The 144,179-nt window shown below is 39.0% G+C and overlaps 1 pseudogene; it reads left to right on the plus strand.

Moving 5' to 3' along the window:
• The first annotated feature begins 37,110 nt into the window (after nt 1–37,110).
• LOC113832889 lies at nt 37,111–38,333 on the plus strand (annotated as a pseudogene).
• The last annotated feature ends 105,846 nt before the right edge of the window (nt 38,334–144,179 follow it).

Below are 144,179 nucleotides of genomic sequence, written 5' to 3' on the forward strand. Positions count from 1 at the left end.
CTTGCTTTTATTCATTCATTGAGCAAGAAACAATTCTTCTGTAGGGTAACACAAACAAGAAATGACAAATATTGCATGTTTTCTCTTCTATATGGATATTAGCTTTTAAGCTTTTGGTATGTATAGTTCAATCAGAATTACTACAGAAGTTTGGCACCTAGTAAGAGACCAGTGAGGGAAGAGCAGGTCTTCCAAGGAAGGGGAAACAGAATATAGTAGTATAGGAAAAAGAGGAAACCAGAATGGGAGGATTTAATGGGGAGAGGAATGGGAAGTAAAGTAAAGTTAGAAATATGGAGAGGGCCAATTAATACTATACACCATTTGAGAAGCCTTAATGGAAACCTACTACTATAGAAGCTTCCTAAAATATGTACACATAAGAAAGAAATCAAATTGGAGTCATCATATAATGGGGAAACAATACCCCCATACCCTTTGGTAGACATTTTATGCCACCAAATAAATCCTCATATGCTAGGATTGCATCTTATTGATTTATTGAACAAAGGGGTCCTATAGACCCTTCTCAAACACCACAGGCTATTACTGAGGATAGTAGCTTCTCTCCAAAACCTGATAGTAAGACATTACTGCTAAAGAAAACATTTATGTTACTGAGCTTGGAGAAATCAAGCTTCATTCATATTGACTAGCTTCCATAATGTTCAAAGATATTCTGAAGGCTGCTGGAGGAAAAAAAGAAAAAAAAAAGCAACCATCAATATTACCCAGGTAGAAACCCTGTGACCTACCACAGTGAGTTGCCTGTAAGATATATTGGTGCAATAGTGGCACAAGTATAATGAGAGGAACCAAACATTTTTGATGGGTTTAAAGGCCACTCTATGAGATGGAAACCATATTTGACATCACTAGAGTGGCCAGGAACTTGAGACTAAATTGGTCTTGGTCATTAGAAGAAAACCTACCACTTTTATTCTGTTCAAGGAAGATAGCTATAAAATGATTCCAAATGGCATATTGTTGTACCCACAGAGCACAGCATCACTCAACCATCATTAGAGAAGCTGCTTCTTCCAGTACACTGTAATTCACACAGAGGCCCGCAATGGATTATGTACAGGGATTGAGAGATGTTTAGAGTACTCGGTGCTAAAAGGATGTCTTTATCAAACCCCTCCCCTCTATATGGAAGAGGTGACAGAAAGACTGTAAGATCCAGAGACAGTGAATGACTCCAAGGAAACAATATCTTCCATACACATAGGACTGGTCCACACATAAAATTACAAAACTGAGACAGCACACACAAAATGTGCACAGGATCAAACCAGACAAAATCCTAGCACTGAGAAGAGGAAGGGTATACAAAGTTCCTAACCAAGAAACTGTTTGTAATTGATAACCTCTGGGAATGGGAAAAACTGTTTTCTCCAGTGGAGTGTAACTGGGTATATCATCCACATGGCAGGTCATGCCCCATGCCCTATAGTAGTTGTCCAACACAAAACAGACTCCATTTGTGCGCATGGGGGGGGTATTGTTTCTTTTTTAAATTTAGGTATTTTTATATCATTTTCTAAATTTATTTGATTTTCATTATTTTGTGTTTGTTCTGAGAGAGAAAAAAATCATGAGGCTGTGTGGGTTCAGGGAAATGGGGAAGATCTGGGAGGATTTGTCTGAGGTGAAAGAAAATAATCAACATATATTGTATGGAAAATTAAGAAAGGAAAAAAATGTTATGCATTCCATGACTTCAACCACATTTCACTTGGAAACAAACCAAACATTTCTGCTGGTATTGAAGATCTCCTTCCTGACCACAGACCCTAAATGCCCAGCCCACCTCTAGATGCATAAAGAGGTACAGTGAGACAGTCACAGCGTGGCAGTAAGAACTAATTGTGTCCCACAGGGATTTGAACCAAACACACAATCTTTTCTAGTAATATTATATTATATATATTATATATTATATATATTATATACATTATATATATATATATATATATATGTGTGTGTGTGTGTGTGTTTTCTAGTAGCCACATTAAAACGGTCAAGAGAAACAGGTGATAATAATTTATTTGTACCTTAGATCATTCCTCCCTCAAGCTCTTCTGATGTCCTTCATCCATAGATATATAGATAGATAATCTACTTAGTGTATTAGTGTCATTCTTACATGTTTAAGAGTGACCGCTTGGGAATGGCAAACTTTAGAGGGCTGGTACCTGAAGAAGATCAATACTTCCTCTCTCAGCAGCCATTAGTTTGACCTAGAATTGAAACCCTGTGAGAACTGCCCCCAATTCATGTTGGAATGACACTTCCTGTCATTTTTAGGTCTTGTTTAGTCATTCATATTGTTGAGATTTCCTGGATATAGCTTCTCTGTCATATAGAAAACACTTTGTCCAAAGAAGTCGTGTCCTAAGTCCTCTGCCTTTTACAATCTTTATGGCCCTTCCTCCATGAGGCCTTGGGTATAGGATTCTTGCTGTTGTGGTAGATGTATCAGTTGAAGCTGAGCATTCCACATCCAGTTGTTCTCTGCATTTTGACAAGTTGTGGCCTTCTGTATTGGTTTCTATATACTGCTAAAGTAAACTTTTTTGATAAGAGATAGAGCTACATTTATCTGTGTATGTAAGTATCTTAGAATGCAGTCAGACAGGTATCCTGTTTTAGCTAAGTTGCAGCAGTAGGCTCTCTTTTGGAGTTCATGGCCTTACCAAGAATGTAGCCAAGAACAATGGGTTACATTGGCAGTACCAGGCATTAATTCCTTAAGGCTGTAAGTCCAATTACATGACTATTGGTTAGTTACCTCCTTAATAGATGTGCCAGTCTTGCACCATTAGGGATATCTTGTCATTTTCATCATTGTTGCTCATGGGCATTATGTGTGGGTAGTCCTGGAAGGAGCTATGTAAGCTTTTCTACCTTATCAGCTTGTGTAGCTCCTTCCAGTACATTACCAGTCTCCTTCAATAAGACCTAGCCCTCATTGAGGAGGATTCCAAGTCAGTTCCAACTTGATTCTTCCAAGTGCCCTGTCTGAAGTGTATGGTGTCTTCAGCAATAAAGTTTTTCCTTCAATTTCTGAGAAGAAATCAAGGACAAAAGCAATACCCTATACTGTTTTCAAAGTCTCTTGGACCCCCCTGACCAACAATTCAAGAAGACATTTCACATGCCTGGCACTAGGGTTTTTGTTGGTCTGGCTCTTGGGGAAAATTTAATAACACTTTTTATATGATATCACATCTAAACTTCTACCATTTTAGCACATAAACACCAGCACATTAAAAGTTTTAGTAACGTTTCATGGAGAAATATAAAACTGAAACACAATGAATGAGATGAAAGGGTACAGGAAATTAGTTGAAAATATAACAAAGAACCAAATTGTCAAGGACAAGATAAACTGTAGTCACCATGGAGAGTGTAGGAGTGCTTTTGAGCAGGGGATTGATGTGGCCTGCTAATGTAATATAGCTCTGGCTGCTCTGGGGGTATTTGGGAGTGGCTGCTAGGAAAAAGCATGGAATGCAGAGATCCAGGCAAGGTTGCTATCATGTGACTCAGGTAGTAGACCATGGGATATGGGCTAGTATGAAACTGACATTTCATGGAAAATATGAGCTAGAGCTCAAGACAGAACTAACAAATCTGCCTAGGGTTAAGAATATGGTGTGAAGAAAAAGAAGACAACTCAAGATGAGGGTTAGACACCAACAAAAAACAGTGCCATTTAGTATGAGAAAAGGAGATATGGGAATGACAGTTTCCTTTTGTCTCATATCCAATATAAAATTTTATTTTTAATATTTGTTCTTTCAATATTTGTTCTTTCTATATTCATATAGGTGTATTTATATAAGCCATAGACTTAAATCTTGGCCTAGATAAAACTAATTACAGTCCATGGTTCCATTCAGCCCAGCACATAGGCTATAGTTAATCATTCTTCACTATTCACCCTCAAAAACATATTTATGCATCTAATCTTCAAATACAAAATGTATCTATCCCATCCAACCTTGTGTTTCATTCATGGGTTTTACAGGGATCTCCCTAGGTAGTAACCCCACCTCTTCTCTGTCTTCTTTGCTTAGATTATCAATTCAATGAATTCTTGCCTAGATGTTTCAATGCCTTAACTCTTCTCCTTCCAGCTAATCTGTGTCTCAGTCCCTAACCTATGATTAATCCAACCATCTGCATGTTCAACAGAAATCACTAATCTGCCAAACACAGCTAGAGAAAAATTATATAACTGTACTGCTTGGACTTATTCACAGAACATCTCCAACTTTGATTCAGTCCTTAGTACTGTTGGCAGTCCTTTTATCTTTGCTCAGATATGTTTCCCTTTGCCAAGGTAACTAATTTATGTTTTAACACTCCCACTCAGCTTTCACTTTTATATCCAAACAAAATTAATGCTGTAGGTGATTAATTTATTCAAATTTCCTCCTCCATACTTCATCATTATGCATATTAACACTGGTCTGTACCCTCTACTTTTAACCACTCTTGCTTTAGTTCCAAACATCTCTTTCAGATCTCGCTCCATTGTTAATGTCTCCCTCATGATTTATTTCTCTTTCTTCAACAAGAACGCAGAAGTCTCCTTCTATTCTGATGACTAACTTATTTTTTCCTCTGGTACCTTTTAAGTTAGTGTTCATGTCACTGTTATTTTGTTAGACCCCCGGAAAACTCAGGTATCCGGGGTCCCAGGCCACGACTGAGGTCACCCCAATCACCAGGCAGATTCGAGAGCTTTATGCAAACTGCACGAGACTTTATTATAATTTAACAAGCTAACCCCATGTTAGCTCGAGTCTTTCACCCACCCGCCATGGCGGATGGCTACCGAAGACAACTCCTAGGGCCTTCCAAGAAGATTTTGTAGGGCAGCGTAAGGAGAGTGTCTAGGGGTACGCACAGGCTCACTATTGGTGTGCCTCCAGCCTTGGAGGGCTTGCCCTGTGTTGATTGGTCAACTGGTTGTTATGGCCCATAGGCCCTCCCAGGGTGGTTGCTATGCTCTGCGTCATTGCTGTGTGCTTGTCTGTAAAGCACACCCAGGGTCGTAAAGCATAGCGCCACCAGCTAAATTCTGATTGGTTCCTTGTCACGAGGCAGGCATCTGACTTTCTAGTGTCTAGGACAAGGTCAGACAAGCAAGTGTTTGGCAGTTATGGCTGCTGAAAGGGGAGCTGGTCCCTTCAAAACCCCACACTTTCTCATTGCAGAGTATTTGCATATGCTGTGTCATGATCAAGTTTTAAGTTACTTTATCAATACACATTTATCAAAGTACAGCTCAGATGTTATTAGCCAGGTAAAGCCTCATTGCCAAATCAGAAACCAGAGGCAGAAAAGGATAAGAAACTGCTCTTACTTTCATAGTAAACTGGGTAACACCAAATCAATGTTTCTTAAATGCTTGGAAATGTTTTAAAAGGTTTTGCTGAATTCATCAAAACAGATATGAAGGTAACATGCGTTGACGCAGCCACTCAAACAAAACCAGGACCAATAACATTTTTTTTCCTTAAGAAAGGAAGAGTAGCGGTAGTTACCCAAAACCTGTTACCACTTTATAGATTTGTTAAAGAAGAGATATGTAGAGACAAGGATGCAGTGAAGCCATTCTTAAAATACGTTTTGTGTTACAAACTAAGAAGCACATAGAATTAATGTCAGAAGTAGAACTCTGTCACACAGCCCCTGAAGTGTGTTTATTCACTGCGGCTTAGAAAAAGTCTGGCAGAGGTCAGGTGACTTTCACAGCATGCCTTTGTCACTGGCTGGTTTATTCATCCTTACTGGCTGCATATCATAAGTGCTATTTCTTGGTGTGCATAGTCTCCTATGCAAGGTTTCCTTTTGACTTTGAAGAGTAAACATTAATGCACAGAACACTCTGAACTGGGGACTATTCATCAGGCTTCTGCATTTCAGAGCTTTGAAGTAATGTCCCATTACTGCTGAGGGTTCTGACACATAGACTCATGTTTGCTAAAGCAGCTTCCTTTGAAACTCACTCCAACTGAAGTGCAGGAGCAGAAAGGTAAGCAAGCAGGCATAAATTTAACTGGTGTATCCCTCTTCATATACTATTAATCTCCAAGACAACCAAAAGAAGCAGATATGCTTATGTTCATCTATGGGAAAATATTTGAATTCAACAGCATACAGTAAAAGTTTTAGTGTCAATGAAACTAGTAAGTGACAAAGTCAGGGTTAAAAAAAACAAGTCATGTCCAAAGAATTATTTTGCTTTTACCTTCTGTTTGTTCTGAGGAAAAATGAAGAGTCTAATTTGAAGAAATCAATCTGAAGACAGAATACAATGGAAATAGGGAGTAGGCTCTTCCAGAATTCCTGTCTGAGAAAATATTTTGCACTCAAATTTGTTAAATTCTGGTCTCTTCTGCATTGAGTAAGGGTTTTTATGATTAGCCATAAATCAAACATGAAAATTTTTTCACATTTCAGAAATTTATATGTTTATCATAGTCCTACTTATTCTCATGTAGACATCTGATGTACTGAAAGAATAGTAGAAAATGAGTCAAATAAGGGGCTAATAGGTATCTGTAAACAATTTTGTGACATATTTGCAAAAAGGGTGAATGACTCAATATTTTTTTGTATTTTAGTGTAAATTTTATTTAAAATTTTATATAAATTTACTTGGTTGACTTAACAAAAATAAATTGAGAGAAGATGTAAATTAATAAAACTAGAAATTTACAAAAAGGAAAACATTACAACAGGTACCACAAAATTCAGAAAACCATAAGAATATCCTTTAGAAACTGTGGTTTTGTCAATTTAGTTTATCTTCTCAAAGAACTAACTATGTTTTGGGGGGAGCAGTTTTGAGGCAGGGTTTCTCTGTAGCTTTGGAAACTGTCCTGGAACTAGTTCTCGTAGACCAGGTTGGTCTCATGAACTCACAAAGATCTGCCTGCCTCTCCCTCCCAAGTGCTGGGATTAAAGGCGTGTGCCACCACCACCCGGCCAAAGAACTGACACTTTAAATTATTGATTATTTGTATTGTTGCTATGTTTTAATCAATTAATTTCAGCCCTGAATTAGGTTATTTATCTCTTCCTATCTACAATTTTTAGGTATTGTTTCTTCTTGTTTTTCCAAGGCCTTTGGACATATCATTAATTATTAATTAAAGCTTTCTCAGAAGCTTTGATATAAGTTCCAAGGGCTGTAAACGTCTCTCTAAGATCTGCCTTCATAGTGTTATGTAGATTAAGTTATATTGCATTTTCATTTTCTTTCAATTCTAGGAAATTTCTTTAAAAAAATCCTTCTTGATGTCTTCAGAGATGCTTGTATCATTTAATACTGTGCTATTTAATCTCCATGAGTTTTTTGGTTATTTGTTTTTTATAATTGTAATTAGACCAATTTTAAATTAGAACAAAAGCTTCATTTACATGTCAATCCCAGTTCCCTCTCCCTCCCCTCCTCCCCTGCCCCCCACCGACACCCTATCCCATCCCCTTTCTGCTCCCCAGGGAGGGCGAGGCCTTCCATGGGGGAATCTTTAAAGTCTGTCATATCATTTGGAGCAGGGCCTAGACCCTCCCTCCTGTGTCTAGGCTGAGAGGGTATCCCTCTATGTGAAAGTGGCTCCCAACGTCTGTTCTTGTACTAGGGTTTAATACTTATCCACTACCAGAGGCTCCATACCTCCAAACTAACATCCTCGTTCAGAGGGTCTGGATCAGTCCTATGCTGGCTTCCCAGATATCAGTCTGGGGTCCATGAGCAATCCCTTGTTCAGGTCAGCTGTTTCTGTGGGTTTCTCCAACCTGGTCTTGACCCCTTTGCTCATCACTCCTCTCTCTCTGCAACTGGATTCCAGAGTTCTGCTCAGTGTTTAGCTGTGGGTGTCTGCTTCTGCTTCCATCAGCTACTGGATGAAGGCTCTAGGATGGCATATAAGGTAGTCATCAATCTCATTATCAGAGAAGGGCATTTGAGGTAGCCTCTTGACTATTGCTTAGATTGTTAGTCGGGGCTAAACTTGTAGATCTCTGAACATTCCCTAGTGCCGGAATTCTCTTTAAACCTATAATGGCCTCCTCTATTATGAATCTCTTTCTTTTCTTGCTCTCCTCTATTCTTACCTTATTGTGGGAAATTACCAATATGGAGTCAGGTAGAAATATAAGGGTATTTAATAGGGAAAAGACTTACTTACAGAGCGACCTAGCCAGCCAGCGTGGCAGCAGTCTGTACAGAAAGCAGCAAAGAGAAACCGAAAGAGCAAACGCAGTCACACTACGTCACTCTGACCACGCCCTTACAAGCGTGGTCAAGCACACCTGTAGCCAGCCCCTAAGTAGGCATGGCTACAGCTTCCCCTACATTACCTGACTACATCTTACTGCTTTCTCTTGCCCTCCTCTCCCATCCTCTTCTTCCTTTCTCTTCTTCTAGCTCCCTCTCCCCTCCCACTTGCTCCCAATTAGCTCAGGAGATCTTGTCCCTTTCCTCTTCTCCAGGGGACCATGTATGTCTCTCTTAGGGTCCTCCTTTTTTCCTAGCTTCTCTGGCAGTGTTGATTGTAGGCTTGTACTCCTTTGTTCTATGTCTAAAAATCCATATATGAGTGAGTAGATACTCTTTTTGTCTATTTGCGACTAGGTTACCTCACTGAAGATGGTTTCTTCTAATTCCATCCATTTGCCTGAGAATTTCAAGATTCCATTGTTTTCTTTTGTTTTTCCCTATGAGTAGTACTCCATTGTGTAAATGTACCATATTTTCTCCATCCATTCTTCAGTTGAGGGGCATCTAGGTTGCCTCCAGGTTCCAGCTATTACAAATAATGCTGCTATGAACATGGTTGAACTGATGTCCTTGTTGTATGAAAGTGCATCTTTTGGGTATACACCTAAGAGTGGAATTGCTGGATCTTATGGTAGACTGATTCACCTTTTCCTGAGGAACCACCATACTGATTTCCAAAGTGACTGTATGAGTTGGCACTCCCACCAGATGTGGAGAAGTGTTCCCCTTTCTCCACATCCTCTCCAGCATAAACTGTCATTGGTGTTTTTGATTTTAGCCATTCTGACAGGAGTAAGATGGTATCTCAGAGTTTTTGATTTGCATTTCCCTGTTGGCTAAGGAATTCTCTATTGAGAATTCTCTATTTAGTATCGTGCCATACTTCTTAATTGGATTATTCGTTGACTAGCTTCTAGAGTTCCTTGTATATTTTGGAAATCAGCCCTCTAATTGTACTCTGTAACTTTTATTGTTCTTGGTATCTAATTATGTTCTGCTATGGTCATATAAAACAATTGTTGTTACTTTAGTATTCCCTTATTGAGACTTGTTTCGTGTGTTAATATGTAGTCAAATTTGCAGAAATTTCCATGGGATTCTAAGAAGAAAGTATATATAAATATATATTTGTGATTTGTGATGGTATTTAACTCCAGAGTTTCTCTATTCATTGTTGTTTGTTTGACTTATCTATGGGTAAATATGGAGTATCGATGAGATAGACCAGACCCAGAAAGACAAATATAGTATGTAGTCACTGATACCCAGCTTATAGTCCACAACCCCTTTTCCAGAAACAGAGGGAAGCAGATGCAGAAATCCACAACTAACCATTGGGCCAAGCTCCTGGAGTATAATCAAAGTGAAGGAAGAGTGATAATATGGACAAAGGAGTCAAGACCATGATGGGAAACCCACAGAATCAGCTGACCCAAGCTAGTAAGAGTCACTGATACCAGTCTGACAAATGGGAATAAGACCGAACTAGACTACTGTAAAATAGGTGATCATGGTGCAGCTGGGACAATATATGAGGCCACTGACAGTGGATCCCAAATTTAACTCTAATTCACAAACTGACTTATTGCAGTCCTTTCTATATGGATAGATACCTTGCTCAGCCTAGACACAGGGGGTGGGAAGTGGGGAGGTACCTTGATTCTGCCTCAACTGGATGATAGGACAGACTTAATAGACTTCCTAGGCATGGCCTTACCCTCTCCTCGGAGCAAATGGGAGGTGGGATGGGGAGAGTGGGCGCATAGAAGGGAACGGGAACTGGGGTTGGAGTGTAAAAAATAAATTAATAAAAAATGATTGAGTATTGAAGTTACCCACAATCACTATGTTGAGATCAATCTGTGCCCTCAGATCTAATAGTATTTTCTGAAGCTATATGCCTCCGTGATTGGTAAATAAATGTTTAGAATTTTAATATCCCCCTTTAATGAACATGAAATGTCCTTCAGTGTTTCTTCTAAATAGCTTTGGTTTGAAGTGTATTTTGTCAGAATTAGAAAAGTTACATCTTTTGTTTGTTTGTTTTTTCTAAATCAATTTATTTGGAATACGTTTTCCATCCTTTTGCCCTTAGATTCTCTCAATGACAATAAAGCATATTTGTGGGAAGCAGCAAGAGATGGCCCCTTCTTTCTGATACAATTTGCTAGTCTTTGTCTCCTAATTGGGGAATTGAGACCATTAATACTAAGAGTTATTAGTGAAATATGTATGTTAATTACTGGCATTTTGTTGATTTTTGTATTTTTTTAGAACATTTGATCAGCTATCCCACTACTGTTCATTTATTCCCTGTGATTTTGGGGTGTGTTTGTCCTGCTTTCCAGACCTGATTCCTCTTTCCAATATCCTCTTTTGGCATATATATATATATAATATATATTATAATTATATATATATATATACACATATATCTGGTTGTCTTTCAGAGCTTAGAAGTTTTCTTTGCAGGCTCTTCTGGCTTTAAACATTTCTGGTAAATAACCCAGTATAAGATCTTCCTCTATTATTGACTTGATTTTCTTTTTGGTAGCTTTCAATACCCTTTGTTTATTCTGTGTTTTAAAATTTTAACCATATGTTTTAACCATATGTTTGTGAGGGTTTCTGTTATGTTTTAGTTTAGAAAAGTTTCCATTCGCTTCTAAGAAAAATGTATATTCTAAATTCTATAGATTATTGTTCATGTATATGTTAACTCCATTTAATCAATGGTGTCATTTATCTCTGAAGTTCTATGTTAATTTTTAGTTTTAGTTAATAATGAGAGGGGTCTATTTATACCATTGCTAGTATGTGTCAGTACCTGTAAGACTTTTTTGCATATTAATACTTGTTTTGTGAATTTGGGAGCCAAAGATTTTGACATTTATAGTTGTTTATCTTCTTTTCTATGATTTATTTCTTTTCATTTTCTCAGTGTGTATGAGTATTTACATGCATGTGTGTGTGGTGTGTGTGAGTGTGTGTGTGTGTGTGTACACATTCATTCCTGGCACTCTTGGAGGCAAGAATATGGCATTGGAGTTATGGATGGTTGTGAGCCACCTAGCACATGGGCACTTGGAACTTTTAGTCTTATTGGAGATACAGTGTGCACATTCAGTCAACTGCATTCTGTAACATCTACTAAACAGCTAGATATTTTTTACTATCTTAAAATAGTTCTATTATTGAATAACAAGTATTGTATAATATATGCTATAATGCTTCAAAGTAGGAACTTAGTTTTCAGCTATTTTACTCATTTTTGAATTGGTGATATAGCACAACATACAAAATGCAGAAATTCAGAGTAGAGGTGCCCCCTGACCCTGTCCTCTAATAACCACATCCCTTTGAGAGGAATCTACCAGGAAAAGTTACATGGAAGTCAAAAATTGTTGATCTACATAGTGAGAGGATCTATCTTTTATTTTTCAAAAGAAAAAAAGAAAAATCTATCCAGAACAGTCAACTGTGAGACATTTTTGAGCAAAACTATTGAACTTTAAAAGTTAGAAACAAAATCCCTCTGGGTTTCAAGACAAAAAACAAAATGTTGTTTACAAGGAAAAAAATCAGGCTGGCATCTGACTTCTTGTCAGCAGCAGTCAAAGCAAGAAGCCAGTGCAATGTTTTCCAAAATAAAGGAAGGTTGTGGGGAGGCATCCAATAAGCTGTTCTGTACATGCTAAGACTACCCAGGAGTCTTTTCTGAGGAAGTTAGTAAAGAAGGAAGCTCCTTTAACCAAGAGACAGTTAAGGAAACTAACAAAAGATCTAGGCAAAGACTTAACTATATGCAACTATATACCTGTGACTATTAAATCTGTAGATATTAGAGGAAATTAGTATATAAAAGTGTCTTTTGCTCTGTCACAGTCAATGTAGTAAAACAAAATGCCAGGAATGGAAATGAGAAAATAGGATATGCTTGTGCACTAATTCAGAGTACTAGGTAAAAATCACTTGAAGCTGACAAAGTAGTTGACATAAAGTTATTTAAACCAATAAATGAAATGAATAAAATTAGGTGATCATTCTAAGTGCACATTTTCCTAAGCACAAAACCCTCACAAAATAAGACATTTAATAAGAAATCAAAGAAAATAGACTTCTAAATTAATGATAAACAGTAAATATTATTCTCTAAATAAAGAAACAAATCTTAACCACCAATTTGATAGTTATCATTATATCCAACTGAACTATCTTAAAAGTTCATAATTACTTATAAATCAAAATAAAATATTCTACAAGACAGTTGATTTGGTTTCTTTCAAAAGTTACATTGTTTCTTGGATTTTCCTATCTAACCTATTGCTGATGGCAGCCTTGCTTTTGTGTCTGCTTCATGCTCATCAAAGGAGTTTTATTCCTGAGATCTTGCTATTGCAAATTCTGACCTTCCAATGCATTTCAACATTAGTTTATTCAAAAGGAGAAAATATGAGCAATTTTTTATTATTTTTGAAAAAGTAAGCCCATCATACACTTCGTATTATTTTTAAATGTTAAGTGGTACCGAGTGTTCCATTTCCATTTTTAATTTCAGCAGCTTTTAAAGACTAAAAACAACAGACTAAATTATTGGCCATTTCAAGTAAAATTATTTATCTAAGGAAAATAATTTTAAGTCAATTTCCTTGTTACATTTAAGCATAACTAAATCTTTAATATTAATATCTAAAAATTTTGCATCTCAACTACATTGCAGATACTAGAATTAAACTGAGAGATATTTGCAAGTCAGAGAAAATACAGTTTAGTGTCTCTACAAGGCTTTTAAATTATATGCCTGTACCATTAGGAAAGCTAGCACATACAGATGAGAAAAAATAGCCAACTATCACATTAACTGCAGATTCAAGACATTACCAACTGAAGAAATGGACCATTACTTGTTATTATAGTACCTCATCCTCTCTTCCTGGGTTACAGTAAGGTTTAGTCTTTAACCACAGCTTAATCACAATTATATTGAGTGATGTCTAAGAATCACGAGATGTAGTTGCTGAATGTTTAAAAACATTGGTTGGCACGAAGATCAATGAAAGTGCTAAATGCCACGACTTCATAATTACAGAATTGTTCTTATCTCCATGTTTCAGTTTGAATTGGGTTGGATTTCTCTCCAGTTTCCTTGTAACACTAAAATGTGATAGTTGCCTGAAAAATAATACAGGAAGAAAGTAAATATTGAATTAATGTTTTGTGAGATCTTGAAGTTACCAGAAAATCAATTCAGACCATCTCTATTAATGTATTTTGACATTTGCCATTCAGCATGAAGTTAGTTTCCATGCAAAATGGGCTGAATAATTTATGCTGTTTACTTTGAATGAGATTACTCACAGGAGGCTGGAGAAATGAATCAATACTCTCTCAGCTTCTCCAAAATAAATTGGAGGTAATTGTTGAAGTAATGCACATTAATTTAGGTTGCCAAATTAATTTCCCAACACTCCTTCCACTACAAGAGTCTTAATTAGGAAACAACGAAGTTTGCCTTCTCTCATTATACATACTGGTTCTGAGCAGTCATTTAACCCTTTTGATACACATGAGGTAAAGAACAGAAAAAAAGCCATAAAGTTGTTATACCGTGCATTTGTAAGAAGGCTTTATAGTTTGCAAAATGATTTCTTGATCCATACTGCAAATTATAGTCTGTTCTTCAAGATGCCTTTGAGGCTGACTGTGAAGATGCTTCAATATTGTGTGGGGGCACAAAAAGCATCCAGAGCCAAGCTTCATGTTTAACGGGATCGCTGACGTTTCTCTATGTGTCTGTGCAGCCATATGTAGAGAATTCTTATGCTTTTTCTTTATTTTGGTTTGGTTTGGTTTGGTTTGAGTTCTGGAATGTTTGTTTTTACTGAGTTGTTTGTCCTCTAAAGCAAGAAAGATGGTGTGGAGTTGGGTGGTTGGGGAGATGAGGAGGGTCTGGGAGGAGATGGGAAGGGGAAACATGGATCAGAGTATGTTTTTTAGAATTTTTTTAATTTATTAGTTCAAATTAGGAACAAGCTTGCTTCAGATGTCAAATCCTTCTTCCTCTCCCTCCGCTCCCCCCCAACATCCCACCTGCCCCTAGCCATCCCCCCTCCACTCTCCAGGCAGGGTAAGGCCCTCAAAAGGGGCTCCCCAAAGTCTACCACATCATCCTGGGCCAGGCTTAGGCCCTTCCCCATGTGTCCAGGTCAAGGGAACATCACTTCATATGGGATGGGCTCTCAAAATCCCTTCTTTTTTTTAAGACCTTACATATTTAATATTTAATACAATGCATTACCCCTGTACAAATGGAAAAAAATTAAGTTCAACATTTCTAGAACAATATGGCTGTTAATTTTTGTACAGTGCCAAAAATGGGGATACTTTTTTCCAAAGTTAACAGCACAGCTAAAGTTTCCAAATTATTATATATATATATATATATATATAATATATATATAGAGAGAGAGAGAGAGAGAGACCAATAATAACAGTATGTTATGCATCAATAGCAGCAACAGCTTTTCCAGGTTCTGCAGTCATTTAAACAAAATTGTAGAGACATCCAGCACTTTCCACACACACACAAAAAAAAGTAAAAAACAAAATCCCAGAAAAACAGCACAGTTCTGTTACCCTTGTGGTACCTGTCACCATTTTTTTAAATTATCTTCTCAATCATCATCTGGAAGGATACCATTCTGAGCAACATCATTAAAAACAGCTCTGATAAAGCACGGTCACTACTATGTATCATAAAGCAGGTCCACATATGAGTGAGTACATATCATGTTTGTCTTTTTGTGATTGTGTTACCTCGCTCAGAATGGTTTCCATCCATTTTCCTGCAAATTTCAAGATTCCATTGATTTTTTCTGCTGAGTAGCACTCCATTGTGTAAATGTACCACATTTTCTGTATCCATTCTTCAGTTGAGGGGCATCTAGGCTGCTTCCAGTTCTGGCTATTACAAATAATGCTGCTATGAACATGGTTGAACAGATGTCCTTGTTATATGAATGTGCTTCTTTTGGGTATATACCTAGGAGTGGAATTGCTGGATCTTGTGGTAGACTCATTCCCATTTTCTTGAGGAGTCGCCATACTGATTTCCAAAGTGACTGTACAAGTTGGCACTCCCACCAGCAGTGGAGGAGTGTTCCTCTGACAAAAATATTTTCAACAACAAAAACAGAAGAGGATCAGTGATAGTGATTTAAGGAAGAAAAGGTAAATGGTAAAGGCTGTCAATATTGGGATTTGTGGCCGGGCGTTGGTGGCACACGCCTTTAATCCCAGCACTCGGGAGGCAGAGGCAGGCGGATCTCTGTGAGTTCGAGGCCATCCTGGTCTCCAGAGTGCCAGGATAGGCCCAAAGCTATGCAGAGAAACTCTGTCTAGAAAATAAAATTGGGATTTCTGTAGATTATAATAAAAATTCATAAACTTGTAACAAATATAATAATTTAAGAAATCAATCTAAATTTTTGGGTAATTCATAGTTATTTTACCTACATAGTGTTCTTTTAATTAATTTGAGGAATTGGAGCAGAGGGATGTGCTCTTGCTAGAAATTTTTGTTTTAAATCACACAAAAACAGGTTTTGTTACAATAACAAGAAACAAATTGAGGGGCATCAAAATTTAAATGTGGTGATTTTCTCTGAATAACAAGTACTCATATCATGTTAATTACCCACTGTACATACATTAATAGATCAAATATGTTGATTACGATGATGGTACTTTATTATTCTATTATAGACTATGAGGGAAGCCAGATGCCATCACTAGCCCTGTCCAGCTAATGGAAAGAAGAAAACTTAAACAGTTAAGCATTGAGTCCACACTCATAAGCCAGACTGAGTCCTCTTATACTGATGATAGAAAAGTTTTTCTTACACTATATTATTATTCTCTTTCCAGGTGCCCATGAAATAATAGCAGTGAATTGTAATTTCTCTTTCTGATGCAGTAGAGAGAAGTCATTCAGGAGATTTGAGAAGAGTTCATCAAATGGTATAAAGAAAGGCAGTGGTCCAGTATTCTAGCCTTTATCCATTTCTTCATGATTCATTCATACCAAGTGGATGCTGTCCCCTGAAGCCCATTCCACATGGTTACATAAAAAAAGTCTCAGTTATTTTAGATAAGGAATTGATGGTTTCATCAAATAGAAAAGAGTTCACTCTTCACAGTCACATGTATGCAAAGAACAGTCCAGTGTTTTTCTAAATGATTTGACTTACTGAGAATTAAAGGCTTGCTCTACTCATTGAATGGTCTTTCACTTGGTTTCACATACTCTTTTGGTGGCTATTTTTATACTTTTCTCCTAAGTAGTTAGTTGATTGGGACTATTTAACAGATGGTAGGTGTTGCAGCTGGAAGGGGTTTCATGCCATCGATAGCTGAAAGCATTTTAACCTAATTTCTATTGTTCCATGGTTTTGCTGGAGAGTGGCTTTGCCCCCTCCCCAGATGGATGCAGACAGGCTGAAGCCAAAGCGCTCTGAACTGGAGGAGAGTATTCTTTACATAGGAAATGCATTCATTTTTTTCTAAGCAAATCCATGGAGAGTTTCCAGTGTGTTTTCATCCTACAAAATCACCTTAGCAACGTGGATATGAAAACAGCATGAACTTCCCCCTCAGAGCCTCCCATCGTTGCAGACAAGAGGATCCAACAACAAAACAGGGATTTTAAAAATGTCACAAGTTAATTTAATCCTCAAATTAATTTTAGCACTACCGAAAATAAAGATAGATTTTAAACTGATTTGGACGTGAAAATTTGAATTAAGGGACTGGTGGTCCAAATCATACCTAAGTTTTTCTGTTTGAAAATTGAGGCCTGAAAAATGAAAGAAGCCAGAACTGTAGCCACACAGCCTACTGCAAGGCATGGTTCCCAGCATTCTCCAAAGTGTCTCTGTGCCACAGAAACTTTTATTGGTCGGAGAACATGAATCTGTCTTTCTTCTGTGGGTGTTAATATTATTTCCACATACAGGGCAGTATCTACAACTATTTCACTTAAATAGCATTTTCTCCACAGACCTGACACTCAGTATTAGGATTTGTACAAGTGCCTTGTATATTTACTAAATGGTTCATTTAGGGACTGATGAATTTTCCAGTGAGTACCTGTTTCTATTGTGGGAATCACCCCTGTGGTAGGATCGAATGTTTAAACATCTTGATGTCCCTGCTCTAACATCGAGGCCACTATGCTATTCATGTCGCTGGATGTTAATGTTAACTCAGATTCTAAGTTCAAGCAACATTAAAATGCCTGTATTCTCCCTTTCTATAAGATTGCCTAAGTCAACTTGGAAGAAAAAATGAGAGAATCATTTACCACATCCTCTTACAGCGTTCTTTCTTCTTTATGAAAAGTCAGTTTCTCCTTTAGTCAATAATTCCTGGGTCAGAAAATGGGTTCCAGTTTGAAAATACGCCAAAACAAAGAACAGCTGAGACTGCTTCAAGCTTGCTGCTCTTGGTCACTGAAATGTGATTCTGTGTGTGTGTGCCTATGCGAGTGTGTGTGTGTGTGTGTGTGTGTGTGTGTGTGTGTGTGTGTGTGTGTGTCTGTGTGTGTGTGTGTATGAGTGTGGAGGTGTGAATTCATGTGTGTGCATGTGTGAGTGTGTGGGCGTACACATATATATGCAGGTGTACACGCATATGTGTGCACATTCATGTAGAGGACAGAAATCAATCGCAAGAGTCATTCTTCAGCAGCCTTGTTTTTATTTTTACTTATTTATTTGTTTTTTGTCTTTTGTTTTTTTGAGACAGGGTTTCTCTGTGTAACAGCCTTGGCTGTCTTGGAACTCACTCTGTAGACCAGGCTGTCCTTGAACTCACAGAGATCTGACTGCCTCTGCCTCCTGAATGCTGGGATTAAAGGTGTGTACCACCACCGCCTGGCCCAGCCTTGTTTTTAGAGACAACGTCTCTCATTGTCTTGAGGTTCAGGGAGGAGGCTAGTCCAGCCAGTGAGCCCAAAAGACCTACCAGGCTCCACCTCACTATTTCTGGGATTATAAGTACATACATCCTAAATAATAATAATAATAATAATAATAATAATAATAATAACAGATAAATATTCTAATAATAGTAATAGCTTAGTATTCTAAGGAGGATTCTGGGGATTTAACATACTTCTTCATCTTATGGAGCAAGTACTCTAACAGGTGAACTAACTCACTAGCCCCAAACCTTGGGGGTTTTTGGTGGTGTGGTGGGGGTTAGGGGTGTATACTCCAAATGTTGTTCTATCTTCTGCCTCTCTATCTTGTCCCAGAGATGCATGTTCTGTTTAACAGCTCTGTAACTATTCACTGGTCAGGCCTCTGACTGTCACCTATGATAATATTATATCCACCTTGGACTAGCCATGTGTCTTTATTCATGTTAGAATGCAATCATTCCTACTGCTTTAAGGCATCTGCCATTAGTATGCTCTCATGTTAAAAGACACTACTGAGTTTCTTAGTGATGCTGAAGTCCCTATCACCAGCATATTTCTCAATGCAATTTACCTAAGTCATTATATTCACAGAAGCTCACCCTCGAATTTCTAACTCAGTAAGGATAAACATTTTTTTCAGGTTACCAGAAACATATAACTATTTGGCAGTGATGAGGATTGAACTCCAAGTCTCATACATGCTGGGGAAGTGGTCTACCACTAAGTTACATTGCTAGTCTGCCTCTGTATCTAGCTTATTTACTTAGTAGAAGGTACTTCATATTCAAACAGAATTCTTCAAATGCCAAAGTTTCTTTTTCAAAGATGAGAAATTTTCATTGTGTACATATACTGCACATTCTTTTCCATTCATCCATTACTAAACATTTAATTTGCCTGTCTCTCTTGCTTGTTATAAAAATACTGTAATTAACATAAGATGCAGTGATCTCTTTGAGAACCCAATTCCATCAAATGTACAACCAGATGATCATAGAATAATTCTATTTCATTTTTTTATGAATTGTCAACTGGTTTCCTTTGTGACTATCACATCTTATGCTCCTTCCATGTACAGACATTCTTATCCCCCAAACCTATATAGCATATACTGTGACTGTTACTATCATTGTTATTAACAGAAATCTTAGTAAAGGTGAGGTGGCAGCTCACTGTGACTCTAAATTTTCCCTTTCTTGACTATTTGTAACAGTACACTCCTTTTTTATCATTTCTACCAAGTCCTACGTTAGCTCATTTGTTTTTGTTTCTGTTTTTTGAGTAATGTCTATTTATTGACGCTATCCATTTTCTATTTTTCTTTTATTTAAAATATATTTTTCATACAGTATATTCTAATTACAGTGTCCCCTCCTGTAACTCCTATATGATCCTCCCCAATATCTCTCCTATCCAAATCCACCTCCTTTGCTTTTAATTCTTGCTGCTGGCTGCTAGAAGTTCTTTATTTTGAATGTTTGGGGATAAAATTATATCAATCAATTCCTCCTTTACACAATTTATATTCTCTTCTCTTTGATTCAACATTTCAAGACCTTCCCCCCCCATACTAACAACTCCTCATGTTCCATGTTTTTGGGGTCCTACAATTATCCTTCTCTTAACAGGCCTAGTACAGTCAAGATGCAATTCTTTGTCTGATGACTAAGAGAGAAGATGGAAGAAGACCCTGAGCTAGAAAGTTTATGATGGTCTGTAAGATAAAGTTTCTGAATTGCAGTTTAGTAACATCATGTCAATTGTTTAATAATGACAATTTAGATTTGTTTGTATATTGGTTCTATAAATGAATAAAAGTCTTGTTTTCTAATATCAGAAAAAATTATGACAATTTAGTAATTTTTATAGTAGGAGAGAGTTCAGAAAAGCTATTATTCTCAAATAATAATCAGTCTCCTGGGAAAAGGAGTTGAGAAGAAGACTTGTAGATGTGCAGATTAGGATAGCTTGGTGGGAGAAAATAAACAGAAAATGGTATGTACAATGTGATTATCAATAAAAGAGCCATTCCATTTCCTAGGTTATGATGTTTGCTATACTTGGACACCATGTACCATAAAAGCCCAAACAAAATAGAGAAGAAGTAAAATGGCAAATAGTTGATGAACTGGAAGTAGTGGAGCAGTCACTGGGCATAACTTCTTCTGATGCTGATCATTTATAGTGAGTTGATGGAGTCAGCTCTGGAATGACAAGACACTGTGGTTTGAGGGAGAGTTATTAAGACTTCATGTTTCAAAGAAGGAGCCTGTGGCATGAAAACTAAGAGATCTACAGTAACCAGTAGACTACGAGGAGGAAATCTGAGTCTACCCTTTTGCAGCTGAATGTAGACAGAATGGAAATGAAGTCTAGAATAAGGATAAAAAACTGACTAGCTACTCCCAGAAGAATGGCCACCACCCAGGAGCTCAGGACTGCCTCAGAACTGCACTGGTAGGCATTTCCCCTCTGGTACAGAGGAAAGGTGATGTTGTTGAGGCTACAGTTGATCTTTAAAATGCCTAGTGTCATGTTGATCTATACAGTTCCTGCCAAAAAGACCTAAGATCTCTCAATGTGCATCAGGAAGAGGTCTTTACCTCTCAACACAAGACTGTGCCTCAGCAGTGTAATTTGAAAGAACTTTTTACTGGATGGTCTTAATTCTTTCTTTAAAACAATGTTCTGCCTGGCTGCTTCATAATAAGGAAGATATAGGATAACAGAAGACTCATTCTTCTGAGCCTCAAAATCTTTATTGCCTCAGTTTTATATACTAAATTAGCTTCTGTGAAGCTAAGGCCTCTAATACATTCTACCCTCAATCCAGGAAGATATTTGGAAACTAATCAGAGTTAGAAAGGAATATACTGTTTCAAGAAGTAAGTGGTGGATTTGGATGGATAAACTGGGAGAATTTGAGAGAGTGTCTAAGATGATCAAATGGGTAAGGAAAACAAAATATTATCTATACTAAGACGCCTTCCCAGATAGACCAGATACTGTGCTTGCACTGTTGTGGTGGTGGTTGTTTGTTCACTTATTTTTTCTAAGAAGCAAGATGTTGAGAGTCCCTGTCATTCGGGATGCTGCCAAGAAAATGACTACTTTGTGAAAAACATGGATTTGGTTGCACAGCCCACTTAGAAATGACAGCTTGAGGTGAGTATTTGTGGGCATCAGAGTGTTTCCTCTTGGGCAGGGCTTCTTACAGAGAAGCAAAGCAAGGCAGACAAAATTTAAAAAAAAAAAAAAAGCAAGAATGGGGATCAAGTAAAGCCCAATATTTTGCTTATTCCAAAGTTATTAGGGAAAGAATATTCACCAGAAAACTGCCCCATCCCTATATCAGAGAGCCAACTCTTTATAGATGCACAGCATCACTGGCAATGAATATTCTGTGAGTCAAATCAGGAAGATGGTGGCCAGATTTTTGAGGCCTAAACTGTCTGGAAGTAAATAAATCTAACCTGTCAGAGGGTCTAGACAGGAGCTAGCACTTACTGTCCTGCATTAACTGATAGAGGAGCATGAAAGAGAAGACAGGGAGTACCCAGGGTTTTCAAAAATAGGAAGTAGCTAGCACACCTAGGCACTTGAGAGACAGATCTAAGTGACACTACCAGATCAACAAAGCGGGTACTGACCAGCTTCTATACAAGCCAGGTACTGACCAGCTTCTATACAAGGCAGGTAGTGACCAGATACAGCTGGTCCACAGAAACAGGAATTTGACCCTTGGGGAAAATATTCTGCAGAAACTGCCATAAAAATTGAAGTGAATGAAGAAAATCAAAATCACTACCAAAGTGCAACAGACCAGGCAACAGCATCCTGTAACTTAGACCAAATGGGAAGTTAACCAAGTGTCCCCTTGGACCAAATAACTCTACTTGAGAACACAATTCAGATATTTGCACTGTGTCTGTCTATTCAGTGACTCCTGGGAAATGAGAACAGTCAGGTGGTTTGGGCACCGTGTCTACAACATGGCATCTCCCTGAAACAGTTCAAATCTAGGGCTCTGGGGCTGGGTTGTATCCTCAAAAGTTACTATGTATGAAAGAGTTGGTTTTGGTTCCAACTTAAAATAAAGAATGATTCTCTTTATTAATGCCCAATTGGTTTCTCAGGAGGTGTAGATGTATCTTATAACTACAAATATTTACATTCTAAAAATATACTTAGAGTCAATACTAATATTCAAGTCTTCTTTTTTAAAAAAGGCACTTGACAGCGAAATTTGATCTTGATAAGTGACATAAGGAACACACCTTTGCCAAGTACAAATGATTGCGAAATGGTAAACCAAAATAATGGGGAAAATATAATGATGAAAATATGTAGGTTTTGTGGGGGAAAGTATGTTACACATTTAAAATTGATTTTTGTATTTTAAATCTAATGTATAGATTACCTTATATCAATTACACTAACATTTCCCACAAAGCAAAAACATATGTATACATAAATATGATTGGATATATCACAAATGTAATGTTGATATATTTCTATTCAGTTAAGTCATCAGAATGCACACACTGGGTAATTTGAAGCCACTCACTCACCTGCAGTCACCTACAGGGATTCTAGTAAAATGCCTTGGCCCAATCTCGAGTTGGCCTTGTACTATTTCATTGGTTGATTTGTAAAAGATGTCATGTTTTAAATGTACTCTTCATTGTGAGAAATTGTTAATCTATGGTTTGATAACACTCAATTCTCAGGTCCCTAACCATCTTGACATTTGTGCATCCCAGCTGGATTTAGCACATCACTGTTGAAGTCTCCTCCAAGTATGTATGAGTTGACACTCCTCTTCCTGCTAAGGAGGATTAAGTGTTCTAGACACAGGGACTTCTGATCCTTCAGAAGGTACTGCTTGTCCCCATGAGGAGTCTCCAAAGATCAAATGGTGTTTTCATGCAACAACTTGTTGAAGTACTTGGAGCAACTGTGCAAGCATCTGGGCCTTTGGTGGCTGAGCAGCCCTTTCTGGGAAATCTAAATGTTAAGTTGCTATAATTGTGGGATTAGAGAAGGAGTAAAATGAGTCCATGTACTTGAGTGGCCTGGAGAACAGCAAGTTGCATGGAGACAGCAGAATAGTTTCCTGTTTGTTTTTCACTTCATAAATTCTACTTTTATATTCAGACATCATTTTTCTTTCTGTTTTAATGTTGATTGGGGGAGGGGTTGGAGACAGAAAATAAGAAAGAAAAGACTAAATGGACAAGACTGAGAAGGGGAACAGAGTGTTATCTCTAGAATGTCTAGGAAGGGAATTGTTTCCTGTTTGCCTTGAGGGATATAGGCACTGGAGAAGAGAATATGATTTGTTTTGAGGCCTTTTCATCTCCCTGTGTCCTTTAAGAAAAATCACATCATATGTAAGATAAAACCAAGGACACACAAAACAAAATTGAAAAATCACATCATATGTAAGATAAAACCAAGGACACACAAAACAAAATTATTTAAGACATTCTATAAACTATAATAAAATGTCTAATATTTTCTACCCTGATGTAACCATCATAGAAGCTCAAAATGTCAAAAGTTGATGACCTGTTACAAAAGTTAGTGTGGTCATTTTCTATATAACTGAAAGATGGACACACAGTGTTCTAAATGAAACCTTGTTTCTAATCCCATGACTTCATCCACTTACCTGGAAGCTGTTCTTCCCTCAGTCTAGACTCCAAGGGTCCATCAGGTTCACCAGTCGCACATATTTACTGGAACAAACCCCATACTGTATTATGGAGAACACAAAAGGGAGAAAGTGAACTCTGACTCCCAGGCTAGGAACCCAGTGGAAGACCTGCTCCCCTCCCTTTTCATCATATCATTTTATAATCATTGAAGATTAAACACAATCTGAGAACTTTCTTAGAGTTCTCTAAGCATAATTAATTTCTGGAATTAGGAAATACTAGTGAGGTGTCAACAGAGACTGGAACATCTAGGAAAAACTTCTGAAACAAAAAGACATCCAAGAATCAGCCCTGTAGAGTCAACAGAGTATGCTAGGTTAGGAGGAGAAGGAAGGACTATTTAGTGACGAGATGTAGGAAAGGGAGAGGCATGCATTCCAAAACACAGGGTGTGTTCTTGTTAAATCATTGTGCAAAATATGCTGCTTAGGAAAACTGATAGTGATAACAGTGATTTTCAAATTTTAGGTCAGTAGTATCCAAAAGAAAGATCAAGCAAGCCAAATGGGTAATTTCAAAATTTCTAACAAGTGCATTATTAAAATAAGAAAGGGTAACCAGCATTTGTTTAAATAGTATGTTTTATTTAATACAACCTACCAATGTATTATCCTAACATATTTAATTTAAAATGTCATACATGTGATTTTTTTCTATCTTCTACACATGTGATTTTTAAATTTCCATTTTTTATGAGGTCTGGAAATCTAATGTGTGATTCATGTAATTGCACATCTCAGCTTAGACTAGCCCATGTTTCAAGTGCTTAGCTGCAGAGGGCTGTGAGACTGTATATCAGTGACAACTAGCATTTAACAAGTCAACCCACCAGTCAGTTGTGGGAGAGCCCTACATGGCAAAGCCAGAAGGACTATTGACAATGAATGACTGGCTATTCCTGTCTGTAATGCTCGAAAGTACCTTTACTTACCTCCCTAATAAGAGCAGCTATGGGGTCCTTTCCACAGCCTTTTGGTGGAGTGTTTTATACTTGTTTGGGACACAGATAGCTGTGGATGGCCCACAGTTTGGGTGATTTTCTGATTAAATTGTGTAATATTGATGAACAGAATTAATACTAGGATGTTTTACATTACTCAGACTGACATAATATTCTCAGTCACAAAGACAGCTTAGCTTTAGACTTAAGAGCAGATTCAAAGCCGGCTGGTTGCCCCTAGAAACAAATACACAAAGTCTTTCTCCCAGGTGTTGTTATGTTGATTCAATTTTGTCTACACATCATCCCAGTTTCAGGCTCACGGTCCAGCTAACTAATTGTTATTGTTAAGTCTTGATTTCCAATGTCATTTTATGGCTGGGAACCCTCACCAATTTAGAGCTTCATAAATGGGTCATTGTGACATTCCTAGTCTGAGAGAAACTATGTGGCTTCACTTATGCTTTTAGTTTGGGTAGGGCCCTGTTAAACAATTTGCCCAGGGTTGGGCTGGGAGAGGGAGAAACAACCTAGTCGAGGCAGAAGACAGAGAGGAGAGTGAGAAGACAGTGTGAGAGCAGAGGCGAGGCGTGAGAGAGGGGTGGCAAGGCAAGAACAGCAAGGAAAGAGCAACAGAGGCAGAAGGCAGAGCTAACGCAAGAGAAGGCTGCTGAGGGAAAGAGAAGTGTGAGAGTTGAAGAAGAAGCATGGCAGAAGTGTGAGGGAAACAATGAGTGAGAATGAGAGAGTAAAGAATGAGTGGATAACGTGGAAGTATGTGTTTGTGAGTATGAGAGAGAGCTGTGTGAAAGAGCCGCTACAAAGAGAAGCTGTACCTAGGAATTGTGTAAAGCGCTTATGATGAGAGGTTATGCAAATGAGATGTATGGTTGCGGCTGTATGGAGATTTGTAACTGTAGCTGAAGATAGAAATATGTAACTGGGCAGGAGAGAGGTGTTTGTGTGTAAGGAGAGATTGTCAAGTCAGAGAGACTATTTAAGTTAAAGTAAAAGGGAAGGTTCCCATCAGGAAAGGGCCTGCTTGTTCCTTTTTCCTTAGATTTCCAGTGGAAAGTGTGTGTTATTTTTTCTCCTCAGATAGCAAAGTCTAGTCAACCTCAGATTAAGAATCTTTCCCACTGCTCTGAGGCTTTCTCTTCATTGCCCTGGAGTGGATCTGGGGGGAGGTTGGACACCCATAGTCCTCGTTACTTGGCAGTTACATGTAACTGATAGCTACAATATTAGGCAGCCCAGTTTTGACCTGCACCAGAATCATATTGGCCATCATACCAAAGGACAAATCATGATAGTCGTTAAAACAAAACAACAATGACAAAGCACATATAAAGGTGGGGGTAAAGGGGAGAAGGCAGAGTGAAAACTCACTAGAATCGCATTCAAAGGCAGGCCTTCTGTGACTAGACTGCATTTGGTTACATTTGTGGGGGCTAATCTCCAGAGACCAGTCCCTCCCCCTATTTGACCCTCATTCTCCTCCTCTACTCTTGCCTATAAATGTGTTGATTTCCTCAGGCCAGTTTTTGGAACATTCTTCCAGACTTCTGGTCTATAGGAAGTAGGCCTTCATGCTTAAAGCCTCTCCTATCAGATGAAAACTGCAAAAATAAATTATCCAAGATGACTGGAGGCAACTACAACTACCAGCAAGAGTTAACCACAGTCAGCTATTTGTGGAGAAATAGTTCCAGATTTTAGATGACTAAAAAATAAGGGTCTATGTGGATGGCTAACAGGCTTGAGTGCAGGTGAAACACAAAGATTCCAAGGTCTGAAACCATAGCATTTGTTAGAGGGCACATACCCTGGGAGAGTGGAAGGGCACAGCTGTCAACACACTAGAGAATATAGGTCACAAAGCACAATAGGAAGATGTATACAATATGACACCATGGGAATCATTCATAGCACCTTTTACATGGAATTTACCCACTATGCTCATCAGTAATGAATGGAATCAAATAAGAAGTTACAAATTGGAATGAACACATCTTCAAAAATGGGGCACTATGGAGATTGTAACTGGTACCCACCCCTCCACACTTCAGGCTGAATCTTTCTGTGTGAGAGTGTCTTCAAAGCCTAGTAACAGAAACCCTCTGAAGAGCCTTCCTGAGATGTAGACTAAGCTTCCATCATCTTTCTCACACCCTGCTTTCTTTGGTGCTCATCCTGTATTTTCTTTCTGCTCCTTTGGCTTTACCATGTTCATCTCTATGTTCTTAAAAAATGTTCCTACTGAGCCATTGGTCTAATTGTCAACCTAGGCTGGTGATTAAATGACATCTAGGGCCCTAAAATTTAAATCTGAAGAGCACATTTCTTTTTACAACACACTCTTGAAACTGCTAAATTTCTGCCTCAAATCTTGCCTGGGGCCACTAATTTTATTTTCCTAAAATAAGCATCTGACTCTCACTCTCCCGGATCTCTGCTCAGCATTCTGAAGCATACTACCCACCTCATAGAAACTCCACACTGTTGTAACATCTAAACTCATACTTATACTTAGTCACTAACTGAAAATGTTTTTTGCCTTAGAAGAGGAAGTATACTTGAAATTAGGCAACCTGAATTAAACATTCTGGATCCTTCCAGTCTCATTTGCTCTTATTCAAGCTATTTTTTTTTTGTCTCCATCTGTTTCTACATATCCAACTAAGGAAAAAACTGTGTATTCACACAACACTTATAACACTGAATGTTTGGGTCTTTCATACAGCAACCAGTTCTGCAACATTTTGGGCACAAATTAAGTTTCTGATCACCTAATTCAATTCTGATTCCAGCCTTCTAAAGTTTTTGTAGACTTCGACATTACAGGCTTGGTCACACATCTGGTGTCCACTCCAGTCCCAACTGCAAGTAGCAAGTCCCAGGGTTTTTCATCTGTCTGACTTGGTCACAAAGTAAGGATTCATATGACCCCCATTTGCTATTCAATAATTTGATATAATAGCTCACTGAACTTGGGGGGATATTCTACTTATATTGATTGGCTTGTTAGGAAGGAAATTATAAATCAATCAAATGAGTGAACAAATAAACAGATATATAGAATGAGGTTAAAATGCGTCTCAAATGGAAGCTTTTGCCCTTATACAATTGAAGAGTGCTCTCTTCCAACACAAACCTTGTGGATTTGTGAATCTGTCTTAGGGCTTTGTTGGAGGTTTTATTTATCACTTTTATAGAGGTCTTGGTATAGGGCTGAAAGTTATAATCTCCTAATCCATCCTTGGTCTTTTTGGTGATCATCCCATAAACTGAGAATACTTTGGAACTGTCAGCCAACAGTCATCCATAATCCAGACAAATGTCACGCTGGAGAATTGAAGAATCTTAGAAACTTCCGTGTAAAGAACCAAGGACCAAGACAAAACACTGTAACAACTGAATGATCCTAGAACTCTCTTCATCCCAAAAATCACAAGGACTTTAAGACCTCTGTGTTAGAAACTAGGGGCAGAGTACAAACATATGCTTATTATCCCATACATAGTTTGGATGAAGATGGAGACTAGCTACAAGACTGTAAATTCTAACCCCTCATAGATATTAAATCTCTGCTCAAAACAAGCAAGTATTTTCTGACGCCCAATGGGCTTTTGTGAATTTGTTCAAGGTGCTGTGCTTGTAAAGCATGGAAAATGCAGTCAGAGATTGAGTTTCTGGGAAAGCATTGCTGGCTGGTACATTGAGTAGGCGTTGGAACATTCACTCTGGATAAACTTCTTTACAATGAAATCTGTCAGAAAACAGCTTCTGCAGATACAATTCTCCAACTTTCATTTAATTAGTGTTTCTTGAGCCTTCAATGAGAACATTTGCATGGATCACCACTCATGAATATTAATCAGAAAGAACAAAAGTCTTATAAGTGATTGTTGCCCTGTGAGGGCTTTACTGGGTTAAGCAAATCTTTTGTATTCATCAACTGACTCTCAACTGGTTCTTAATTGTTTAAAAATGAACTTGCTTCCTAACTGGATCTCATGCAGATAACAGCTTGCTGTGAAACTCCACAGCAAAATGAAATTATACAAATATTAAACCACAGTGCAGGACTCTGAGGAAAATTTTAACTTATACTGCAATGGAATAGGGCTTGGAAGTTTTGGTGGAACCACTGGTGAATTTTTGCAAAAGGAAGGGAGGGAGAGAGATAAGGGAGGGGAGAGGCAGAAAAGGGATGGGAGGGAACAGACAGAAGTAAAGATTTTAATTCAAAGTCTAGTGAACCCTTACTGTCAGAGGTAAAATATATATCAGAAGTCCAGCTTCTGTATACACAAATATATATCAGAAAACTACTCTATATATACAAATCTAAAGACAAAGGGAAATCATAAAGGAAATATTATTACTATTTAAATTATTTCTCCAGTCCTACAATGAAGAATCTGTTATAGTAACTATAGGGAAAGAAAAATATGACCACTTACAGAACTGGCATGGTTTATTCTAGAACCAAAACTTGAATGATGATGGCCCAGGAAAACAGATTTAGTGAAGGTGGAGGTTTCTGTCCCACCAGGTCCTGCCACCCTTTGGCCCCAAATAAACACATGGATACTATATTAATTATAAAACTGTTGGCCAATAGCTAGGGCTTCTTAATGGCTAGCTCTCTCTTAATTATTAACCCATATCTATCAATCTAACTATTTCAACCTGGTCTTATCTTTCTGGAAAATGTCTGGTGTGCCCTATCTTCTCTGTCTCTACATAGCATCTCTCCATGGCCTCTCTCTCCTCTCTACCCAGCATTCTCCATGTCTCCTAGTGTTGCCTATACTACCTGACTGGCTATTGGTGAATCAGTGTTTTATTTATCAACCAATAAGAGAAACATATATACACAAAGACATTCCCCATTATCTCCTCTTTTCTGTCTAAATAAAAAGAAGGGTTTTAACTTTAACATAGTAAAATTATATATAAGTACACAATTATAACTATATAACTATAGTTCTATAACTATATAACTATATATATATATATATATATAACTATATCAAGAACTATCGTTAACAATATATAATCAAATAACATTTGGCAACATTTAAAGAAAATATTTTATTATCTATCCTATCTTTGTAAGTCTAAAGTTTTCTATGTAAATAATGTTTATCATAATTAAGGAAAACTATAACCATAACTATCTGTCATCAACTCCATCAAAGACCTCAGAAGGATAATATATAAACTCTAAAATTTACAGAGACATCTTACTGCCTGGACAGTCACCCAAAGTTTTTCTGTAATGATGAGGCATCTATCTTTAGCCTACAGGCCAATAGTGTCTAGCAGACTTCTCAGTGAAGCAGGAAATTTGAAACTGCCCCCGCCTATATTGACAGTTTGTCAATCATTTTTTTCTGTGTCCTGTAGAATGTCCAGAAGACTCTACCATGAAGCAGGAACCCTGTAGGACTGTCCCATCTTGTTCTGGCAAATTTAGCAGTCATTTTCTTGTGAGTCCTGTATGTCCAGTTTATATAGCATATGAACAACCCAGGCAAGAGCAGTTTCTTGTTGAGAGCAAACCCCATAATGAGTTTCTTTGATGCCCATTTTCCTTTCTGAAGTAATTGGTATTGCCAGGAGCAGTTGTGTATCACTGTCATGAAAAACCATAAACCATTTTAAATGACATATTTTGTAGGTTTTTGAAAGGTTTGAATAATGTTACCCTATTTCTTTTACTTTTATTTTATATTTTATGTTTAGACATAGAGTAAAAGATTTACAGCCTACAATCCACACTGCCAGAGAAGCTACTAAACAAGGAGGCCCCTAAGAGAGACATACATGGTCCCCTGGAGAAGGGGAAAGGGTCAAGAGCCCCTGAGCAAATTGAGAGCACAGGAAGAGGTGGGAGGGAGCTAGGAGAATGAGAAGGGAAAAAGAGGATGGATGCAGAGGACATGAGGGACCAGAAAGTTTGAGTCAGAGGAAGAATAGACAATAACAAGAAAGGAGCTACCATAATAGAGGGAGACATTTTAGGTTTACAGAGAAATTAGGCACTAGGGAAATGTCTGGAGATCTACAAAGATGACACCAGCTAGCCATCTAAGCAACAGAGGAGAGGCTACCTTAAATGTCCTCCCCAGATAATAAGATTGATAACTGACTTATATACCACCCAATAGCCCTCATCCAGCAGCTGGTGGAAGTAGAAGCAGACACGCACAACTAATCACTGAACTGAACTGGAATCCAGATGCAGAGAAGGACGAGTGAAGAGCAAAGGGGTCCAGACCAGGATGATGAAACCCACAGAAACAACTGACTTGAACATCGGGAAACTCTTGCTACCCAAACTGATAGCTGGGATATCAGCATGGGACAGATCCAGACCCCAGGAACATGGATTTCACTGAGGAACCTCAGAAATCTTCAGGACCTCCTGTAGTAGTTCAGTACTTATCCCTAGCATAGGAATGGACTTTGGGAGTCCATTCCACATAGAGGAATACTCCCTGAGCCAAGACACATGGGGGTGGGCCTAGGCCCTATCCCAAAGGATATGATAGACTCTGATGACACCCTATGGAAGGCCTCACCATCCAGGGGGAGCAGAAAGGATATATGATAGGTAGGGTTTTAGTTGGGGGGGGGGAGTAGTAGGGGAGGACAGGAGGGAGAAGGGAACTGGGATTGTCATGTAAAACAACCTTGTTTCCAAGTCAAATAAAAAGTATCTGAAAAAAATAAAATACACTGGTGGGAACATTTTGTAAGTCATATTAACAAGATGGGAAACCCCAGCTATGGGCTTCAGATGGTATCTTATTGCATTTTTAGCCCTCTGGTTGACAGAGAACATGGTTTTGCTAAATCAATACATTCCAAATCTCTTTGTCTGCTTATATGTATGTGAGGTCTGACACCACATTGGACAGGGGATGGTCCTTTAGTGGGTAAATGATAACCCCAAGAAAAACTGTCATTGAACTTCTGGGCCTGCAGCATTCCAAACACTCCACAGTCATGGAAGTTGTATTTAGTGAAGTCTGAAGACATAACTTCATTCCAGAAATTCTTGTTCACATTGTTTGCATAAAGATTATTTGATTTCTTATTTATGTTTTTGAGTTCTTTGTATATTATAGGTATTAAGCCACTATCAGATGTACAGCAAAGACTACCTCCTATTTTGTAGACCTTCACATGATTAACGTTCCTTTTGTGTGGAGAAGTTCTTGCTTGTTTGTTTTTTCATAAGGTTCTATTTGTCAGTTTGGTAGGCTTTATTTTCTAAAGATCTAGAATCCTATTGAGAAAATCCATGCCTGTGTCTTTATCTTAAAGTATTCTTCCTGTTTCAAAATTTCAAGTCCTTCATTACCTCTTTGATACATTTGCCATCCTTCATTATAGCAGATACAAATACATGCTTTTTCTTAGAGAACTTTTGAGTGATTTCCTGACTCCAGCCTATCCACTTTCTAATATAGTTAAAGAACTTGTTTTTTCTCAGTGACACTTTCATCTCTGCATCCTCCTCTAATTCCAGTTGTGCTCCACAGACTCAGCTGAGACAGAAACCTCTCAAGTGGCTATTGCTCCCTGAAGTCATCTGTCATTTGGATATTTACACTCAAGCTGCAGATGCAAAAATGTGTTCCTTGATGCTTCGCCTAGTATGTACACACTAACTTCCGACAGACCAGACAATTTTCTGGGTAAAGACACCAATCACAGTGTTAATATACTTCTGCAAATTCTCAAAAGTTCAGAAAAACAGGATTATGCATTTTGTCAACCAAGATCTATCTAGACAAGGAATAAAACCCCTGTCATCTCTAAAAATCAAACAATAAAAACAAAATTAATAACAAAAACTGTTTATAAAACTATTCACTGTTAAGAGAGGGTATAATATGACATAAGCAACTTTTTCAAAATTTTCATATTCTGATGAGATGGTTCAATGGGTAAAGGCACTTGTCATCAAAACTGAGGAACTTAATTTGATCACTCGAACCTACAATGTGGAAGGAGAGAGCCTACTTCTACAATTTGTCCTTTGGTCTTCCAAGAATCATGGCATGTACATAACCAGAAGCACGGTGACAGAGAGACAGACAGACAAAGAGACAGAGACAGAGAAACAAACGCAAAAAGGGAAGCATAAACAGAGACACACAGAGAGGCAGAAACAGTGAGACAGAGACAGAGAAATAAAAGTAAAAAAATATTTTTAAAACTTATAACCTCCCCCCAGCACTCAGGAGGCAGAGGCAGGTGCATATTTGTGAATTTGAGTCCAGCCTGGTCTATAAGAGCTAGTTCCAGGACAGCCTCCAAAGCCACAGAGAAACCCTCTCTCAAAACAAATTTAAAAAAAAAAAAAAAAAAACAAACTTACATTCCCCTATATAGTAATGATCATATAATATTGAGTTATTTAATACAAAGCAACATATAGATTTTCTCCTTTATCTTATCCTACAAAATAATGTGTTTATCATTGTTTTATGCATATGTTTCATTTAGACTTTGCTCATACTTATCCACAACTATGACCCTCCCACTGGTCCTGAAATAGTACCACTTCTCATTTCATGTCTGATACACCTTCTGCATGAGAGAGAAAGCATGTTATTTCCACCCCCATTATCTATCTCCTTTAACAACTCCTGCATGAATGTGCCTCTCATTAACTAGAGCTGTTACCCCTACTGACTAGTGTTCATGGTACTGAAAGGTACTCTGCACGTTAACCCAGTTGTGAACCCTGATACCTACAACAGTTACCTGTGTGCATGATGTGCTGATGCAATAGTGGCACAAATGTTGTAGGAGTAATCAGCTACTCTCTGAATGAACTTAAGACCCACTCCATGAGATTGAACCCATACCTGGCATTGTTGCTGAGTACCCAAGAACCTGAGACTGGGTAAGCCATGGACCTAGAATAAAACCAAATATTATTGTTTTGTTAAAGGACTATAGCAATAAAAATAACTCCTAACAACATTCTTCTAGCTCAGCCATCATAAGAGAAGTTTCTTCCTGCAGGTGGGAGCTAATGCAGAACCTCAACTAGACAATGTACAGAGTCCAAGTTTGTAATAGTCAGTCATAAATGTGATGTCTTCATCATACCCCTTCCATTATAGCACAGGGAACTATGTAGAAGTAGCAGAAAGATTGTCCAAACCAGAAAGGATGGATGACACTAAGGAAACAGTGACACCCAGACACAACAGGGCTGATGCATATAAGAACTCACAAAGACTGTAGCCTACATAGGTTCAAGTCAGATGGCATCCCAGTGTTGGGGGGAGGGGAGTGGACACAGGTTCCCGCCCCTAAGAAGCTATCTTCAACTGGCACCCACTTGCAAAGGAAAATTTAGTTCTCACCAATGTAGTCTCACTGAAGATATTAACCACATTTAAGGGTAGGCCCCAAGCCTAGGTAGGAGATTATCAAAACAATATAGACTCAATAGTTTTCTTTTATTTTTAAGACTTTTCGTTTCATATTGATTTGTTTGGGCACATTTCTTTTTGTTTTTCTAGTGGTTTGCTTGTTTCTAATTTTTTGGTGTGTGTGTGTGTGTGTGTGTGTGTGTGTGTGTGTGTGTGTGTGTGTTTCTTATGTTTTCTCTTTATTCTTTTGGTTTGTGGTTTTGGTTTTTTGTTTGTTTGTTTGTTTGTTTTGTTTTGTTTTAATTTTGGTTTGTTTGATTTCCAAGAAAGAGAGAAAGAAGGTGTAAAGTTGGATGGTTGGGGAGGTGGAGAGGATCAGGCAGGACATGGGGAAGGGAAAGGGAAACTGTGATCAGAAAATATTGCATGAAATCATTTAGTTTTTGAAACATAGAAAGAAAAAGCATGTGCCAAGGGGCTTTGCACTGAGTCAGGCTTTGTTTGAAGCTGTTCACCTTCACTACAGACATAGAAAGGCTTTGTCCCCTTCCCTTGATGGAGCAACTTATCAGGCAGATCCATTCATGGAGATTGCAACTCGAGTCTCTCCCTGTCCACCCATACTTCACTTCCCTCATTCCTACTTTAGATCCCAACAACATGTTAACAGCTTCCACTGTGCTAACCACATCACAAAATCTCCCTTGGTACACAGGCTGTGACTGATGTGGACTCAGTATAGCACCCCCAGCATCTCCACTGGTACACACTCTCCTGAAAGTCCTAAACAGTGCAAACAATGAAAGAAAGGATGAAAGACACAAACTTCAGAAGGGAGAAGTAAAACTGTGATTATTATTTATGGGTAATACAGCTCTACAAATAAAAATTGAAATAATCCATAAATAAATTGTCAAAATCAATAAAGATAATTAATAGGAAGCCTTCAAATTTTTAATATTCTAGACAAGAATTATACAGTATAATTATAAAAACTGTGCTACTTTTCATATCTCCAAAATAAAATACCTAAGATAAATTTGTTCAGTGGTGTTCAAGAAATCATAGGCCCACAAAATTTTACTGAGACTAATTAAGCAAATCCTGAGAAAAACAAAAGTAAAACCATACTTTTGGGGCTAGAAGAGACTGTTTTGCAAAGATGTCAATTCTCCTTAGATTACTTCCTTGGTTCACAGTAATCTCAATCTTAGTATACACTAGCAGGCATGAGAAACTGTATGGCACATGATCACCACAGGTCAGTTTCATTATTGTGAGAGATTAGTGCTTCCCAAGGTGTTTTTTCTCACATAATGAGAGAAATGTACAAATCGATTCTAACTGAGCAAGCTTCTTCTCACATTTTGTCCACAAATGACAGCTCAATGACCAAAACCAAGTATGTCAAGCCTATTGTCAGCAAAATAGGAGAGCTTATTATACATAGCTTCCTCTATAATAATGCAGAAAGTGAATAAAATTCTCTAAACATCAATTCATCAAAGTCAAAACCCTTGCATACTTTTTCTCTGTGATTGTGCTATTAAATGTTAAAAATGAAAAATTACAATTTTTAAGTCAGAATTTTATTGGAAAATAGTCTACCAGAGGTATTAATATTTAACAAACGTATCACTTTAAAATTTTTATTTAAAATTTTTCTTCAGTTCTCAATTAGGTAAGCATTGTGAGTGACACTGTGGTGTGCAGAGGGGAGTTGATTATTCAACTAGCAGTTGTGCTGAATGAAAAGGCAAAAATCTCACACAGAGTATTCTGAGGAAAGATAGGGTATTTTCCATCTGGATAATAAAATGTTTTTGCTGCAGCCTGCCACCTGAAGTGACTCTGGGCTCTCCTCTGGCCCCACCTCTCCCCAATAACCCATCCTCCTTCTTCCTGAGCCTGCCCCTCAACAAGAGAAGACCTGCCCAGCCAGGGGGGTCCACCCTGAGTCTGGACACACCTCAGTCTTGGTCCCCCCCCTCTGCCCTCTGCCTGCCTCCTTAGGTGAGTCTGGACTCTCCTCTGGCCCCAAATCCCCCCATAAGCCCCTCCTCCTTCGTCCTGAACCTGACCCTCAACAAGAGTGGACCTGCCCAGTCCAAAAGGCCCACCCCAAGTCTGGACACACCTCATTCTTGGTCCCCCCCTCTGCCCTCGGCCCTTTGCTTAAGGAGACTAAAAGAGAGGGAGAGATGCCACCCACTGGAAGAAGGGATGGGAAGATGACAGAATAAGAGCACACTCAACAGCAGAAAGACCAATATGACACCACCAGAATCTAGGGGCTCTACATCAGCAAGATCTGAAAAGCCCAATGCAGAGAATGAAGAAGAGATGGACCTTAAAAATTATCTTATGAAGATGATAGAGACCATTAAAAAGGAAACAAGAAAATCTCTTAAAGAAATAGAGGAAAAAACAAGCAAAAAATTACATTTAATGAAGGAAAAGAAAAACTAAGAAAAAATTCAAGAAATAAACAAATCTCTTAAAGAATCTAAAGGAAGCCAAGAAAAAACAACCAAACAAATGAAGGAAATAATTCAAACAGTCCAGTTTGAAAGCAGAATTAGAAACAATAAAGAAAACACATTATTAGAAATAGAAACAATAAAGAATGAGGGGATGCTGGAAATAGAAAAGCTGGGTAAACGATCAGGGACTAGTGATGTAAGTATAACCAATAGCAGGCTGCGCTCCTTCCGCTCCTCCGCCTGCTGGGGAGTGCTGCCCAGCAGGCCGCCATGGCGAACTTGGCAGACACCAAGCTGTACAACATCCTGGGCGTCCCTCCTGGCGCCAGCAAGAACGAGCTGAAGAAAGCATACAGAAAGTTAGCCAAAGAATACCATCCTGATAAGAATCCAAACGCTGGAGACAAATTTAAAGAAATAAGTTTTGCATGAAGTATTGTCAAATCCAGAGAAGCGGGAGCTATATGACAGATATGGAGAACAAAGTCTACGTGAAGGCAGCGGCCAAGGCGGTAGCATGGATAACATTTTTTTCTCACATTTTTGGTGGAGGATTGTTTGGCTTCATGGGCAATCAAAGTAGAAGTCGAAATGGCAGAAGAAGGGGCGAAGACATGATGCATCTCTGAAAGTATCTTTAGAAGACCTGTATAATGGCAAGACAACCAAACTACAAGAACGTGCTCTGTAGTGCATGCAGTGGTCAAGGTGGAAAGTCTGGAGCTATTCAGAAATGCAGTGCTTGTCGGGATCGAGGTGTGCGCATTATGATCAGGCTTCTGGCTCCAGGAATGGTGCAGCAGATGCAGTCTGTGTGCTCTGATTGCAATGGAGAAGGAGAGGTCATTAATGAAAAAGACCGCTGTAAAAAATGTGAAGGGAAGAAGGTGATTAAAGAAGTCAAGATTCTTGAAGTTCATGTAGACAAAGGCATAAAACATGGACAGAGAATTACATTCACTGGGGAAGCAGACCAGGCCCCAGGAGTGGAACCTGGAGATATTGTTCTTTTGCAACAGGAAAAAGAACATGAGGTGTTCCAGAGAGATGGGAATGATTTGCATATGACATATAAGATAGGACTTGTTGAAGCTTTATGTGGATTTCAGTTTACATTTAAGCATCTTGACGCTCGTCAGATTGTGTTGAAATACCCCCCTGGCAAAGTAATTGAACCAGGATGTGTTCGTGTTGTTCCAGGTGAAGGAATGCCGCAGTACCATAACCCCTTTGAAAAGGGTGATCTTTACATAAAGCTCAATGTGCAGTTTCCTGAAAACAGCTGAATCAACCCAGACAAGCTTTCTGTATTAGAAGATCTGCCATCTAGACCAGAAGTTCCTAATGTAAGTGGAGAGACAGAAGAAGGAGAGCTTCAGGAATTTGATAGTACTCAAGGCTCTGGAGGTAGTCAGAGGCATGAGGCCTATAATAGCTCTGATGAAGACAGCAGCAGCCATCATGGACCTGAAGTGCAGTGTGCCCATCAGTAAACTGCAGGCAGCTGCACAGGTGGATTTTCTTTCCACATTTGCCGGATTTGCCAGCTGCTGGAGTCCCTGATGAGTCCAGATGAACTGTTGGACATCTGTTGATCTATGTGTAACTTCTAAAATTGGTATAATGTCCACAGAGTGTATAATTTAAACTAACCACAAAGCTTTACGTCTTCATTTCGACTGTTCTGTTGCAGAGTAAAGCACTTGAAATAAGACTCCCTTTCACATGTTGGTTATAAGTTTCAGTCCTGGTATCTGCTTGATTTTTATCAGTTTTGCGTAGATTTTATGTTTCATATTTTAAACTCAAATCCAGCATTGTAAAGTTTCTACAGTTTGTCCTAAAGCTTTGTGTTTGGCTGCACCTGCATAAACTGCTACAAATAGAATAAAGAATTCATAGCCTGTATCTATCATTTAGATACATGGAAAAAATGGGCTTTGCACACAATGGGTTTGAAGCTGACTGGGAACAGTAGAAAAAAATTACATTAGCCATGGTTGTAAAGTTTTTTGGCTTTTTTTTTAAAAAAAAAAAAAAAACATTTTGTGGAAGGTTTCTGAAACTTGATAATAAAAAGTAGTTGGTGTAAATTATTCTGTGTTACATTTTTAGAAAAAAGAACATATTTTGAACTGTTAAAAAGTATCCTTACACTGAGGAGTAAATCTTTGGTTCTAGTTTTTAAACAGCCCTTAAAAGTCCATTGGTTTGAAGCTTATGCTTCAGGTACCTGCCCATTTTATAGTTTACAAATACTAAGATTGGTTGAAACAGGCTTTATTGACTTCAGTTGATACTCTGTAGCATCAAGAACATCCAAGTTGTCTAACTCCCAGGTTTCCCTGAAAATTGGGACAAGCCCAGGCCTCTGTTATCCTTTGTACCCCACTTTTTGAAAATAAGATACTAGCAGATGAATAGTAGAACCATGTTTGCACAAACCTGTTAACGCTGTTTTAATTAAATATTATGAAAAATTGCAAAAAAAAGTCTAACCAATAGAATACAAGAGATAGAAGAGAGAATCTCAGGTGCTAAAGACTCACTAAAGGATATACAGTCATCGACCAAAGAAAATCTCAAGTCCAACAAGTCCCGAACACAAAATATCCAGGAAATATGGGACACCGTGTAAAGACCAAACGTAAGAATAATAGGTATAGAAGAAGGTGAAGAAATTCAGCTCAAAGGTACAGAAAACTTATTCAACAAAATCATAGAAGAAAACTTCCCCAACTTAAAGAAGGATATGCCTATGAAAGTACAAGAAGCTTACAGATCATCAAATAGATTGGACCACAAAAAGAAGTCCCCTTGACACATAATAATCAAAACACCAAACTTACAGAATAAAGAAAAAATATTAAGAGCAGCAAAAGAAAAAGGTCAAGTAACATGAAAAGGCAGGCCTATTTGAATTACACCCAACTTCTCAATGGAAACTTTGAAAGGCAGAAGATCCTGGATAGAGAATCTTCTACACTCATTAAGGGAACATGGATGCCAACCCAGACTACTGTATCCAGAAAGCTTTCAATTGCTATAGATGGAGTAAACAATATATTCTGTGACAAAACCAGATTTAAGCTCTACAAATCTGCAAATCCAGCCCTATAGAAATTACTAGAAGGAAAATGCCAGCTCAAAAAAGATAACTACGCTCCAAAAACATAGGCAAGTAGATGCAGACAGCCACAACTAATCACTGAACTGAACTGGAATCCTGATGCAGAGAAGGACGAGTGAAGAGCAAAGGGGTCCAGACAAGGCTGGTGAAACCCAGAGAAACAGCTGACCTGAACATCAGGGAGCTCATGGTCCCCAGACTGATAGCTGGGATACCAGCATGGGACTGATCCAGAACCCAGGAACATGGATATCATTGAGGAAACCTCCAAAATCTACAGGACCTCCTGTAGTAGTTCAGTACTTATCCCTAGCATAGGTGTGGATTTTGGGAGCCCATTCCACATAGAGGAATACTCCCTGAGTCAAGACACATGGGGGTGGGCCTAGGCCCTGTCTGAAAGGATATGATAGACTCTGATGATACCCTATGGAAGGCCTCACCCTCCAGTGGGAGCAGAAAGGATATATGATAGGTAGGGTTTTAGTTGGAGAGATAGTAGGTGAGGAGGGGAGGGAGACAGAACTGGGATTGTCATGTAAAACAATATTGTTTCTAATTCAAATAAAAAAATCTGAAAAGAAAAAAAAAAGGCAATAGATAATCCCACTCTACCAAAAACTAAAATAAAAAGGGGGAAATCCACACATAATAACACCAACAACAATGAATCCAAAACAAAAACGAATCAACAATCAATGGTCATTAATATCACTCAATGTCAATGGTCTTAACTTGCCTATAAAAAGAACCAGGATAACAGAATGGATACTAAGACAGAAGCCATCCTTCTGCTGCATACAAGAAACACATCTCAAATTCGAAGACAGACAGTACCTCAGAGTAAAGGGTTGGGAAAAGATTTTCCAATCAAATGGACCCAAGAAACAAGCTGGTGTAGCAATCTTAGTATCTAACAAATTAGACTTCATACTAAAATCAATCAAAAGAGATGAAGAAGGGCATTTCATACTCATCACAGGAAAAGTCCATCAAGATGAAGTCTCAATCCTGAACATCTATGCCACAAATACGAGGACACATACATTCTTTTTTTTTTCTGCAGATTTTTTATTTGAATTAGAAACAAGATTGTTTTATATGACAATTCCAGTTCCCTTATCCCTCCCATCCACCCCATCACCCCCCTCAACTAAAACCCTACCTATCACATATCCTTTTGGCTCCTCCTGGATGGTGATGCCTTCCATAGGGTGTCATCGGGGTCTATCATATACTTTGAGATAGGGCCTAGGCCCACCCCTGTGGCACACACATTCAAAAAAAATTATTAAAGTTCAAACCTCACACACTTATAGTAGGAGACTTCAACACCCTGCTCTCACCACTACATAGGACCACCAGACAGAAACTTAACAAAGAAACAGAAAAACTAATAGAAGTTATGACCTAATTGGGTATAACAGATATCTATAGAACATCCAATCCAAACACAAAGGGATATACCTTTTCCTTAGTGCCACATGGAACCTTCTCTAAAATTGACTACATATTTGGCAACATAGCAAACCTACACAGATAAAAAAAAATTGGAATAAGCCCCTGTTTCTTATCAGATCACCATGCTTTAAAGTTAGAATTCAACAACAATACAAATTGCAGAAAGTTTACACACTCATGGAAATTGAATAATGCACAATTGCACTATTCCTGGATCAAGGAAGAAATAAAAAAGAAATTAAAGACTTCCTAGAATTTAATGAGAATGAAGACACAACATACTCAAACCTATGGGACACTTTAAAAAACAATGCTAAGAGGAAAGTTCATAGTACTAAGTGCCCACATGAAGAAACTGGAGAATAGTCACACTAGAGAAATAACAGCACAACTGAAAGCTCTAGAACAAATGGGAGCAAACTCAGAGGGAGTAGATGCCAGCAAATAAACAAACTGAGGGCTGAAGTCAATAAAGTAGAAACTAGGAAAACACTACAAAGACTCAATGAAACAAAGAGTTGGTTCTTCAAGAAAGTCAACAAGATAGACAAACCTTTATCCAAACTGACCAAAAGGCAGAGAGAGATCATGCTAATTAACAAAATCAGAAATGAAAAGGGGGACATAACAATGGACACCGAGGAAATCCAGAGAATCTTCAGGTCATACATTGAAAATGTGTACTCCACAAAATTCAAAAATCTAAAGGAAATGGACAATTTTCTGAATAGATATCACTTACCAAAATCAAATCAAGAACATATAAGCAATTTAAACAGACCTATAACCCCTAATGAAATAGAAGCAGTCATCAAAAGTCTACCAACCAAAAAAAGCCCAGGGCCACATGGTTTCAGTGCAGAATTCTACCAAAAATTCAAAGAAGAGCTAATACCAGTACTCCTCAAATTGTTCCACACAATAGCAGCAGAAGGGACATTGCCAAGCTCTTTTTATGAGTCTACAATTACCTTGATACACAAGCCACACAAAGACACAACTAAAGAAGAGAATTACAGACCAATATCCTTCATGAACATGGAGGCAAAATTATTCAACAAAATAAGGGCAAATCGAACCCCAAAGCACATCAGAAAATTATCCACCATGATCAAGTTGGCTTTATCCCAGGAATGCGGGGATGGTTCAACATACAAAAATCCATCAATGTAATCCATCATATAAACAAACTGAAGAAGAAAAACCACATGATCATCTCGCTAGATTCTGAAAAAGCCTTCGACAAAATCCAACATCCCTTCATGATACAGGTCTTGGAGAAATCGGGGATAACAGGAACATACCTAAACATGATAAAAGCAATATACAGCAAACCAACAGCCAGCATCAAACTAAATGGAGAGAAACTAAAAGTGATTCCTCTAAAATCAGAGAAAGACAAGGCTGCCCACCTCTGCATATCTCTTCAATATTGTACTTGAAGTTCTAGATAGAGCAATAAGACAACAAAAGGAGAGCAAGGGATACAAATCGAAAAGGAAGAAGTCAAACTTTCAATATATGCAGATGATATGATAGTTTACATAAGTGACCCTAAAAACTCTACCAAGTAACACCTACAACTGATAAACACCTTCAACAAAGTGGCAGGATATCAGATTAATTCAAAAAAATCAGTAGCCCTAACATACAGATGATAAATGCGCTAAGAAAGAAATAAGAGAAACATCACCCTTAACAAAAGCAACGAACAACATAAAGTATCTTGTAGTAATGCTAACCAAAAATGTGGAAGACCTGTATAGTAAGAACTTTGAGCCTTTAAAGAAAGAAATTAAAGAAGATACCAGAAAATGGAAAGCTGTCCCATGCTCTTGGATAGGTAGGACCAACATAGTAAAAATGGCAATCTTGCCAAAAATAATCTACAGATTCAATGCAATTCCCATCAAAATCCTAACAAAAATTCTTCACAGACCTTGAAAGAACAATACTCAACTTTATATGGAAAAACAGAAAACCCAGGATAGCCAAAACAACACTATACAATAAAGGATCTTCTGGAGGCATCACCATCCCTGACTTCAAGCTCTATTATAGAGCCATAGTCCTGAAAACAGCTTGGTATTGGCACAAAATAGACAGATAGACCAATGGAATGGAATTGAAAATCCTGATATTAACCCACATACATATGAACACCTGATTTTTGACAAAGAAGATAAAGTTATACAATGGAACAAGAAAGCTTCTTCAACAAATGGTGCTGGCATAACTCGATTTGGACATGTAGATGATTGCAGATTGATTTATATCTATCGCCATGCACAAAACTTAAGTCCAAATGGATCAAAGACCTCAACATAAATTCAGCCCCACTGAACCTCCTAAAAGAGAAGATATGTGGTACCATTGAACAAATTGGTACAGGAGACCACTTTCTGAACATAACACCAGTAGCACAAACATTGAGATCAACAATTAATAAAAGGGACCTCCTAATTCTGAGAAGCTTCTGTAAGGCTAAGGACACAGTCGGCAACACAAAACAGCAGCCCACAGACTGGGAAAAGATATTCACCAAGCCCACATCTGACAGCAGGCTAATCACCAAAATATACAATAAACACAAGAAACTAGCCACCAAAACACCAAACAATGCAATTAAAAGTGCAGAACTAAACAGAATTCTTAGCAGAGGAATCCAAAATGGCTGAAAGACACTTGAGAAAGTGCTCAACATCCTTAGCCATCAGGGAAATGCAACTCAAAACCACTCTGAGATACCATCTTACTCCTGTCAGAATGGCTAAAGTCAATAACACCAATGACAATCTATGCTGGAGAGGATGTAGAGAAAGAGGAACTCTCCTCCATTGCTGGTGGGAGTGCACCCTTATACAACCACTTTGGAAATCAGTATGGCAGTTTCTCAGGAAAATGAGAATCAGTCTACCATGAGATTTAGCAATTCCTCTCTTGGGCATATACCCAAAGAATGCACATTCATACAATAAGGACATATATTCAACTATATTCATAGCAGCATTGTTTGTAATAGCCAGAACCTGTAAGCAGCCTAGATGCCCCTCAACTGAAGAATGGATAGAGAAAATGTGGTACATTTGCATAATGGAGTACTTACTACTCAGAGGGGGAAAAACAATAGGATCTTGAAATTCACAGGCAAATGGATGGAAGTAGAAGAAACCATGCTGAGTGAGGTAACCCAATCACAAAAAGACAAACATGGTATGTACTCATTCTTTTTTGATTTTTAGACATAGAGAAAAGGATTACCAGTCTACAATCCACACTGCTGGAGGAGCTAGGAAACAAGGAGGACCCCAAGAGAATAATCCCTTGAAGAAGGGGAAGGGGACAAGAACCCCTGACCAAAGTGAGAGGGGGGGCCGGCATGGAGAGGAAGGAGGAGGGAAGGGAAGAAAGTGAGGGATGAGGAAAACAAGAGGACTGAGACAAGGGAGGAATGGAGGAGGGCAAGGAGATGCCTTGATAGCGGGAGACAGTACAGGTTTTGATAAAGGTCTGGCACAGGGAAAATGTTAGGGGATTCACAGGGATGACCCCCAACTAAAAAGCCAGGCAGTGGTGGAGAGGATGCCATTGATTCCCTTCCCCTATAATGGGATTGATGTCTACCTTGGTTACCATTCCTAGAGCCTTCATCCAGTAGCTGTTCAAAGCAGAAACAGGCACCCACAGCTAAGCACTGAACCATACTACTGGAATCCAGTTGTGGAGAAGGAGGAGGGATGAACAAAGGAGCCAAGATGGTGCTGCAGAAACCCACAGAAACAGTTGATCTGACCTACTGATAGCATGGAGACCCTAGTCATAAAGCTGGGGAAACAGCATTGGACCAAACCAAGCACTCTGAATGTGGGTGCCAGCTAGGAGGCCAAGACAGTCTATGGGACCTCTAACAGTAGAGCCAGTCTTTATCCCTAGAGCACAAGTGGACTATGGGAGCCCATTCCCTAGGGAGGAATACTATTGCAGCCCGGATACAGCAAAGAGGGCCTAGACCCTCCCCCAAATGGGGGACTTTGAAGTTCCACAGTGGAGGGTCTCACACTCCTTGGGGAGGAATTAGGGGTGGGTTTGGGGGGTTGGTGAGGAACATGGGAGGATGGGAGGACAAGGGAATGGGAAAATGGATATGTAAATATGAGTAGTATTTAAAGAATAAAAAAACATTGTAAACAGAAAATGTTTCTATGTTATACTTTGTCTATATCTAAAGTAAAAATCCATGACCTATAAATGATTACTGTTTCATTATGATGCAGTAATTTTGACCTTTCCAAAATAATTTTAGCATGAATATCCCAATCTTTTAACATCTCTATAATCAGAGTAAATATTCTCTACTGTGTCTGATAATTTCATATCTCATTTATGAATGATTTTTGATGTACTAGGTTATTCTACATTTTTTTTTGAATCTGCAATGGCAATGCAGTAGTCACCACTGAATTCTCTATGGTCTTGAATAGTTCTCAAGTTTTCATACTGCAGCCTTTGAAACTTGAAGTTCATTGAAAGAAATTTTTGTATTTATTAGAATAATTAAATCTGTGCTAAAAATTAAACCATACTAGTATTTACTTAGTATATACTGTGTGTCAAATATAGTCCTGGTTTGAATAAGATGACCTTCAAAGGTTTGAATACTTGGTCCCCATTTGCTAAAACTATTTGGGGAAGATTAGGAGATGTGACCTTGTTGGTGGAGTTATGTCACTGGGGATGGCTTTTGAGGTTCCAAAGCTGACGCCATTCCAGCTAGCTCCCGAATCTGCCTCCTGCTTGTGGATAAGGATGTAAGTTCCTGTGTCATGCCTGCCTGTCTGCTGGCCATTCTCCCTTCCATGGTGGCCATGGATTCTAATGCTCTGAAACTATAAGCTCCAAATTAGATCATTTCTATTATTGATTGCCTTGGTCATGGTGTTTTATCAGAGCAACATAAAAGTAACTACAGTTAAAAGGCAAACAAAATAGTACTATATTATAACTAAAATCAATGTTCTATGAGGCAACCCCAATGATAATTTCTCAAACAGAAACATCATGGAACCATTTTATTCTTTGTGTGGAGGGGTGGGGGATAAGTGCACATGATACATCCCTAGGGATGCCAGGACAGGATATTGTACATCTTCATTCACAGCTCATCTCCATACTGCTTTGGGAGAGTGTTTCCTATTGAATAGGAAACTCAATTGTATCTCCTAGACTGACAGCCACCCCTCAAGAACCACCTATCTCCCATCTCTCAATTCTGGGTTTATAGGCATACACAGTCATGCCCAGCTTTTAACTTGACTGCTATGGATTCAAACTCAGGTCCTCACTCAGGCAGAGCTACCCTCTGTCTGCTTTAAGCCATTTTCCTGGCTCCCATTTTATTCTCAATAGAAAGGCTTCAAGTACCTGGATTATAAATCAAGAAGTGCCTTTCATTTGTTAAGTTATGAAGTTTACTATAGTTCTAACTGAAGCTAAACACATTTCATAGTTTTCTAAGCATAGGTACTATACTTTGAATATAGTGACAGACTATAAATATCGGAGCTGACTCGGTTGAATTTAGGAAAAGCTCATATTTATTTGTAGCCAAAATTTTTCTGGAAGTTTAAATGCATACACATATTTTTAACCATTGTGCTGCCTAATTTACAAAACTCGCATGTTTTGATAGTCTCCACAAAAACTGATCCACTCATAAATATTTCATGAAATCTTCATTGCTACCACACAGTTTACTTCTCATATAAGATTTCAACTGGAAAAAAAATTGTGATATTTGTGGTCTGTATTTATAAAACAATTATGATGCTTCATCTACCTTTCAAAAATGAACTTTAATATTTATTGAGAAGATAGGCACAGTCCATAGAACAATTAAGTATCAATGTTAGCACAAAACTCAGCATCTTCTTTCTTTTTTTCTCTGAGTACATATTTGGTTTTCCTGAATCTTGCAGGTGGAAAAAACACACATCTTCTCCTAGAGATGATTTTGCTGCTTAACTTTTTCATAAATTCATATCTTGGTCACTAAAACTACATTCAAATTGTTACAAGCAATCTGTTAGGACCCCAGGAAGAACTAAATATATCCCACTGTTGATTTTGCCTCTCTGTCTAACATTTGGGGGGATAATGAATTCAGAATAGATGTACATTTGCTACTATTTTAACATATGTATAGCATAAGAAACTATATGGAGCAAAAAAAGTGAAGACTGGTGTGATGGGAGCATGTGGACACAGAATTTTCTTGATACCACACCCCTGTCAGGTAGCTCACAGCCATGTGCAGTTCCAACTCCAGGAGAAATCTGACATCTCTGGCCTTCCCAGACACCTGCATACAAGTGCACATACCCACTCCCACAAATACACACATAACTAAAAATAATAAAAGTAAACATTTTAAAAGACAATTCTTTGATACATATGTTATACATATTAAGCCATAACTCCTAATCCAATCCTGGGAGGCCCCTTTTCTACACAAACAGGATCAAGTAAAAATGACAGGAATCTCTTTCCTTGACAATAGGATAATCAAACATGGAGTCCCTAAGATTTGTTTCTAGTTTTAATTCATCTGTTTTATGCACATTGTTGCATCTTTAATACTGAAATGTTTCTCGTCGTAGTTTTCAAAGTTAGACCCCAATAATTCCTCTCTTCATCTAAGTAAACTACTTTATTCTTTGCCTTTGAATTAGGACTGTTTGTTGAATAGGTTTTGACAACAAAACAAAACAAAAGATCTAGTTGATGTGGCTTTTGGGAACCTCTGATCAAGATGTTAGCAGTACTGGAAGCTTTGTTTCTAGACTTGAAATATTTCTTTTCATTCCAGCTATCAAAAACAAAATTCAGAATACTAATGCATGGTAAATTATTACATTTACCTCCTATATTCTATGAATTTCATAAAGTATTAATAAAATTTTATATATTTCAAGAATTTTAAAACAGAATTTCAAAGAATGCCTCAAATAGTAAGGAATTTGTTTTTCTACTATATTTTCATTAAGGATGAAGAAACTAAACAGTTTCTATATAGTTTTATTTATTTGAATCTACAACCTGGTGAATGGTATAGTCGAAAAACAAGCGATGAATAGAAAATACAAAACTGTTTTCTGTTTTTAAAATGATTGAAAACATTTTATGCATTCATGCAAGCAAATGAAAAACATTATATTGCTTAAAACTCAGAGGTTATGTCATCATTTATAAGAGGCTGTTGAACACTATTCTACTGTGAGACAAAACCATATTAACTCTTCTATACTTGCCTCTGTAGGGTTTTTAGATTTTCTTTGTTATAAGCACAATGACAGTATTCAAATAAGTTAGACTTCCGATCTCATTGAAAAATTAATAAGGGTAAAATTATGAATATGTCTGGTCTTACTGGACATAGATTTCTAAATTACTCTTCACAGAAGTTTGCAACCATTTATGCCATCACCTGTAAAATAAGGTTAGCCTATTTTCTCACTTAACATACTTTTGTGACATAATCTAATGTGTAAATAAATGATTACCCATGATTTTTACATAAAATGAGAGTAAGCTTCACCATTCATTTAACCTCCTTGTTCAACCTGACATCCAGGAAATATAAATTATATAAGTGTATTCAAATATAAATGGATCGTCTTAAACATATGCCACCCAAATTGCTTCTCAAGAGGTACACAAATCTCAAGGCTACATTGTTTGCACAGCGTGTCTGAATCTTCTTGCTGATACCTAGAAATCATTCAAAGAGAGTATTTGCAACATGCTTAGAAACATTTGCTTCCAGCTGTAACACACTGTTGTCCTTTGATCCGCAGAATTCCTGAACTGGTTTTGGCATGAATGTATCTTCAAGTACTGTGGCTATTAGAACACTGGCATGGGAATAATATTAAAGGGTATAATATTAAAGGGTATAATAATAAAGGTATATGCTATATAATAATATAATATGTAATGTATAGTATTATACAATATAATGAGTTGGTAATGTGTGTATTTCATCTTAAATCTTTGATATATCCTTCTGGGGTGCTAAACAAATAAGGAGAAAGTAGATATTTGAGTAATTATTTATGTATACATTTACTTACTTTCATGCCCCTCTTGATTTTCTCTTGGTCCCCGAGGCATCTACGGAAAGTAGCCTTGACCATGTTTCTTTTGGTAAGAATTGTTTTTGAAGTTTCTTGTTTTTGTATCTGGGAATCCCCGGTTTCATTATACTTGTGAGTTTCTGCCACCTGGGTGATAGTTGCAAGCTTTCTCTGCCACAGAAAGAACAAAGCAGAAACTGAAAATCAGCCTTGCAAAAAGGTCAGTGATGAATATGTGTGATATAACATGTTAATTGGTTTAATTTAGCCATGCCATTGTGAAAATACTGTATTGTGTATAATTGTGCATGACTTTATTTATGAGCTAAATAAATGAATGGAAAAAACAAAGAGTGATATGATTTGGATTAATGTTATGCAAGAAAGCCCTAATATATGTAGAAATAATAAATCAAATGAGTTGACCTAAGAACTATGGAATTACAAATTTTCGATAAAAGTTTTTGGTATAATAGCATAATGTATATTTTTTCTCTTTTAAAACTAGTTTATAAGAATAAAATATCATGGATTATAAAAAAAAGGTCAGTGAGCAATCATGTAGACACAAGGACAAGAGGGAAGGCAAATTCAAAACTGAGCATGAAATTCCTACATATGTATGCTAGGTCTTCACAAGCTTTCACTAGCAAGGTAAGACAAATGCATGAAAGCACATAGGACAAACAACCATCACTGTTTTTAAGAACTATGAAATGAAGTACTGGTAAGCATGGAGTACTGGTCCCCCTAACATGTGCCAGATCATGAGACAAATCCAGGACAGACAATGTCCTGGTGAATCAGGCTGTGTTAAAAAGCTTTCCATGAAAGGCTACCCTGGATCTCTAGGAAAACCCTGTTCACTGCAAAGCTGAAGAAGCTAAAGCACTATCTGTGAGAGTGCCCAGTTGTGGATAGGTGACCTGTGTCCTTCTTCCCCCAACAAACAGGCTCAAATAACACGATGGTTGACACATACTGCATGAGAAGTATCTATTTTCATTTTTTTTAAAGAGAGTATCTGAACTCAAATTCTAGAGTTTGGGGCATGACCTTCAGCCAAGACAAAAAAAAAAGAAATAGAAATTCCCAGAAAACTGAGTTGTGCATACTTCTTAAAGACATTCAAGAAACCAATGCAACATGGAACCCATGGAGGTAGGCTACAACTCAAGCACCTGTTCAGGTGGAATGGAGGACCTGATCTGGCCCTATGCAATGCAACACTCTGACTTCTCTACTACTGGCCATATAAAAACAGAGCAGATCTCAAAATTTCCTCTTAATAGTTGTGAACTAAAAGCTGTAAGTGTCTAATATACATTTTAGCTAACATGGAGAAAAGGGGCCAAATAAGAACAAACCAGGCAATACTTGCCTGGAATCATGTTTGAATCACACCGTATCTCCCCAACAATAGTCATTATACTGACAAGCTAATGTCCCTGCAAATGCTCTCCCAGCCTAGTCTTCAGAGTTCCCACAGAGAATTTACACATCTAACCTTTACAGACAAGCACATAGAAGTCAGTAGTCACACAAGTGAGTTCAGACACTGAGATCATTACATACTGTATATAAAATATATTTGAAATATAAACCTACATTGGGAGTATAAAAGAGAAAAATGTAAATGACGGTTTGGGGGGAAGTCTATCAAAATATTTTAAACAGACTTTTAAAAAAGCAGGGCCTTTAGAAATAAATAAATACTAATATAAATAAATTAATTGGGACAGGCAATAGATTAAGACAAATGAAGAGAGAATTAATAAACTATAAACTGGAGTTGAGGACATAATCGGATACTCACTATGTAAACTGAACCTAGAAATGAAAACTGGGGTGGTGGGGAGTCTGGACAGCCTTCAGAGAAGAGTCATGGTGGTGTCATAAGAGGTAAGGACATTAGCAGCATGGAGTGGTGAAGGACCATAATCTGGCAGAAGGAATAGCCTTTATTTGAAAGTGGACTCAATCCTGTGTACATCATATTGGGATTTCTAACACTGGCAATAACATGTAAAACAGAAACTTGTAGAGAAAGAGAGATATATTAGAAAAAATCTAAGGAATCACAATGGTTGGAAGGTTTTTTATATCAAAAAATAAAAGTATTTTTATTTTTTTTCTCATATTTTTTATTTGAATTGGAAACAAGATTGTTTTACATGACAATCCCAGTTCCCTTCTCCCTCCTGTCCTCCCCTACTACTCCCCCCAACTGAAACCCTACTTATCACATATCCTTTCTGCTACCCCTGGATGGTGAGGCCTTCCATAGGGTGTCATCAGAGTCTATCATATCCTTTGGGATAGGGCCTAGGCCCACCCCGTGTGTCTTGGCTCAGGGAGTATTCCTCTATGTGGAATGGACTCCCAAAGTCCACACCCATGCTAGGGATAAGTACTGAACTACTATAGGAGGTCCCGTAGATTTTGGAGGTTTCCTCAATGAAACCCATGTTCCTGGGATCTGGATCAGTCCCATGCTGATATCCCAGCTATCAGACTGGGGAGCAAGAGTTTCCTGATGTTCAGGTCAGCTGTTTCTGTGGGTTTCACCAGCCTTATCTGGACCCCTTTGCTCTTCACTCGTCCTTCTCTGCATCTGGATTCCAGTTCAGTTCGGTGATTAGTTGTGGGTATCTGCTTCTACTTCCACCAGCTGCTGGATGAGGGCTATTGGGTGGCATATAAGTCAGTCATCAATCTCATTATCAGGGGAGGGAATTTAAGGTAGCCTCTTCTCTGTTGCTTAGATGGTTAGCTGGTGTCATCTTTGTAGATCTCCAGACATTTCCCTAGTGCCTGATTTTCTCTGTAAACCTAAAATGTCTCCCTCTATTATGTCTCTTCTATTCTTCACCTGACTCAATCTTCATTACTAATAAAAAAATTAGTTATTCACAAATACTTCAAATTAGAAAGGAAAATTCAATACAGTTTCATCCAGGCAAGCTCCAACAAGCATGTCAAGATATTTGAAAATGAAACCAGTCTCAAGACTTTACCCCTTGGGGAGTCAGAGGTTAATAGCTTATGCTGTACTTCAGGGGAATCTGAGTTCAGTTCCCAGTACCCACAACAATGACTTAAAACTGCCTCAACCTGAGCTTCAAGAGATCTGAAATCTTGTTCTGTTATTTGTGAGTAGGCACAGGGATACCTACCAAGAGGCATATACACATGAATAAAAATAAACAAATAAATCTTCAAACAAACAACAACAAACACTTTCCCTCTCTTCCCCCTTCCCTTGGAAGACTTTGGAAAATGTGGTGCACCAAAACGAAGATGTAAGCCTAGAAAGAGGAAGTCCTGGTTAGAGCTGGGCCAGAGAAGAGATGATTCAAACAGAGCACACACGAAAAGGGGAAACCCAGGAGGCCCCCAAGCGGGAATCCCAGACAATGATGACGAAAAGGGCACCCAGTGTGACTGAGAATGAAGCTTATGACTATGGTGCGACTTCCCAGGAAAGATGAAACCACTGAAACACCAGACACACTTGATGTTCTTAGATGACTTTCAGAAAACTACTAAGGGATGTGACTGTGCTGACAGTGCGTAAAAAACACAGAAAATAAAGCAGGATAAAAAAGAGAAGAAGTTTGTGTTGAAAGATCATAATGGTTCCATCATCTGTCAAGTAGTTCCCTACAAAATGTAGATGTAAGAGAGCGCCTGACCAGAAGTCACCCTTTCGAGTGGGGCTACGAACATGAAGTCAAGACACCGTGTTTAAAACAGAAAACAAATGAAAAAAAAAAAAAACTCACATTATCTAAAGTTACAGTTGCTTCTAGCCCAAACTCGATGGAGGTGAAAAAGCTCAGGGTGGCTACGGTGGAGGTGAAGCAAAGGAGGGAGGCATGGAGGCATGCAGCTGTTTTTCTTAAGCAACTCTAGAGTGAGAGGAAGTAACAAAGTGAGTCATACATGGAAGTATAAAATTTCTAGTTGCCACACGTTTAAAACCTTAGTGAAGTTAGTTTTAACAATATATTTTATTTAATACAATGCATTGAAATGCCACTTTTCATATGTAAAGATTACAAAAATACTTAGGGACATCTAGAGACATTTTGTATTGTTTTTAATGCAGCCTGGTAACTAACAAGTGGTCTGCAATAGCATCTCCTTACAGGAAGGATTGGCATCATTTCAAGCACTCAATAGCCACACTAGGCTATTGCTTACTCGTCTGACATTGTGCTCCACACATTGTGCTCATGTAACTGCCTGGGCCTTTTGTGAAGGAGCACTAGACTTGACCTTGTGCATCTTCACTTCCCATGCACACATACACCCAGTGTGCCTGGAGCCACACCCAATCATCCTTCAGAGAACCAAACGATTACAAAGACCAAGGAAGATGAAATTTCCTTGAGAAAATTCCATGAAAATCTGAAATTACATATTATTCTCTTCTAGCCATGGATTTCATCACCCATGTAGACTTTCTCTGTACATCTCATTTAATTTTATGACTTAGTCCATTTTTATTATATGTGGCAAAAGGAATATTCGGAAAATTGACTTGCCCAAATTTGTCAAATAAGTGGCAAAGCTGGTGTCATACTCAAGCTCTCTGATGTTGAACACAGCTCGAAGTGCTCTACAGGGAACTACATTTGAATGTGTAGGCACAGTACCTTAAAGATGACAAAAGTCCAGATAGCTGAGTGGCTCACTTTGACTTAAAGCTGATGCTCACCCACCTAAATAATTGAGAGCAAAAGCTCTATGTTAACAATGTTAAGGAACTTGTGCCTTTGTATTAAGTAATTTACAATCTAAGACAAGTTTTAAGGAAGAGACCTTGAAACAAGGAAGAATCATCAAATTGTTAACATTTTCCAGAATTTCTATGGAGACTTTATAAACAGTTCAGCAAATAATTCTTTTATATTAGTTGTTGGTTTCATTAACAAATTACCCAAGAATTTAGTAACTTGACCTCGGAATATTTTTCATCTCATTTTTTTCTTGTGGACCAGGAACATAGACACTACTTCTCTAGTACTTTTATATCAAGGTCTGTAAGGAGGATGCAATCGAAGTGATATCCAGACCTTCAGGTGACCTTAGACTCACTTAGGGAGGCCTATTTTTAAACCCATCATGTGACCTTTGGCCAAAGACATAACCTCTTGGTTGCATGGGCATCTTCTTAGGCCTACTCATGATGTAGTGTTGTAAAACTATTTCCTCCCAAATATATTACCACATTCCTTCCCACATTCCTCCCACATTCCTTCCTAGGAGCTTGAGAGATAGGTCAATGGTTAAAAGAATCCTTTACTATTACAGACCTTGGTTTGGTACTCAGCATCCTGACATCCTGTTCTGACCTCCACATGCACTGGGCATGCATGTGGTACACATCCATACATGCAGACAAACTCTCATACACATAAGATAAATAAATATAAGAAGTAAACATAAATAAATAAACTCCTCCCTAAAGGTTCATAAGACTTGGGAAGCTAAGAAAATTTAAAGGATCAAAAAGTTCCAAGATGCACAGAACACTCCTCAATGTTATATATGCAGTAAATAATTCTGGAGAAGAGGAGACTCTCCAGTGGAGTTGCCTACAAGTTGGACAGGGCGCTCCAGGGATGCAACTTTTATGAGGCATAACTAACCATCTCTGGTTTATCCTAAGTCCCACATCTGAGGGAAGACAGGATGACAGAATTCTAGAAAGGATTTTCCAGATTTTTAATCATTAGACATTTGTTTATTCAGTTTTCAAACCGAAGCATCCTGATTTCAATCCTTGTCAGAAACTTCACAATTTATTTTCATTAGAGGACGGAGGGGGTCCTAAAGTCATAAAGGGTCTATATTGAGCTATTTAGTATAACATTTTTCTGTCACTTTTTGAGTTTAGAGAAACAGTCGAAGAATGCATTCCTGGGTGTATTCTCTTTCCACAACTAGATTCACTCAAACATCTCTGTAATGCTCACACTGTATTGCCGAACAAAGAGGGATCTTGGCAAATCTGTAGACACGTGCTTTTGTTGGATTTTTTTGTTGCCTTTGTTGCATTATTACCTAAGGAGATAGTGGTAATTCTTCTTGTTTACACCAAGATTATCAGTATTCTGTTTGTGAGCACACAATTGTTACTTAAAATGAGGAGAACTGTTGTTACTCTCGTCAGTTTTTCAACAGTGAGTATTTAATGGGTCATATTTTCTTTTTAAAAATTGTAACATTTAATTTACTCATTTATTTAGTTACTTTTGCAGTCTCTGGATAGAACACACAATTTTGTATTTTTAGACAGACAGTCTACTACTAAATTATACATATCCCAAGAATTTTGGATTTTTTTAAATCTGAACTCATCATTTTGAGTAAATACACCCTACTTTTGTGTACACACACACACACACACACACACACACACACACACACACACACACAAACCACTCTTTGTTCACCCCTAAAAGGTTATATAATGTACTTAGTTAGATTTCATTGATCAATATTTCAAGAAAGCAGCAAATGAAGTCTTAAATATTTCATTACAAATTACAGTGTACTTAAAGTAATTGAATAATCTCAGTGAGTTTACATGAAATGTGTTTATGTTACAAATTTAGTTAAATTTAAAGTAGCAAATGTAGCTAATAAAAGCATGCAATTGTTTGTAATTAAAATGGTTTATATACTCCAACTGACAAATTTCTGTGTTTGAAGGACTTATAAAATTCACCGAGACTTCAGAGTTCACCTTTATCAGTCTCTATCACTAATTTTGTTTTTAAATTATTTAGTACTCTCTGATTCAACCCACCTATGAAAATTTCTACTAAAATAGTATACCTCTATCCATTCATAGCTTGGAAATATCACTGTCACACATTCCAACCCATGAAGATATTTCTGCTGCCTGAGAAAAATTTTAAGGTTTGTCTTCCTGTTAATAAAATAGAGCCTTCACTCAGTAGCTGATTGAAGCAGAAGCAGACATTCACAGCTAAACACTGAGCTGAATTCCTGGAATCCAGTGGTAGAAAGAGAGTAGGGACAAGCAAAGGGGTCAAGACCATGCTGGGGAAAACCACAGAAACAGCTGACCTGAGCAAGTGAGAGTTCACAGACCCAAGTCTTACAGCTGGGGAACCAGCATAGGACCAAACCAGGCCCCCTAAACAAGGGTGTCAGTTGGGAGGCTTGGGCAATCTATGGGATCTCTGCAATTGAACCAGTATTTATCCCTACTGCATGGACTTTGGGAGCCCATTCCCTGTGGAGGGATACTGTCTCAGCCTAGATACATGGGAGAGGACCTAGGCCCTGCCCCAAATGATGTGGCAGACTTTAATGATCCTCCATGGGAGAATTCACCTTACCTGGAGAGTGGATGGGGGGCAGGGATAGGGGTGTTGGTGGGAGACATGGGAGGATGGGAGAGAGAGGGAACTGGGATTGGTATGTAAAATAAGATTGTTTTTAATTTAAACAAAAAAGAAAAATAAATAAAATTATCCCTGAAATAAATGAGCTACTTTATCATTCACTGTTCCAAATACTAAAGTTCACACTGATGTGTTAGTAATCATGATCTATAAAAGCTTGACTCTCAAAAATAATGGTCAGACAGTGTGTTTAGCAGATGGGGTTGGGAAAACTGGATACATACACATAAAACAACCAAACTTTATCATCCTCTCTTACCTTGCATACAAATCAATTCCAAGTGGAACAAAGATCTCACTGTAGACCCAAAACTCTGGAACTACCAAAAGAAATAGTAAGGAACACACTACAGGATATAAACTCAAAGAAGGAGTTTCTGACTGGTTCTCTAGCTTCCCAGAAAACAGGACAAACAACCTACAGGTGGGACTTCATGAAATTAGAAAACTTCTGTACTCCAGAGGAAACTGGTAAATGAGCACTGTGTAACTCAAGCACTGGGTAACTCAAAGGAAACTCAAAGTTTCCTTTGAGAGTGAAGCACTCCATCTTGCAGGAAATACCATAAGCAGAGAGGTAATGTAAAATAACTTCAGGAAGTTCCTGAAACTGACCAGACTGACTAAGTCCCGCCCTGCCAGAATAAGCAAAAAGAAGCTGAGTTCCCCTCAGAGGGAAGAAAGCTGAGCTATAAAGACTGAGAATAGACAAGCTGCTTGGAAGAAGCAGAAAGCAGCCCAACTCCATGGAAGAGGCTCAGGCTAAGTGAGGCTCTCCAAACTGCTGAGCTGCCTGCAGACTGCACATTGGACTCTATGTTCCCAAGTGTGTGAATCGTCACCCATGCTGGAATGGGCTTTAGTGGCACAGATGTCTTTGAATCATTTCTTCTCCCATAAGTAACACCTCACATACATTCCTGTAAGGAACTCCAATAAAACTCATTGGCTCACTAAAGTGGACTTTGGTGGTATGGTCTGTCATGGGTTTCTAATCTGATACATTTTCCCAGGAAAAGTTCTGGCTCTCAACAAAGAGGCAAGCTACATAATTGGAAAATTGTCTTTGCCATCTACACATCTAACAGAGGATTAGTTTTTAGTGTCTAGAGTGTATAAAGTACACAAAAAACTAAATACCAAGAAAACAAACATCTCAATTTAAAAGTCAGTGATTTATGTCAAGCTGGAGTTCTTAGAGAAAGGATCAAAAAGCAAAAATCCAGTGCTGAGTGACCTGACTTCTAGAAGGCTTCTGTGAATAGAAACTGTCCATAGAAAACATAATCAAGTTACACAGATGGCAAAGATAAGCTTGTCCTAAAATGGACAGTTATCCCCCCACGTATGCTATGTGCAGCTCTCCCGTGCAAGAAGGTGTACTGAGTGGGGGAGGTCGAGACTCTTTCAGTAGCTATGTGTATCTGATGAAAAGGCAATGGCCATGGTGCTTATCCAGAGTCTATCAGAATGGAAGAAATGGCTCCAGTGTCAGGCAAGCTAGAGGATATCCCTGCTTCTCCCTGGATGAGAATCAAGTCATCTCAGCCAAGACCGTCAGGGGTAGAGATGTGCACAAGTCCCTTGGCAGCAGTACCCTAGGATACAGAGTTCTGATGGTTTATAAAAATCAACAGTGGATTACAGCTGTAAATTTAGGATGGTGCTTCCTGTTTATACCATTGTACCCATCCTTGCTCTCTTGCTAAATAATACAAATGAGATATTTTGATGCTGCATTAGACCTTGCTAACATTTCTTCTAGTACCCTTTTACCTGTAGAAGACCAATTGATATATGCTTGAAGTGGACAGTGGTGAGAGTTAAGAGACCATATCCCTATAACAGAACCATAGAAGTGACCTCCCACTAGGGACTGTGACATCCTCATCATAGGTCTTTGTCATCTTATCCCCATCCTTGGTTTTCTCTTGGGCCCTTAAATACATTTCCACAGTATTCATACCCATAACAGTAAACCTTCTTGCTATAAAAAGCTTTATATATATAAAATGTTAACATTTGATAGTCTTGCAGATTGTAAAAGCATCTCCAAGAACACCAGAGACAGCAATTAAGGAGATTTTAATCAATGCCACCCAAATAAGAGCAGACCCAGGGTTCTAAGAAGCAATAAGGTTGTGGGGTGAAAATCCTAGTGTCAGAAGTAGGCTACTTAACTGAGAATTGTATGTTACAGATACCCTTGAGATCCCACAAGCATAGAAGTTATTGGTACTGCTTCTGGTTGCATGGAAAAATCAGATGGTAAGGTTTACCACACACAAGCTTTGAAATCAGACTGGAAGTGTGCTGGGCATTCACTCCCTGCTGGGTGGACTTGCAGTGACTGGAGGCATTTTGAAGGCTATAGGGGAGAATTTTCACTAAGGGTCCTGCTCAATTATGTTCCCTGCATGGTATGCCAGGAAAGACATACCCACTGGTACAATTGTGTTTATGCTATAGTTACAAATGACTGCTTTCTGAATAGAATTAAGGCCTGATGCACAGGGGGAAATCCCAGGATTGGTACTATATATGAGACGAAGACCAGTGGCTAGGGAAGTCACAGTCCTCAGAGGGGAGGCCATTGCTGTGGTTCTGTTAAAGTATTGTGATTGAGTGTCAAATTGCTTTCTAAACCTTTGTGTTCATGCTCATATATTACTTCTCTTTTGTATTGACAATGGTTACTGAGATATTACTAACAATGACCAGTCAAGCTCCGAAGAATAAACGGCTGCTGTTGTGGCATAATGAACCATTGCCCAACTAAAAACAGAAGAAAATGGTCAGACTTGTACATTGTCAACTCAAAAGCTCAGGAAACATGGCACAAGAGGGGGTGAAAGGATTGTGACAAGCAACGGAATGGACATGCCAAAGGAAAGGGTGCTACATTGTGTAGATGTTTCCTTCTGAGGGAAGGATGGAGGAAGGAAAGGAAGAAAGGCTCATAAGATTTGTAGAGCTTAGAAAGTTACAAGATTCTCAAGGCTCTCCCTGAATTGATAGAATCAATAATCAAACACTGAGGAGTAGGACCTGGCTGATAGTTGTGTGGGGAACTCCAAGGATGCAGCTTTTGTGTACCACATGGTACTGATTGGCCTTGCCTTTGTAATGGGGCAGCTGCATCTGAATTACTATGTTCCTGAAACTAACCCTTTATCCATCTCCTGCTAGTAATATCAATGAACTCATTGGTTCACCATGGAAGGCTTGATTAGAATCACTTCTTTGATCTCTCTTCAGAGCTCAATCTGAGATGAACATACATTTGTTTGTCCACATCTCCCCTGGAAGCCACACAACAGATATGCATTGTTTAGTTTATACAATAATCCAGAGGCTAGCATACCACTGCACAGAACATACTCCCCAGCTTTTTTCTCTATTCTTCAATCTAGAACCTTATCCAAAGTCGGCTACCGTTAGTGTTTCTATTGCCTGCATCTCTAGAAAAAAATATATCATAAATAAAGACACAGGGCACTGCTTTATTGGTGGTCATTAAGAAATGACAGAGAGAATGGCAATGACAAGTATGACTAGCAATCATTTTATCACTAGATTTTAAGAGCAGTATTCTCTATGGGTCTGTGGGTTACCCTTTATAGCTAATATCCACTTATAAGTAAGTACATACTATGTTTGTCCTTCTGCGTCTGGGTTACCTCACTCACAATGATTTTTGTCTAGTTCAATTCATTTGCCTGCAAATTTCATGATGTCATTTTAAGTGGGGAAACATAGATCTCCCTGGGAAGGGAAATATAATAGGTTTTGCAAGTTGACTGGGGGTGGGAGTGGGGATGATAGCAGAAGACATCAGGTGGGAGGGGTGGAAGGCAAGAGTACTGAGAGAGACAACTGGAATTGGGAGGCATTTCAAGGGCAAGGTAGAAATCTAGTGCAATGGAAACTATCTGGAATCTATGAGGGAGACCTTAGCAAAATCTCCTAGTAATACAGGATATAGAGCCTGAACTAGCCATCTTCTGTAACCAGGCAAAACTTTGAGTGGAGGGACTGGGATACCAACCCTTCCACAAAACCTTTGGCCTACAATTTGTCCAGTTCAAAAGATATGTTGGATAAAGGTGCCACAGAACTTGTTGGAGTGGCCACCCATTGACCAGTCCAACTTCAGTGGGATCCCATGCCTGACACTGCCTAGAGGTACCAGAGTCAGACCTAGGATGGAACCAAACTGGGCAGACAAAAACAAAAGTCAGTGAAATGATTCCTAATGATATTCTGCTATGCCTGTAGATGGGAACCTCGCATCATTGTCATCAGAGAGGCTTCATCCAGCAACTTGTAGGAGCAGATACAGAAACCCACAGCCAAACATTAGACAGAGTCAGTGAATCTTGCAGAAGAAAGGGAAGAGGGATTGTAGGAGCCAGAGGGTGAAGGACACCACAAGAACACAATTCTCAGAATCATTTAACCAGGCCTCATAGGGGCTCATAAAGATTGGACTAACAATCAGGGAGCCTGCATGGGTATGACCTAGGTTCTCTGCATATATGCTATCATTGTATGTCTTGGGGGTTTTGTAGGGCTCCTAACAGTGGGAGCAGGGGCTGTCTCTGACTCTTTTGTTTGCTTTAGGGACCCTTTCCCTCCAACTTGATTGCTGCATCCAGCCTTGATATGAGGATTTGTGCCTAGTCTTATTGTAGCTTGATATGCCATGTTTGGTTAATGTTCCTGGGAGACCTGTTCTTTTCTGAAGGGAAATAGGGGATCATTTGGTCTGGGATAGGGAAGCAAGTAGGAGGAAGGGACTGGGAGGGAAAGAGGGAGAGGAAACTACAATGGGGATGTAATAAATATGTGAGAGACAAATGAATAAATTAATAATTATTTTTTAAAGAACTGTAATATTTGGTTTTACCCTAAGGCTCTGGGCTGTCTAGTCTCTGTTTCTTGGTCACCTAAGTAGTGTCAAATATAGTTCTATCTCATGGAGACAGAATGTTAGTCAGACTTCTACTCTGCAACCAAACAGTCAAGAAAACCACTTCAGAAGATGGCTTTACTGTGGCTCAGATCATGGTGTCAGAAACATCAGTCCATAATTAGCTTCTTCCCTGCCCTAAGTCTGTGGTGAGGCAGACTATGAGGGCAGATTGCATGGAGAAAAAAACGGCTCAACTCATGGTGTCTAGGAAGCAGAGAAAGAGCGAGACAGAGACAAACTCTGCACAAACTTAATCCAAATGGCATGCCCCAGGAACCAGCTACTTCAACTAGACCCCACCTCTGAAACTGCCATCACCTTTCAGGAATGCTGTTAAATTGTTACTCTATGAGTATACTAATCGATTGATTAGGTCCAATACTCATGACCCAGTAGCCTCTTCATCAGATCCACTCACTGGGAGCCAAGCCTTCACTACTGAGTCCTTGGTGAGGTACATTTCATATACAAGCCATTTTGCAATGTTAACTAATTACAATTTCTCACAGAACAACAGAAAATTTTTGTAAATGATCCTGAGGAAAACAGGCTTGATTTTTAAAATAATCACAACTTAGTATTTCATAAACAAATAAACTTTATTATCAGCTGATTTAGGCTAACACCTTAGAAAATATATTCTGCATATACAGTACCCTACCACTGGTCCCCAGAGCTGGAGAAACTGACAGGGAAAAAAAGGAGAATTTGAGTAAGGGTTTTTTTTTTTTTGTAATTTGACAATGAAATTTTAAAAAAAGTGTTATAAGCTAGAGATTTATACTAGCCAATTGGAACAGTTGATTTCAACTTTTAAAAGGCTAGTTAGGACAAAGTACACTTGTTTTTTTTTTAGTTTTGGAAGACAGGGCTGCTCTATGTAACCACCGTGGTTGTCCTGGAACTCACTTTGTAGACCAGGCTTATTGCCTGTGTGGTTTCAATGTGAGCTAGTCTCTAAAAGAAATTTCTTTTTGTCTGTTTGCAGTCAAATGTTCTTATGAACACCCAGAGGAAAAATGGTTGAAATTAGTGGAGTCACCTACAATCAAGAATAACAACAATAATACAGACTTCAACTATCTTCCCACATTCAATATACAACATTACTTTCACACAATATTTTGTCTAGAACATATGCAAAGCCAACCAGTAATTTGCTAAAATTCCCTCCTGTATAAATGCCAAAGGCTCCGCATGAGCAATGGGCCCAGTCAGCATTGTTCAGAAGCTGAGTCCTGTTCTTTTGCCTTTAGCTACTGTGTAATACCAGCTGTTTGTTTTTTCTGTTCCTCCCCCTTCCCTACCTCCAGGTCTGTTTTAAAATCTATCCCACAGTACCCGATTCAAACCTCCTGAGTTGCCTTGGCAACTCTCAAGGATAGGCTGGCTCACAGCCTCCCAACCTAACACCATCACATCCTTCAATTAGTTAGTTAAGCCTTTTATAATGAGTCAGATATTCCTTAGAACTATAATCATGAATTAGTTTGTCTAAATTTGCTTTTATATCCCCACATTTCCTATATGTATCCTCAGGCTCCCTTCTCCTAAGGTCCCTCTCTTCAATCCCAGAGAACAGGGTCACATTGCTATGAAGATCCACTTTCATGCTCCTCTCCATTCTCAAGTCAGCACTGCCTTGAAGATTTATTTTGGTGTAGTGTCTCCTGGCTGCCCTGGCTGTTTGTTATCTTCTGAAGCTTGGCAGCATTCCTTACTTGGCAGTAATTACTGAGGTTGGCACATTTTCTACTTGAGGTCTTCAAATGAGAATCAAAATGTTCATGTTTTTAAGCTAAATACTCCACTGCATTAGATCCTTCCAAAGCACACAGAGACCAGCCAGGCTGTGTTTATGTGTTCAGAGGAGAGACTCGCCTCACCTAGGTGGTGCTACTGAACAGCAGACAGTGCTGATGGCCAAGCAAGATCAAAGTGAGTCTCTCATCTAACCTGACTCTGGAGGCAGTCCAGATGGAATTATTTGATTCCTCTTATTTGAGAAAATGTATGGTTACTTTGAAAAAAGGATATGGGGACAATTTTTGATCAGTTGAATTTGTCTGTTTATTGAGTTCTGGCTATAGAATATATGTAAGTAGATGTTTCTTTCCTATCCACCAGTTCCCAAATAACCACACAGAGGCTGAATATGAATTAAAAATGCCTTGCTAATAGCTCAGGCTTGTTATTAGCTAACTCTTATACTTTAAGTTATCCCATATTTCTTATATATGCTTTGCCACAGAGCAGTATCTTTTTTAGCATGTCACATTCATCTACTGCTCCCTCTGTGTCTGGCTGAAGACTGCTAACTCTGCCCTTCCCATCATTCTTAGTTTGGTTGCACCGCCTATGCTTCCTGTATAGCTACTGGCTAATCAACATTTTATGAAATCAATTCAAGTGATAAATATTTACAGTATACAAGAAGATTATTCCATAGCATTTTTCCTTTTTGTCTAATTAAACGGGAAGATTTTAACTTAGCATAGTGAGATTATATACAACAAAAACAGTTACTAAGTAAGAATTAGAGTTACAAAATCCAGTCCATTTGTATTTGACAAAATTAGAGAAAATACTATCTATCTTATCTTATGGAGTCTAAAATTGTATGTTCTTTTTTATTTTTCTACTATAACTAAGGAAAACTATAATTATAACTGTTTAGTCTTCAACTCCATCAAACACCCCAGAAGGGTGAAATGTTACCTAATGACAGGGATATTTTGTTTGTGTTCTGACAAATAAAGCTTGCTTAGAGTCAGAGGACAGTGGAGCTAGCCACTAGTTAACCATAGAGGTCTGGAGGTTTGTTCAAAGAGGAAATAGGAAGCATTGTTTACATCAGGCATCCAACTTTTGGGTCATGAATTCATGAAATAGCACACACCAGACCTGGACACAGGAGGTGCATCTTCTGGAGTCACCACACCACTGGCTAGGTTTTCATTTTCTTCCCTGAGCCCTCTAAACAAGTGCAGGATTTTTCTGTCACAGCTTCTCTACAGCAATCTCCTTAGGCACTTGGGCTCTGAACACCCCTTACCACCAGCCAGCCCTGCCCACAGGAAGCTCCCACTCTTTACAACCTTTCTTAAGGTATAAATATTACCTCAAAATTTAAAAGATATAATATATATATATATATATATATATATATATACACATATATATAAAACTTTTTGGCATGATATTCATGGTCATATAGAGCATTAACTAATTCTAGAAAAAGGCTTCATCTAGCTTCCTGTATATGATTTTGCATTTAATTCTCTATCAAGTAACTCAGAATTAAGCTTTTGTACTCTAGATATACATAACAAGTTATGAACCTTTAACCTCTTTGAGATCTGCTGCATATGACATTTTAAATGTCTTAAATTTTCTGTAGTAAACCGTGAACATTCCTAACAGTGACCTTAAAGTCTCCAAAAAACGGATGATGGAGCCCCACAAAGACAATTCCACTAGGACTATGATACACCACTAAGCTGAAAACACCACCTACAGTTCAGCTTTGGACTACAAAGACTGGACAACAAATGGTACACTAGCTTTCCCAGAACTTGACAATTGTCCCAAGCTTTTCCAGGGTCCCCTAAAGATACCAATACCCCCAGAAAACAGGAAGTAATTTTAAGAACATGAAGCCCACATTCCCAAGAGATGGGGAAGGCAGTTTTTTTGTCTTTCGGTGAATTATGGATATTTGTCATCATTTATGGGGGTTGGTTACACATTGTTATTGGCAATGGTCAAGAAAAAAATCTGAACAAAGGAGATTAGATTCAGGGGCCTTCTTCTGAAAAGAAAAGGAGGGGATCTAGATATGACGGGGGGAAAAAGAGTAGATTATTGAATCTACTTTAAAACCAAAAAAGCAACTATTAGTCTTAAACATTTTTTTATGATATGGACTTTTATGTATTGATACAAATTTGAGATTGTTTTCTTATGCTACATATGTGTATCTACTTTTAAGATACTTTTGTATATTGATACAAATTTAAGGTTATTTTTGTTAAAACATACTGTACATACATTTCTACTCTTGTTTAAGATATTGTACCAGTGGAATTCATTTAACAATGTAATGTAAATTTCTAGTCTTGAAAGTTATTATTTCAAGCTATATAAGGAAATGGAGGTTAGTAGTCAGTCAACTATTACAATCAAAATGCTTATGTTTTCAAGATCAAACAGAGAATTTTTTTAGATAGACAGGTAGTCTTTAAGTACTTCAGAGATATACAGAACATGGCAATTAAGATGTTTTAATAACGTAAGTTTCTTTTTTCATGACAATGAGACATGTCTACTCCTGGCAGCACCAATTTAGCTCAGAGAAGATAATGGGCATCAAAGAAACTCCATTAGCTAACTCTTTCTTTCTTTCTTTGTTTACTTTCTTTGTGGCAAAAGTAAGCCATTGGGCAAGAAACTTCCCTTGCCTCAAGTACTAACACAATGCTGTCCAAATTGGACAACCAGAACACAAAAGAAAATGACTGTCTAGCTTTGCCAAGACAAGATGGAACAGTCCTTCAAAAATCTTGCTTCACAGAAAAGTATGTCAGGTAGTTTAGGCCTGAGGCTGAAGATGAATGCTCCAGTGTTGCAGAGGAAACTTGGGTGACTGTCCAGGCAGTCAGTTGTTTCTGTCACTTCATAATTTTGGAAGTTATTTGCTCTGCATTTTCTGTTTACTCAGGTAATATTTTATCCTTCTCACGTCTCTGATGGAGTTGAAGACTAGGTATTTATAGTTTTTCTTGTTAATAAATTCAGAGAAGAAACTCACAAGAGGTGTAAAGTATATAACGTTGAGAAACATAAAGATAGTTCTGGGTTGGTAATCCAAGTTATGTTAGAAAGTGAATAAGGTACAACACTTTGGACTTAACATGATAGGATAGATAATGGAGTATTTTCTCTGGATTTGTCAAATTCAAATGAACTACACATTGTTAATGTAATTACTTCCTGTATTTATTTGTATATAATTATTGTATTTACTGTATGTAGTTTTATCATGTAGCTAAAACCTTCACTTTTTATTTAAACAAAAAGAGAGAAATGTGTGATATTTTGTTTGTGTTCTGACAAATAAAGCTTGCTTGGAGTCAGAGGGTAGAGCTAGCCACTAGTTAACCATGGATGTCTGGAGGTCTGTACAGAGAGGAGACAAGAAGCATCTGTTTACAAATATACATAATATCATAAGGTAAAGGGCAGCTAAGAATTTTTTTTACTTTCATAAAATGTGTGAGCTAATTAAGCAGTCAGTACTATTTTCAATTTGGCTGGATACAAAGAAGCTTGTGCTTGCTAAAGTCTCTTACACAAGGAATTAAGTCAATCATTTTTATTATAAATTTACAGTGAATAAAAAAATAGGAAAACAAACATGAAATTGATAAGAATAAATCATACCTACAATTTGATGAATGAGAAAGGTTTTGAGTATGAATTCAATCTAAATAGCATTATTGTAATAGACCCGAGACGGCATCTACCTGACTAAGAGACCCTGTGAATTCACATATAAATTCCACTTTCTGTACCAATCTAGTCAATGAGCATATAGGAAAATTGAAATCACAATTCATGGTAATAGTTCCTGATGAGGAGAACAATTTATAGAAAAATAAATAAACTAGTTACTCTCATAATATATAGTCATCCTCTGTAATATAAAGTCACTCTCCCCATTTTAAATCTGTATATACATCTGACCACAGCTAAGTAATGGTGAGAAAAACAAATTCTAGTGCCTTCATTTAGCCTAGAGAAGATAACCGAGGTTTGCTTCTTGAGTAGCTACAGTCCACTGAAGCAAATCTTGAAGTTCTGCTCCTTGCTATTTATTCATGTTTGCTTGTTTGCTGGATGTGGATAAGGATGCATGCCTGACATAGCTTGAATGTATAGATCAGAGGACAACTTACACAAGTTGGTTCTTCCCTTCTACTTTGTGGGTCTTGTGTACTGAACTCAGATCCTCAGGTTTGTCAACAAATGCTTTTACCCTCTGGGCCATCTCACCAGATCAGCTTATCATTTTTAAGTTGAGCACTTAGTACTTCAGTTGCATTCATAACAACTTAAAAACAACTAAACTACAGTGAATTCAGTGAGAAGTTATGATCATGCAGTGATTATTAGCTTATGTTTAAGGTCACAAGCTAATGAAATAAGAAAGTTAGGGGGCACAAAATGGTAATGACAGCACACAAAAGGCTGAGGCAAGAGGATTATTGGCTAAATAGCTAAACCCCATCTTCAACAAAAGCAAGAACAAAAAATCCATAAGCCTGTGAATAGCTAAGTGGTTTTATTTATTCTCTAAAGATTAAACACAGGGCTTCATGCATACCAGGCAAAGACTATGTTGCTGAACTACAACCCTGTTCCCATGTTATTTTACTGTGTCTTGGGGCAAAAAGTGGTCATACATCTAAAACTGATAAAACATAGAAAAAAGTAAACACTGACCTGGAAAATATTACAAAAGGTTGTATGGTTAACCTATCAGCTCAAAACCTATACTTCAGTCTACTGACATATGAGTTCAAGGCATATCACAAACAAGTGGTGCAGAAATTAACAAAATAGTCAGCTGTCCCTGTATGACATTAGAGATTACTTCAATAACTATTGCAACTCTCATGTCATGAAGATACTTCACACTAAGGAAATATACTTGTATTTTTAGATACTCATAATTATTCCCCATCCTCCTATTATGTAACAGTCATTACAAGAATAGATTTCTATGGCAATAAAGAAATGTTTACTGTTTCGTTATCAGCCTGCCATACAGAATTATTTTAAAGTCCAGTCTCTTGTTAGCATTGATGTATTCATAACAGTGATTTACTGCCAAAGTCACGTTTGCCTGTGCCTAACTCCAGTCACTGTTTCATAGTTTGCTCTTGTTAAGTTTTCTGTGAAGAGAGAAATTAGCAGGCTCTTCTCTCCATATAACTCAGCATGACAATAGCTAGCTTTATTTTTAAGGGCAAGCAAGGCTCCCTCCTTGCTAGTTTAGTTTTCCCCTTGGAGGAAAATAATTGTTTTCTTCTCCCCTAAAGTATAAGCAAACTCCTTTGTATTTACTGAAAACACTATCTAATTTAGCCTAGAACAGATTGTTGAGAACACATTCAAAAGACTTTGCATTTTTCTGATGTTAAAAGATATAAATCTATATCTCATTATGAACTATTTTTGTCTTTCTCACTTATGTTCTCAATATCCTTGCAAAAAAAAGAAGCCTCTATCCCAAATATACTTGTTTGCCACCAATTACTCCAGTGAAAGAAGTTATGTAATTAAAGATTGAAAGGACAGTGTTTTGTTTTATCAAAGTGAATTGACTTTATAAAAACAACCTTAAGGAATTTTTAGGGCCTCTAATTCTATTATTGAAATCATCTTTCATTTCTTATTTGGAATAAACCTGAATTTTGCCATCTTTGCATCCTTGACCTAGTTACTCAGGCCCAGAGCCAAGGTCCCTTGGTTCTTTATGTCTCTGACTGCGTATACAATCCCTCAGGAAGACCTTTCAGGTGTGCCCCCAAAAATGCTGAATGTGGTCATTTCATATCTTTGGGTCTACAGCAGCATCTCCTCTCCCAGACCTACGTATTTCCCCATGCTTTCCTACATGGAGTCCCTTCACCATATACTACAAAGGAGTCTGCAAATCTAAGAACTTGTCTTTTTTTTTCAGCTTGAGATAGGTCAGTGGTTTCTTTCAAGCCTAGAAAACACTGCAAATTCTCAACCATGGTCTTTATGTCCAGACCCTGGCACCCCAGCCTCTCCAGCTTCACCGAGTCCCTAGCTCAGTACACTTGGCCACAATGGACTCTGGATTCCACAGTCTTCTGCTTCCTGCTCAAAATCTGAGGCTTCAGGGCTTCATGGTACTGTGTACTTTCCCTGCAGCAAATCGTGATCATCTTTCCATTCAGGACACAAATCCCACTCCTGGGAGTAGCAGACTGATTCCTAGAGCTTGCCCTACACCACCACTACCAACCCCAACACTACCAACCCCAGCCACTTACTATGCCTAACTTTTCACATACCACTCATTACTATAAATATTACCCTTTCTTTCTTTGTTTTTCTCACTCAAATAGATATTTCTGTACCAACATGTCTTGCACGTATCTGCTTGCTTCACACAGATCTGCTGCAGAATAAGCATTCAATGAGCACCCATAGACTGAAGAAATATTTGAAAAGTGCTGATTGTACAAAGATGGACTCCATCTTAACAAACCAGATCATTAATGTTTTCTGTTCACTGCTCTCTTCTTTATTTACACAATCTTTCATAGGGAAAAAAATAAAGACTTTCTGTTTCCCACAATAGTATTTTTTAAATTTTATTTTAACATTTTTCATTTATTTTGTGTACTGACCACAGTTTCACCTTCCTACTCTCCTCCCACCCCTCCCCTATTCCCATCTACACCCCCTCCATCCACTCCTCTGTCACCGTTCAGAAAGGGTCAGGCCTCCCATAGGCTTGAACAAAGCATGGAACATCAAGTTGAGGTAGGACCAAGCTCAATCCAGAATGGGGAACAGGTTACCTAAAGCCAGCTAAGTGCCAGGAACAGGTCCTGATCTCATTGCTGGGAGCCTTACAAAGAGACCAAGCTACACAACTGTCACACACATGCAGAGGGCCTAAGTTGGTCCCATAGCAGGCTTCCTAACTGTTGGCCCAGGGTCCATGTTGTACTCCCACAAGCTCAGGTCAGCTGTCTCTGTGGGTTCCCTATCATTACCTTGAACCACCTGGCCCATACAATTCCTCCTCCCTTTCTTCAGGAGGACTCCCAGAGCTCAGTCCAGTGCTTGGCTGCAGATCTCTTCATCTGCTTCCAGCGGTTATTGGATAAAAGCTCTCTAATGACGATTAGGGTAGTTACCAATCTGACTACAGTAGATGACCATTTCAGACACCCTCTCCACTGTTTATAAGCATCTTAGCTGGAGTCATCCTTGTGGATTCCTGGGAGTTTCCTTGGCACAAGGCTTCACCCTAATCCCCAAATTGCCCCCCATCAATATACCTCTTTCCTTACTCTCCCCGTTTGTCCTACCCACAACTTACCTCCTGTAAGCAGCCTACCCAATCTGCTCCTCAAGTTCCCATCACACCATCCACCCCTACCCCTGCTCCCAGTTTATGCAGGAGATCTCTTCTATTTCTACTTCCCAGTACAAACCATGCATCCCTCCTTGGGCCCTCTTTGTTATTTAGGGTCTTTGAGGCTGTAGATTGTAGGTTGATTATTCTGTACTTTACTCCTAATATCCTATTATAACTGAGTACATGCCATGCTTGTCTTTCTAGGTCTGTTACCTCACTCAGGATGATTTTTTTTTGTAGTTCCATCAATTTGCCTGTAAATTTCATGATGTCATTGTTTTTACAGCTGAGTAATACAAATGTACCACATTTTCCTTATCCATTCTTTGGTGGAGGGGCATCTAGGTTCTTTACAGATTCTGGCTACTAAAATAAAACTTCTATGAACGTAGTTGAGTAAGTGTTCTTGTGGTATGATTGAGCATCCTTTGGGTATATGCTCAAGTTTGATAGAGCTAGGTCTTGAGGTAGATTGATTCCCATATTAGTTTCCAAAGTGGCTGTGCCACTTTGCAGTCACACCAGCAATGGAGGACTGTGTTCCTTACTCCACATCCTCTTCAACATATGCTGTCATCAGTGTTTTTGGTCTTAGCCATTCTGACAGGTGTACAACGGTATCTCAGATTCGATTTGATTTGTATTTTCCTGATGACTAAGGATGTTGAACAACTCTTTAAGTGTTTTTCATCAATTTCAGATTCTTCTGTTAAGAATTCTCTGTTTAGGCCGGGCATTAGTGGCGCACGCCTTTAATCCCAGCACTTGAGAGATAGAGGCAGGCAGATCTCTGTGAGTTGAGGCCAGCGGTCTACAGAGTGAGTGCCAGGATAGGCTCCAAAGCTACACAGAGAAACCCTGTCTCAAAAAAAGAAAAGAATTCTCTGTTTAGATCTGTAGCTTATTTTTAAATGGATTGTTTGGTGTTTTGATGATTAGTCTCTTGAGTTCTTTGTATACTTTGTAAATCAGCCTGCTGTCTGATGTTGGGTTAGTGAAGATCTTTACCCATTCTGTAGGCTGTGGTTTTATCTTATTTACCATGTCCTTTGCCTTACAGAAGCTTTTCAGTTTCATGAGGTCCCATTTATTAACTGTCAATCTTAGTGTCTGTGCTGCTGGTGTCAAATTCAGGAAGTAGTCTCCCATACTAATGCATTCAAGGCTACTTCCCATTTTCTTTTCTATCAGGTTCAATGTAACTGGATTTATGTTTAGGTTTTTAATTCAGTTGGACTTGAGTTTTGTGTGGGGCAATAGGTATGAAACTATTTCCATTCTTCTACATGCCAATATTCAGTTATGCCAGAACAGTTTGGTTTATTTAAGGTGGTTTCTTTTTTCCATTGTATAATTTCTGCTTCTCTGCCAAAAATCAGGTGTTCATAGGTGTTAAGGATTTATGTCAAGGTCTTTGTTTTGATTCCATTGATCCACATGTCTGTTTTTATGCCAATACAAAGCTGTTTTTATTACTATAGCTGTATAGAAGAGCTTGAGATAAGGGATGGTGATACCTCTGGAAGTTCCTTTATTGTACAGCTTTGTTTTGGCTATCCTGGATTTTGTTTGTTTGTTTTTCCATATGAAGTTGAGTACTGTTCTTTCGAGATCTGCCAAGAATTGTGCTGGGATTTTGTTGGGGATTGCAATGAATCTGTAGAGGGATTTTGGTAAGGTTGCCATTTTTGCTATGCTGATCCTACATATCCATAAACATGGGAGGTCTTTTCATTTTCTGAAAACTAAGGCATTATCTTTAATAATTTTTGGACAAGGGTTCAGGGAGCCACTACCATTTTTGCAGTGTCTCTTCCCATGGCTCATTACCAGAAACCAACATTTTGCAATTTGTAAACTGTTACTCTTCAGAACAATATGACGAAATCTTGTCTGTCCAGCTCTATGTGCCCCAGGACATGTCATTCCCTCCTGCAGCAAGGGCATGCCATCCCCCAGTCTTCCAGTCTTCCAGTCATTATCTTATATCAACAGTCAAGATGTCACAGTGTTATTCCTCAAAGACTTACAGGTACTGGTCCCTGTCCATTCAAAGAACATGAACAGTGTGCCGGTACTCTGGCATGTGAAAGTCATAGCTATGAAGAGATAAGTCTCTTAAATGAAAGGTAAATATATAATAAGCTATTTAGAGAGAGTCACGTGCATTTTATTATAATATTTTGTTTTAAGTTTACAATATTCTACCCTTTTGTTTTATTAACTATATCTAAATCTTTTCCTGTGCCTAACTTAAATATTAACTCTCTTTGCCTTTTCGGAGCCTGCACTGGGGATTGAATCCAAGGCCTCCTGTGTGCCTGTAAAGGTCAGACCACTTAAATACATTCCCAGGCTTTCAAAATGTTGAACTTTTTCATAAGTGTGCATGTATAGGAGTATGTACATGATATACAAGTCCAGTTCACAGTTTCAGGATTCCATTCAGGCAGATCCTTCAATATGCAACTCTTTGGTACTTTATTCTGATGCTTCTGATGAAAAAACTTCTCCAATGGTCAGCAAAATATGTTTTCCACAAAACTGTAGGGGATTGAAACTCTTCTATTTTTTGTTTGATTTTTGACATTGCACTGCTTAATATTTTCTATTTCTTGTTTTATGTTTCCATTACTATACAGTTCAAGTGTATAATTCCTGATGACCTTAGTGGAAAACCCAAGACTCTTTCCTACTTACCCCACTGGAATTCTTTGGGGCACTTGCTGTTACTTATGACTCAGTATTGTTTAAAAGCTCTGAGTCCTTGGTTCTTGCACCACTTCATCTCTCTCTGTGTTAAGTTCTTTCTTATTCAGTCCCTTTCTATATATTCATTTCTTATATTATGTCCTTATAAGCTAGTGTTCATTTCTTCCCTAATCTTTCTCCACTTTACCTCATCTACATTAACTTTAGAAACTGATAGCTAAATGAATAATAAGTGGATGAACTTATAACTCATACAGCATTCTATTGACTCAACCTGAGAATATGTTTCCTAGTTCTTCCACTGTAGCTGGCCTATCTATTTTCAAAAGAACTACCTGGGTCAGTCAATGTTGTGGATTTCTTTTCAAAGCCATCCAAAGTGTATTATAAATGACTGAATATAAGGTTAACCCTTTACTTTCAGGGAGATTTAATACAAAAGTGTAATGATCTAGAGGAACCACAGCCTTTTTCTGCCTTGAAGTTTTCAAATAATTACATGTTTATGTGATTCATAATTCATTATTGTATCAGGGAAAGTTCAAAGAAGAACATTATAATATTGATGTTTTAATGACAAGAAATGGTCAGAAAGAGTCAAATATCCATGGAAACATGAATTACTTTCAACTTTTAATTGACCAAAGGTCATTATATATCACAGGGGTAAAGAACAGATATTGGTTTCCAGATGAAGTCAAACAGTCAAGACTGCATTACACATAACTGCCATTGAATCCCAAGAGGAGACACCCTTTTGAAAAAACAACAAAAATCAACAACCTTACAGACTCAGAAGTTAAGTGGTTACAAACAAGACTTGAAATACCACTTCCCAGTTAAAACAGTCAACCTGGACTAGATGAAGGCATTTTTCCTTACACCGGACAATTCAGTCTCCAGGATCCCACATGGGAAATGGAGAGAACCAACTTGCACACTTTTTTCTCTGATTTCCACACATTAAGAAATGCCTAACAAAGAGGAATCCAAAAGCTATCAAGAGGACTTTTACCTAAACTATGCTCATCTATTTATAAAACTTTTTCAATTAGCTATGAACCAATTTCTTCTCAGATGTTACTGAATGACAGAACAATATCAGATAGATTTTATTTTGTTTACAGGATAAAATTTGTAAAACTTCCAATTTCATGCTGTCAAAATAATAACACTTTTAATACATAAAATACCAAATAAGTCCCAAAAGTGCTACCCTAACAGCTAATTTGTTTGATTCATATCAAAGTTACAAGTAAATACTCTTAACATCTCTAAAAGAAGTACGTTTAAATTTATTTATTATATGTAGGGGTGAGGTGCAAGCATGATAGTGAGCATGTGTGGGATGAATGTGGAGGTCAAAGGACAGCTAGGGAGTTAATTCTTTCCTTCTACCAAAAGGTCTCTGGAGACTGAATTCAAAGTCATCAGGTTTGGTGGCAAGTACCTTTCCCCAGTGAACCACTTCAACAGTCCAACATATTTTAGAAAGAAAAAGGAAGCTAAGTCACTGAAAGCCAAACTATTTGCTCGTTGTCACAGCTGGCTCCTGGGTTTTATTCTTAAATATGACTCTACTTTAATTTGATCAAGGCTATAGGGATTTTTCATAACTGGACACTATAATGTATTCATGTTATAAATAGTTATCCTATTTCCCTTTCCTTCATGTTAGGGTTTTATTGAATGAGAAGGTTCCATCCCTAACCTAAGAAGAGAATTAAACAGACAAGGACATGAGATGAGAGCTGTCTCAATGAAAATATAAGGAACTATTAGTTATAGCAAGAACATCTTCAGTATCTGCAAAGTATAATTTTTCCCCAAAACCTTACATATTGATAGTCACATATAATCCTAGCCCATTGAAGGTTGAGGCAGGAGGCTGAGGAAATTAAGGTCATATAGAAGCCAACCTGCTTGTTAACTATAGTTAACTATAGTTAACTATAGTCGATTTTTTTGGAAAGGTTAAAATGTTTCAGAGTTTCAAAAAGCTTTTAAGGCTATGTTGTAAGTTACTGTGGTTGCTTTCTATATACAAACACCTAAACTTGAAGGATTTCTAGTTTTAATAAAGTTAGATTTTTCTCACTTCCCTCTCAGAAATTACCCCAAACCCACAAAGAGAACAAGAAATGAAATTCAAATTCCAAGTTTGATAAATCTAGAAAATAAGTAAAATTCCCAGTTGGTATAAACAGAAAAGCACCAGAACCATGAAGGTCAGGCAGCCATCCCATCCCCTAAGTCCCTGCAGCCCACATTCTCAGAAAATGATCGGGGAATGCATTCATCTTTTGGTGGTGGTGTTTCACTTTATTTCAAAACAAGCAACTACTCTGTTATGACATGAGACAAAAGGCCTGGAGACATTGTAGTGGGGACTCTACCATCTGGGTAGATCGAGAGGCAAAATGGAGCTGTGCAGTCTTCTCTGCCATCGAAGTAGACTGGGAGATGAGGTAAGCAAAATAGGAGTGGTGGGGTCTTCTCTGCCATCTCAGGAGACTGAGAGGGAGATGAGGCTGAATCAGCACCCTCACAACAGCTTTGCAAAAGGACACCATCAGTAAAGCTGTGACAGCAAGGACCTTCTGCCTTACTGAGTATCTACAAAGATGCTCTCCATAACGGCTACAGAGCTTGATATGCAGTTTTTACTGCATTCCACACACACCATTGCCTCTCCTATTCAAGGTGTATAACTTCTGGAAACCGTGCAACCATAGCTTATGCAATTCTGAATTACATATTTTAAAATATACCTGGCCCAAATATGTCACACAGAGGCAATAGTTTTGAACTGTTTCTTACGTTTCTTTCCAAATATTTTCTGATATTTTCCCCATAATTCCACTAAAAATATACTATACCATAAAACATAACCAGGAATAAGGCATCCGTCAGTCTGTACTGGTTGTGTTGATCCTGACAGATGATGCAGTTTCTGGGTCCACCCAGGGCCTACAGTCATCCTTCTTCCTCAAAATGGAGTCAAAAGCTGTTAATAAAATGGAATCTGCTGAGGCATAGCCTGAAAAACACTGTTTTCTACAATGTGGAGTAATTTAGAGTAGGCTGTAACCTGACTCTAACAGATAGATCGTCTTAGCATCCATTGCTATTTTGTTGTTGTTGTTGTTGATAAATGAATACTTTTCAACTTTGGAAATTATCTCCCAATCAAATCGTGAGCATTTTCTCCCTTTTTTTTTTCAGATTAACATTGTTAAACTGGCCAGGCCTGCTACTACACACCTTTAATCTCAGCACTTGTGGGACAAAGGCAAGCAGATCACTGTGAGATTGAAGTCATCATGGTCTAAATATCAAGTTGTAAGACAGCAAGGATTACATAGTGGAATTCTGTTTCAAAACATCAAAAACAATGACAAAATACTATAGACTTTTTATAGATTAGTTTATGTGTCTGAGTGTTCTTCCTACATGTATGGATGTGTACTGCATGCATGCCTGCTGAGTGTCAACATGTGATTTAAGCTGTAGTGGTGTTGCTTTTACAGACTTGGGTGCCCCATGTTTGGTGCATAAATGTTAAGAATTGAAATGTCATCTTAGTGGATGTTTCCTTTGATGGATATGTAATATTCTTCCCAATCTCTTTAGATTAGTTTTGGTTTGAAGTCTATTTTGTTGGATAGAAAAGTGGCTACACCAGCTTGCTTCTTAGATCCATTTGTTTGGTGTATCTTTTCCCAACACTTTACCCTGAAGTGATGACTATCCATGATGTTGAGTTGTGTTTCTTGCCTGTGAATTTCAAGATCCCATTGCTTTTTTTCCACTGAGTAGTACTCCATTAAGTAAATGTACCACATTTTCTCTAGTTTCTTCAGTTGAGGGGCATCTAGGTTGCTTCCAGCTTCTGGCTATTACAATTAATGCTGCTATGAACATAGTTGAACAGATGTCCTGGTTGTATGAATGTGCTTCTTTTGGGTATATGCCTAAGAGTGGAATTGCTGGATCTTGTTGTAGACTGATATCCATTTTTCTGAGGAATCGCCATACTGATTTCCAAAGTGGCTGTATGAGTTGGCACTCCCACCAGCAGTGAAGGAGTGTTCCCCTTTCTCCGCATCCTCTCCAGCATAAACTGTCATTGGTGTTTTTGATTTTAGCCATTCTGACAGGAGTAAGATGGTATCTCAGAGTTGTTTTGATTTGCATTTCCCTGGTGGCTAAGGATGTTGAACACTTTCTTATATGTCTTTCAGCCATTTTAGATTCCTCTATTGAGAATTTTCTATTTAGTTCTGTACCCCACTTTTTTATTGGATTGTTTGGTGTTTTGGAGACTAGCTTCTTGAGTTCTTTATAAATTTTGGAGATCAGCCTTCTCTCAGATATGGGGTTGGTGAATATCATTTCCCATTCTGTGGGCTGCCATTTTGTCTTGACTGTGTCCTTTGCCTTACAAAGAGTTGTGTTTCTTGTATGAAGAGATTGGATCCTCTTTTTTGCATCTGTTGTCTTATTCTGTATCTTTCTTACTTGGGAATGACACCATTGATATTGGCAAATGTCAAGGACCAATGGTTGTTGATTCCTGTTATTTTGTTGGTGGTCATATGCGTGTTTGTGTGTGTGTGTGTGTGTGTGTGTGTGTGTGTGTGTGTGTGTGTGTGTGTGTTTCCCTTCTTTTGTTTTTGCTGGTGTGAGATTATTTCCTGTGTTTTCATGGGTGTAGTAAATTTTCTTATGTTGGAGTTTTCCTTACAGCACCTTTTGTAAGGCTGGATTAGTAGATAGATATTGTTTAAATTTGACTTTATCACAGAATATCTTATTTTCTCCATCTTTAGTGATTGAAAGTTTTGCTGGGTATAGTAGTTTGGGTGGCATCTGTGGTCTGTTAAGAACCTGCAGCACATCTGTTCATGACCTTCTGGCTTTTAGAGTCTCCATCAGTGAGTCAGGTATTAGCTTAGTAGATCAGCCTTTATATGTTACTTGGGTTTCTTTCCTTGCAGCTTTTAGTATTATTTCTTTGTTCTGTATGTTTAGTGTTTTATTATGTGGTAAGGGGACTTTCTTTTCTGATCCTACCTATTTGATATTCTGTATGCTTCTTACACTTTTATAGGCATCTCCTTCTTTATGTGGGGAAAATTTTCTTCTATGATTTATGATGAAAATATTTTCTGGGCCTTTGATCTAGTATTCTTCTCCTTCCTCTATTCCTTATTCTTAGGATTGGTCTTTTCATGGTGTTCTAGATTCTCTGGGTTTTTTGTAAAAGGATTTTTATTAGATTTAACATTTTCTTTGACAGATGTATTCATTTCTTCTGTTGTATCTTCGTTGCCTGAGATTCTCTCTTCTGTCTCTTGATTTCTGTTGGTAGGGCTTGCCTTTTGAGTTCCTGCTCAAATTTCTAAATTTTTTTATTTCTAGAATTCCCTAAATTTGTGTTTTCTTTAGTGTTTCTTTTTCCTCTTTCAGGTCGTGAACTATTTTATACATACCATTCAACTGTTTGTTTTTCTTGGATTTCATTAAGGAATTTATTTTTTTTCTCCAATTTTTTGTTGGTATTTTCCTGGATTGCCTTGACTGCTATTGATTGTGTTCTTATGCTGGTGTCCAGACACCTGGGTTTTGGGATGACTATAAGTTGAGGTGCTGATTCTGGGTTTATCTTTCGTGGGTGTGTGTTTTGTTCCTTGGTTTCTATTTCCTCTCTGGGTCTTTGGAGAGTGTGGTGGCTGTGTGTTGCTTGTTATACTGGTCTCCTCAGTTGGTATGTTCACAGGGAATGCTTGCTGGTATTAGACACTCGGCTGCTGCAATGAGTGGAGAGAGGGTGGTTAGGAGGGAATGTTCTGTGGCATCCACCGCAGACGTGGGCAGGGGAAAACAGAAGCACGTAACTGGTGAGCTGTTGCAGCACTGAGGACTATACTGAGGGATTGGGTCTTGAGTACAGAGAGACAAAAGATGGACTGAGAACAGCCTACCTGATTTTCTGGAAGGTGACAAAATCTTTTTTTGTATTTTAAAAATCACTACAAGAAAATGGGAGGTAGCCAGTTGAGAGTATAGGTTAATGACGGAGGCTATGATTAGCATACATAAGGCATTGCATTCCATTTCCTACACTAAAGAACAAAGAATGAAAAGAGAGACAGGTGAAGGAACGGTAATATTTAAGAATTTGTCTATGCTCTTGAATAACCATGCTTTCAAGATGACACTTTTACTAGTTTTAGGGCAATAACCAGCATTTTAGAAAAGCTTGGCCAAATGCACAAATAGATTTTAAATTGACAGCCAAGGAAAAGCCAGGATACACTTTCAAAGACTTTTAGAGTACATGCATGCAATACCATATACATGCAACTTACACAAAAAAACTCAATTCATTAGTCAGAACCAGTGTTTTCAAGCACATCAATAAACAAGCATCCTTACTCTTGATCTCTGGAATTTTTCTGTGTCTTGACTGCAGTGTTGCTCACTTAAATCTACACAACAATTAAAATGGAGTCAAATGAAATATTTACTAATAGGTACATGAAAACTAGTATAAAGGGCATAAAGTCTATCCATGTCAGTTTTGTTGTGATATTGCAGTATAGTTTTTGCCAGATGTTACACTGGAGAACACCAAGTTGCTGATGGAAGGAGTTCTTTGTATTACCACTGCACATGAATTAACTTTGCATGGACAAATGACCACCTGAAAATGGAAGGGTTTTTTTTTTAATTCCTTGCCTTTGGAAGTTTATTTTCTAATGCCTGAAAAGTAATAAATGTGGCAGGTAAATTATATAATTAGATTACAAACTGATTTGGAAAATAACAGTCCTGGGTATGGAGAATCAAGAAGCCTCTGTTTATTTTCTGTATGCATTATGTATATGTTTGAAATTGTCAAAGAATAAATTTGCCTAATGATAAAAAGGAAAGTAGTATTTGAGGTTGCTGTTTGCCTGACAGAAGTAGCCTTTGCAAAGCTTATAAGGCAAAAGTGAGTATGTTTGAATGGGGGCAAGTGGTAACAGTGGATAGCGAGCCTGGATGACATCACCAAAGGTTTGCACATGAATATATCGTGTTCATATACATCATGTTTCAATCCCTGGTTTCTACACTGAAAACCGAAGGTGAAAGAATGAGAGTGGAAGCAGAGAGCTATCAGGAGGCTACTGCAGACCTCCAGAAGAGGCAAAAGGGAGACCGGGACAGCAACCGTAACAACAGCCAAGACAAAACCCTAGCCATTAGGGCTGTGTGCATCCATGAACAGCACACTAGTGCCTAAGGAACAATCTCCAGTTCTAGGAACACTTATATTTCCAAGAAGAACTGTTCAAAAGCTGATTGCACAATTTGCATGAATTGCAGGATGTGCTCTTCGTAACAGGAAATCACAAAGGCCTCGTTTGTACATCCTAAGTCTTTAGGAAGCATTCAGCACTTAATAAAAACCTGCCATATCTGATTCAAAAAGCTGCTACCGCTGTGGCACCTGTTCTGCCTGTAGGAAACGTGGGCGGGGGGAGGGGGGGCTTGATGATGCCTGCTTCCCCTTTTCTTGCCCAATTGAAGTATCATGGGTCAGGACCATTGGCAAGATAACTCTGGCTCCCTCTGCTGACTATGAATAGGAGGACCAACAAGAAACCCAGTTGCTCAGCTCTGTGTAATTAGAGAAGAAAGGGCCTTTTTTCTTCTCTGTGTTATCCAAACAAATTGATATCCAAAGCATCCACGTTTAAGGTATGTTAAGTGATAGATGTCTGCTTTGCTTACACAGGAATCAAAAGTTCTCAATAACTGAAAAAAATCATCGATCCTGAGCCACTTCTGAATTGCATGGGCTATTGTTTCTCTGTCATTTCACGCGAGTTTATTATAGGTACTTTACTGACCGTTTGGGTACATGATAATGCTTCTAAAATCTTTAAAACATATACAGGTCTGCTAAAATAGGACATGGAATGAGGAAATGAATCTTGCCAGTTTTTCACGCAGCACTCCTTTTTAAACATGTGTGACCCTGACTTTCTGTCGGCCAGGCAGGAGAGTTTAGTGCAGTTATCCACGACTCAGACCAATGTAGTCTGAGTTTGATAGAGGAAAACAAGATCGGCCTCCTCCTGGAGAGGCACAGCAGAGTCTCACATGAAAACGTCGGCTCCACCTCTACTTTCTTCGTGGCAGTACACTGACAATGAAATTATTTATTCACAAGATCCCACATATGGAAAGAAAGTAAGCCCAGCCCCATTATTTCTCTGAAAACTTGCACATTCACCATCACTCCACTGCAAGCTCCTGTTTGCTTTGCACAGACCGCACATTAGCAAGGGATGCCATCTATGAGAAAAATGCCTTCCCTCCCAAGGTCTGCAGTGGGATGGGTGGCCCACAAGTGAAGGGAAATGAAGACCTAATGTTGTCTCTGGCCCTGTCACAAATCAGCCCGTATCTGAATTATAAGAATATCCTAAGAGCCAAATGCCTGTTTATAGCTCCACAAACTTTGGAGAATTTTTATGTATTAAAAATGACTGCAATGTGTATCGTTTATTTAGCTACCCATCTATTTTGTGTTTATAAACATCACTTTTGTGGTTTTGATTCTGTTTTCAGACAGGATCTGCTGTGAAGCCCAGTCTGACCTTAAACTTGAGGCAATCCTCTTGCTCAGACCCGCTAGCACTGAGATTGACATTTTCTACCAAGCAGAGCTTGTAAATTATTGTGAATTTAAAATACTATTGTATTATACCACTGTAAGAGTGATATAGGTCTTTAATTTAGAACAGCAAAACCTTCATACCATTTAAACACACATTATATTGTCCATATTTCTAATAGTTCTTTGAATACTTTTAGACATGGTAAAGTTAACACCATTATTCAAACACTTGGTATAGAAAAAGGCCTGTTCAGCTCCTGGTATTTTTTTACCAGGATAAAATTAGCACATGATATTTTTCAACTTTTAGATTATCAACAGAGGAAAAGTAGCTTGGTTGCTGCTTTTCTCAATTAGTTTTATTTCTACTTGGTGCAGGGAACACACTGTTATGCCTCTGTCTAATTAAATATTTGACGATTAAATGGCCCATACTTTGTTATGTGCTGAGCAGTGCTTTTCTCTCTACTGTATGTTAATGCCCTTCTTCCTTGGCTGACCTCATTGGTCAATTCTTTACAGAAAAAAAAAAAAAAAAAAAAGGCCCTCAACTCTTACCACCAGCTCAGTTCAAATGAAATGAATCCACTGTGCGTTACTGCTGCTGATCACTTTTAGGTAAACTCATAGTTGTGTGACAAGTTTCTTAATCCTGAAGAGATAGCTTCTCAATATGCAATTTCTATGTGGTAGATAAAAGCAGTGCTTCTCTTTTCCATAATCATGTAACCACTGCCTCTCTTCTTAGCAATCCTTTCCCACTCCCACCTTATACCCGTGTGTGGGGTTCCTGGATGAGGAATCCATCCACACAGTCATCTCATCAAATCTTGTATTACAAAATTTACCATCAATTTCCTTCTTATTGTCACTTTCTTTGGGCAATTCAGCATTGACAACTTAGATGCTTGCATATTTCTCAGTTTTCACTTCCTCCTCCGCTCCCTGCCCCTCCCATCACTTCCCCTCCCACATCCACTCCTCCTCTCAGGGTTATCAACCAAACATGGCATATCAAGATGCAATAAGACTGGGAACCTCCCCTCATAGTAAGGCTGGATGGAGAAGGGTAGGAGGAAAAGGCTCCCTAGCACAAGCAAGAGTGAGAGATAGCCCCTGCTCCCACTGTTAGGAGTCCCACAAGAACACCAAGCTATACAACTGAAACATATGCAGAGGGGCTGGGTCAGTCCCATGCAGACTCCCTGGCTGTCGGTTCAGTCTCTATGAACCCCTAGGAGCCCAGGTTTCATTGATTCTGTGGGGTTTCTTGTGGTTTCCTTGAGCCCTCTGGTGCTTTCCTCCCTTTTTTCCCCCAAGCTCTGCATAATGTTTGGCTGTGGGTCTCTGCATCAGTTTCCTTCAGTTGCTGGATGAAGCCTCTCTGTTGACAATCATACCATACTAGGCTCCTGTCTATGAGTGTGGCAGAATATCATTAGAATTCATTTCATTGATTTTTTTTTAACCAATCATGTTTGGTTCTGTCGTAGATCTCTGGATTATCCAGCCTCAGGTTCCTGGCCCTCCAGGTAGTGTCAGGGATGGGGTCCCTCTCTTGTGCAAGGGGTTTTAACCAACTTGAGACCCATGCCATGGACCCTACGTTTGTTATTTGTAGAAGTATTTCACAGATGAATGAATAAAAAGCTAGGTCTGTGGCTGTGCTTTTTAGTACCAATACCATTCCATGTGAAACAACCACATCAGGAAGGAGCTGCTGTTAACCTCAGCACATCATTCTGCACATAGAGTGCTCATACTGAGAGATGCTGAGGGGTGCAACTGCCTTCTGTGACTTTAACAGTTCTAGTCCATCAGTACACGTTGTTACCTAACCGGTGTGACAATGTTGACACTAGTCTGCTTTCTTACACATCTCTTTCTACACCACTACACGAATCAACAAATTTAACAGCACAATGAGTTCTTCACTTCTCTAACATCCTGGGCTTCACATTTTTAGAATTCTTTACAGACAGCAAAACCAGAGGCCCCTAGACAAAACAATACAGATAAAATACTCCAAGATTCTGTACCAAAAATAACACTAGTCAGAGTTGGAAAAGAAGCAATAATCGTGCCTAGAGGTTATCGCTCATCTGTCTTTGCACAAACCATCTCCAAGGACACTTGATAAACGATCACGTTACATTGAGTCTTTTACCATATTTACAAGTAATGCCAGCACCACAGGACTTGGAAAAGAGGAGAATGTGAAAAGCTGTTTAACAAAAACCTACGTAGTCTAGTCAAGCTCACTCTTGGGTAGCAGAAAACAAACAAGACCAGAATTCTGCAGATCCACACTACTGTTTTGTCTCTCTTGCAAACCTCTAGGCAGCTTTTTCCACCATTTTTATAAGAATAAATAAATTTATTCTAGCCAAAATGAATGACTTTCACCTTCTTTTATGCTATAGATTCACATTCTGATGACAGTACCCTCTGTCAACACACATTCTAATCCAGAGAATATACTCATTTAAATGTGTGTGTGCATTTGTGTGTATATGGTGCATATACACGAATATACACGTGCACTGGAGAAGAGAGGAGATGAGGGGAGGGGAGGGGAGGAGAAAGGAGTGGAGGGGAGGAGAAGGGTGAGGAAGAGAAAGAGAGACACAGAGAGAGAGATTGCCATCTGCAGCGCCCTAGAGATTCAATCTATAGTTTCATTCCAAGTTCAAGTATCCAAGAACCAGAAAGGTTAGAGTGTAAGTTCCAATTTGGAGTCAGGAGATGATCAATTTGTTCAATTTGGAGTCAGGAGATGATCATATTTCACCTCAAGGACTGAGGAAGAGCATAAATTCCCTTCGTTTGGTTCAGCCTTCAGGACATGCACAGACTGAATGAGGCCAACCGGCATTCAGCAAGAAAATCCATTTTTCTTCTTTTCCTTAGCACCCCTTCAAACATTGTTCTTGCCATTCTTTTCCCTGTTGAACACTTTGATGTTTACATATAATACATACATATAAAAAGAGGAAAATAGCATATAAGATGACATATACATTGCTATGCACATATTCTTTAGATTTAACAATCTAAGGACATCAGCTAAGAACATATCAAAATGTGTAGTGAAGCCATTACCTTTAGTCCTATGTCATTCTGAGAATCAGAACTTTTCAAAGCTACAGACTTCAGTGCTGTGTGGCTCTCAGTGTTCTGCACTGTGGCTTGCTAGACCAGGGGCCCTTTGTCAGGACTGCAGACTCAAAGGGTATTATGGCCTCTTAAGCGCACATGACTGTGCACAAACTATTTGTAGTCTTCTCAGGAAGCTTAGGGCTCTGACCACATTCTCAAATACCTGTGATGTTAGCCAGTTAGAAACTAGTTTCCTTGGTTGCTTTTGCAATGATATCTGCATAAATAATGGCTTTATCTTCTGGCATTCTAAAGGATATGATTTCTTTATTGGTAGAATAGGTGGGTTTTATTGACTACTTTCCTGATAAAGATCAGTTTGAATCAAAAATCTACTAAATTAAAAATCTACTAAAGGCATGTTGAGCAAGAGTTTTCTCTGAGATTGAAGCACTGAAACCTGCAGGAAGGTAAACAAGTCAAAATGACTTCAGGAAATCCCTGAAACTCACCAGATTCACTGTGGTGATATATTATTTATGATTTAATGAAGATTACCTAAATATCAGAAAGCAAAGCCACACTAGATAGCTGTAGAAACTGCCAAGTGGTGGCACACACCTTTAATCCTAGGACAGAGGTAGATGGATCTCTGTGAGTTCAAGGCCACCCAGGGCTTCAGAAGATTGAATCAATCTAAAAGAGAATTAGAGCTCACGCCTTTAATCCCAGCCCTAGAGAGGTATATAAAAGATATTAGCCCAAGGTCTAAGGATACATTCTGAGGATTTGTCTCCAGCCACATTGAGGAGAGGCAGCAGTCTGGCATTGGAGTCTGAGGCTTGGTGAAGGTGGGATTGCCCTTTCAGCCTAAGGTAGAGGTAAGAGCTAGTGACTGGCTGTTTTGCTTCTCTGATCTTCAGCTTGAAGCTTGAACCCCAGTATCTGTCTCTGGGTTTTTATTATTAGTGCTACAATCCACTAGGCCCCTCCTGGCCAGAGTAAGCACTGAAAGTTGAGGGTCCCTCTCAGATTAACCAAGCCAAGTGGCAAAGAATATGCAGACAATCGAAGCTTCACCAGCTGCCTGGAAGAAGCAGGAACCAGCTGAGCTGACTGGAAGAGGTTTAGACAGTGAATCACCTGGAAAGGACACTCGCCAACCTGTTGATCTGCCTGCAGGCTGTACAGTGTGCTCCAGATTCCCAGTATTTGATAGCTGTCACTTATGCTGGGTGGGCTTTGGTGACACAGGTGTCTTTGAGTCATTTCTACTTCCATAATTAACCCCTCACCTATAGTCTAGTTAATGACCGCAGTAAAACTCATTGGTTCACCAAATTGGACTTCCTTGGTATCTGTTCTTTACTATATCCTGGGATTCCTGTCTGAAGAGTAGGTATGTGTGCTGCACTCCCCAGGAAAAGTTTCGTCACACAAGGAGGCTGGAGAAATAGTTCAGTGGTTAGGAGCAGCGACTGCTCTTCTAGAAGACCTGGGTTAATATGATGGCTCACAACCATCCATAACTGTGCCAGAAGTTCTAACACCCTTTCTGGCCTCTATGATGACCAGGTACGTAAGTGGTGCACAGACACACAAACAAAACATCTATACACATAAAGTCATTTTAAAATTTCAATTGCTTACAAAAAAAGCCACTAAAATGTGGTTACTAATTGTTATCACCCTGGCTTGCTATACCATAACTACAAAAAGAATCTCAAAATTTGAGAAAAGGAAGCATTTATTTTACAGTGGGCTGAGAAAGGCAGCAAGCCTCCTGAGGAAGCTCTGCTCCACAATCTTTAAGTTCTCCAGTGACCAGGTGGGCTGTGGAAGGCAGCAAGCACTATTCAGGTGGACATTCTAATATATTAGGTCAGATAACAGCCTGTGGGATAAAACAGTCATAAAATGGATGGAGAGATGTTTTAGCATCAATGCTGTTATTCTTCCAAAGTATCCAAGTTCAGTTCTAAGCACCCATGTTTGGCAGCTTACAACTATCTGCAACTCCTACTCCAGGAGATTGGAAGCTCTCTCTTTTTTTTCCCCCTCTATGGGAACTTGCATGCATGCTACATATACTCACAGCGACACATAACTAAAATTCAAAAGTAAAGATAGAATAAGCCATGGTGAAGTTGAAAGTCAATGGGATATGAAAGTGGACCCACCTTTAGTGGTAGAGACCGATGCTACAGTCAAACAAAGTGGAGGCAGAATGGATAGAAAACTGTGCTCAGTAATTCATCCCGCCACATTTTCTAACTCCATCAATCACCAAAATGTTTCACTCAAAGTAAGAGCAGGTACAATTCAGAGGGTGATGTACATTTTACATACAGCATCTCTTTTAATCTATTACGATAGGCTGCAAACTGCAGTTTAGAAAGCCTAAGTGACGTGGCCCAGGATGCACAGCTAGCAAGTGATTGAGCAAGATGTAATCTTTGTCTACACCCATGTTAGAAAAGACACATTGTGAACAATACCAGAGATAAAGTTTGTTTTTCAAATGATAAAGGATTTAATTCAAGCCAAGTGGGGGTGGTGTGGTGAGCTGAAGTGATTTCTTGCTACATTTCAAAATGTGGACAGGAACAGAAAGGGAGACGTTCCAACAAGTGCCTCCTCTGGTTCAGCTTCCTAGGGTGATCTCTCCACGCCTCTCTGAACATGGGATGCATTCCAGGAAATGGTCTTTCTGAGAAGAGAGCTGGCTTCCAGAAGTTCATGGCTTACCCGCTATTTACTTGTGAACAGAGAGCAAACACCTACCCACAGGGGAGAGCACAGATGCTCTGGGGAGGCGATTTCCCAGCTGAACTTATCATAGAGCTGCAGGGAGTGTGGTAGTTAGACCATCCTGACACAGGGACCAAGTGTGGTTTCTGATCAGAATCTTGCTGTCATCACTCAGGGAAGGGAAGGGGTAGCAATGCTCTCCTCCATGAAAGAGATAGGCAGTGCACAGTGCTCACTAAATTACAATGACCATTTAGCATATTAATTTCAAGTGTATTCCAAGGGTCCGGTTTTCCTACTCCAATGTTCAAAGGGAAGTTTCTTTATAAACTGTGTTCCGTGTATTTGTCTGATTCAGAGCTGTCAAGTCTTTGCGAATCTGTCTCATTTCTGAGTGTTTTACTAATCGATTCTGGATTTTAATCACAAATCAAATCATCTTTATTTACCCATAGTAATAAAATGTAGCAAAGTTGGAGGAAGATAATTTTATGATGGAAAGGGAATCTCGGGAAGAGAGCATTTTCCTCCAGAGAGGAGATACTTGTTCCAGTTCCATCCTGTGTTTCCAAAAAAGCTGTTGACCCCACACAGCAAGCTCTATGAGAGCCACAGTGCCCCCCCCCCCTTGAGAACTTCGAGGCAGGTATAGCACATGTTCACCTTTAACTCTTCTTGCATTATGGTTGTCTTTGCATGAGAGCAGTAAGAGAAAGCTTCATTCAAAACCAGTATCATCAGGTAAGGACCAGGAGTTGGAGGCTGGGCTCTTGGTTTAGAAACTGACTCCAACCATTTCTCGGAGGCACAGGTCTTTAAAATGAAGGTAAATAAAATAATAGCCAACTTACATGACTCTTGTAAAACATAAAATAACTAGGGGCTGGAGAGATGGCTTAGTTGGCAAAGTGCTTGTCATGCAAGAATGAGGACCTGAGTGTAGATCCCTAGCATTTGTGTGAAAAGCAGGGCAGGAGGCACCTATAATCCCAGTGCTGAAGATTTAGAGACAAGCAGATCCTGAATCTAGCTGGCCAGAGGGTATAACCGGTTGATGAGCTCCAGAATCAGTGAGAGATGCTGTCTCAAAAAAATTAGGTGGTGAGCAATGAGGAAGACAGCAGACTCAAACTCTGGTCTTTACATTCATGCATACACAAATGCACGCACACCCATCCACACATATATGTTCAACTCCTAAGCCATATACGCATGCATACACCATACATACACAGCACAAGATAGTTTTGCTTGTTTGCTATGGAATAAACCTTCTGTACACTGTGAAGAATGTGTTGTTCTCATCGTTAATAAAAATCTGATTAGCTGATAGCTGGGCAGGAAGAGACTGGATGGGAGAGCCAGACTAGGGGAGTTTTGGGAAGAAGGATGGAGTCTGGAGAAACAAGATGGATAAGCCATACTGAGAAAAGGTACCAAGACAAGTGACAAAGCATAGATAAGAAATATGGGTTCATTTAAATCTAACAGTTAGCTAGTAACAAGCTTGAGCTAATGACTGAGCATTTATAATTAATATTAAGACTCAATGTGGTTATTTGAAACTGGTAGGTCAGGAAAATTCTGTCTGCATTTCTTTTGTTTTGCTTTTCTTTCTTTTTTTGTTTTGTTTGTTTGTTTTTTGAGACAGGGTTTCTCTGTGTAACCACCCTGGCTGTCCTGGAACTCACTATGCAGACCAGGCTAGCCTGGAACTTACAGAGATCTGCCTGAAAGTGCTGGAATTAAAGGTGTGGACCACCTCCACTAGGCACACAAGACAATTTTTATAATAGAATAAAATAGCTGTTTAAAAAAATTTATATTGCAGAGACTAAAACCTTACAAGCATCATGGAATAAATAAATATTAATTGATAATATAAATTCTTTCTTGCTGGGTTGTGGTGGAATACAATGATACTTTTATTCCCAGTATTTGGGAGACAGAATCAGGCAGACCTCTGTGAGTTCAAGGCCAACCTGGCCTACAAAATGAGTTCCAGGACAGCCAGGGTTATTATACAGAAAAATCCTGTCTCAAAAAACAAACAAATAAATAAATAAATTTTCTCACCATCAAAAATATAGGGAGCCATTTTCCCATTAATGGGTGATATGAGTATACTAAATAAATTATGAGAATCTTAGAGTCTTGTTCAATCTACTTAATGGGACAATTGCAAATAATGAAATGAATTACTAATTTCAAATGTCATCCCTTTCAGGAAAACATGTCAAATCAGTATCCAATATTATAAGTGAAAATTAAATTTGTTAACTAATTCTAGTTACTAAGAATAACTATGACATGATTTTTAAAAATAGTGGCACAATTATTATAAAATAAACATGACTGTTTACCTTTCTATTGTTCAAAAATTTCATACATGCACATAATGTGTTTTGATCAAATATATCCTCCATCTCCTCCCCTCCAACTCTGTAGTTGGCATTTTCTTTGGGCCTCCAACCAACACCCAAATAAAGAAACAGAGACTTATTATCGTGAATGCTGGACCTTGGCTTAAGTTTGTCCCACTAGCTCTTTTAACTTAATTTAGTCTGTTTCTGTTCATCTATTTTTTGCCTTAGGACTTTCTATTTTTCTTTCATTCTGTATGTTCTACTTTTCTGCTTTCTCCTTGCCTGGCTGTCTGGGCCATGGCATCTCAGTTTCTTTCTTCCCTGGACCTAACTTTCTCATTCTATTTAGTCTCCCTGCCTAGAAGTCTCACCTATGCCTCCTCCCTTGCTATTGACTGTTTGGCTTTTTATTATACTGATCAGGCAGGCAAGATAAAACAGTAACACATCTTTACATATTTAAACAAATATTCTGCAACACAACTTTTCTTCTTACTTCCCCACTATTTTTGCCTCCCAGTTTCATTTTCTATTTTTTAAGCCCACTGAGTCCACTTAATACCGACATTATATACATGGGATTTGGACCTTCCACTGGAGTCTGGACAACTTCTCATGGCCCACATCCCTGAAAACAGCTAACTTTGCCTCCCCTAGCAGCCACCAATTGGCACTAGCTCCTCAGCTAGTTGTAAAAAGTGATGAGCCCTTCCCCTACTCATTCTAGAAAATTGGAGGGCTTGATCTTATACGTATCTTGTGCACCCAGTCACAATGTGATGAGTTCATGTGTGCAAGAGGCCTTTCAAGGCCATCAAATACTGTTTCACTGCAGGCATCTACTACTTCTGGCTCTTAGAACCTTTCTGCCCCATCTTCAACCTTAGGATAAGAGGTTATCCAATTTAAAGCAGAGCACTCCTAAGTCTTTTATTGTCTGCATGTTGACCAGTTATGGGTCTCTGGATTAATCATCATCTAATGGGAAAAAAAAACTTTTCTAATGAGAGTAGAGACATGGACTCATCTATGGTATAAATAAGAACTTAGGAACAGTTTAATATTATGTCTGTTTAGCACAAGTATTATTATTATTATTATTATTATTATTATTATTATTATTATTACTATTATCCTGGTTGTTGTTATTCCTCTAAGGCCTCTGGCCTAGTTAGCCATGGGGTTTGGGCCAGTTAATAATTCCAGGCATGAATTTGCTCTTGCGGAGCAGACCTTAAATCCATTTAGAAAGTGACTATTTTCTCCCATAGCATTCACACCACTATTGAGCCTGTGGGCTTATCATGCCAGGACAGCCATTATTGTAGCCTGCTGTGTTTACAACTAGGTAAGACTGTTGATGGCTTCCTCTCCACTCCAACCCCTGCTCAAGCAGCATATCCAGCACTTTGAAAGCTAGTCAGTAGGCTTGAAGCTTCCAAGTCAGTACCAGAATGATTTTTCTATGTCCTCTGATGAGTACGTGGTATCTTTAGCAATAAGGTCATAGTATCCAATTCTGGGAAGTGATCAAGAGCAATGTTCATAGGCTGTAATGTTTTGGGAGGTGGGGCATCTTGTGGGAACCCATGGACCAATAACTCCAAAAGAAGTAAACCATACCGGGCATTGGGCTTTTTAGTTGAAAACCTATGGAGAAGATTTGTCCTCCATCCCTCCCTCCATGCTCCTCCATTGTAGGATAATCCTCTTTAAACTCCTTTTGTATCTGTATATATGTTTATTTAGAAGCTTCTGTGGTATTTGATTTTAATCTTTTTCAGAGGTCTTTAATGTTAGTTATACTTCTCATTCCCTCTCCTCTCCTCTTTCTGCCTATTCCCCATCCATCTAATCCTTTCTGTTCCATTATTCCCTTTCCCCACTTTTTAACCAACTATGTTCTAGTCCCCATCCTTTGAAAATCACCTCCGTGTCACCTTACTAGTTACCTAACCTCTATATGTACTCCTATTTAAACACACATATTTAAATACTCAAAGCTGCCATCCATATATGAGAGAGAGCACATAGTGTTTGTCTTTCTGATTATCTCACTCACAATAATTATTCCTGGCTCCACTAAATTTTTCTATGAATTTAATTTCACTTTACAGCTGAAAAGTACTCCATTATGTATTTGCGTCACATTTTTATTATCCATTCATCAGTAGGTGGACATCTAGGCTGTTTCCACTTGCTGGTATTATGAATAAAGAGCAGCAAGGAAGGTAGATGAACAAGTGTCTCTACAGTAAGGGATAGATTTCCTTTGGGAATAGACTCAGGAGTGGTATAGGTGAACAATACAGTGAATCTGTTTCTAACATTCTTGAGGAACTTCACACTGAGTTCCACAGTGGCTGTACCAATTTGCACTCCCATCAAAAGTGAATAGGTGTTCCACGTTCCTTATATACCCACCAGCATTTGTTGTCCTTTGTCTCTTTCGATCTTAATCAATTTGACTTGGGTAGGATAAAAATCTCAAAGAAGTTTTAATTTGCATTTCCTTAATGGCCAATGATTTTGAATACTTTAAAAATAATATTTCTCAGACTTTTGTGTTTCTTCTTTGGAGGACTCCCTGTTTAGTTCCATTACTAAATTCTTAACTGGCTTGTTTGATTTCTTATTAGTTGAGTCTCTCTCTCTCTCTCTCTCTCTCTCTCTCTCTCTCTCTCTCTCTCTCTCCTCTCTCTCTCTCTGTCTCTCGTCTATCTCTCCCTTCTTTCCCCCCTCTCATCTTTTACCAAGTTAGGCATTTACAATGTTCAGGAGATGGCTAAGTAGGTTCAAGATGCCCATTTTCCACAAGAGGTTCCTGGGCAGTGTAGGTGGGCCTAAGGATAGGGGATCAGGGTACAGGAAGCTTTGTGGGATGGGTTCTTCAAGTAGAATTCCTGGAAGCTGTAGGTGATCCTAGTGCTGGAGTCTATGGCTTTAGTTGTTATATGTGTATGCCTTCTTGTCTGTATGTTCATCAAATGTGTGCAGGTACCCCCAAAGACTATAAGAGGCTATAGGGTTCCTGAAACTGGAGTTACTCACTGGTTGTGGGCTGATTGATACAAGTGATGGAAAGAAAATGTGGGTCCCTGCAAGAGCAGTAAGTGATCCTAACCACAGAGCCATCTCTCCAACTCTGACACCATATTCTTAAAAGAAATTATCATTGTAAATACAAAGAACGCTTCATGGTAAATTAAATGTCTGTGTTTGTGTACAGAGTAATGGTGTTGAAGGGTGAAGATGCTGCTGAAACAAGATGAGCCATGAGTTGTTAATTGTTAAGGAAACATGGGAGTTCATCCTCTTCATGTTTTGTTTTTTAATTTCTGTGCTAAAAACAAGAAGTATCAGCCAGGAGGTAGTAGTGCAGACCTTTAATCCCAGCACTTGAGAGGCAGAGGCAGAGCGATCTCTGCTTTCCTGACTGGCCTGGTCTACAGAGTGAATTTCAGGACTGCCAGGACTACACAGAGAAACCCTACCTCAAACAGCAAAATAAACAAATAAAAAACAGGAAGTATTTACAGACTAAATCCAACATGTCTGAAATATATGCGTGTGTTACTTGTGTATATGCAACTTGTTTGGATAAAATTTGTAGGTTCTTTCCCTGGTAATTGACATCATAGAAACTTTTACGTAAGTTGAACTGTCAATAAAATCTCAATTACATTATAAAAAGTTTACAAAGATCTCAGAAGTGTGGGGAAGAAAAAAAAATAAGGAGCAGAAATGATTAAACAGGAAGCTTTCCAGGCTGGTGTCCACTGTAGCTTATCATTTTGTTGATTATATCTTTCTTCTAGAGTTGGTTTGTTCTCACACCAGATCTTAGGTTCCTAACACATGGAAGTTCATGGAACATGCTTCCTTGAAAGATGGGTCACAGCTCCACTGTGGACTAGCTTCCTTCCCTAGGACTGTGTTACCATGTATACACTGTACGTGTAACATCAGAAGGAAGAAGTTCCTGGGTCAGTCTGGAGAATTGCCACCTACTTCTCTGACACAAGGGACATTTCTCTTCAACATAATGTTATTATGTCCATCTGTGAGTTACCTCAGAGTACAGGATGATTTGTGACTACATGTCTAATGATATGTTTCTAGTTCTAAGACCATACTATACAACAAGTGTGAGGAGTACCTCTCTTCATATCACAGTCTGGGGTAGATACAAGGCATACAGTGAACACAATACAGCTGTCTTGATTGTGACTGGAGTTCATTCTCTTACAAGAAATCTGGCCAAATACACATACTCCTCAGAAGATGAAGTTCAGGGAATAAGGAATTCAGCCAAAACTTTAAATCCTGCTGTATGTTGGGCTATAGAGTTGTCTGGTCTGGGAATCTCCCCAGGCTCACATCCTCAGGAAGGAATTATATATGGAATTATTAAACTTCAAGGTGTATCCTTTCTGGTGAAGTAAAGTTTTCAAATTGCTTGTTAGTCAATGAGTAAAATGAATTATCAAAGTAATTGAACGTTTAACAATTTGGGTAATGTTTGTACTTTTATATGTCACATTCTGATAGGTTCTATCCAAACAACGCCCTTGCTGTATGTACTTCACGAAAACTTCACTGACTTCATTCAGCCTAGCCTTGTAGGGGAAGCTGTAGCCACGCCTACTTAGGGGCTGGCTACAGGTGTGCCTGACCACGCCCTCGCAAGCGAGGGCGTGGTCGGGGACGTAGGGTGACTGCGTTTTTTCTTTCGGTTTCTCTTTTGGGCTTGCATACAGACTGCTGCCACGCCGGCTGGCTAGATCGCTCTGTAAGTAAGGCTTTTCCCTATTAAATACCCTTATATTTCTACCTGACTCCGTATTGGTAATTTCCCACTATATAACCTTGTCTGTTTAGGTTTGCTCTCTCAATCTGTAATCCCAGGTTGCCCACATGTGATCTTTCAATGGTCTTAGTATGGGTAATTGTTAGTGGAAACACTCAGAATTAGGAAATATTGAAGATGTCTGTAGGTAACCAATCAGGAGTTTAGCAAAGGAGATATTTTACAGAAGACCTTAGGTAAAGTAAAGAAAGGTTATTTATGTTATACTGATAAGTCCCTGTTAGTACAAACTCTTGAAGGTCCACAGCTGTGTATGAATGAATGGAGTTAAGTGATCAAGTGGTGTCCTATGACCTTTCTCATTCCTTCAGTTACTTACAGTCCCCACTGTCCTTAGAACAGTTCTTTCTATGTGTTAGATTGGTAATTGTCCCAAATATCCAACAGAAAATGGGATTTGAAACCTCCTAGTATTCAAAGACTATGGAAGGGCCTGATGGGAATGCTTGATTCCTGTGCTTCGTCTGCTTCTATACTGATTACTGTGCTCCATGGAGTAAAAGATGTCACTTCTCTGAGGCACATTTATCATTTAAACAAAGTGTCAACATAAATATGTTACATATGTCTAACTATATGTGTGTTTCCCCCTGATGGGCCAGGAACTAGAATATGAGTTTGTATTTTACGATTAATGATTTCATCTGCAGTAGGTGTCAGAAAATGTTGATTAAACAATTATAAATGTGAATAACTATCTAGGGAGAGAGGAAAAGGAGATGAGGTAGTACAGCCATGGCTATGGGGCACATTAGACTGTGTGAGCAGAGGAGCTGGCACTGGGGCAATGTGAAGGACACTCAAGGCATTTGGAGTATGCAGCTCTCAACCTTTAAATCAGTTGGAAGATGATTTTAAGATGGTAACTGCCCACTTGGCTAGCATTTAACTCCTAATACCTCTCTTAATAACATATAAGAATGCTCAAAAGAAGATAAAAATTATGGCATATTCTTTTAGTTTATGCAAACTCAATTACTATCACTGACAGTTCTACTCTATGTTATGCCAAAGACCTGAGGATCACAGAGTGATTTTTGTCAAAATCAGCAGCTTTGCTGACTTCAACTTAAATTGCACAGACTCTGATGATGAGGCTGTTCAAAGAATCAAGTGCCCTCTGCTTTGTTTATACACCAGGGTTAATAGCTTATATAGTAAAATATCATTTTATCTAATTGATGAACGAATCTTTGTTATTACATTGAAGAAATGTCCATGACTCAAACTTGCCCAACTATCAAGAATACAGTCCTGTCATGAGTAAAGTTCCATGGAAAGTAGAGTGCAGTTATTATCACCACGTGTTCAGATCAAAGTGGCGATGGTGTAAAGGTATATTGCCCAGGACTAAAGTAGAAACTTAATTGCCTTATAGTAGAATGAAGAGGTGTGACAATGGGAAGGTGAGCAAGCCATGAGTCTTGAGTAGAATTTTAGGATTGGGAACTGAAGGGAGCCCCTTCCTCCCTGATGCCTTCTGCCATGTGAGGACTCAGTATGAAAGCTTTTCCTAAGGAGCAGAGAGCAGAGAATATCCCCATGCCAAGACCTGAGGACACGACAGCTTCCAGAACTGTGAGAAACAGATCATTTTTTTATAAATCACCCAGTCTGTGTGCGATATATATTGCGATATAGCCACCAAAAGGGCCAACAGTAAACTTATTTAGTAATGGAGATAAATGTCAAGTAGGTAGGGGTAATTTTCTCCATGATATTTGGTAGCAATGAAGAAGTAAAGGAATGGTGGGATTATTGAAAGCATGGTAGGGATTTTGGTTTTGTGTGCTTTTATGAATAAAGGAAGATTGGTATTTCTAGAAAGTAAACAGAGAGCTACTTGAGACAGAGAGGACCACAGTAGAGAAGGAGCTGGTTTGCATATAAAGGTAAAAGGAGTAGGGGACTGAGAACCAAGATGTGTGGGCATGCAGGTAACAGCAGGAAAGAGAGGGCAAACAAAAGCCTGAGGTGTGCATCTCTTTTATCACCACTGTTATTTTACAGAGATGCAATATTTAGATAATTTCCATCCCTAGCTACACTTCAGTTATGTCCTAAACAACTGTTTTTCACTGCTTTTACTTTCATAATTGTTAAAACAAAGCTCATCTTACAGCAGAAGTTTCAGTAGTTAAAATGATTCCTTCCACTTCGAACATTGTGCAATGAAAAGAGCAACATAAAATATAAAAACATAAAAAATTAAACATATGGAGACATAACAAATAAAAAGTGGTTAATTCAAGAATAGAATTATTCAAAATATTGATTTAGTGCTCCAAGAAACAAAATGCGATATAAAATTACAGTGCACTAATACAAAAGGCATACATAGATTCCTGTGTTTATTAGTTATTGTGCTGTTGCAAATAAACACCTAAATTAACATAGCACCTTTCTCTAGAAACTTATGAGAATGAAGCACAAATAAATTTAGAGTAGTTTTCTGCAAACCAACAATAACAACAACAACAAAAATGAAGCCATGCCTAGGAAAAGAATTGCACAACTTCTCATACAGCCCTCTCCATAATTGTTTTTGTGCTGGAGATGATTCAGGTTATATGCCATTTCAGAAATAAGTCAGACAGACAAGCCCCTACTAAGGGGGAGGGTGTGTGTGTGTGAGGGAATCAGGCTGCACTGTGCTCAAGCTACTTGCAAGCTGCCTCCACACCTGAAAGCAACTTACTCACTGTGCTCATCTTGACATCATTTTGAGGATTTTTGAGTGACTACCTATGACAGCAGCGACAGGATTTCAATGACTAGGAGACAGCCTGAGAAATTGTTAGCCTCTACTAACAATTTGATGAAGGTCTCTAAATAATTTAGATCCACTTAGCTTGGGGAAAGTGTTTAGGAGTTACTGTGTGAATCTCGTTTATTTTGAATGTTATTAAAGCCACTAAACAAATAAGTTGTCAGACCCTGACTGTCCCCATTTTCCTCATACAATTATTGTCAGAGCCCATAAGCTACATTCCCCAGGTCTCATAAGTGTGGATGCCTCTGTGAGGTTACACAACAAAGATGGCCCTTCTGATAGAATTTTTTTCCCCACAATTTTGGCCAGTCTCCAAGAGGTTTCTGCACCTGGCCTTAAACAAACTAGTTTCTCCCACTGCTCCCTGTCTGTAACGCCTGCCATTCATAGAAGCTCCCATGTATTTCCAGATCCTCCGTGTCTTAGTTAGAGTTTCTACTGCTGTGAAGACACCATAACCAAGGAAACTCTCATAAAGGAAAACATTTAAATAGGGCTGGCTTACAGTGTCAAAGGTTTAGTCCATTATCATCATGGCTGGAAGCATGATGACACACAGACAGATGTGGTGCTAGAGAGCTAGCTGAGAGTTCTACATCTGGTTCTGTAGATAGCAGAATGAGAATGCCACACAGGGCCTGGCTTGAGCATCTGAGACTTCAAAGCCTGTCTCCCCCCCCCCCCCTTGACACACACACACATTTTCTCCAACAAAGCCAGACTTACTAATAGTACCACTTCCTATGGACTAATAAACCATCATATTCTACTCTCTGGCCCCCAAAGCTTAAAGCCATATCATAATGCAAAATGTATGTGGTCCAACTTTAAAAGTACTCATAGTCTATCACAGTATCAACACTGTTTAAAGTCCAGAGTTCAAAGCCTCTTCTGAGAGTCAAGCTATCTCTTCACTGTAACCCCCTGTAAAATCAAAACAAAAACCAGATCACATACTTCCAACATATACTGGTGCAGGATGGACATTACATTCCAAAATGGAGGAAAGGGGGGATAGTATGGAAATACCGGACAAAAGCAAGACCTAAAAGGAGCTGGGCAAACTTGAAATTCTACATCTCCATGTCTGTTGTTAAAAAACTCTTCAGATTTCCAACTCCTTTCAGCTTTTTTCACTGGGACAACCTTCTTTCTCTTGGACTGTTTCCACTCTCTGTTAGAAGCTTTCCTCAGCCAGTATCCCATGCCTCTGGTGTCTTCAATATCTTGGGGTCTTGAAGGCAATCCTGTATTCACCCTTCATGAAATAGCCTCTCTGGGACAATATACAGGGACACCCTTGACATATACCTGGCCTCAGGGACTTTACTTAGTTGCAAAAGGAGATACAATAACTCTTTATTTTGTGTGTCCTTAAGTCTAAACTCAGAACCGCATGACCAAAGCTGTCAAGTTCTGCTGCTGGCTGGAATTGAAGCATAGTCACCTCATTCAAATACATTTTCATAGAGCAGGCTGGCCTTGAACTCACAGAGATCCACCTGCCTCTGCCTCCTGAGTGAACCACCATGCCCCACTCAGCTTTCTGTTTTTGATGGTTTCTTTCACTCCCTGAGTTTGGCTGTCCCAGAACTCACTCTATAGACTAGACCACATGTGCCTTTAACTCTGCAATCTGTCTGCAATCCCAGTGCTGGGATTAAAGGTGTATGCTACCACACCTGGTCCTAAACTTTTTTAAAATTCCTTTTCACAAATTGGAGTTTTAGCTGGGTGGGGTCTTGCCAGAGGAAACCACTCCCTATACTCTATCTAGCATCTGGCTTTTCTGTAATCTTTTTATTTCCTTGAACACAAGATTGAGCTCCATTGCAACTTCCTGGTGTCCCCTGTCTCCTCAAACTCTACATTTTGTATATTTTTTCTCCCTCAGCTCGATCCTTTTCAGTATAAATCTGCATAACATGGCCACTAATAAGCAACAGTCAATAGCAGGCTAAAAATCTCCTGGCTTAAGCTTCTGCTACCTCAAAGCCCATCCCAGTGACATGCTTCCAGCAAAGCCATGCCTTCTAAGAGTGCCACTTATTACGGGCTTGTGGGGGGTCATTTTTATTCAAACCACCACACTCAGTGAAAATGACCAGGGAGTGGATGAGTCCAGCATTATTAAAACCACAAACCCCAGCAGCCCCCGTTTCCCTGCCTCCTCTCCAATCTATACTGCCTCCTTACCTCACTGAGCTCTCTTACCTCACTGTGTGTTGGCAGAAAACACAGTTCTATATTTTCTGGATGCAAGGAGTTTGTGAGTAAAATCATACTCTAGTTAGCAGGATAAGTAGGAGCTTTCCCAGGCACACAAGCATATAGGATGCCTATATATAGCTGCTATGTTTACCCATGCTCATTAGTCTATTATACTGCCTCCTGGCTCTTCACCAGTCCTTAGAAGAAAACCACTTCAACGGCTCTTTCCTTCAGAGGACTGGCACTGTTCACAGGCTGCACTGGGAAAAGGTACAAATTGTGCTTGTCACTGACTACTACTCTCCTCGCCCTAGCTATACACAAATCACCTCCACTTGACAAAAACTCCCTGCCCCAGGACTCCCTTGGCCAGCATGCCCAAAATAAACCCCAAACAAAAGAAACAAGCCTAGCTCAACTTATAATTAACATAAGTCCCTACAGGAGGGAAGTCCTTTGTCAAGGCCATTTTGTAAGGTTGTTATGAATCTACATAAATAATGCTTGAATAGCTTGTTTCCCCTTTTCATTAAATATTGATAACTTCATCAGCCTAGTATCTGGAAGTATAAATAACAAAGCAATGTTAGAGAAATTATGCTTATAAGCACTATTGATCTTTTAGAAAAGAAATTATGTAGATGATAATAATATTATTATTTCCAAAGATATGTTCAAATAGGAAATAGCTTTTTTTCTATAAAAACATGGAGGAAACTTGTTTAATTATTGAAATTATTAGAAATAAAATATTTGAAGTTATTTGAAATGAACACATTAGTACATTCATTTGCATTTACCAGCACCAGGGAATTCACAATTAACAGCTGAACAAGGTCTAACAGCTAAGTACGTATGTTCCATATGCCCACGTTTTTTGACTGAAGGTTTCAATAAAGGACTGAAAATGATTATCAGACACATAAAGCATTACACAACTATATGCACAGCTTAGAAAGAAAAGAGCCCACCTAAGATCAGATTTCACCTTCTACTATAATAAAAATAAGAACAAGATATTCAGTTACATATTAACTGGCCAAATTGCCAAGTGTGAACTTGTTGCATTAATCTGTATTGCTTCAGGAATGGTTACATTAGGCAAACACAAAGCATGGGCCTTTGCATATTCTGCTTGTTCAGTGACTCCTGCTGGTTTGTTAATGTGGAAGTCTTCCCAACCCAATGGGAAATGCCACATTTCTTGAGGCAGGACTCAAGCTGTAGACTAAATAAAATCTGAGGTCCCACTGCTGATAATGGAGGAGTAACGATTGCTGACTCCTTTCTTAGCCATACAGAGATATTTGGGGAGAGTCTCAGCTCAGAGTGAGAGAAAGCACAAATGATAACATGAAACCAATGAACAAGTCAGCCCTGCAGCGTGTGTGTGTGTGTGTGTGTGTGTGTGTGTGTGTGTGTGTGTGTGTGTGTGTGTGTGTGATCAGGACAGCTCACCGCCCAGCTAAAGTTTGCAGTATGAACTTCCTTCAGGTAAGTTCAGAGGAGTCAGCCTCAACCAGTGTCAAATCCAGACCCTCACAGCTCTTCACAGCTTCCTGACCTTTGCTATGCCTGGAATTCCAGCATTATAGACTCACCCTTTCTGTTCATGTGGACTTCTAGAATTTCTCTTAAAAATGAAAACCAACCATGTGAATGTCAGATTTTTGGTCCAGCTCCCCCAATATACATTTCTAGTACCTTATGATGCTTGATGAGGGGGAAAAATTCTTCTATGGTTGAAAAAATTCAGGGAAATTCTATATGTTTCATTACTTTTAATATGATTATAATAAAAGATATATTAAATAAAATCACTGAAATACATTGCAGATGAAGCTTTTTATAATTTGTGATTGTTGAGTTCAAAGTTTGCAAAGCTATTTTGACTAGGAAGTACTGAGAAATGCTTTTTAGTGTCCAGAATACTGGAACATGAATTCACAATGAATCATCAATGTCTGGAATGGTGAACAATGTGATCAGCAGCCAGGAAGTCAGGAATAGTTACTGGGTGACTAGAGCCTTTGTCATGGCAAGTACTGATTGGAATAAAAGTGACTGAGCAATGTCAGGCTTTTCCCAGTTAGTACAGCCAATTAGAGAAGGACATATCGCAAGGAGACATTTGAGCAGATGATGAACTACACAGCGTGTATCTTTCAATTTTGGGGATAGTCAATGAGGTTGAGCTGAGCTCTGAAGTGTGAGTGGCATTTGGGGACACAGAAGAAAGGGATATTTCAACAAGAAGTGGTGAGCAAAGGAGAGCAGCTGCTAAAGAGCACCATACCTGCCCGGAGAGAATTATCTGGAGCCACTGCATACTCAGGTGCCATTGTGAGGCATTAAATCACTGGGGACCTGAACTCCTCCATGGGAAATTCCATGGACAATGACTATCTTCCAAAAGCACAGCTAAGAGACCCTGACAAGACCCTGATGTCACCAAACAAGGTGATGAGAAACCTACCTCTGACTACCTATTAACAAAAAAGAATTGACATTTTGAGGGCCAGTAAATGAATTAGGCTGAATTTGCCTTTTTATCTAGTGTTGGTCCTCTGTTGATCTCTGCTAACAATGTAAATTTATTTTAGCTTTGGACACAATGGTGGCTATGAACATACACTGCTCAGATGTCCTGCTGATCGAAGAATAAGTTCAATGATGGCTAAGATACTATTCCTATGGACCTGCCATCATATTCAAACTCAGGTACACATCCCATAAATGTTCGTAGTTGACAGATAAAGACTACTAAGTATACTTATGCAAACCCATTTCCATGACACGAGATTTTACTAGTGTGTAGGGAATAATGGCGCACAGTTTCCCATTGACCTGGCTAAACATTTCTTGGAAATTGGTTATAGTCAAACTCTCCCTGCACAATCTTCCCTCCTTTCCTAAGTCTTTTTCATAGACATATCAGCGCGGTGACCTGAAGACACACCCCTGCCCTTTCCACACCTTGTCCTTTATCCTCTTTTGACATCTTTCTTTGATTGCTTTCCAGCACAGCTCATCTTGGCTTGACATTTGTTTCTTAGGGAACTCCAATTAACACAGCCAGATAGCCATGGAAAAAAAATTCTATGGTTCCATTTTGTTGTGTTTTGTGAGAAGTTTATCTCTCAGAGGTGTCCCAGGCTTCAAATGTGATTCTCCTTTCATTGCAATGACAACATGTTCTAGATATTCAATTGGAGACCCAAAGTTACCTTTCGTCTAAGTGTAGTCCGATATGAAAAGAATCATTATTAGATAAATGAAGAGGAAAAGGAAATTGACTCCCAGAGATTTACCACTCATATGAAAAGATTAAAAATGAACAAGCAGGTAGAAGAGGATGAAATAACACCAGACCTGTGAAGCCTAGAAGAAATCTCTACTGATGTTTCTAGCAGCAAGTGCGTCTAACTTTTCCATGTGTGCTATATTACAGACTTAGAGGGGCATGCCAGAAATGGATGGCTAAAAACCAGGAACTTACTGTTCTGCAGTATGAACACTAGCTGTCTAAAAGCAGCCTGTCCATGTGGCATACTGTCTCAAGGTAGTGTGAGGATTTGTTCCATGGCTCCTGGTGTTGTCTGCTATCCTGGCTGTTATTGGCTTATTGGTTCAGCATCTGCCTCAGTGGTACACAGAATTCTCCTTATGTCTCTTGCTGTTTTTTCTATTTCTACAAGGACTCCAGTCATAAGAGATTGGGGCCACGTCTAATTAACATTCTTATATCTGCAAGGACACTCCCCACCATTTGATCATGTGCACAGTTTCCATACCTGGGAATCATGTCTTCATCTTAAGGTCCACAATCTTTACATCTTCACACACAAGCAGCATTTAGCACTTTGGGTCTCTGGAAAATATTGCTGTATAAAAATGGTACAAAACCAATTGGAATCTCCTTGATGTCTGCCTGTGGATGGTGTGCATTGATAGGCCTATTCAATACAACTGGTAAAAGCAACTGACTTTTAGTAGTGGTTGTTTAAATGGAGATTAATTGGGTCTCTTCACTGATACTACTTATACTTAAATACATTTTCCTGATTCTGAGAAAACAGAACAAAGAATTCACAAAATTAATGACCCGAAAGCTATTTCATCAGGGTATTTTTAAACAACAAATAGTATAAAGACTTAGCATATATCTCTATATCTCACCATACATTCAGCAGCTTCCCAGTTCCTGTTCCTTCCATCTACCACAAGGAAGTGACTGAATTGGTATGGGAAATGCAAATGTTGATGGCCTGTTCAAAAGTCACATACAAATACTCTTTTGGTTTGTCTGTCTTTATTATAGATGCTGTGAAAGCATGTTGTGTGTTTTGTTTGTTTAAATAAACATGTAGCCTCTTTGGTGATAAAAAAAAAAAAAAGAGTTAAGGCCCTGTGACAAAATTCTCACAGTAATATGTAAGTAGAGTGTTTCTTCAAGTGGTAAGTTCTCCCTAAAAAGGCTCATATATTGAAGGATAAATTCCTAGTCAGTGCTGCTATGGAAACATGATTTTATTATGAAATTATAGACTTCATCAATTTGACCCATTAGTCTGTTGAAAGGCTATTAGCTTTTTGGAGGATATATCTTGTTCACTGTGTGTGTGTGTGTGTGTGTGTGTGTGTGTGTGTGTGTGTGGAGAGAGAGAGAGGAGAGAGAGAGAGAGAGAGAGAGAGAGAGAGAGAGAGAGACTTTATTCCCTCCCTCCTTTGCTCCCTTACTCCTTCCTCTTTTGCTCCCTCCCTCCCACCTCCCTCCTATAAGCCTTTTGTCAGCCATTTTGCTCTCCCACATCCCCACCCTGCTGTGATTTTCTACCTCACTCTATAAGGCCCAGAAACAGTGCAGTTAAGTCACTAGAAACTGATGAGCCAAAATAAGTCTTTCATCCCTTAAGCTATTTTCCCAGATAATTTGTTACAGAAATGAAAAGTGGCTAACAGAGTCCCTAAGAGGGTACCCTTCCCCAATAAGAAGACACCCCCTTTAAAGAGTGTTCTTCATTCCTTTGATATCTTGCCTCTGCTAACCAGAGGTAGAGAAGCCATATTATCAACAAGATTCCAAAAATTTCCATGAAAACAGTATAGCAATTTTATTGAAGCACTAGATTTGGATTCAAGAAACTAGAGTTTTAGTTGGGGTCTTCTGATAAAAGAATTTGTGTTTCAGTGCTTTGATTACCAAATGACATTTGATGGTATCTATAGACTTTGTCGTACCGGGGTCAAGAGGACAGAAACAGGGATGCTGCTGATCACCTTATGATATTCAAGATGGCTCTACACACAAGGAATCATTCAATTCAACACACGAATAGTGTACAGTTTTCTCAGCTTCTGTAATGTTAATAGGGAGTTATAAAAATGACGTTTATGATTCCTTTCAAAAATAGTCTGAATATTCTTGATGAAAATATTTGAGTTAAATTCTGGATATTTGATAGCAATTTAAAATAACCTTTCAAAAGACTGTTATGAAGACTAACCAGGGGGAATATTCCCTTTTTTTCAGAGATAGCCATAAATATAAAAAAGTTTATGCATGAAGTAATGACTACCATTTAAAAAGAAAGCAAATATAAGTGACATAAGAAATTGATAGTTGTATTGAAATTTTCATATGAGTTTGTTTCTATTTGCAAAGACTATTCAGTGTGTTGATGGTGTTACACTTTGGGAAATAATTATTTACAGAAAAGGAAAAGATGAGCAATAAAAATAATGTCCATTTCTCTGATTATTTGAAATGTCTTAATATTATGAAAATATAAGATATACTGTGTGATTGAAGTCTGCTTATGTTGGTCCATCATGACAGAGGCAGTGATTTTTTTTTTTTTTTTATTCTTTAAGTCCCCTAAACATGGAGTCCTCGGAGCTCAGCTTGTGGCATCTTCCTTTCCAGGGCTCTTCTGAAAGCATAAGAACTACCTGCAACATTAAAATGATTGTCTGAAAACTTCCACTGAAAACTTTTTTTCTTATTCCTGTGGCTGCTACATCAAATGATAACTTAAAATTATCTAAATGTATTATTTGACCACTCAACACTGGCTTCCATTCAAGACTGTGAGCCAACTACACTCTCATCAGAGACCCTGGGAAAGTTTTTTCTTTTGCCAGTCTCTTCTTCTCAGGGGCCAGGATTAAAGGCATGCACCACCACTGATGTGATCTTAACTCTAGAAAGACAAGTGGGCCAGGCTGTGGTGGCACACACCTTTGATCCCAACACTAGGGAGGCAGAGGCAGGCAGATCTCTGTGAGTTCAAGGCCTGCCTGGTCTATAGAGTGAGTCCCAGGACAACCAGAGCTACACAAAGAAACCCTGTCTCAGAAAAAAAAAGAAGAGTGAGATGGAAGAACTTGTTAATATTTTCATTAAATAGAAGAAGCACAAAGTAAAAACATTCAGGAAAAAGCATGAGTTCATATTTTATAAAATTGTGAAATAACCAATAAATTTGTCTTACCTATGTCAAAATTTGAAGAATTAGGAGTCTTAAACTGAAACATAAAAACTTAGCATTATTTTGACCATGTTTAACAACTATGCCACATTCTAGAGACTAATTTGAGGATTTAACCTCGATAGAACAGCTCAGCAAACATAGGTCTGTGAAATTATTAAAAAGGTCAAATTATAATTATCTTACATTAGTTGACTAAGAGACTGAAAATATCTTAACTCTCTAATTATAATTTAGGAAAATTAAGAGAGTACACAATTAAAAACCCATGGCTTTCTTGCCTTCCCACATTTGTTTAGTTGAAGTTTTAGATTCAGTTATAAAAAGTAACCCCATCAAAGGTTTGAGTTTGGACCTAACTAGCTACAACAATTGTCCTAGTCAGTGATCTGTTGGTGTGATGAAACACCACAACTGAAAGGCAACCTGGGGAAGTAAGGGTTTATTTTGCCTTTGTAATGAGAAATCCACGTGCATCTGTTTAAGGGGTATCAAGGATTTATTAATATATGAAAGGGGGAAATACACTTATGAATACATAATATGGTAAATCCAGTTGTAGAGTACTTGGAAAGCTGGGTGACTGATCACACTCTGCTTCATAAATCCTTACCTGGTCTTCACCACCCAAGAGAGAGAGAGACTCACTCCCGCTCTCCTTATAAGAAGTTAAGTAGACAGACCTTGGCCTGATAGCCCAAGGTCATGAGTGGAGCAAATACCCACTGCACAGCTTATACTTCCATATCACTCTTCGTTATCAAAGGAAGTCATAACATAAACTCAAACAAGGCAGGAACCTGGAAACAGGAGTTCATGCAAAGGCCATGGGGGGCGGGGGTGTTGCATACTGGCTTGCTCCCTATGGTCAGCCTGCTTTCTTATAGAACCCAGGACCTCCAGCCCAATATGGAACCATCCACAATTTGTTGTGCTGCCCGACCCCATCAATCACTAATTAAGTCTGACCCTGGCCCTTCAGCCAGACCCTATGGAGACATTTTCTCAATTGAGGCTCCCTTTCAGATGACTCTAGCTTGTGTCAGGTTGACACCAAACAAGCCAGCACAAGTAATTTTATATTTCTGTGTTTTAATCTAGCAACACTTCCAGGTCTAAACATGGACTTCCATATTATTTGGAATACATTTAACCTTACAATTTAAGTGGCTGTTAGGGTATTCCTTCAGATGGAGGCAAACAGGGAAGGCTGCGCAATTGTTTCCAAAGTCTGTAGGTAAGAAGTTACCCACAGAATAAATCACCATATAACTTTATTGCACTTTAGTCTGTGACTGCCATGGTATTAAGGCTTTAGTAGAAGAAACTCGTGTGCCCTTCCCATTAAGAAGAATACAAATTGCTTAAAGTATGTGCTTTTAAAATGTTTACTTAGTATTTCCTCCCCATAGAATAAACCAATTTGAGTCAGCAATTTCAAGAACCCTTTAGAACTGTGAAATGGTGGCAGACTCTCTCCTACCTATAGTTCCTTGTCCCTCTCTTCAAGGCTCTTCCTACCATTTCAGTCTCTGAATTCTATTGATCCATCCCTCTCTTTCACAAGCTTAAATATTCCTTATCAACTGGCCCTTTCTCATTCATCCTCTCTGTTCCTAAAAGGAAAGAAATCCCTGATCCTTCCTTGCTTTTCTGTGTTATTGACCTGTGTTCGTCCCAATATATCTGTAGATTTCACTCATTGCTACCATTTTCTCATCTGCTATTTACTGCTTAGACCTTCTCTACTCTGCCTTATTAGGTCATAGTGAGACACAGCACTATTTTTCTGTTTGGTCCAGACTATTTTTGTTTGTTTTTTTGTTTTTTAAGACACGGTTTCTCTGTGTAGCTTTGGAGCCTATCCTGGCACTCGATCTGTAGACCAGACTGGCCTTGAACTCACAGAGATCAGCCTGCCTCTGCCTCCCGAGTGATGGGACTAATGCCCTGCTTAGTTTGAGTGTTTTTAAAAGACAACTGCAGTGTTAATTACTTTTACAGAGTTGGAAAGAATCAGCACCTTCCATCACCATGTTACTTTGTTTTGTCCAGTTGAAACTGTGTACCTATAATAAAACAATCCCTGTCCCTTCCTATCTTCAGATTCAGCAATCACTATTGTATATGCATTTGATGAGTCTAGGTACTGCATGCGTACCTTCTTCCTTTTTTAAAGGCTAAATAAAACTTCATTTTATGTTTATACCGCATTTCTCCATGTTTCATTTGTTAAGGAACTGCTGTGTCAGTTTCACTTGTAGCTACACTATTTTCCATTTCCCATCAGTCATGTCTGAGCGTTGCAAAATCTCAGCTCCTCACCAGCCACTGTTAATTTATGAGGCTATTCTTTTTAAATAATAGCCATATTAATAAGTGTAAAGTAGTACCTTTCTGCGGGTTTGAATTCGAGGTATTGAACATCTCTTCACATTTATTGACCATACACGTGTTAGTGCACAAGCACATACATATAGCCTTTGAAAAAATGACCACTCAAATCATTTACCAACTTTTAGGTTTTTTTAATCTAAAAAGCTTAATTGGTATGTATATGTGTATGTTTATGTGTTTGGGTTTGCCTGTGTGTGGGTGCACTGTGTGGGCAGGTGCACATGCATGTTTGTGAGAGTAGGTAAAGAACCAGAGATTGACATTTGGTGTCTACTTTGGCCATTTTCCACTTTATTTACTGAGGCAGGGTCTTTTGCAGAAGCCAGAGGTTGCCAATGAGACTAATCTAGTCAGACAGTTTGCTTTGTGTATCCAGTTTTGTCTCTCTAGTTCTGGGAGTACAGGAGGGCCACCATACTGGCTGGCATTTACATGGGTTCTGGGGCTATAATCTCAGTTCTTCGGCTTGTTCGTTGAGTGCTTTACACAGTAAGCTGTCTCCCCAGCCCATTTTAATTGGATTGTTGTAACCAGGTCTGTCTGTATTCCAATCATCTGGCATGTGATTTGCAAGTATTTCTTCTTATTCTGTGTTGCCTTTTCACTATATTGATCTTGTCCTTTGCTATGGTAAAGTTAAATGATACTATTTAAACACAGCTTGTATATATCATTATCATTTCCATCTTGTATAGGTGATAGCTGAGAAAGCAAGGGTTTGGGAGATGTTCCAGTATCCTGTGGGTAGCAGAGCTTATCTTTGAGCCCTGAAGTTTGCCTCCAGGTACACTACTTCTTAACACCTCTTATACTGGGCATCAGTAGTTTTCTGAATACTAAATTCAATTGTCTTTCTTTAGTCTTCATTCAACCCATTGGTTGCTTCTCTGTTGTTTGAAATTATGGCACCCTTATGTGAACTTCTCCTTCCGTTGGTTGTTCATCTTTTCCTAGGCCCCTGCTATTTCCACAGAACAGACACCTCTTCTAATCCATGCTTAAATCAGCCTCTGTTGTGATTGTTCTAAATTCTTAAATATGCTAACCTGCTTTGTGGAAGATAAGTAAGGCTTTGTTCACAAATTCTTGGATTCTTACCTTAATTTGAAATGAGATATTTACCTATAATCAAGTTAAAATGAACTTATTGGGGTAAAACAAAAACTAATATGTTCATGTCCTTCTGAAGGTGGACATTCAGATGCAGAAAAAGAGGTGTTCAGAAGGAAGATGACATAAACGCACAAGAGAATGTCATCTTCCAACCTAAGGCTCTCAGAAGCTAAAAGAGGCATGGATCAGTAACCTGCCCACACCTTGGTTTTAAAATGCACAGAGCCAAAAGACAATCATTTTGTTGTTGTTGTCACTTAAGCCATAATGTTAATGGTGCTTATGTTGGGGCATCTCCAAGAAGCTAGGGGCTTGTGGGGGCACAGATGGACAGACAGATGGTCCGACGGACAGACATATGACTATTTCATAATGTCTCCAGAACTCAGGCTCTAGTCCTGGTTTTATTTTTAGCTCTATATCTGTAATTCCAATAGCATCCTTTCTTGTTCAGTTTTCATCTTGCCTTTCAGAATATTACTCTGCTCCCTTCTCTCTTCCTTTTCACCCTTAACCACAGCACTGAGCTCTTGTAAATGACATATTTTCTGCCCTAACCACTCTGGAAAAAATTACAAAGTCACCTTTGAGTCCTCATATTCCATTCACTTGGAGCTGTCTCCAGTTCTGTAATCCAAGAGCCAGGTGTGGTTCCTTAGTGTAAGAGATTGGCTCCAGGCTGCCAAAGTGGGCACAGTATCATTCCTTGTGGCCAAAATTGCTTACAGATGCAACTCTACCTATTAAGCAAAAGGACAGAGAAGCCTTACCCAATATGGCACAGAACATGGAACCCTGGAATTTTCCCCAGTAGTATGACACAGTGCCTGAACACTCACCTTGCTTCCCACCTTTGGAGCACACACATTTTACCTAGCTTCACAACATATTTAAAGGCAGTGTAGCACACTGTCCCAACACACATGCTTTGAATTCATAGCACCACTAAGTGAACTAGTAGCTAACATTGTACTCAGGCTCCAGGCCTGTGGCTACAGCTCTGAAGCTTCTCACAGATGGATGCACTTGACCCCTGAAATCCCAACTGTTGTCTCATCTTTTCACTCATCACAGAACCTGAACATCTTAGGAAACTAAGATGAACTTCTGTGTCTAATTCAGCACTTACTGTCTACATTGCTTTTTAAATGTTCAGATGTATTTGAATATGCATACCAAATGTCATATTTACACGTATTTCCATATTTAATCCCAAGAGTCTTGGAAGAATAAAAAGAAAAACAGAAAACCTGGGTCAAAGTATTAGATAGACAACCCCTGGTTAAATATTAATACAAGTTTATACACTTAATTATGATTTATAGTGCCAGCACTTAAATATGAACTCCATCTGTGAGTTCATAATTTTATTAATTTTTTTTATTTTGTAGCTGTTTCTACTTAATATATTTTTAATCCAATAATATTTTTATTGATTATCTAGGAATTTCACATAATGTATCCCAATCACACCTTCCAGTCATCCCATGTCTACCCCCACACTTCTGACTTCTTCCCCCAAAAGAGAAGGAAGACAAAAAAAAAAAAAGTACAAAGTCCACTTTGTGTTGTCCATATACTCATTGGAGCATTGTCAAACTCCCAGTGGCCAGCCCCTTAAAGAAAACTGAGTCCTTCCCCACCCCAACCCTGCCAGAAGCTATCAACTGTAAAGAGCTACATAAACTTCTGCATCCCATCACAAGTTTAATGTTGCTGCATTCTCAGAATCTATTCGCCACACAAAACTTTTTTTAAGATTCTATCAGTCCTATGGCATCCTGAAACTCCAGATTCCTATGTCATCATTTGCATACACCACCATCCCATGCCCTCCCCCACCCCTGCCACTATAGATAAATGACCCATACTTCCTTAGGTCTGGATTTCCTTAGATCCAAAGGTTTTTAAGTGACATTAAGACAAATGGTTTCCCTTCTCAAAAGCCTAAAATGTTTTTTTAAAATTGTAGAAAAACATGGTTCATAAGAAAGTATACAGGTTTCTGAATGCAAGTTCAAAAAGAGTGTCTACGATGAAGATAAATGTATTATCAGATGACAAAGAGGCTATTGAGAGTGTACGCAGGACCAGCATAACTGTAAGATGAAAGAAACCTCATTTACCATTTGAATAATCAGCTAGGAGTACCCTCCATTTTCATCTACATTCCCATTTCAAGGTGGTGTTAAACTTTTGTTGATCTTCTCTTCTTTGCTTAATTCTTAGAGACAGCAATGCTATCTAGAAGATGCAGAGTATGGGACTGAGAACTCAGTAGTAAAAACATGGGCTCTAGGGTAAATCTGCCTCCATGGTAATTCCCACACTACTCTCACTAACTACGAACTTGACTGAGTTGCTTAACCTCTCTACCTCTTGTTCTCACTGTAAAATGGATGTATTAATGGTGGCTTCTTTCAGAGAGTCATTGGGAAGAGTGGTATTAATAGAGGTGAAGTACCCAGAATAGCACCTTCCTGCAGAGCCACCTAGCTAATCTTCTGCTGTCATATACATACAGGAACAAGAAATTTATACACCCAAATCCCTGGAAGGATTCTTACTGCTTGATAGTCAGACGAAATTGAAAAAAGATGATTTCAGAAATCTTATTCTATTGGTTGCCATGGGATGTCCTTTCCTGGATATAATGAATGCAAATAACTAGTTTTTTCCCTGGGACAGTCCTTTTAATCTAATATATATGGATGTTCTTCTGATGTTTGTTAGAAGGTATCAGCCAGTGACTTAGATTCAGAGAAAAGAAATACTATTTCAGAATAAGCAGTTAGTCACTTAAGAAAATTATAATTTCCATGAAGGACAGAGTGTTCTATCCAACAGAGTTTCTTGTAAAAGATGAGGTGAGCCAGGAGTTGGTGGCGCACGCCTTTAATCCCAGCACTGGGGAGACAGAGGCAGACAGATCTCTGTGAGTTTGAGGCTAGCCTGGTCTACAAGAGCTCGTTCTAGGACAGGCTACAAAGCTACACAGAGAAACCCTGCTTCAAAAAACAAACAAATAAACAAGCAAAACAACTTATATAAAAAAAAAAAAAACCGCCTGGGCCGTGGTGGCCCATACCTTTAATCCCAGCACTTGGGAGGCAGAGGCAAGTAAATCTCTATGAGTTCAAGACCAGCCTGGTCTATAGAGAGAGTTCCAGGATAGGCTCCAAAGATACACAGAGAAACACTGTCTCAAAACACCAAAAAAAAAAAGATGAGGTTCTACTAAATGCTGTCTCTCATGACTTAAGAGCAACTGCTATTTAGAGATCCGTAGTGAATGATGCCTCCTTGTATTTCCTTTGCCTGTTTTTAAAGCTTACTACATGAGGTAATCCATACAGAATCCGGGGAAATTAATTAAAGACACTGCATCTTGTCCTTCTGGGTTCTTTCTAATGGGAAAGTTAGCTCTCCATGGCAGTGCCACATTCTAAAGAATCCTTAATTTGGGGTTGGGGATTTAGCTCAGTGGTAGAGCAATGTGGGTTCGGTCCTCAGCCCTGGAAAAAAAAAAAAAACCAAAAGAAAAACAAAAAAAAAAAAAAAAAAAAAAAAAACAAGGTAACTGGCACACACAACAGCCGGGCGATGGTGGCTCATGCCTTTAATCCCAGCACTCGGGAGGCAGAGGCAGGCAGATCTCTGTGAGTTCAAGGCCAGCCTGGTCTCCAGAGCAAGTGCCAGGATAGGCTCCAAGGCTACACAGAGAAACCCTGTCTCAAAAAACAAACAAAAACAAAAAAAACAAAAAAAACAAACAAACAACAAAAAGAATCCTTAATTTAAAATATAGAGAATTTCCTTTACTGCTACTTCTATTCACTGACTCTTTTTTATGAAAGCTGGGCCTGGAATAAAACATTCTAATAGATTATTACCTTTCTGAGCTAGAGTATGACTTGTAAAAATGGAAACATGAAGCATCCTTAGATGGGTGAAGTGATGGAATATGAAAAGAGCTGTCAATTAGTTACCATGTAGATATGTGTCCCGACCTGCAGGACGTCAACCTGGGTCAAGAGAGTCAGGGATAGGGGATGGGGACAAGAGACGCAGGAAGAACGACCACAAGACAGGATTCTGATCAAGTGGCAAACTTTACTTTTCTCAGGCTAGCTTATATAGTCAGGATATGGGGAGGGGCTGAATGGGTTGTTTGTGCACCAGGTGTTGGTATAGGCAGGATATTAGAAAGCCACAAAGAGGATGTTTGGCAGGGTAAAGAGTTTATGACTAAGAGGTCCAGGAAGGGGTTGCCTAGATGACTGAGCCTGTGGGTGGAGGACTGGGTCAAGTTGTTTCTTTTCTTAAGCTGAAGTTCTAAGGAGCTGCTATGTAAAGGTTAACTATGTGGCCTGCCAAGCATGGCCTAGGATCTCATGCCAAACCCTGAGATGTGGCTCCCAACAGATATGGTCCAGGTGCATTGCTAGAGATGAGTCAGAAAACACATTACTTGTTAACCCAACTACATTTCAGGCATAGGGAATCTGTGCTGTTTATAATATTTCTTATGTAGTCACCTTAAAATTATAACTGTAAATGAGCTTGTCCCTATGATATAATTCAGATGTAGAGCTATATATTACAAGCATAATATAAAACAAAAAGGGCCAGTATAGGGATTTAAAAATACTGATGGAAAGGAATTAAATGCAAATAGTGAATGAAATGCAAACCCTTCCTCATGTCTATGGCTCACAGTGTGGTGATACACCATTGCCACATGCCCTCTCAGCAGACCACGTGGTAACCTTGGCTGATTTAACTGGCTCATTTTGTACTTCAAAAGCTGCATCAAATATCCAGTGGCAAGATTCCTGTTCTGATAAACTCTTTTTATCTAAATACCTGCCTTTCTTCTAATTGTCATTGACTCCACCAGCCCTGAAGATACTGACTGTGCATCTGATTGAAGATAAACCCCTGTGCCTGTTTTCCAACTTCATTGAAGAAAACCTTTGAATTTGTGACTGGGCAGAAGATATTCATCATACAGTCTTCATTCAGTTGCCCAGGAGCGCAGAAAGTAGGCCATAGTGGCTCTTGCCAGAATGAGGCCTCTCTACTTCTGTTTGTTTTAAAATATCAGAATGCAATTTTTTGAGAATTTTATATCAGTTCTATATCTACAATATTTCTTTCCTTCCTACTCTCCTTCAAGCCCCTCCCTTGTTCCCCCTACCCCTACCCCTGCTTTCTCTCAAACCAGTGACCTCTTTTTCTTTAATTATTGTTATATACATACATACAAACAATAAATACAGACCTCCATTTAGTTTTGCTGTGTATGTTTCTAGGGATGATCATTTTGTATTGGATATTTAGGGGTTCATCCCTCATGGACACTGATTTTTTTCCTCTCTCAGAAGTAATTATTTACCTATAACCCTTCATGAAGGCTTTTTCTGGGATTCCCCCATTCACATTGGCATGCCAACTAGTATCATTGTTCACATCTTGTTTAGAAGACTATATTGCTGAGATTTCATGGGTGCAGCTTCTCTGTCATATGTGGAAGACATAATCTTACAGATGCCATGATCCTTTTGCTTGTACAATCTGTCTGCTGTCTTCTGAGATATTCCCCGACCCTTAGGTGTAAGGATTGTGTGGTGGATATGTCAGTTGGTACTTGACACTCATGGTCACCTGTTCTCTGGATTTTGATCAGTTTTGGATATCTGCAATGTTTTCCATCTCCTGCTAAAAGAATCTTCCATGATGAAAGGTGAGAGCTACATTTATCTGTGAGTATTTCAAGTTTGAGATCATAAATGCTTAGTAACATGGTGGTGGTATGTTCTTCTCTGGGTTCTAAGTCCTCACTCATCACAGTTAATTTGTTAGGTATACTGTATCAGGTGGGAATGGATTCCCCTTATTTAGCAGGCCTTAAGTCCAATTAGATATCTGTTTGTTACCCCCAAGATATGAGTGCCACTATAACATCTTTAGTGATATCTTGTCATTCTGGTTATCATTGTGGTTTGTAGGTGTCTCAGCTGGGTATGACTACTGATTTCTTTGCTCCCTTGGCAGATTGCATATCACCTTTAGATATTAGGAGTCCCCGGGGAGAAGGCATCCAGGTCACATCTAGCTCCATTCCTCCATGTCCTGTGCCTGAAATCTATAGTGTCTTCAACCTTCAAATTCTGGGAGGTAACCAAGGCAATGGCAATAGTCTGTTATTTTGGGAGTTTCTTGGACTCCCTTGAACAACTGGAAAGGTTGTTTCTCATGCATAGTACTGGTGATTTGTTAGACAGTCTATGGTTCTTTGGAGGAATACTATCACCCCATGGGATAACTGCACTTAAACTATATGTACACACAAACACACACATACATATAGACACATTATATAATTTAAGATAAACATAAAAGGATGATTCCCCGTGGCTTTTTCAAATGTCAAATATTGTTTATCCCTCCTCCCTCCCTCCCCCATTCCTAGTTAAATCCCTCCCCTTGTTTTCCCATTCCTCCTTCATAGCACCTGTAACCTTCAGATCTCTTCTCTAGACTACCCTCTTCCGATGCCCCCTTTCTATTTTCTTGTTTCTGTAATTACTCTATGTTATAAACTCAATTCTAAAGATTTGGAACTAGAAACCACACATGAGAGAGAATGTGTAGTGTTGGTCTTTCTGGGTTACTTTGTTCAATATATTTTTCAGCTCCATTCATCTGCCTGCAAATTTTATGATTTTATTTTTCATTACAACCGAATAGAATTCTGTTTTAGATTTGCATCACATTTTCACTAACCCATTCATCAATTGAAGGACATTCCATTTCTTTTCATTTCCTTGCTATTGTGAATAAAGCAGCAATGAGCATGGTTGAGCAAGTATTTGTGGAGTAGGATGTTGAGTCTTTTGGGCATATGTCAAGGATTGGTGTAGCTGGGTCATATGAGAGATTTGCTTTTAGCTTTTTAGGAGTTCTTTATGCTGATTTCCAGAAGGACCTGACCAATTTATAATCCCTGTAACATCTTTACCAGCATTTGTTGTCAGTTTTTTTTTTAATTTAACCATTCTAACTAGGATGAGATACAATCTCAAGGTTAATTTAATTTGCACTTTCTTAATGTCTAAGGATGATGAACGCTCACTTTAGAGACATTTCTGAACCATTTTTATTTCTTCTTTTAGGAATTATCTGTTCAAAAACATAACCGAGTTTTAATTGTGTCATTTTTCAACTTTTTGCTTTTTAAATTCTTCATATGATCTGTACATTAATCACCTATCAAATGTGTAGCTGTCAAATATTCTCTCCCACTCTGGCAACACTTAATATTTAGCTGAATTTTGTTGCTGTAGCCAGAAGGATCCTTCCACATCTTCTGGAGGAATTTATTTAAGTTACCTGGTAATTTTTTTAAAGGAAAAATTAATCAAATGTTCCAGACTATGCCACCTCCTGAGAACCCATCACAGTTCTAGTTCACTCAAGTTCTTTGTTCCTCTAAAATAGCACGTTGGCACAGACGCTTTGCCAATGTGATCTAGAGTGAATTTCCTTTAGAGAAATCAATTTGAAGGAGACTCAAAGCATAATCTAACAAAGTGGCATTCTATTTTTAATTGTCTATTCTTTGGAACCTTCATACAGATGTGCATTTACTTTTGATTATATAACCACCATCCCCCACCCTGTTCCATTTGAACAACCCCCACTCATGTCCTTGTCTCTACTCCCCCACTTCTCATTCTTGCTTCCACTCTTTCTCTCACAACCTACTGAGTCCAAGTACTGTTGCCTGTGTGTGAAGTCCCTTTCCCCAGAATATAATGGGCAGCCTACCAGGGGCCACACCTCTGCATAAAACAGACCCCCTGTCCCCAGCAGCCATCTACTGATGTTCTTAATCCAAAGGTTTTCCACAAAATTTTTAATGTACCTCATATATAAAGACTTGCTTTCAAAAATATATTAGCTTACTGCTAGAAGCAGAAATGTTTCATTTCCATATAGCAAAGACTCTAAAGTCCCAGGTTTCAGAATGTTTTACTCTCAGGTAAGTCATTTTGTTGAGGACAGAATTAGTTCTAGCATTCTCCCTTTCCTGTTGATACTAATTACATGCGTCACTGTCTGCCCCTCCTACCCCTGCCCCCCCCCACACACACACTGTGTCTACACTCTCTTGACTTACAATATCATACCAACCTGCTAATAAGTAAATCTGTGGTGATATCAAAAGGAATCTCAAGGCTAAGCCTGCTGGAGCATAGTGTTAGTCCCAGCACTCACAAGGTAGAGAGACAGGTGGACCTCTCTGCATTATAAGACAGCCTGGTTTACCTGCAGAGTTCCAGGCCAACTATGGCTGCATAATGAGACCCTGTCAAGAAAGAAAGAGAGAGGGGAGGAAGGAAGGAAGGAAGGAAGGAAGGAAGGAAGGAAGGAAGGAAGGAAGGAAGGCAAAAAAAAATACCCTGAAGAAATACTAATTTTCTTGAAACTTTCCCTCTACCTTCAAATCCACCTCTTACCTCAGTAAATATTTACGCATGTTGGTAATCAATAAAGTCATCTCTTATCTATTTAGCTAATACCAAAAATTTGTAACCACCTCAACATTTTAAAGCCCTTGTTCTTCTTTGAAGCCCTGTTAGTATTTAATAATATTCCCAGGCAGCAAGCAGCGCTGAAGTGTGGCCCATGCAGAAACAGCTGACAGGCACCTAGCATATAACACACAGCAGTAACTGCGGGCTGAGCCACTTGAGCTGACAATATATGCTTTGAAATGAAAATTCCTTTCCTGGGAACATAACTATGGTGCTGACTCTGCTATGATCCATAAGCAGAAGAGGCAGAAATTTATGAAGTAAGAAGAGGAGAGTCCTTGTTTAACTAAAGCCAGAATAAGGATGAAAATGAGAAATCTGAACTGATAGTTGTCACATAGTGTGCTGCATGGCACAATGGACATATTTTATGCTACAATCTTTTTAAAACCTGACATCTCAGGAGCTCTGTTGGAGGTATGTCTGTGAACATAACTTTTAATGTCATCAGGGGAAAGTTATGGAGGGTTACCTGAAGAACCCCCAGAGAACAGGGATCAGAACATTCCATGGATAAACTGTTCTGTACAAACACAGAAAGGTGGACAAGGTTCCTACTTGGTAAGGAATAAATATTGATCTGGCCAGAGCATGTGGATTATGGGTGTGGTGAATCACGAAACTGATAAGGAACATGGCATGGGTTAGATTACAAAGGGCTGAGTAAATTCTAAAAGATTAGACTGTATGATTTCTTCAAAGGAAGGCATGAAAATCTTAGAGCAAGAGGTAGTAGGGGTAACAGTGCAGATCTGTGATCTCAAAAGTCCACCCACAGGTGAGCGGGCAAAGAAAATGTGGTATTTCTCTGTTTTTCTGTCTCTCTCTCTCTCTTTCTGTGTGAGAGACAGACACTAGAGTTCCACTATGCTAACAAAAAGAATGAAATTATGCTGCTTGTAGCAACAACAAAACTGGATCAAACAAAAGCTCTCTATGTTAATTAAAGTAGGCCAATCCCATGAAAAACAAACTGGGTGTTTTCTCTTATATGTGGTAGCTGGTTTGGGGTGCGAACATGAAACTAAAAGGAGAAGTAGAAGAATATGGAAGCAGAAGGAGGAAAGGAAGAGTGGTGGTATCAATGTGCACTGTATGCACGTACAGGCGCATCATAAGGAAACTCTACACTCTCTGCTTTGTATGGTTAATATCCACCAAAATATGACCATCTTAGCCATGACACCTTTTTTTTTTTTCTTTTTAGCACTTTGAAAGCAGATAGTCTTTTCTTTTTTTCAACAATTTAACTTTTTGATTGACTCTTTGGGAGTTTCATATTATGCACCCCAATTTTGCTCACCTCCGGGTCCCCCCACAGTCACCCCTCATCCCTACCACTCCCCTCCACAAAAGGAAACAAATCAAACTAAGAAAGCAAACAAAACAAAAACCACAACAGCAGAAAAATCTTTTCACTTCTCCTTCTTTCCTGCCTCTCCATCCCCTCTTCATTCCTCCTGGTGCAGTGGAGGCTTCAGTGTGCCATATAGTATGTCTCTTTGTCCCATCAGTTTTACCGGCTAATATCTAGTGCAATAAGCCACTGGTCTGCTTCAAGGCCTCTGGCTTCTGGTACACTATCCTCACTGGATCCTCACCGGAACTCCTCTGGGATATCCTGTGGCTGCCACAAGTCTTGGAGATCTTGCAGGTATCGTTCCACAGAAATAGTCCCTTCACCAGCTCCAGCAGGTCCCTCCTATATGGGGTAGATGCTAAGGTATGTCAACCCAAGGCCCCGCTATAGGCTAAGCTGGTCAGTCCAGGCCCCTGGGGCTACCTGCCTAGGGTGAATGGGTAGAGTCATCTCCCCTACATGCTTGCCTTCAGGGTCAGTTCACCCTGGCCTGTGATGAGGGATGGGGGCCATCTCTGCAACATGCAAGGGCCAGCATTTTTGGCTGTAGTGGACCCCTTGGAGCAAGGCCAGCTTTCCCAGGGTCGGAAAATTGTGGGGCAGGCTCAGCAAGGTCTGAGGTACTTGTAATATTTCATGTTTTGGCCCTTTATAGTAATGTTTGTAGATGGTGTCTTAAGAAAGATGAGTCTGAAATAGAAACACCCTCTTCCTTATTAATACCCTTAAGTGAGGGAAGGCATATTCGACCTAGAAGTAAACACTTGTACACTGTGTAGTACTGACAAGAAGCCTTGATTAGAAGCCTTGCTATAATATTGTTTGGGCTCAGGGATGTTTGACCTCCTGGAAAACCCTGATCTCCTCCCCACTCACACAGGACCTAGAACTTGGAGGATAATTGTTATAATTCAGCTATTTTTCTTTTTTCTCATGTATATGTATGGTGTGCATGCATTGTGTATGCACGGTCACATTTGTGTATGCACATGTGTTGGGGTGAGTGGGCACATATATGGACGTATGTGAGGAGGCCAGTGCTTGACTTCAGGTGTCCTGGTTGATCACTTTGCATCTTACATGTTGAGAGAACAATGTTCCTACAACTCACTGGTTACTGTCTTTATTTCCTTGAGGTTCCCTGTCTTGATTTCTTGAATTCTGGGGTTATAGTGGTACTCCTTTGGCATTTATATGGGTACTTGGGATCCAAGTTCAAGTCTTCATGTTTATGTGGCTAGGGCTTTACCCACAACCACTAACCATCGCCTCAGCCTAGTCCCTAATGCAGTTATTTAGAAAAGATTATTTATTTTTATTTTATCTGTGTTGGTGATTTGCCTGCATGCATGTCTGTGTGAGGGGGTCAGATCTCCTGGAATTGGAGTTACAGACATTTGTAATCTGCCATGTGGCTGTTGGGAATTGAACCTGGGTCCTCTGGAAGAGCAGACAGTGCTTTTAACCACTGAGCCATCTCTCCTGCCCCTAAACCAGCTATTTCCAAAATGAGTTTCGAAAGTAATTCAGCAAGCTAACTTGGGATTTTAGAGAAATGACTGCAGCGCTGTACAAACAAACTTAAATCAGTCTCTTTGTAATGGGTAGTGTTGGTGGTCAATGTGACGGGATTTAGAGTCACTTAGGAAGCATATGTCAGGACATATCTATGATGATGTACAAGGAGGAGTCAATGATCTAGAAGACTTAACCTCAAAATGGACAGCACTTCCTAATGCTTGGCCCAGACATAAAAAGGTCTGGGGAAAATTAGTGTGCCCCTGTGTGTCTGTGTTGATTGTTTCTGAGCAAATAGTCTACCTCTGCTGTTGCCATACCCACTGATATCAGACCCAAACTTCTTCCAAGGTGGAATCAATATCAGTGACTCCCCAGAGATCATGATAGCTTTAGAGCCAAATTGAGACTATTGAGGAATCCAGCTTTGTGGGCTCAGCAATTACTGGGTTCTCTTATTCTTTACAGATGGCCATTGTGGAACTATCCATCCCCATCATAAACCAACCTAATAAATCCCCAAATGTGTGTGTGTGTGTGTGTGTGTGTGTGTGTGTGTGTGGTGTGTGTGCGTGTGGTATAATATGTGTGTGTGCAATGCTCCACTAGAGAACACTCCTTAGTGGCTTAAGATATGTCAGGTTTTTACTTGGTTGAGCCTAAGTTGATGTGACTTAAGATTATCAAGACTTATAAACGAGTCAGCTTGGAAGCATGCCTGTAAAGGCCTCCTGATTACTACACACTGATACTTCAGATGATTGATGGAAAACTATCAGGCAGGATTTGACACTAGAAATTAATTTTATGAGTCATAATTTGTCACCAGCTTCAACTTATGTCTAGAAGAATATAGACATATTGGGGTGAATATTCAAGAGAGTATAGATGAATTTATAGTACTTTAATTAAAAAGAATGTATTGGTACAATTCATATGGACTACTCTGGAAAAATAGTGGTAGTTCTTCAGCCTTACAACATTGTGTTAAATTTCACAGAAGATTCTCCTTCACCAATTGCAGAAACATTTTTCCAGGGCTAATGAGGCACTGGCTTCCTAGGGATGCAAAAATAAATGAGACACGGTGCTCTTCTTCAAGTAACTTACTCTTATATGGAAAGAAATTATGGTGGTCAACAAAAATAGTGATAACAAAAGCCAACAAAGAATTCATAGATAAAATTAAAGTATTTTGGATTCAGTGATAATACCAGAGGGGTTGTCATTTCAAGATAAAAGTGTAAATATCAATAAGCGTCTGGAGCTTGGCAGCAGCAGAAAGACTCTAAGCAAACACAAAATTATCAAGGGCTCTGCTGGTTTCCATTTGCAATTCTAGACACAGGAGAGAATTACATGGTTCTTTTTGGTCTTTGATCCTGGAGTTACAAAGACAATATCTGTTCAGATAAACTGCTACGTACCAATGGGCAGGTTCTTGGCTTAATTAAAGGTTGTGTCTTGAGAAGCTAACCCCATGCAATATACATAAAGAACACTTGGTATTTGTTTATTTTTTTTTAAATTAGTATCACTACTATTTGATGGATCTATAGTTTGAATGTGTATGTAAAATGTAACTCTAAAACTAGTGTTAGGAAATTTTAAGTTCACAGCCCTAACCCTAATCCTAACCCTAACCCCTAACACTAACCCTAACCCCTAACCCCTAACCCCTAACCCCAACCCTAACCCTAACTACATTGAGTGAAAAAGCAGAGTGAAATAAGAAGCTTCACCCACATGGTTCTTAATTCCCCTGAGCAATGATAGTTCCCAAACCTAGTCTGCCCTTTGAATTGATTGCTTCCTACCAACTTGGTAAGCTCCACAGGCCTCTCTGAGACTCTTGGACTTCTGAACTACTTTATTTTTTTATTTAGAGAATACTTTATTAGTTTTTGTAATCAAACCCACATAGATAAGACCTTACATATTTAATATAGTGCATTACCCCTGTACAAATGAAAAAAAAATTAAGTTCAACATTTCTAGACCAATATGGCTGTTAATTTCTGTACTGTGCCAACTCAACACGGTAAACTGGGATACTTTTTTCCAAAGTTGACAGCACAGCTAAAGTTTCCAAAAATTCAAATTATATATGTATATATATAAAGACCAATAATAGCAATATGTTATGTATCAATAGAGCAACAGCTTTTCCAGGTTCTGCAGTTATTTTCAGAACTACTTTAAAACAATCCCCCGCCCACGCAAATGTGTTACTCTCCACCAAGTACAAGTTATCCTAATAATAGTAACAAAACTATAAGCAGCAATAATAAAAGAAAATTGTAATGTAATGATAGCTTAAATGATACTATTATTCCCCATTTTTCAGGACTACATGGAAAATTCAAACATGTATCATCATGCATTCACAATCACCAGGCAGCCAGACAAGAAACCAGAAATGAAGGCATCTGCCAGGATACAGGTATGCCAGGCATGGCAGGCTAGAGCTTCCAGCTGTAACTCACCATTAAGAAGTGCTTCCCTCAGATAAGACAAAGTCCTGCCCACAGCCAGGAAGCTACTCACAACTGATAGCTGTTAGGAAAAGGAAAACCAAGTTTTTCCAATGGAATGACTCTGAGTATACCAGATGTAGGGCAAGCCTCATGCTCAGGAGTAGTTGACCAGCAAAAATGGTCTCCCTTTTTCTTTTATTTTTCTGTTTTTAATTTGAACTATTTTGTAATTTGATTTTTTGGTTGTTGGGTAGGTAGGGAGAAGAAAGGATCCAGGAGGAGTTCAGAGAGGGGAAAGAATATGATGAAAATATATCATAAATATAAGAAAAACATTTTAAAGAAAAGAAGTGTTTCCCTTAAGAGATGATACTGGGGCATAATTTTGCAGAAATGGTAAAATGTAACTAGGTAAGATAGGCGAGAGCCAGAATTGTTCCAGGCAGAGAGCAATGTGTGTGTGTGTGTGTGTGTGTGTGTGTGTGTGTGTGTGTGTGTGTGCGCACGCGCGCGCGTGTAGGTATTTACACACATGACAGTGCTCAAATATCTTGCATCATATCTATCTGGCATCATCAAAATCGAAAGAAGTGACAAAGATCCAAGTACAGTTATTGATGGGAACTATGGTAGTGGAGAAGGTAGGTGAGGGAAGATAGGTAGAAAACAAAAGCCATTTTAACACTCTGCCTATTACCACTTGAGTAAACCCTACTCACTACACTAGAGAATCTGGGGAGGTGATGCAGAATCAGATCTCCATTTTATCTATTTAAAAGGAATTGGAGAGGGCATTTATTCATCACCTTTTTAGTATTTGTCCTAATTGATTATTTCACAAATATGATAAAAATTATAAAAATAGTAGACTAACAATATGAGGGAATATGTTTAAAAGCTTTAGACATCAAATTTATAAAATATGACAGCACAGAAAGTGCATGCAACAACTTGTTATTCATCCACTGAGAACAGCTTGGAAAGAAAGAACTCAAGCTGGAGGATGTCAGACTTGGCCCAGGGGTGGAGCCCTAGGCTTGGGTGGGGGAGATGGACAGCCCTGACAGCACCCAGCAGATGGAGAAGGTAGGTTCTAATAGGAAGGAGTGAGCAGTGAGGCTATTATTTTAAACAAAGGGTTTGAGGTTTATTCTGAATATTAGATTTTTTTTCTAAAAGAGGTAAGGGAAATAGCTTGGGCTTTGTAAAGCCTATTCCTGTCTCTTTGGAAGCTGAATTACAAGGGTTGAGGTTAGGTGTAGGCGGCTCTAATTTAGGAGCTGTGCTTCTCACAAAAACCATGCTGTTTTCCACAATAGCTTTGCATTTGTGTGTGGAGAAAAGCAGAACCCTCTTCAGAGAGCTTCTTTTTGCAGTAGACGGTGATCTAAACCAAGATCTCTACTGGTCAGAGTGCAGAGATTAAGAAACTGAAATGCTCAGGGTTCAATGGGATATCTGTACACCCCTTCTTCTCAAGACTCAGGAATTGTCACAAAGGGGGGGTTTAAGAGCCAGAGGTTTTGGAGGACTGGGGAGACATGATAGGGTCATTTCACACAAGAACCCACAAGGCTGTGGCTATATGCACAAGGCCTGGATAAGATCAAGCCAGTCAAAGTTCCAACAGGAATGGAGGAGGGGTTCATGCAATTCCACACATACCTAAGGAGCTAGTGGCAGTTAATGTCTGCTGCAGTGGAGAATAGATATAAATATGACCTTCTCAGTCCATTTAGTGTTACTTGTATGTTTATGACCAGATGGTAATTGTCACTTTGCCACAGTTTAGAATCACCTGAGAAGGGAGCCTCAGTTGAGGAATTGTCTTGATCAGTTTGGATGGTGGACATGTTTATAGAGGGTTTTCTTGGCTGTTACCTGGTTAACAATCTGGTAAAGAAAGACCTAGCCCACTGTGGGTGACACCAGTCGCTTATGCAGGGTGGGTACTTAACTGTGTAAGAAGAGAGAAACCAAGCAAGGAGCCATGCTTTATTCTCTCTCTGCTCTTGACTGTAGACAGGATTGTAACCTGGAATGATGAGACAAATAATCTCTACCTGTTGTTTTTTTTTTTTTTTTTTTTTTTTTTTTTTTTTTTTTTTTTTTTTTTAGAGGATTTGCCCCAGGAATAGAAAAGAACCTAAGATAGAGACATGCCTGTATACTATCTGGCATGTGATAATATTGAACATCCCTCCATTTATTCTCTTCTTTGGCCAGGATATGAGGACATGAACAGATAGATACATTTATCTTACACTTTTTCAATGTAACTTGAAAAAGGTTACCTAAGAAATAAATATGGCCTGAACTCCTTTATAGTATTTGAGGTTATTCTATTTGTCTTTTCCTAATCCTGGATCTTTGGATTTGTTTTTTATTTCTATACTTTCTACATAGTATAGCAGTTTGCTTCAGTTTAATACAGAATTAGCTGCTGTGGATTATTACCAGGGAATTCTAATGGTGTGTAGCACCAAGATTCTAGAAATTGCAAAAAGAAAATAGGCAATAATGTTGAAGTATGCCATGTGACAGACACATTAAAGCCTGTATGCTTTACCAGAGATGAGTTGTATATTTTTTAATCTGTAGCTGTGAATCTAAGGGTAGTGGTTTTAAGATTTACTAAGCCTAAGAATTATGTTGACGTATATTTCCAGAGATTGTTCCCAAAGGTTCCAATTTAGACTAGCTTTATTTGCCCAGCAATCCACACAGTTTAAAAGCTTCCCAGGCGATTCTTAGCCCAAGATTTTTGAAACATTCTTTTCAATCCCTCGATATACAAAAATGTCAATTAATCAAATCTGTAAGCATAGCAAAATCTGCCTACCCCCTGCTATTATGCTGAGCAGTGCCAAACTTTCAGCACAATCACTGTTTGATGAAGTGCTGTAGCTTTGCCAGTGACCATGGTGACCTAGTAAGTAAATGTATAAGATATATTTACACATAACAAAACAGCAAAGATGAGTGTCACTTTTTTATTTTGTTGAGCAAGAGCTAATGGAATTATAAAAGGGAATATTTACTCATAAACAGCAAAGATTGCCGATGCTATTGCATAATCCCAATTTTTACAATTTGCTTAAAAGGAGTTTTCTAAAGACACAGGTATAACTTTATTTTCTATGTGTCTTTACATATGCCTATGTTCATTGTAAATACCACCATCTGCATGAGACTATCTCTGGCACAAGATTTGAAAACTCATGATATTATATCCCTTAAAACTAAGGTGAAGTCAGGTGTGGTGGCACCCACCTTTAATCCCAGCCAGCAATCATGAGGAAGAAGCAAGCAAATTTCAGAGTTGGGGATCCAATACTGCTTTCTGGCCTCTGTGGACACCAAACATGCATGTATGTGCATACATATATGGAGGCAAAAACACTAATACACTCATGTTTAAAGATTGGAATGCAGACATTTTACTAGGAATGTAAAAGCAAGAGCTTTAAAGAGTGATTTGAAATTTAGAAGGGGCAGGTATAAGGCAGGAGCGTGTTCTCAGGAGTCTCTGTGCAACCCTGTGGTACCTGCCAGCACCTGGCGCTAGGATCCCACTAGGGATGATTTGAATGGCAACACAAAAAGTGTGATGCAGAAAATAGAGTTGATTTTACCAGGAATTTGGTTCACTTTAGAGTGTTTACCTGGCATGTACAGTGCCCTAAATTCAAGTTCCAATAATATAAAATTAAATAAAGGCATAGAGTTTACTACAAGAGGCAAGAATGAACAATGGCCAAAAGGGCTTTGGTGCATCTACACTTTAGACTGACTTCATTCCCTTTCCTTGGCTTCTAGAACAATCAGCTTTTCCTGTGGCCTTTTTCATGTGCAAGTAATTGAGACACCTGTTTGCTCTTGCTGTCTTTCTGGAGGGAGCAATGGTATACCTTGTTGTTTTGTTTGTTTGTTGTTTGTTTGTTTGTTTTACCCAGAAACCTCCCAGTGAACACTAATCTTACAAGGCTTAGAGTTCCTAGAACCAGATAGTTGTCTATTAACTTTTCAGACAGTCCAAGATGTCATGTTTTATCCCAGGGCTAGAGACAGGACTCAGATCGCCTTCTTCTGAGCCATAATTAGGGTTCTACAACTCCAGTCCTTGGTGTTACAGGCTGCACATTATTTAGCAGGGATTCAGCAACAATATCCTCCAAGCCTGCTCATCTCTAACTAGATACCCACCAACACTAGTAAAGCAGACACAAGACCCTGTCCTGCTGCTGCCTTCTTGCACATGACAAGCTCGGGATTCACAGAAGGAAGGGAAGACACAGGAAAAGCCAATCTGAAACACTGGCTAGCATTAATAAATTAGTCATGGACTTGAAGCCGTAACTTTCCTTATTTACACATGGGTTCACAGGGCAGAAGGGGTTTAAAGAAATGGTATGAAATAAACACAGCACTGTTTATTAGAAATCTTTTCAAAACTGTTTTGTGCTACGTTGCTAAAACATGTGACAGTCACAAGAGACTGTATGTTGTAACATTTTTCAGACATGCCCTTTCTGAAGTAGAAATAGGTCTAGGTTAGTAGGAAATTAACACTCCTAAACTCCTGCATCATTTAGTCTTCCCTGGCCTGGAGACATTAGTTCATCTAATAACCCTTTTGATGAATGATCTTTAATAATAGAGGTGTTTCCTTTGTTACCACCAGAAAAGTAGAGAAAATTCATTTGAGTCAGCACAATTCAGCAATTACTTATTTTGTTTGGGGTTTTATTTTTTCTTTCATTTTATTTATTTATTTATTTATTTATTTATTTATGTTAATTGACATAGAAAAGTTGAATATACTAGTGAGGTCCTGAAACAGGGCTAAGAAGCCATTTTTACTAAAATTCACTTGTGCCTCTCCCTTTGGCTATCATACTGCCATCTTTTTCACTTTCAAAATTAATGCATTTAACAGAAATGAAGAAGTCTGGATCTTGTAGAGGGTGTCTAAACTAGGGAAAATTTGAACTCTCCATCCATCAAAAGAATGGAGTTACCAATAAAGAACTTCATTCTGCCAGACCTAGCATAGTTAGTGGTGGATTCTCCATTGCCTAAACAAACTCTCTTTCAAAACCAGGATCTAAAAAAAAAAAAAAAAAACACAGGATCTTTCAGATCCCATTTTCCTTCCCCAGTCTCAATTCAAACTATCTGGAGACAACAATGGCCCCAATGTTTGCTTACCCTAAACAGCTTTCCCTAAACAGAGGACTAATTGGGCTGTTAGTTAAATTAGCATATTTCTAGTTGTTTCCTGGCATTCTATGGGTGCTTATGTGGTCACAGAGACAGTGAGGAGGGGATTAGAACTTTCTCCCAGAGCACAACTATAAATAAATCCATATCCTTTGTTTTCTGTTTCAAAATTTGATTACATATAGTTGAAACAGGGAAACTATGCAGTGAACTTAATGACTCTAAATGTCCAGTAACAGTACAGTTACATATTTCAATGCATGAAATCTTAAAACTCGAGTAAACATAGCTATCTCCCTAAATACTTAATATTTATTTATGGTAAAGCATTCAAATATCCTTTCTTTATCTTGTTTGAAATAACAGTGCATTGGACCAAGGTTCCAAAATGCTACTGAGGCCAGGCTATGTAGCAGGTCTTGGCTTCCAGCATGGAAACCTTTAAGTAAGCTGTTTGTGAAGCTGTGAAGGTGAAGCATAAATTGTAGTAGAAACCCCAGGAGACTCCTGAACCATGGGACATTCTGTAAGAAAAGCTACAAACACTGAGAGGATCCCACCCAGGACATAGGCTAAATGCACCTCAGACAACAGAACAGCAACCCCAGAGACTAGCTGTTGCCACCAAGAACCCTAAATTCCAACACGGGCTTCAGAGTTTGATGTTTTCTCTACTATTTCTGATCTGAGACTTCCTTTCTGTACTCGCTTCCCCTCCAATTCTCTGTTTTGGATGAGAATGTATAGTCTGAATCATTGCTTATTGGAAGACTGTAAATTGCTTTTAATTTTATAGAGGCTAATAGTTAAAAGAGTTTGCCTTGACTCTCAGAAGAGACTTTGGACTTTTGAACAGTGTTATGACTTCCGAAGTTGAACTAAATGCATTCTGCTTTATGACATGTCCGTGAGCCCAAGCAAACCCATTTTCTACTATTTTTAGGGGAAAAAAAGATAGAGAGAGTATATATTTGTGACGAATCTGTATGTGAAACACAGAGTTGGCAGGGTTTCATTCTTGCCCTTCTCTATGCCTTGATGACAAGTAGTTGGTATTGTACCCATTTTACATGGGACTCAAGCAAAACTCAGAGATGTAACTAGGCTATAGACCTACAGGGAAAACTAGGTTCATATTTGAATCTAGTTCTGTGCAAGTCCAAAGTGTGTTATCTTTACAAGCTTCATAAGACATTGATTCTGGCATATTTATTAACAAATTTGATTATAATCCTTTTTTTTTTTTTTTTTTTTTTGGTTTTTCGAGACAGGGTTTCTCTGTGTAGCTTTGGAGCCTATCCTGGCACTCGACCTGGAGACCAGGGTGGCCTCAAACTCACAGAGATCCGCCTGCCTCTGCCTCCCGAGTGCTGGGATTAAAGGCGTGCGCCACCAACGCCTGGAAATAATTCTTAACTTTAATAACTAAGATTTCAAGCCATTGTCATCTGCACCACCCTGTTTTAAGGCAGAAAACAGAACAATTCATTTGTCTGGGTTGCTGTGAAGATTAGCAATACTGTATAGAAAGTATAATGTCTGCTGTAAAGCATGGGCTCAATAGCTATTGTTATTATTATTGATCCTCCCAGCATGTTTAGAAGTTACATAGTACAGCTGTCATCATTCCCTTTTGACAGAATTTCCCTATGAGGATTAATCCTTTTCACATTATACTTCAGAAGAGAAAAACTACTTTACTATTTTATTTACAAGACAATCACAGGGATTTTACACACACCCTCCCCCTATTCCACTCCAGCATGCTTAAGATAGGGAAGGCCGAGAGTATAAAAGAAGTCAGGATGGGAGGCTTAGGGTGTTTGCCAGAAGAGTCAAAAATGTGGATTCGGCCTCCTGTCTGCAAGAGTGTCTTTCTACTACAACAAAGTGACATACAAGGTTGTTCTTTCTTTCCTGTGTTGCTGTTTGAGTCTTAGAATAGGAAAGCCGAGTCCTACTTTGAATCTATTGCTAGCAAGGACAGGAACACATATTGAAGAGCTGGGATCCCCCTTACTTGCAGCTGGGAAAGCAGTTATCACCATGCACACATTGAACTTTTCCAGCCACATTCCTGCTCTCCTGATAGCAGACTATGAAGTGCAAGAAACCAGCTCTGTATCAGTGAGTCACAGTGACAGGAAATCTCAAGCAGGCCCGCCCTTCCTTCCTCTCTCACAGAGCTGAATTACCGAACCACAGGCCACAACTAGCCTTGAGTCTTGGTGAAAGGACCTGGAACCAGAGACTCTTGAATGGGTTCTGAGACATTCTTTTTATTGTGGAGAACACATTCTCTACTGAGATCTCTTCCAACACAGAGTGGCATATTCTGAACTTAGTTCTGATTTGAAACATGAAAACAATGGACTAAAGCAGGGGAGGGGTGAGTGCAGATGAGCAGTTAGAGACTAGGCAGCAGAGCAAGACAAGGAAGGACAGAAGGAAGGAAGGAAGGAAGGAAGGAAGGAAGGAAGGAAGGAAGGAAGGGAGGGAGGGAGGGAGGGAGGGAGGGAGGGAGGGAGGAAGGAAGGAAGGAAGGAAGGAAGGAAGGAAGGAAGGAAGGAAGGAAGGAAGGGCATTCACATCAAGAAATGGGAAAAGGCATTTGCCTTTGCAAAGGATTTTTTTAATGTGCTATGAAACTTTCTCATTAAAGTTACATCGAGTTTCTCTTCCTCTGAGTAGTAGATGATGATGGGTGGTGGTGATAATGACAATGATGTTGACTGTTGGGGTGAATTCTAACAGCTGTTTGTTAGTGCACAGGCTGTTCTCTGCACTTGACACATTTCAAGGTCATTTGAATCTTACAAAATCTCACTGACATCATCGTTTTCATTTTAGAGGAAAGGAGGCTATCAAAGTAAACACCTCTTCAATGCCCAAGAATTGTTTTTAAAATATAGAAATAATAAATAAAACCCAAACAATATATATCACAGACACATACATGTGTCATAAGTATAGCCACTGCTTGTGGTAATTTTTTGTGTCAAATGAATAATGTCACAAATGATTGTCTATGTGTTTTTCACACCTGTCCAGGTCATGTGAAATATTTTGAATTCACTCATAAAACAAGATTGCTAATGTCTAAGTTAAAACTTAGTTATACCAGATCAACTGTATCAGTATCTTCTGTCAAGTCCATTCACTATCCTCCTCAAGACAGCAGTGTGTGTGTGTGTGTGTGTGTGTGTGTGTGTGTGTGTGTGCGCGCGCGCCTTTGTGTCTGTGTGTTATGAAGAAAGAAATTTCAGTTCTTACCTTCTGTGTTCCTATTCTTCTCAATCTTAATTTGTACTCTGAGTTTCAGCTATAACATACTTTTAATATGCTTGTTTTGGTTGCAAACTGTTTTATGGGTGCAAAAAACCATTTTCTCCTCTAATCTACCAAATGTGTACCTGCTAATTCTCCAAAATGTTTCTGTTTGTCTTTTCTTGTACTGTGGACTATATGGTGTCATGCTTTAGAATAGGTCTAGGACTGAAGTAGAATAAGAGTACTATTACAATGGAGCTGGAAGGGAGGGAGGGGGAAGGATGGAGGGAAAGAAGGAAGGAAAAGAGGAGGGACAGCTAGAAGAAAGACACGTGTACATCATGGCTGGCATTTTGCCTGTTCACATGATATCCAGTGCCTGCCGTTTACTTCATCAAGCGTGGGGGATTCAACCATTTTAACTGAATGGCAAGAAGGGTCTCCTAATATATAATAGAAGAATAGCATCAGGAATTATTCATTCAAAGGTTCTAAGCTGAGAGAACAAGTCAGGTTCTCCCAAGAGAAGGAGCTAGAAGGACTGAGGTATACTTGGAATCCAAGTACCTTTGTCTATGAAATCAATACAAAGTTTACATTGAAAACATAAAGCCAAGTTTTCATACATTCTAATATAATTTTTGTTGTTGTCTTTGTTTTACATGTTTCTCCATGTAGCTCTGGTTGTCCTGGAACTCTCTCTATAGATGAATCTGGTTTGAACTCAGAAATCTGCTTGTGTCTGCAAGTGCTGGTATTAAAGGCTGGAGTCACCATGCCTGACTTAGTTTAAGGTATTTTAATAAAGCCCTCTGTCTGTAGAATGAGTGTTATATTGTAGGACATCTAGTAAAGAAGCTGGAAAAGGAGTTAGTATGTAAGTGCAAAATTAAACCAAATCTTTCTTCTCTTTGATCACACAAAATTTAGTAAATACTGAATATTAATATAGTCTTTTAAAACCACTTCTGTTTGTTTTCTTCTATGTAGGTAATAAAACTCTTGAATTCAAGGATGTTTTCCTGGTGGTCATCCATCCCCTCTGACTACTACAATCTTTACTTTCCCTCTTTCTCAGGGATAGGACAGTGACCTCCATTTAGACTCTCTCTCTCTCTCTACATAATATCTGGTGTGGGTCTCTGCACCTACTGCCTGGGGGAAAATCACCCACTGAATCAACTAAACAGGACTCTCATGGGCTCACAGATACTGAAACGGCAAGCATGGGCCCTCATGGGTCTGCACTGGGTCCTTTGTGTATAGTTATGGCTGTTAGCTTGGTGGTTTGTGAGACTCCTAACAGCAGGAGCAGCTGTGTGTCTCTGATTCTTTTGCCTGCTCTTGAGACTTTTTTGCTCCTATTCAGTTGCCTTGTCAGCCTTGATCTGAGTGCTTTGCTTTGTCTTGTTGTATCTTATTTTCTCTTGGAAGCCTGCTCTTACCTGAAGGGAAATGGAGCAGGAGTGGATCTGGGGGAGATGTGAGGTGTGCAGAGATGGGAGAAGTTGGGGGAGGGGGACAGGATGTATTTTATGAAAGAAGAATCTATTTTCAATAGACTGGGGGAGAGAGGGAACGAGAGAGAGAGAGAGAGAGAGAGAGAGAGAGAGAGAGAGAGAGAGAGAGAGAGAGAGAGAGGAGATGAACATTAGCATACAATAAACAGTGCCTGCACAGATAAGCTAATGGCACATAGAATGAATAAAACAAGGACCCAGCTCTCAGAAAGCTTAGTCTCTAAAGACAACAATCTGAATTAAAATACAGACTGCAAAATGTGCAAATAATCAGTTACCTTACAAGAGCCAGAAAGCATTGTATGGAAGGCAAAGGTGAGCATCAGCTTTTCCTTCTTGCCTGATGCTGAACTGGAGCCTTCAGGCCTGATGTTCTGTGAAAACAGGAGATGAGAACTTGGCAAGAACATCTCAAGATGGACATATTGACTGATCATTCAGATAAAGATCAATCTACTGAGAAAATCTCTGCTGCACCAGTAAATAAAAAGTAAACAAGAATTCCTCTGGGTTGTTCAAATTAACAGCCAGATTCTGCCACTGGATAAAGCCCTCACATCCATCCGGGCATTGGTGGCACACGCCTTTAATATCAGCACATGGGAGGCAGAGGCAGGCAGATCTCCGTCAGTTCAAGGCCAGCCTGGTCTCCAGAACGAGTGCCAGGATAGGCGCCAAAGCTACACAGAGAAACCCTGTCTTGAAAAACCAAAAAAAAAAAAAAGCCCTCTCATCCTGTCCAGAACAGGATGTTGTCAACACAACACAAGCTAGAGTTACCTGGGGAAAGGAACCTCAACTGAGAAAATGCAAGTCTGTGGGGCTGTTTCCTTCATTAATGATTGACATGGGAAGGCCCAGCCACTGTAGGCAGTGCCATCTTGGCCAACTGGTCCAGGGAGACATAATAAAGGTAGCAAAATGTGAGTTCAGAAAGCAAGCCAGGGAGAAGCATTCCTCTACAGCCTCTTCTGGGTTCCTGCCTCCAGGTCCTGCCTGGAGTTCCTGTCCTCACTTCCTTTCATGATGGACTGAAAGCTGTAAGGTGAAATGAACCCTTTCTTCCTCAAGCTGCTTCTCCTCATGGTGTCTATGTCATAGGAACAGAAAGCAAAATAAGGTGGTTTTACTCAGTCGTTTTGCCACTCACTCCTCCATTTCTTTTTAAAATTTGATATTTTAAAAGTTTTTTTTATATGTATGGGCATTTTGCCTGCATGTATGTATATGTAACACATGCATGTCTAGTTTCCTCTGCATTTAGAAGGGGTTGGATCCCCTGGAATTAGGGTTATGGATGATTGTGAGCCATCATGTGGGTACTAGGAATTGAACCCAAGTCCTCTGCAAAGACAGCAAGTGCTCTGAACCATTCTAAATGGTTTTTCCTTGAAACTACAATTTGGGCTGTCATCAGGAAGTGTGAATTGCATTTTCAGTGTATCCCCTTGCCATTTTTCATAATTCTACACATTGTGGGTCCCACCTCCTTCATACAAGCATTACACAAAAGATATCCCAAGTCCTTCCCCATGTAGATTCCTGTACCTTCTCTATCTTCCTCCACAGTCTATGTGTGCAATGACAAGCTTTACCGCATCAAAGCAGCACAAAACTTAATACCCTAAAATTGCAACCATTTATCATTTCTCACCATACTCTGGCTGACTTAAATCATGGAAGTTCCTTTGGGACCTCTCTCTGACATCTGGGGCTTCATCTCAGATGCCTCCCCTGCCCTTTTCCACAGCCACTCACTCTAAGGTGGTTAGTTCACAGAGAAAGATTCCCAGCATCAAGAGAAGATAACCTCTGTGGCAAGCGCTCTCCAAACCTCTTTCTACAATTTACTTTCCCAGTCTACAATTAATAGACAAATAAAACTGAAACTTTGGATGGGAGTATAGAGAAATGAAGATTCCAAAGAGACACGCTTACAAAGATGTAAGTGATTTGCAAAATTTTTTGTAATGTTGAAGAAACACTTAAGGTCAGTTTGTATTCCAGGTGATGATGCCCCCTAACATGGTCCTCTGCTTTTTTAAATGGCAAAAGATCACATCCAGGCAATCAAGGTATAATTTGACTTGCGGGACAGTATATCTATCACTCTACCAAACACTTGCCATAAAACTATTCAGTAATTGTTGAATTAAGTGGAGAAAGAGAGCCCTACAATAGAGAAAGAACATGTCTAGACACTAGCTCCTTCCTAACTACTTCCTTAAAGAGTCAAGAAGCACCATCGCAGAGTGGAGTTCACATGTGTTTTAAAGTCAGATGAACACGCTTCTTGTGTAGCCTTGGGCAAATCCCAAGCGCTTTAAGTCTTCTACTCCTCATCTGTAACATGGCATAATGAGTCCACTAAAAGACCATTATAGAAACAGTGACATGCGTGGAATATCTGGAGGGACAAATGACTTCTTACAGACATTCAGGAACTAGCAGGTATAGCCACGTCTAACTGTGCATATACATTTTAATTCTTTCTCCCTTATCTCCTTGGCCCTACTGCTGCTTTCCCAGACCAGCCCTGGACACCCATTCAGAGAAATGAGCAAGGTAGGGAATTGCAAGCTTGGTGCCACTTTGAATTCTATCCTCAAGAGCTTGTCTGGCTTTAGCAGTATGAAATAGTTACTGGAGTGGGTGGAACAAACCCAAGCCATCTTCTGCTTCTGAAAGTAAATCTCTGGCTGCGTCTTGTCTGCCACTGTGGAGCCACACAAACCCCAGCATAAACAACTGCTTATGTCTGGATCCAGGCAGCCAACTTGGTGAATTTTGCATTCAGAAATCACAGCCTTGTTTCAGTGAAGCACTGGACAGAAGACAGAACACAAGCCTCGCCCTCTTGGCCTCTGCACCTCACATTCCACAGAAATAAATGCCTCTTGAACTATGAAGGGGAATGAGCTCCTAATACATCCTGGGATCAGAGAATTAAAGCTCTCCACATAGTTCTCCAAGATAAGTGGAGGGTGAAACCTCGGAGTGCCAGGAGTCACGTGACAGCAGGCCAAACATCTCTGTTGCCTCGTTACAAAATACAGGCAATTACAGTATTTTACTCACAGGGTTTTAGTGGAGATTAGCCAGGTTAGAACATAGGAAGTTCTTAGGGCCCCTCCTGGAAGACTTCTCAATAAAAGTTGGATTTTGTCTTTGTAAATTGAAGCCAAGAAGTAAAAACACCATCACTCAAGAAAACATAGAAATCTCTCATCATCCAGGACTTCCCACACATCAAAGTCAGCAGAAGCTCAAAATGAACTCAAATTGCTCATACCAATGTACATCCTCAATCATGCCTCAAATCATCTCCAGATTACTTATAATCTATGAAGATGCTACTGAAAGTTGCCATACGTCATCATCTGGGCCACAGTATCAACAACAACATCTACATTCTCAATATAGATGTAAACTTTTTTCTAAATATCTTATTCCACAGGCACCTGTGCCCAAACATAAGTTCAAGGTTGAGAATTAGCAAGAATTCCAAGGCAAAATAAAGCAGAATCCACGGACTACAGAGGAAACCATCCAAGTTTGCCTACCTTCACCACAGTCTCTGCTCCCGTGTCCCCATGCAGAGGGGTTGTGCACCTTCTGTTCAAATCAAACAGTATTCTCTGTGGTAGCTGAAGTGTTTTCCCATGAAGGGCTAAGGCCTCTGTAAGTGTCTAGGACATTTCTATCATCAAATGACAATGAAAAAGATTCCATACCTGAGAACCTTTTATGAAACTTCACTGCATCAGAGGTAAGTAAGAGCCTAAGAACTTGCTTGAAGAAGAAACAAATTACCTGTACTGAAATGAGAACTGGACTGTGTCACTCTCCCCGAAGAAAAATTGATAGAAGATAATGGAAAGTGCTTTAAAGTTCTGAGAACAAATTCTTTTAAAGCTGGAATTACATACCAATCTAAATTACCTTTTAAGTTCAAAAGATATTTTCAGACATGCAAGTAGTTAGAGCCTTTTACTTTCCCTGTATACTTTCTGAAGAAAAATTTTAAAACGACTATTTGGACACTACCAAGGCAAAAATGAAAAGGCAATCCAAGACAAAGAACATCATGACAGCCAAAAGAAAGTGAACTTAACCTTGAAATCTGTGAAAAAGTAACTATTGGGTGAGAACTGTAGGGCTTAGGAAGTCAACAGTACAGATAGGGATAGAGGTACTGAAGTCAGCCCTTAAGTGCGATACTTGTGCAGGAAATGCACATAGGAAGAAACTGTCTCATGATGACAGCATAGTATAATTCTGCCCACTCTAAAAGTTAAGTTAATTAGACTCTTCAAAGACTTTTTTTAAACCTGAAGGGGTGTTAAAAAAAAAACAATACACAGCAAGCTATGGAACTGTGTGATATTTGATAAATTTTTAAAAAGAATCAATTTGACCTTGACACGAGATATTCTTCTGCAAGTAGTCCAGCTCTATTAATGGAGGCGTATGGCTCCTTTTTATAGGTCTAATCAAGACATATTTTTCCTCTTTTTTTTTTTTTTTTTTTTTTTGGTTTTTTTGAGACAGGTTTTCTCTGTGTAGCTATCCTGGCACTAGCTCTGGAGACCAGGCTGGCCTTGAACTCACAGAGATCCGCCTGCCTCTGCCTCCCAAGTGCTGGGATTAAAGGCGTGTGCCACCAATGCCCAGCAAAGATGGTTGGTTTTTAAGAGAGATGGTCTAGGAACAAAGTAGCTATGTCTGTCTGTTACATTGATAAATGCCATAAAATATGACCAACAGATAAGCATTCCAAACTGCATCTGAGCAGGGAAAGGATTGCAGGACAAATAGGCAGGGGCAATCCCAATTTGCATATACTGATTTTGTTATTTACATGAAGTGATCAGTGTTCTGTGACAGAAGATTCATTCATGTGATTATTTTATCTGCTAATGTACTGTCAGCTAGACTTGAAAATTCTTACGTATGTTTTCTTGTCCCTTGGTTTTAATTTTGTTTTACAAACAGGTGAATCAGTAAGCAGTATTAGCTTTTCATCACTACAATGAAATACTTGAGGTATCCAAGTATATAAAGAAAAGAGGTTACTCAGCTTTCGTTGGAGGGGGTTGCTGGAAATGCATATACAAAGTCCAGAATCTACAAGGACCCCATAGTAGTTCACAGGAGGCTGTGAGAGATAGGAAGCAGAGGTGGGCCAGCTTGTTCCCTTTAAAGGCAGCCCCTTGTCTAGAACCTCTTTAAATCTCTTTTGAGAACAGAAGGTCCCAGTGACCGAAGGACCTTCTAAAAGGCTTATCTACTAGATGTTCCATCAGTTCTCAACACCACCACCGTGGAACCAAACCTCCTTTAGTATACACAACCCACCAGTATAACAGTAAAGACTATAATAAGTATTCAGTAAAATAACTTGGCTTACTATGTCCTGTTTTTTGAAAATAAAATTATGCTTGAAGTATTATAATTTCAGAGCTGCAGAGTGCCTAATTACTGTTTATCCAGATTACTATTTTAGTGCGCGTGCTCGCCTCTCTCATACATACATAAATATAATAAAATCAAAACATACACTTTTTTTAAACTGTATGAGAGTAGCTTCTACACACCATGCTGCTTTATCCCTTATTACTCCAAGTTGTGTTTTCTACGACAAGATTTATTTGTTAAAGAGAACCACAGGGTAATTTTCAAATTCAGGACATTTTACATTGGCACAGCACTTTAAAGTATATAATAGATTTTCCAGTTATTACCAAAATACCTTTTATAGAATTCTTCCCAAGGTCAAGACAATGTCTAGTAACACTGATCCCATGTAGTTATTTTGTTTTCTGGGCCATATTTAGTTTGTAACAGTTGTTCAGTCTTCCTTTGGTTTCATGCCGGTGGCATTTCTGATGGAAGAAAGCCCGTTATCCATAGCATATATCTATGTAACAGTGGCTTCTCTGTTGTTTCCTTGTAGTTAAACAAAGATGATTCATTTTTGGTTAGATCACAGTGAGTGTGATGTGCCTTTCCTGTGTTATCATGCTGAGAGGCACTTGATCACCCCTTGCCGATGGTAAAGTTATGTGGGATGCTACCCTGTGTCGGTACTGTATACTTCTTTATTGTTCATATTATTAAGTGATTTGTAGAGAGATTGAAGGAACCAGCCCCCTGCTTTAGAAGCTATGATAGGCTGCAGAAAAAGACATGTAGGCCTCTGCAGCACATGTCTGACCTTCCCCTACTGTCCTACTCAGTAGGAGGTCAGATACCTTTCTGGCAAGGAACCAATCAGAAGTTAGCTGGAGGGGCTGTGTTTTAGGGCTCTGGGTGTGCTTTATGTGTAAGTGCACAACAGTGACATGCAGAGCAAATCAACAGTCCTGGCCATAACAACCAGTTGGCCAATCAACATAGGACAGGTTGTCTAAGCCTGGAAGCACACCAATCCTGAGGCTGTTGTGGACCCCTAGACACTCCCCTTCACTATGGGATATATTCCCTGTGAAAGGTTCAGGCATTATGCTGGCCTGCCCCTGTTACCTGGTGGAACAGGCAGTACCCTGGTCAGCCCAAGGTTCCATGGGAACTAAGTCTGCACACAGGTTCAGAGGACCCCTTTAAAAGACAGATCCCTGCCCAGTTACGCTCTCTGCTTCCTCTCTACTCTGTCTCTCACCTATGCGCGCTCTCTGCCTCTCTATGGCGACTGGCCATAGCGGTCAGCCATTTACTCTGTTCCTCTCCTCTTCTTAGTCTCCCTACTCTGCCGGGCCTTATAATATACTTATAGTCAACATGTCTCATGTCTCAGCATTTCTCTTATCTTCTTTTTAAACAAAAGAATAACACCCTGCCTCGTGGTTTCTCGGGGTCTTTCTCCAACCATCCGCCTCAATGAATGAATGAAATGCCCAAGCTAATGGGGTTAGCTCGTTAAAACAACTATAATAAAAGACTCTTTGTTTTTACATCGAAATGGGTCTCTTGGTGATTTGGGGGTTTCAGAGTTTTGGGCACAACAAGATAATTTGAGGTTCTGCACATATCTTACTTCTCACTTAAAATTCTCTCTGCTGGATTATTTCTTGATCTTTCTAGCTATGTTCAAATTTACTGTAATGATTGCAAAATGGTAAGTTTGTAACTGGTTTTTCTATCAGCTGTGTTTCTATCAGAACGTGTTTCTTTCCATGGGCCGGCATTTTTCCATAAAGTACAAAATTGCTTTCTTACTTATGCAGTTATATATCAGCTTAGCTATATGAATTCTTGTGGATTGTTTTTTTTTTAATTATAATCCTTGCATCTTTCTCACTCTCCAGATAAAATTGCCCCCAGGTTTGTCTAATGAGAATGCACTTAAGCTGGCCTCTTTCTTCTTTTGACACTTCCTGTCACTGTATACTTCCTTACCACACACACACACACAAAAAAAAAAAAAAAAAAAAAAAAAAAAATTCAGCATAGCTTTCTTGCCCCAGCTGAAGTTCCAGACCCTGACTGATACAAGCTGACCAGTTTCTGAAAGTGACATCATAGAGCTTGTTGTATCCTTCTGAAGTACAACTTAGGGTTTCACAGTGGAGACACACTGTGCCTATTTTTTCACATAAACAGGATTATTGAGAATCTGAAATGATTTCCATACCATCAAAATGTACTGAATTGTAAATAAATGTTCAAATTATCAACACAATTAATTTATAAGACAAATCAATTGAAAATGTAATGTTTTAAGTTATCATCATGGCCATCTGCTTCACGGTGCAGATGGAGATATTGACAAACCATGCCTTGGAGAGCTCTGGGAGACTCAAGATGACTCAGCTTGAAAATAGTCTAGAATATAAGTGCAAATTGCTATTTTAAATACACAGTATGCGGGTCTGAAGGGATGGCTGCTAAGAGTGTTTACTACTTTTGCAGAAGACCTTAGTTGGGTTCCCAGCATCCTAAGCAGGTGACACAACCACTTATAAACCCAACTCAAGCATATCTGAGTCTTTGGACCTCAGTGGGTACCTGGACTCATACAAATACCCTCCAACACACACTCACACACAATTAAAATTAAAATAGATGTTAAATTTACAACATGAAAACAACAAAATTCACAACTTTCAGAGTATGTCATATTGCAGATGCTAAAATTGTATTAGGGGAATTAAAGAGATTCAAAGATTTTTTTACTCATGGCAGCTTGGATTAAAATGTATATGAAGGGAGAAGGGCTGGGAGAGTCATCTTCTGGGCTAGATTACATCCTTTGCAATCAAGAATTCACAGCAGCGGTGAATTCATACCTATGCTGAATCTGCATAAGAATATGTCTTTAACAACAGGTATGGATGCAGGAGGAGCTCAGGGGGGGTTACCGTTCACTGCTGAACCATTTACTATTGATGGACTCAGGAAACCCAGGAGGCTCCTGTGGATAAATAGCTCCAATACAATGGCACAGGTGGCCCAGGTTTAACTAAATGAGTCACTAAACAAAACCCAAAGTCACGATTCTGTGAAAGAAGGGATGAGACAGAATAGAGGGGCTTGGGAAGGAGATAAGAAAAAGCGGGAGGAGAAAGTAGTCAGAATAGATCATAAACATGGAGTTGTCAAATTTCACATACATGAAATTGTCGAGTCACAAAATTAATGAATAAAAATAACTTTAATAGAATGCACATGCCCTCCCTAACTTATTAGTATATGGCCAATTTCCAACCTACATAACATTTCTTTTAAAAGTTGGTTGCTTCTTTTGAAAGGCCATCTGGGGAAGCAAGGAATACTGATGAAACAGTGGTTTATTGCAGAGGCAGACTGTGGTTCAAGGTCTCTTTGTCCAAGAAGAGCAAGCCAACCTAAGCCATCAAAGCCTATGACAGCCTTTCTTTGTGAAATCAGCTGGTAGCAATATCTCTTCTGCAGCCAGGAGCCAGTTCGATATCTAAGACTGGACAATCCTCCAATTACTTTACAAGTATGAAAACCAGCACCAGAGCTCATCATTGCTCAGCATATGCTGTAAGGAAATATAAAACTTACATGTCTCTGTGGCCATAAAACCTCAGCATGTGGAAGGGAACGACAGCATTTGCAGTTGTAGCCCTTGTGAGATCCTCGTGATATGTGGAGAAAGATTCACACCTTACTTTGATTCCTTAGTTTATTTCAGAGTCCCCTGACTTCTCAGCTGCCATGCTTCTAATAGAAAGAAATTGAGATCAAAAGAGGCTACAAGGCAAGACAAGGGAACAGGAGTGTGACTGGACTAAGACAGCCCAAGCCCCACTGTTTTCTTTCAATGGAAAAAGTGAACATGAAAGAGGAGGCCAGGTGAAAAGACAGAAGGAAGCTTAGCCAAGAGATCAGTAAGATGCCAGTCAGAAAGGGTCACCAGTAGGTGTGCTAGCCTGCTTAGTCTTGTCTTTTATTGGAAGGTGGCTGCTTGATGAAATTACAAGAGATTAGGGGGAAATCCTTCTAATTCTAAAGGAGACTGCAACCCATTGCAATGAAAATATCGTAAAGGATGGAAACATCATTCCAACAAATGGGCTCAGCTAAAGGAGCTGCATAGTTGTTGGACTTCA

This window comes from Cricetulus griseus, assembly GCF_003668045.3.
Source record: "Cricetulus griseus strain 17A/GY chromosome 1 unlocalized genomic scaffold, alternate assembly CriGri-PICRH-1.0 chr1_0, whole genome shotgun sequence".
Classification (NCBI taxonomy): domain Eukaryota; kingdom Metazoa; phylum Chordata; class Mammalia; order Rodentia; family Cricetidae; genus Cricetulus; species Cricetulus griseus.